This window comes from Nicotiana tabacum, chromosome 16 (genome assembly GCF_000715075.1).
Source record: "Nicotiana tabacum cultivar K326 chromosome 16, ASM71507v2, whole genome shotgun sequence".
Lineage (NCBI taxonomy): Eukaryota > Viridiplantae > Streptophyta > Magnoliopsida > Solanales > Solanaceae > Nicotiana > Nicotiana tabacum.
Genome location: NC_134095.1, coordinates 143,751,531 through 143,876,814, shown reverse-complemented (window position 1 = coordinate 143,876,814; position 125,284 = coordinate 143,751,531). Strand labels below are relative to the sequence as shown.

Genomic DNA, 125,284 nt, shown 5'->3' with positions numbered 1-125,284 from the left:
ACTTTCGTGCTTGACCAGTTTCACAAAATGTGTGTGCATCACACACCAATATGCTCGTGACATGTGTCATTAACTTTAAAAAAATAAAAACACACTTAAAATTACATATATACCCTCTTCTTCATCTTCCCTACCATGATTTCCACTATCATTGTTCGCGAGAAAGATTTCCAGCAAGACCCAAAAAAAAGAAATTTTAAAACCTTTGTAATTACTATTCCTTTTCTGGATCGAGTCCTAAATGGGAAGAAATTATTAAATAACATCTTAATTGGATTTTCAACACTCTTGACACAAATTGGAAGAGATTACCATGTAACCTGAACTAGTCAATCAAAATCGAGTTACTAGTTCAGTTCAATAATCCAAAATTAACAAGATCCAGTTGAATTTTCAAGTTTTTTCAATAGCTCAACAATGGTAATTTCTGAATTTTTCACCCAGCCTTCGCAAAACTTGTGATAAACTTTTAAATCTAGCACAAATAAATAATTTTCAAAAAACCCAGTTGAATATGGCTGCTGCGTTACTTCGACAATGGAAGACGAGAGGGGCGAGGGGTTTAGTTGCAGGACCGGCTCTGGTGAGTTGAGTGTATGTGGTTGAGGATGTTTTTGGGTAAGGGACCCATATCCTTTTTGTATATATTTCATGGCTAAATTGATGCAATTAGGTGGAAATTGGTGTAAAATGGAAACAGTAAAAAGAGAAAAAAATGAATTTTTTCCGTAAAGCTTTGATTTTATTTTTTTGCATTCAAGCGCCTATGTTATGTGAAGAACACGCGGGTGCCACGTAGTTAAAATAGTATGTAATACACACACTTCTAAAAGGTTTAGTGTATAAAATTATTTTCATGTTGAATATGTGTGTACGATAGATTTAACTACAAGATCAGGTGTCATTCTATGTATTTTGCCATAGTTTGAAATGAATTATATTATACTATGTATTGTCTGGGCCTCTTTGGGGTATAAGAATTGAAGGTTTCACAATTGAATAAAGAGTTAAATTGATAGTCGTCCACACCTTTTTTAATCATCAGCTGTGGGGCATCGACAGCAGAACTATTTTTCCCCTATACGTCCATTCAATCCAAAATAAGTGTCACTTTATATAAGAAATCAATAAGGGCTTAATTAATTCCCCCCCCCCCTAAAACTGGCCTTGCTCTAATAAATTATCTAGAAAGTCTAAGAACATATGAACGGTAGTTTAGTTAGATAATTTTGATGATTAATGCTATTAAATAGTGTTTTAATGGATATGTCAAAACCTTAAACTAAACCTATGGGATATTTTCTTGTGACAATATAATTTTCGTTGATTATTCTTAGGTTTCGAAGTTATAAGGTCTAGAAACTAATATGCTATAATTTGAAAATGAGCTCGTCTTGGAGGTAAGAGAAAGTAAAATATTCTTTCTCCACCATTAACAAATACTTCACGCATGACGTACACAAATTATTTCTTCAACCCACAGCCAAGAAACCTTTTTTTTTTTTTGGAAATAGGGATAGATTCATTCATAAAAGGTTCGGGGAGCATTACATCGCTGTTAATAATAGCAGGGATAATACTAAGGTTCCCAAGTACTGCTAATATGTTACATATAGAGCTTGATACTAGTCTAGTAGTTAAAACTTCATTTTTGTCATTTTGGATTGCCTTCTTTGCTCGTCCGGAGGTGAGTGCAAAATAGTATTTGTAGAGCTTAGGTGATGCTTGAAACCCCATTTACACAACAAGTGTACCACCTTGTTGCCTTCGCGGAAACTATGCATTTATTCTACTTTTATTCTGCTTACCTTGTTCCCAAGACATTGACTCATTTGTCTTCTTTGTTAAATGTTCACCGTAGGAATTGAAAACTTTTTGGTAGAGAGTGATTTCCCCTTTAATTGGCTTTATAGGAGTGGTTTCAGGCTAGTCAACAACAACAACAACAATAACAAGCCCAACTTAATCCCATACGTGGGTGAGGTATGGGAAGGATAATATGTATGCAGCCTTATTCCTATCCTATAAAAATAAAGAGACGTTTCCGATAAACCCTAAAAAATAGTACTAATACTGTTTCCAACCACACACCTTTTTTTGGAGTCCTATTACCCCCTCAACATTTTCAAAGTGGACTTGTTGCCACCTTAAATGAGGAGAAATTAAAAAATATCCAGATTTACAAGTGGTCATTCAAAACTAGCCACAGTTTCAAAAGTAATCGAAATTTAGCCATTTTTCATGTAAAGATAAATTTGAAAGAAAATACTGTTCAAAATCCAAAAAAATACTCCAGTATAATATATTGGAACTCATATACTGGAGTTCTAGTATAATATACTGGTCCAGCATAATATACTGGAGATTGGAGCACCGGTGCTCCAATATCAAGTATATTATACTGGAACTTTCCGCGTGTTGGAGTTCCAGCATAGTATGCTGGAATTCATATACAAGTGCACCGATCTCCAGTATCTTATGCTGGAACTTTCCGTGTTGCAGCAAATTAGTGGCTATTTTCAATGACTTTGCAAACACTGACTATTTTTGAATGATCAGTTGACGTGGTAATGTGTGCATTTCACTTGTTTTGAGAGAATGAGAAGCCAAAATTATTTACTAGTATTTTCTGTTCTTTTATTTTTCCAAATTTTTGTCTTTTATTTCTTTTTTTCTCCCCTCGGATAACAAAGCCACTATTGAAAGGCGTGTTGAGCTCCATTTACAGCATCATTCCTTTGAAAAATTATTTTTTAACTTTAGATAGGTACTTTTCCCTCAATTTTAATGAGTTTATTCTTATCTTTGTATTAGAAAAAAATAAATTTAAATTTAATTATGTACAAGTGTCATATTTTTATTGGATATTATACTTAATTAATTATGACAAAAACTTAATCTAAATTTTTTTATCGAAAATATAGTCTGTTTCTTAAAAATTCGGCAGCAACGACAACAAAAATATTTTCATAACCAAAATCAAAATCGGAAAATTAAAATTTTGGTCTTCATTGTTATCATAGTGTTGCTACTAGGGCTATGTATAATTTGGGAAATACCGAATTACCGTAAAACTGAAAGTTTTAGTATTTGGTATTCGATATTTGGTATTTGGTTTAAGTTTTTAAAAAAAAATTGGTATTAGGAAAGATATTTAGTATCTATAAAAATAATACCGAAATAACGATACCGTACCGAAATATATAATAAGTTACACAATACACATTATTGATTATAACATAATACTTTTCTTTGGTATGCATGTTTAGGGTGTTTCTTCTCGTGTGTTGAATTGCATTTGTTGGATTAGTCCTTGTTGTATTCTCTAACTTGAGCAATTAGCTTTAAGCAAGTAACAAGACATTTTTAATGAATATAAGTATTCCTTTATATACATTTTTTTCTCTCTATACGTTGATACTTGCTTGTTTTGGATAAAAAATTTGTCAATGGTCATATGAGCGTAGAACGTTTTTATTTTTATATTTGTGAGTACTTTAATTAAGAAAATTACAGTCTATAACTTTATGCACTAGCTAATATTGAAAACAAACAAACCGAAGTTACTATACTGAATAAACCAAATTGAAAGGAGAAAAGCAGAAACATACCGAATATAATTAGGTACGGTACTGGTAATAGCATATTAAGAAACCGAATACTAAAAATATCGGACCAAAATATCTAAATACCATACTGTACGAACCGACGAACACCCCTAATTTCTACTAATCATGAAAGAATAAATAATAAATCAAAATATGAAACATAATGAGAGGGGAAAAAAGGAATAACAAAATGTACACATGGCATGCGATTGTATTTCACCTCCCAACAAAACATGGTCATGACATTTTAAAGAAATATTTATTCCATTTTAAAATAGTTTAGATGGATAATAAAACTCCATAAAGAAAATGTGTGTTGTTGGAACTTCCATGATAGGCCAGCAATACTTATGCCTTTCCCTAATCCTCTAAGGAATACATTGAATATGGGAAAGTTCCACCCATCTAATTAATCTCCGCATGAAGTAGTATTGGTCAAACCTATACTACTTCACCAGTCAAATGCAAAAAGCAACACGGAACACCATGTATCTTTTTCCTACAAGTGCTTTATCTCTATAAACGAAGCAATGGTTTCAGATCTTCATTATAAGAGAGAGACAAAAAAGAGGAGACTAAATAGAATGGCAAAATTGTTTATTAAGCAGGCACAACAGTACTCAAAGGGCAGGCCAAGTTACCCGGAAGAATTGTTCAATTTCATAGCTTCAAAAACCCCTTGTCATGACCTTGTTTGGGATGTTGGCACTGGTAGTGGCCAGGCTGCTCAATCTGTAAGTCTCTCTAATTCCTTTCATGTCTTCATCCCCACACCCACCCTCGTGTAAATCTGCTAAAATTCCTTGCAGTCGGAATTTCGTTAAAGATATTTTAGATTTAATATATATGAACATAGAAAGTAATAGCATATGACCTATATAATATTATAATATAATAACAACAACAAACCCAGTATAATCCCACGGCTAAAATTTGGTGAGGATAGATAATATGCGGACCTTACCTCTACACTGTATTTAGGAAGGTTGTTTCTAATAGACAGTCACGAGAAGCCTATATAATAGTATAATCTGAATATAATTTTTGGGCGAAGGTTATTCAACTAGACACCCTTCCATGGTTGTCGCTCTGCCGCTGTAATATATAGTCGCATAGAAAAAGGTAGAGACCTCTTTTTCTTAGAGAATGACACAATGGTTTTTCTCTTTTTCTAAATAGGCTAAGGGTGCCACCCTTCCATGGTTGTAGCTCCGGTCCTGTCTATTTAGAGAATTGCCTAAACTGATAATTAGTTGCATAACAAAGAGTAGAGACCTCTGTTTCTTAGAGAATGGCACAATGTCTTTGTTTATCTTTTTCCAAATAGGCCTTGTGGGAAAACAAGAAATCTAGCATTTTTAACTTTTCACTGAAACAAGATTGTTAGAGTTCTTTATTATGAGTACCTAATCTTTAGCAGCCATTTTACATTTCTAGACAGTTACAGGCACATAATACTACAATAAGAAGCATATATTTCCCCTGTTAAATTATGATATCCTAAAGAAAGAGTTCAAAAATAAGCATCCTTTAGTGTTCCAGCATAACTACTTGTTGTCCTAAATGCTCTTAAATTGTTGTTTCTTTCAGTTAGCTAAGCTCTACAAGAATGTAATAGCCACAGACACAAGTCCAAAGCAGCTTGAATTTGCAGTAAAGGTCCCTAATGTTCAATATATATGTACCTCTCCTAAGATGTCAATGGCCAAAATCGAAACCAAAATAGGAACAGAGTCAAGTGTAGATTTAGTAACAATTGCTCAAGCAATGCATTGGTTTGATCTTCCAACTTTTTATCAACAAGTGAAATGGTTACTCAAGAAACCAAATGGAGTAATAGCAGCCTGGTGTTACACTGTGCCAGAAGTAAACAATTCAGTGGATCCAATTTTTGAGAAATTTTACACAGTTGATGCTGGACCATATTGGGAATCTCCGAGAAAATTAGTGGATGAAAAGTATAAAACTATTGACTTCCCATTTGAGCCTGTAAGTGGTTGTGATCACAATGGACCATTTGAGTTCAAGATTGAGAAAGTGATGGACTTGAATTCTTATTTCACATACTTGAAGTCATGGTCAGCTTATCAAACTGCAAAAGAAAAGGGTGTTGAGCTCTTGACTGATGATGTTGTTGAAAAATTCACAAGTGTTTGGAATGAAGATGCAGAGAGTCAGAAAACTGTGTCTTTCCCAATTTACTTGAGGATTGGCAAAGTTGGAAATTTGTAATGAAAGTGAAATCAGTATTATTAGTTTCCCAATTTGTTGATTAGGGAATTTAGAATCTGCAGTTGATCATCAATTTTGTACTTTCTGCTGGTTGTTTTCTAATAAAGTGTTTTAGTACAAATTAAAACATCTACATGTATTGCACAACTAATGTATAATAATTGATGTTACTGGATGGAGTTATCTTAGCTCAAGAGATGGATGATACTGTTTCATCAAGATTGCTACTCCTACAAACTGTTCTATACTATCTTAGCTCAAGAGATGGATGATAAAGTTACGGCCGGCGAGCGGTGGTCAGTTGGACATCCTTTACGAGAAAATTATACTTTGTCTTTAGGATCTATCACGACCCAAAACTCAACCTGTCGTAATGGCGCCTATCATGGTACTAGGCAAGCTGACCGCTCAGACATTACCAACACTTTCAAATTTAAAGTATACTAGAACACGTTTAAATAAGAAAAAATATCATAAAACTGGATAGAATGTCATAACTCAATACAAAAGTTTTTTCCAAAACCAGCATGTCACTGAGTACATGAGCATCTATACAATACTAACTCTGATACATTGTCTAAGAAAACAGAAACATAATAATAAACTGAGGGATGGGGGGAAGGAGAGTCAAGGTCTGCGAACGCCAGGATAGCTACCTCGGTAATCTCTGAATGATTGAACTCTGTGAATCAGCAACTACCGTGACCGGAAACACCTGGATCTGCATTAGCTGGCCAGTTCTGTTTTGCTTGGGAAGATGTATCAACTCTTGTCATGTTGCCAAATCTTGAAGAGCTCGAACTTAAAAGGAATGCAGTGAATGATCCCATATGGAGATTAAGTGATGAAGACAAGTTGGAAAACCTAAAGTTATTGTTACTTAGTGAGCTAGATTTTGGGCATTGGGAAGCTAGCAGCGAAAGCTTCATAAATCTAAAACGCCTTGTTCTGAGAAATTGCATCAACCTGAAAGAAATTCCATCAGATTTTGGGGAAATCTGTACTTTGGAGTCAATTGAGTTATATAATTGTAGCACTATTGCTGAGGGATGTGCAAGAAATATTGAGCAAGAACAAGAGGACATGGGAAATAATTTCATGAAAGGTCTACATCCATAACAATCGTCACTTGAAGTTTTACATCACTCTTAAAAATTTTTCAATTCTTCACATAATTAATTACCTCATCTTTGAAATTAAAATGATCACTTCTACTTTATATCTTGCATATATGCAGGGAATTGAAGCTTATTTTGAGGGATCATCTAACGCTATCTTCCAAATGCAGAACCTTTTCATTTGGATTTGGAAGAGTAAATTCTTTCTTTTATGTTCTTATCAGTTGTTAAATTTATATTTTTGGGAATAAACATGTTTAAATGTTTCACTCATTTGTGATTTAGTATTTTGTAAAGAATATAACTATTGGTTATTGCTTCCACGTCTTTAACAGCTATAGCGCATCGGTAGCAAAACTACTTTTTCCCTATGTCCTTGAATTTAAAAAGGTGTCGCTTTATATAGGAACTAGCTTTTAGCACGTCATAATCCTTCTCAAGTTGTTTACTCTTGTACCGGGCTCGTCGGTTTTGAAACCAAATAGCAACCTGCCTAGGCTGCAATCCAGTTTCTTTAGCCAATTGGATTTTTCTCTCTGGTTCAAGCTTGTTTTCTACCTCAAAACTTTTCTCAAGAAACTGAACTTGTTTTGGCAATAGTCGCCTTTTCTTTTCGGGCTGGTGAAAGGATACTTCATAATCCTCGTTGGTATTTTCTTCCTTGTCAAGTGAAGGGAAGAATGACCTCTCTTTAGTCTTTGTTCCTCGGGTATCGTCGAAATTAACCATGGATACAGAGCCTGAAACAGAGCAACCAAGAGAGAATAAGTTCACAAATGTTCAAATTCACACAAATATATGTTGAGAACGTTTTATTCTAATGAATTGAACCATAATGTTTCTACTGCTAAATAAGACCTTTTCCTACTTCAAAATACTGAACTATTAACAAACACCAAAAAAGGAGCAAAAATTGTGCAAAATTTGATCTCTTTCTGGATAAATAGAGAGGACCACAAGAACAAGGTCGCAAATTTGAACATAAACTAAATTAATCAAAAAATTATATCATCATTGTTCTCTGTGATCAAATGACCATAGGCTATAATCTAATAATCATCAAAGGGGTCAACTCACCATCCAACCAAAAACAAAAGTCACGAACTATAAACATACAAGAAAAAGTAAAATAAATACTAGTCTACATTTTTAGCAGGATGAAGAAGATTATTACCATGAAAAGTGGGAGAGGAATTGGAAATTGACCACGCCCAACTATGCCTTATAAAAAGGACAACGCGGTCGTTGCAAATATAATCCGGTTTACAAGTCCGGAGTCGAATCCCACAGAGAACTAAGGCTTAGCTACAGCTGTTCACTATCACCAAGAAGACAAGCTTGAATAGTTCCTAACTTATAGATATTTAGATTCTTGTGTTTAACTAATTGATTAACAAATTAAAATAATAAATTAACAACTAAAGATACTAAGAGTTAGAGACAAGATTAAGGAGGTCTAGAGTTATGATTTCCCCAATTGTCGGAATCCTTCCCGCTATGTCTTCTATAATTTCGCCTAAGTATTCTCTACCGATCATGAGCACTCTTATTACCGTAAATCTCTCCCGAGTAATCACGACAATTTACTAGACGCACTCTCCCGAGCTACGCTAGCTGGCTTTTGATACAGCTCACTTCAGATCGCACCCAAGGCTTCGTTATCCCTAATCCCGCCTTTAAACACTCGGTTATTGATCCCTCATATACTCTGGGAGTGGTGTTGTTCAACAATTACCTAAATATGCACTCTCTCCCGAGTTATGCATACTAAATAGGCACAGCTAATTGAGAGCTCTTCAATTAATTACAATAAGAACGTAGTTGAACAAATAGAGATTATACTACGGTTCAATTATATAAAAACATAACAAGAATTTATCCTACAAAAGGTTCTATCAAAACTCTAGATAACAAATTAGCTATTCATAATAGTAAGTAAAACTACAATACTAAAAGTCATAACCAACAATGAAAAATAGGAAGAGGAAAGAAAAAAACTTGTAGAAGAATTCCCAAGCCTTGCTCCTATTGTGTCTCTCCTCCTTAGGTCAAATCTATGTCAAAAATATGTCCAATTTTTTTCTTTGCCGGCTTCCTTGGTTTAATATAGGGTTTTGGGATAAAAATCTCGTGTTTTGCACTTTAGTCCCTGAAATTTCCGCCTCCTGCCACTGTTCTACCGCGGTCGCGGTCAAACCGCGGCCAAACATGGCCTCTGATTCTTCAATTGCCTGCGTCTGCACTCTGCCGCGGTTCTGCCGCGATCGCGGTAAAACCGCGGTTTTTCATCCTGTTCCGTTTGGAATTTGGACAAACGTAAAACATAAAAGTTGTAGATATTTGAGTTATCTTTCCAACCATATATTATGGAGCCCAAATGGAGTTCTGAGAAAACTTTTATGTCTATTTTACTAGATAGTGCGCAATATGCCTCTTCGAGTTTTCGTTTTGTTGTTTTATCATCCGTTGATCCCTGAACGCGATCCCGGCTTAATTCCTTGAGCTCTTACTCAGATTTCAAAGTTCCAAACCACTTAAATTCATTACATAACATCTATATAGCTCAGAATCACTCCTACAAGGCATAAAACATATCGTTAGTGCAAAACACTAGCGATTCAAACGCAAACTCAACTAAAGTGCAGTAAATTAGAGTATAATAATCGACTAAAATACGTAATTATAGCTTATCGTCAACACCCCACACTTAAACCATTGCTCGTCCTCGAGCAATCAAACTACACTTTTTTTTATAGACACGGCCTTTTTAAACAATTCTCCTAACTCATCACACCAAAAGTATTTAAAATAGACTAAGCACAAAAGCGTAACATCTTCACCTCAAGATTTGATTCACAAGTACCACGCATTATTAACAACTCACCTACTTACTCTAACATAGAGGTCACTGACATTACCTTTCCTTCATGAATCAAGTGTCCTCACACAACAAGTTCCACACAATAAAATTTAAGAACACTTAGGAACTCAAGATAGAAAGAATTCACTCACTCTCAGAAATAACATTCATATGCCACAAAAAATGCACCATAAGCTTGCCCGTAGTGTACTACTCCACTGATCGAGCTCATTCAATCTTGGATCAATTAGGACTTTATTTGGTTGTAATGTAGGCTACGGGATGGGTGTTGCGACCAAAAACTCACGCAAGTGTACGCGATCGACAAGTAATATAGTAGTAAGTAAAGTATCGTTCCCACGAAGAATTGTGATCAACTTATCGACTGATGTAGACTCAAACAATTATCAATTCAAGCTAAATTATCACAAAATATATAAAGAACCAATTTACAATTTACTTAGTAATTAAACAATAATTCAATACAAAATTACTACACCAATTACACAATATTTTGATAACAATTTGGATAAAGATATTCCCGGGTCATGGACTTGCTAGAAATTATGCTACTATTTTAGCTTAAAATGGATTTATTGAATTATCCGGGTTATTGATTATAGGGTTAATAATATTAATAAGAATCTTTCGAGTTCTTATGCATCTATTCAAGTTAAACTAATACTTATATGTCTATGGTATTAATATTAGCAAGAATGCATTTGCAACTCCTATTTTTCAACCAAGCAAGGCAATTAAGTATAGTTCTATCTTAATTGCGAATCTTTCACCCGATGCCCAGGATCCGGATCTTGCTCTATTTGATTCTATATGCAATCAAGAATTTCCTTTTTCAAGTTTAACTCAAGATTCGTAAATAGTATTTTACTGTTAGCTACGCAGTAAAATAATTAACAGCAAAGTCAAATAAACAACCCATAATGATAAATTCAATATCTTCAATCTAAGCTTCAAATAACATAATTATCTAACATCCATGACCCAAGAATACTAGAGTTTTTAGCTACTCATAATCATACAAAAATTAACAATAAAAGTTTTAAACATAATATTAACAAGCAAATAGAAGAAAGTTTAGAAGAACTCTTTGAATCCTTGCTCCAAAATGATGTTCTTCTTCTCCTTTCTTAGCTCCAAGATGAAGCTCCTCCTTCTTCTATGGCTTTTTCTCCCTCAAAATCTGATCTTCTTTCTCAATAATGGAGCTTCACTTTATGTAAATTGAGTGGGATTAAGATGGAATTCCAATTTTACCCCCAAATAATTTTATTTCTCGGACAGGACTAGCGCGGGAGCGCATTACCCGCGTTAGTGGGGTTTCTTTCTGTCCAAAACAATTGAACTAGTGCGGGAGCGCATGACCAGCGCATGACCCGCGCTAGTGGGGTTTTCTCTTGTTAAGATGTTGCTGCTCAACTTTTCGTCATTTGACTCCATTTTTCACTTGATTACCATCGTAAATCCTCATTTGTTTATTGAACTCCTGTGAGACATTAAAGTCATGATTAGAGCCAATTTTTGCATTATTTGAACATTTACAATAGTAAACCATCCTTAAGTTGAGCTAAAACATAGGCTATATTAAACAATTTAGCCTATTATCAACACCCTACACTTAGCTTATTGCTAGTCCTCGAGCAATCCACTATATTCTTTTTAGAGAATTCTTCACTCAACCATTTCCCCTCACGCATTACACCTAGAACATTGTACATATATTATGCCTAGCAGTGAACAATCCTAGCCTCAAAGTCAACTCTCAAGTGCCATGCAATATTTACACTTCCTCAAAGTACTCTACACAGAAATCAAGACTTGCTTCTCAATCACGATTCATATGCCCTCACAATTACATCAACAAAAACTGAGTTCAATCCACCACATTCAATTCATATATTCACATATATCAAGGAAATCACTCACTCTCACAAAAGAGGTCACATGCATGCAATTGGTACCATAAGCTTGCCCTTAATGTAAATCTTTACTAATGTAGGCTGGCTCAATCCAAAATCAATTAGGACTTTTTCATGGTTGTAATGTGGGCTAAGGGACGGGTAGGATGTATTTAGGAATAGTGACTCATCTCCTAAGCACTTTAACACATCACAAGAGCAATTTTCAGCATAAATTCTTCAATCCACTTCTCATTTATACACAATATCATCCCACAAATATGCCCTTCTTCTTTAAGCACTCTATTAATTCAATCCCACTAGCTAGAGCAAAACACAATGTAATTTTTCTTGTCACTCAATTTCTGCTAGTGGTGTATTCGTTTACAACATAAGTGCACCTTTCATCCTTTTATTTGTTCCACTCAAAAGCCACCCTACGCTTATTTCCTTCTTACTTGTTTTAGCGCTCTTCTCACAATTAAAGTGCTTTAAGAGGTAAAAGGATCAAAACAATGTCAATTAAGAACAAAAGGGTATAGGCTTGTAATGTGGGTGCCAAACAAAAGTCTGAAGGCTCAAAAGGGTTAACTAGGGACAAATTTTATTTTTAACAAGCAATTAAGCTCAAAAAGGTCAAAGAAAGCCTAACATCATTTTTCAAACCGAGCATCACCTCAAATTTCGCTTCAACTCACATACCGGGCAAGTTCTAGACACAAGTACAATACATGGACTACACAAATACTCACCACACATGGCATATGACTCATTCAAGATCAGCTCATCAAGATACCCATTACGAGCATTCAATTCAGTACAAACATACAAATTAAGGCACTTTCAGTAAGATTCAACAATTAGGACTAAGCGTTATACTCTAGGGTCTATTGTGTTCAGGTGTGTCAACGCTATGGGTTCACTTTTCTATAGCTTATAACTCCTTATTTTAGTCTACAAAATAAAAAATAAAAAATATAAAAACAAAAATTAAAAACTACCTATGCCCGGTTCAAGATAAATCCTTGGAAAAGAATCGCGGCTTAAAGAAAAACTAAGGGGGAATTGTTATACTACCTAAAAATACAAAAAAAAATAAAAACAAAAATCTTTTTGTTGTTTTCTATGGACTCAGTCCCTCAAGAACTCCTATCTAAAAGAATCCGTCATCGGGCCGCGCCAATATAACTACTAAAACAAAAAAAAATTACTGAAAATGTTTAAGAACAGATAACAATTACTCCAACAATACTAAATCACCAAAAACATTTAAAAACAAAAGTGAAATAGTCACGCAATCCCAAAACATTATATATTGTACCACACCACCAAAACATTCCAACAATCCAAAACAATAGAAACAACCTAAAAATCCATAATAATTACTACCATCCAAAACATTTAAGAATTGTTAAGCATATGTTTAAGGGAATCCTCCACCCCACACTTAAAGCGAGACATGTCCCCATGTCTTTCATTATACACAAGAGATGAAGCAAAGATACTTCCCCGAGGAGTCACTCCTAGTCGGAGACAGAACCTGAATCCACATTGCATGCCCGACCAATTGCACGAAGCCAACCCATGAGCCGGTTTTCCGTTTTCTTCTGCTGAACTTGTATTTCATCAACACGTCTCCCCAGAACTGTCACTGATGTTTTAATTTCAGTGATTTCCTGCTCCATGCGGTCTATCCTTTGTCCCCGACCAGCCCTAGACGGTCTTGCTGCATCAAAAGTTTGTGGTTGTGCAGGTTGTGCATGTTCTCCCATCTCCACATCGTCAGCTCCTTCTTGTTGCTCCTCTCCTTCCTCATCGTCACTGTCATCAGAATCAACAGCAACCAATTCAGCTGGATGTACAACTTCCTTACCTGTGGTGACCATTTTTGCCGTGAAAGGATTGACTTTAGCTAGTCGTCCATCTGCAGCAAGATCGTTTGGTACATTGGCTCGAAGGCACAGTAGGGTGACAATAGATGGGTAATACAACCCGTAGCATTGAATTCTAACCCTCTGGAACATTTCTTTATGTATCAACAATGGTACATCAAACCATGCCCTATTCATGAAACACCATATTAAGCAAGCTCGAGGGATGTTTACTTCAGTCAAATTCTTGGAAGGCAAGAGACGGTTGTTGATGAAGTACAACCAACATTTGGCCTCGAACTTCAGGGCATTAGCGTGGAACTTGTTCCCATATTTATACCATTGGATATCTGCATCTGGGCGACAAATTATGTCGGTGAACGTGGACCATGGTATTAGCTTGCTGTTATGGGAACATATCTATGTAATCTTCCTCCATTGGGGGTAGCCTGTACACATCCCGAATTGTTTCTATAGATGCATTGACTTGTCGCTTTCGGACTGTAACATTGTAGTTATCATGTTCCCGAAGGTTGGCATAATATTCCCTCACTAGAATTACATTCACTGTGATTGGCTCCTCGAAGAATATGTCAAGCCCACGCCTCCTCAACTCGTTTGCTAGGTTTGGACAATTAATAGCCAAAGCATTTGCATCCATTGCTTGTTCAGGCACTATTGTTTTCTCCTCCTTTTTGTTAAATCTGTCATGTGCCTTGGCTGACACAAACTTTTGACTGTTGAATGGCCTAGTATCAACTGATTTTCTGGGCCGTCCACCAACATTTGTTGTAGCTGGGCGTTCGGATGAGGAACTTGATGCTGGGCGTTTACGAGGGGCCATGATACCTGCAAATAGTTTAGAGTTAGCCCTATTCAATTGGGTGACCAAACCGGTTACTTAGACTTCACCACATATTTGGTCACTTCACTTCCTCCAAAGAGGCATTTTTTCAAACACATTGTGAGCATGTTGAGTTTCAAGCTTTTTCCAACCCTATGTCACAATGTATTCACCATCAACCAACCCAATTACTACTTTATACCACCATATTCCTAATTTTTTTCACTTCCTCAACCCAACCAAACATCAAACATATGTTTAAATCTTCTATAAATGCTACATTCTAATGTTAAATAAGAAAAATTTAAGAAACTATCCTAAAAATATACAATCTTGACAACCACATAATAATGTTACATAATAAAACTAAACAAGGAAAAAATTGAAGACATTATACTAAATATATGCAAAGAAATTAAAAATCAAACAAAAAGTAGAAAATTAAAACTATGTTCACAAAAAAAACGAAATTAATCTAAAAAAATAAAAAAAATTAACTAATAAGAAGAAGATGAAGAAGACATACCTTAGAGGAGATGGGGTATGGGGTGAATGAAGAGGTGGGGAGATTTTATGAAGAAGAAGAAGAAGTGGGGTGTTGATGAAGAAGAAGAAGAAGAGAAAGAGTAGGGGTTTTTTTCGGTTTTGGGGGGGGGGGGTATTATTAAGTTAAAGAAGTAAAAAAAACTTTTTAAAATGAAGTTACCTGTGACTAGCGCGGGTCGTGCGCTAGTCATGCGCTCCCGCGCTAGTCAGTTTTTTCCGAGGCAGACGGAAACCTGATTAGCGCGGGTCGTGCGCTAGCCATGCGCACCCGTGCTAATCACTGAACTTTTCTCTTTATGTTTCTCTTGTTTTTTTAACATATAGCCTCTCAATAAGGCCAAGTTATAAATTCTCATTTACAAACTATATTTACAATACATTTGTGGGTTGCCTCCCACACAGCGCCTAATTTAACATCACGGCACGACATGAACCACTCTTTGCCTCCACCTTGAACTTATAAATTGAGCGCCCAATTTGGCTTCAAGCTTTTTGCTATGCTCTAGGGGTGGTGAGACAAATTTAACATGGTCGAGCAACCAATATCGTGTTCTACACTTTTTGGCTTTCAAATGAGGTATGTAATTATATCTCTCTGGCATGATAAATTCCAGAATATAAGCACCCAGGTCCTCGTACATTGGTTCCCCCAAAGGCTCAGATGACTCGATTTTCATGTCATCATCCAAACACAATGTTGAAAAATGTATGGAATGAGGAGCAGTACGCCCCAACTCTAGAATTGTATCACTAGTTACATCCTCATATGTACACACACTAGAGTCTTCAAATATAACATTATCTACTTCTTCACATGGCTCTAGAGCACTCTTATTAACATGGACATCCTCAAGAAAAATATGATCTAATGATTGGTATTCTTGTTTTAGCTCCTCTATTTGGTCTAGAAGATTTTTTTCAGCTTCATACAACTCATCATTAAATTGTTGGGCGTTACACGCATCAACCTTTGCACTCAAATCTGAATCCAAGTTATGCATAACCAAGCCAAAATTATCACTTTTTTGTGCAAGCTCATCTCTCTCCTTAGACCAATCTTTCATCACCGTTGTTAGTAAACAACGTCGTTTCGCAGAATCCACTAATCGAGAATATCCGTCCCAATACCAACCCTTACTCCCATATTTAAATTCAGATGTCCAAGAGGTGAGGTCATGACTAGCAAAAAAATACGGGCCATAAAAATCTTTGATTAACCAAGCGTCTTCATCATTAACCTTACCTCTGTATATTTCATCCTCAGATGTCATCCTGAGAGAACTAGAAACATACTAAGAGAAAAATCAAATAGTTATAAAAATAACATATTTACAAAAAGAAAAGATAATAATAAAAGTCTAACCCAGAAGAATAGTTAATGTCTAATTCCCCGGCAACGGCGCCAAAAACTTGTTGCGACCAAAACACTCACGCAAGTGTACGCGATCGACAAGTAATATAGTAATAAGTAAAGTATCGTTCCCATGAGGAATTGTGATCAACTTATCGACTGATGTAGACTCAAACAATTATCAATTCAAGCTAAATTATCACAAAAATATATAAAGAACCAATTTACAATTTACTTAGTAATTAAACAATAATTCAATACAAAATTACTACACCAATTACACAATATTTTGATAACAATTTGGATAAAGATATTCCCGGGTCATGGACGTGCTAGAAATTATGCTACTATTTTAGCTTAAAATGGATTTATTGAATTATCCGGGTTATTGATTATAGGGTTAATAATATTCATAAGAATCTTTCGAGTTCTTATGCATCTATTCAAGTTAAACTAATACCTATATGTCTATGGTATTAATATTAGCAAGAATGCATTTACAACTCCTATTTTTCAACCAAGCAAGGCAATTAAGTATAGTGCTATCTTAATTGTGAATCTTTCACCCGATGCCCAGGATCCGGATCTTGCTCTATTTGATTCTATATGCAGTCAAGAATTTCCTTTTTCAAGTTTAACTCAAGATTCGTAAATAGTATTTTATTGTTAGCTACACAGTAAAATAATTAACAGCAGAATCAAATAAACAACCCATAATGATAAATTCAATATCTTCAATCTAAGCTTCAAATAACATAATTATCTAACATCCATGACCCAAGAATACTAGAGTTTTTAGCTACTCATAATCATACAAAAATCAACAATAAAAATTTTAAACATAATATTAACAAGCAAATAGAAGAAAGTTTAGAAGAACTCTTTGAATCCTTGCTCCAAAATGATGTTCTTCTTCTCCTTTCATAGCTCCAAGATGAAGCTCCTCCTTCTTCTATGACTTTTTCTCCCTCAAAATCTGATCTACTTTCTCAATAATGGAGCTTCACTTTATGTAAATTGAGTGAGATTAAGAAGGAATTCCAATTTTACCCCCAAATAATTGATTTCCCGAACAGGACTAGCGCGGGAGCGCATGACCAGCGCATGACCCGCGCTAGTGGGGTTTCTTTCTGTCCAAAACAATTGAACTAGCGCGGCAGCGCATGACCCGCGCTAGTGGGGTTTTCTCTTGTTAAGATGTTACTGCTCAACTTTTCGTCATTTGACTCCATTTTTCACTTGATTACCATCATAAATCCTCATTTATTTATTGAACTCCTGTGAGACATTAAAGTCATGATTAGAGCCAATTTTTGCATTATTTGAACATTTACAATAGTAAACCATCCTTAAGTTGAGCTAAAACATAGGCTATATTAAACAATTTAGCCTATTATCAACGAGTAGGATACATTTAGATATAAGAGTGACACACCTCCCTAAGCACTTTAATACATATACTTTAACATTCAAACCTCATACTTATGTCAAGCCAAACTCCACCTTCACATCAATATACATCAACTCCCAAATTATTTAAGCACAATTATATCAAGAGTCACCACTATCAAAGAATATATTTTTTTACAGCAATACAACTTTTTTTTCTTTTTCAATTCAAGAGGCTCTTGCTTTTCAAAGCAGTGCACCCTTTCTCCTTATTTCATTAGTTCCACTCAAAAGCCAAACCAACCACCCCACACTTTAACTTTTACAAAGTTCATAAACAATTGAAGTGCTCATGAGAGGTTACAATGGTTCAATAGATGGTTAATTCAAACAAATGGGTAAGGCTTGTAATGTGGTTGCCAAAGAAACAAGATTACAGGCTCAAATGGGTTAACTACGATACATAACAATTAGGTGGGTAAAATATACATATTTGGCTCAACAAAGAAATGCCTATATCACTTCTAGACTGAATAAAACTACTATTTCGCTTTGCAAACACAAGAGACAAGTTCTAGGAATCAAATGCAATGCACAAAATATAACAAATTCTTACACATACATGGCACATGACTCACTCAAGATTGGATCATCAATACACTCTAGTCAAAGAAGTTAAGCAAAGTTAATATCATACGATTTAAGGTACTTCTACAAGAGTCAAAAACTGAGCCTAAGCGTCACAACCAAAGTACTCATTATTCTCAAGGCATAACAAAGTCAAGAGATATTGCTTCACTTCAAAACACAACACAATGGCTCCTACTCCCAAAAAAACTAACTACACCCGGTTCAAATAAAACCCTTGGAAAAGAACCGTGGTTTAAAAAAAAACCAAGGGGGAATTATTACACTACCTAACAAAAGAAAATCTTTTTGTACTTTTTCTTTAGGCTTAAATCCCTATCTAATAGATCCATCGTCGGGAAAAGTCCAATCTTTTCTATTTAAAAAAAAATTATTCAATTAAACTAACACAACTAAAATAGCATAGAAAGTCACTCAGACAATCTCCTCACCCCACACTTAAAATTGTGCATTGTCCCCAATGCACACCATACTAATAAAAAGGTAAAAGAAACTCCCTGGTAGGCCAAAGGCCGAAGCATTAACAGCTCATGGGGTAATCAGACTTCTCCCAAGCTTGGTCCTTTGTGCGGGTACCTCACACTTAGTTCCAACCATTTGGTTTGCTGTTGCATCCTTCCAATACCTTTGCTTTCCATGCTCCTAGAAAATAAAAAATTGACACTACAAAAATAATACAATTAAAATAAATAAAAAATAAATAAAAGAAAGCAATAAAGTTAGGTTGCCTCCCAACAAGCGCTTGATTTAACGTCGTGGCACGACGCGGATCACTTTTTGCCTCCACCTCAAGCTTATGAATTGAACCCCAAGTTTTGATTCAAGCTTATGATTATGGTCATGGGGCGGTGGAACGAATCTGACTGGCCCAATAAAATAATGTAGTATTCTGCACTTCTTGGCCTTTAGATGAGGTGTGTAATCCCGACTTTCTGGAAAGAAGAATTCCAGAATGTAAGCACTTTGTTCCTCATTCCTTGACTCCTCAAGTGGCTCGGACGACTCTATTTTCATATCATCATCTAAACACAATGTGAAATAATGCTTGGAGTGAGGACCAATGCGCTCAACTACATGAACATTGGGATAGTCTACATTCTCAACACTAATGATAATAAAGTCAACTAAATATGTATCCTCAATATCCTTGGTTGACTCTAGTATCTCCTCTACGACATCGACATCCTCAAAATCTAGTTCGATTGCTTGTTGGTGTTGTACTCTAGCCTCCTCCTCTAGCTCATCCTCGTATTTTTAAATCCTCCAGTAATATGGCAATTTCTACAGCCCGTTCTTGCTTATATTGGCTACTATCCACAATGTCAACTTGTTGCGCTTTACCAGGTTCAATTAATTTATTCGCTTGAGCCTCCAAGTGGTGAATAGTTGCCCCTTGCCTTTGTACCCGCAGTTGTATCTCATCATATTGTTTCGTAAAGCACTTTAACATATCCTAGATCTCTTTCAGGTCCTTATACCTGGGTTCTTTGCTCCTATTATCCTCACAAGAAAACATAGAATCATCATAATAAGGGGTTGGGGGAAAATAAGAAATATAGGCACAACCATGAAAGTGACCATCTTGACCACCACACATATCACACACATTCCACACATAAGGTTGAGTTGGTGCACAAAACTAGCTCTCGAAAATATTTTGATAATTTTGCCAAGGGTGGTTTTCATCACAATATGCATAAGGAGGATTAAAAGTAGAATTACCAACATCAAAACTTTCATAATTCCATGATGCCATTTTTTTTATCAACGAGTAAAAGAAAAAAAAATCAAATACAAAAAAATAAAAATAGAAGTTCAAACTTGAAACCTAGTAATATGTACACCTACAGCTACACCGTTAGTTCCCCGGTAACGGCGCCAAAATTTGATCACGCCCAACTATGCCTTATAAAAAGGACAATGCGGTCGTTGCAAATATAATCCGGTTTACAAGTCCGGAGTCAAATCCCACAGAGAACTAAGGCTTAGCTACAGCTGTTCACTATCACCAAGAAGACAAGCTTGAACAGTTCCTAACTTATAGATATTTAGATTCTTGTGTTTAACTAATTGATTAACAAATTAAAATAATAAATTAACAACTAAAGATACTAAGAGTTAGAGACAAGATTAAGGAGGTCTAGAGTTATGATTTCCCTAATTGTCGGAATCCTTCCCGCTATGTCTTCTATAATTTCGCCTAAGTATTCTCTACCGATCATGAGCACTCTTATTACCGTAAATCTCTCCCGAGTAATCACGACAATTTACTAGACATACTCTCCCGAGCTACGCTAGCTGGCTTTTGATACAGCTCACTTCAGATCGCACCCAAGGCTTCGTTATCCCTAATCCCGCCTTTAAACCCTCGGTTATTGATCCCTCATATACTCTGGGAGTGGTGTTGTTCAACAATTACCTAAATGTGCACTCTCTCCCGAGTTATGCATACTAAATAGGCACAGCTAATTGAGAGCTCTTCAATTAATTACAATAAGAACGTAGTTTAACAAATAGAGATTATACTACGGTTCAATTATATAAAAACATAACAAGAATTTATCCTACAAAAGGTTCTATCAAAACTCTAGATAACAAATTAGCTATTCATAATAGTAAGTAAAACTACAATACTAAAAGTCATAACCAACAATGAAAAATAGGAAGAGGAAAGAAAAAAACTTGTAGAAGAATTCCCAAGCCTTGCTCCTATTGTGTCTCTCCTCCTTAGGTCAAATCTATGTCAAAAATATGTCCAATTTTTTTCTTTGCCGGCTTCCTTGGTTTAATATAGGGTTTTGGGATAAAAATCTCGTGTTTTGCACTTTAGTCCCTGAAATTTCCGCCTCCTGCCACGGTTCTACCGCGGTCGCGGTCAAACCGCGGCCAAACATGGCCTCTGATTCTTCAATTGTCTGCGTCTGCACTCTGCCGCGGTTCTGCCGCGGTCGCGGTGAAACCGCGGTTTTTCATCCTGTTCCGTTTGGAATTTGGACAAACGTAAAACATAAAAGTTGTAGCTATTTGAGTTATCTTTCCAACCATATATTATGGAACCCAAATGGAGTTCTGAGCAAAACGTTATGTCTATTTTACTAGACAGTGCGCAATATGCCTCTTCGAGTTTTCGTTTTGTTGTTTTATCATCCGTTGATCCCCGAACGCGATCCCGGCTTAATTCCTTGAGCTCTTATTCAGACTTCAAAGTTCCAAACCACTTAAATTCATTCCATAACATCTATATAGCTCGGAATCACTCCTACAAGGCATAAAACACACCGTTAGTGCAAAACACTAGCGATTCAAGCGCAAACTCAACTAAAGTGCAGTAAATTAGAGTGTAATAATCGACTAAAATACGTAATTATAGCCTATCATCAGAAATCCAGAGAGAATCAAGAACCTTAGAAGGTAGGGGAAAACTTTCATTTGGAAGTATAAAGCTATTCATATTAGAACCTTCATAAACTCTTGCAATCTCCACACTTCCTTCTTTTTTAGTAAGTGGAGAGGAGAATGAAATAAAGAAAATGGGGTTCTTGAATTAAGTTAAAAGTTTGTCAATTGTTAGTATAACAAGGTTGTGATCAGTGCTAAGAAAATGTCAGGGGTCATAGTAAATAAGAAGAAGCAGAGAAGAGAGATGAAGACTCAACATGGAGTGAAGAAAACAGTGTAAGAAGCAGAGAAAGAGGGAGAAAAAGAGAGGAAATAACGAAATAGGAATAACAAGCTCCCTATAAGTAGCAGGAGTCCGACTCTGGAAAATGGGGCTGCTGTTTTACTGTTGAACTAGCATATGATACCAATATAGTATATAGCTATACTAATAGGGTATATAGTTGGAATGAATTGTATAGAAAGTCAAAGTTGTTTAACATTTTTATTATCAAAGTTTTCCATATACTCTGTTAAGAGAAAGAAGATCCAATTTGTATATTTTATACCACCTTACCGTTTCTTTCTCTTTTCTTATATCAGGTTTCCTGTCTCTATTTTATGCTACGACGTGCTTCTTTTTCTGTTTCTTATTTCTTTTATTGGTCACTTCTTGCAATTTTCTCTCTTGTTAACTTTTCTTATTATTTTAAACTAAACAATTACATACTCTCTCTATAAATATAAACTCAAAGGAGGGAATAAAAATGACACAATTTGAAAGGTAACATACAGAGTATTATAATGTTGCAGTGTTAGGTTGTTCATCTTCATTCTTGGTTGGTTTAGTTTCCGTGCTTATAAGCCACTCTGATCTGATGCCATGGTAATTACGTTCCTATATACTCCACCCCTCGCGACTTCTTCAAGGCTTATTTTTTTTCCTTTCACTGGGTTTCTGCACATCGACAAAGTACTGCAGATCTTTCAAATGCTTTTCTTGAAGTATATGTGCATATTCACCAAAATAAATGCTCTGAAACTGAAATGTGAGACAATGGCCCCCCATGCAAGATCCAAACAACTGTATAATATCATAGTACCATGAAATAGCAAAGAGTAAGAATTGTTGATATTAAGATGTTTTAGTATGTTCCGACATCAATAGGTGCAGGAGGCAGTATCATTATCCGACTTCAGGCTAAATCTATTAGAAAACAAAGCAGATGTAGATAAAATATGAGGCAAAGAGAGCACTAAAAGTACTTTCAGCCGTTACAATTTTTAAGGAAGAAACCGAACAGGTGGGAGAAAGAAGAGGGAAAATAAGGAAATATAGGAAATTGATTTTGCCTGTTATATTATGGATGCAATTAAAGCCTTAATTTTTTTGAAACGGTGCCTCTGTGACTTCTACGGAGGTGTAACCGTGAAATTAAAACCTGAATTTTTTAAATTTAATTTAATGGGATGAAAATCCCAAAAAAAGGAGAAATTAGATAAATATTTGCTTGTTTATAAGAGGTGCCACATCACCTTGTCTTGCTCTAATAAATTATCTAGAAAGTCTAAGGAAAGATAAATTGTAGTTTAATCAAATAATTTTTATGATTAATACTATTAAATAGTTTTCTTAATAAATATTTCAAAACACTAACCCGTTTGGACATACAAAAGTTTTCCTTTTTTTCCTTTTTTTTAAAACAATTAAAATCTTCCCAATTTTTTCAATTTCACTTGAAAATGTATTTTTAAATTTGAAAAACTGGTTCTTACCGGTTTTTCAATTGAAAATGAGAATTTGATAGTTTTTAATTTTATATATTTACCTTATACTTTTAAATTTATAAAATGACCCCATCAATTATTAACCCATGTTTGATAATAGTGGTAATAGCAGTGGAAAGGGGACTATGTTAGAAAATGTGATATTGATTTTGCATCTTCTGTGTATTGCAGTAAAGCAGAATATGATAACAGTTAAACAATAGCATGTTTGATTGTTTATTTCAAGTAAGATAATCAAATTGGGGTGATTTTGATTTTTTTTTATAAGTTATGGAGTATAAATCATGTTTTATGATTTTGAAAAAAAAACATCCAAATATTTTGCAAAAATTATAACCAAAGACAACTTTATCTTCAATTCAAATTTTAGTGAAATTTCAAATTTGATTTTTTTTGGAATTCATGTCCAAACGCCTACGTATACTACACTTGTTACGAACCTATGGGATATTTTCTTGCGACAATATATCATTTTCGTTGATTATTCCTAGGTTTCAAAGTTATAAGGTCAAGAAACTAATATGCTAGAATTTGAAAATGAGCTAGTCTTGAAAGTAAGAGAAAGTAAAATTGTCCTTTCGTACTCACCATTAACACATACTTCATGCATGACGTAGACAAATTATTCCTTCAACCCACAGCCAAGGAAACTTTATTCTACTTCCTTTATTCTGCTTACCTCGTGACTCAAAGACACTGACTCATTTGTCTTCTTCCTTAAATATTCATCGTAGGAATCGAAAACTTCTTGATAGAGAGCAATTAGCCAAAGTTTCTAACTACGTACACTTTTCGTTTTTGGGGGGTCCTATTGCCCCAGGAACTTTTTGAAATGGAATTGTTGCCACCTTAAATGTTGACGTGGCAATATATACACATTTCACTCGTTTTGAGAGAGTGAGAAGCCAAAAAATTTATTTACTAGTCTTTTTTTTTTCTTTTCTTTTTCTAGCTTTTTTGTCTTTTACTTCTCTTTCTTCTCCCCCATATAACAAAGCCACTATTTTGATTGAGTTTTGTCTTGTCTTGGTGCTTGTGCAAGTTTTATTCCTTTTTGAGCTGGTTTTTGACACTTTGTCACCTTGTTGATCAAGCATGCAATCAAGCACAATTTGTGCGCCTTTGGGACTATTTTGTACATATTTCTAATCAAAAATTAAGCAAGAAGGAGTGTAAAATGCATCATATTTCCTAATTATCAGTTCGCACGGGCCAGTGCGGCACCGGGTGCCAGCCACACCTCCCAAGGTTGGGGCGTGACAAAAAGAATCAATTCCAAAAGAAAATACTAAGTTCTTAATCAAAAATCAAAAAGTTAACTTAAAAGTCGACCCCTGGGCCCACGTCTCGGAATCCAATAAAAGTAGCAAAATTCGGAAGCACATTCGACCATGAGTCCAACCATACCAAATTTACTAAATTTCGATACAAAAATATGACTCAAATCCACAAATTAAACTCTTCAAATCCCTATCCTCAAACTCCCAAATTCCACCACAAAAACCTACAAACTAGGTGTGAAATTCAATGGGGAAACAAGAGTATTGAATAAAAATGATCACAAGTGACTTACCTCAAGAAACCTGTTGCGACCAAATACACTTACGCAAGTATACGTGATCGTCAAGTAATAGAGTAGTGAATAGAGTATCGTTCCCACGAATACTTATGATTAACTTTTAACTGATTCAAACTCAAACAACTTATCGATTCAAGAGATTTCACACAAAATATATAAATGGCTAATTTACTACCTAAAACTATCAAGAAGTGAAATTCTGTAGAGCTTATGACTTGTACCGCCGATTTTGGGAAGATGTAAATTCTATAAAGATTACTATGTTGAGATTGTTAGGATTTCTTTATTATGGTTGATATTCAGTAAAAGTTAGGCTTACCTGGTCCCTAAGACTATGTGCCATCACGAAACCCAACGGAGGGGAAATCGGGTCGTGACACCTTAAACCTTGTTTTCTTTCTATGGATGGTTTCCTAGTGGATTATCAGATTGAGACTTGGAAACTGATCCAATAATGGATCGCAGAAGGTTTATTAAGGATGTCTATAAGTGGTAAAAGTTTGGAGGAATTGGCAAAACATTATTTGGTGGATCTTATTAGCAGGAACTTGATCATGGTTAGAAGAAGGAGATTCAATAGTAAGATAAAAGCATGTGGATTGCATGATCTTCTTCGTGAATTCTGTTTGATTGAACCTGAAATGACAAAGTTTATGCGTGTTGAGATAATTAACCCAGTCCCTACTCTCCCAACACAAAAGCATAATGGTCATCGCTTCAGTTTTCAAACTCGAAGTTATTCAGTTGGTGATTCTTGCAAGCTATTACCCCAGTTAACAAATCTATCTACTTAGTTTTTGAAAGAAGACTTTATTTAAAACTTGAATTTTTCTCCCGTTTTAGCCTTCTCAGGGTATTGGCCATCTTCGAGCAAAAGTTCCGTTTATTTCCGCTTGTGATTACCAAGTTATTTCAATTGAGATATCTCCAAGTTCAATCTTTCGACAATCTTCCTCCATCTTAGTGATCGACCTTTATGTATCAAGAGGTTTGTTTTTCCAACATCACTTTATAAGAGTCTGACTTTAGCTGGCCGGTTCTGTTTTGCTTGGGAAGATATATCAACTCTTGTCATGTTGCCAAATCTTGAAGAGCTCGAACTTAAAAGGAATACAGTGAATGATCCAATATGGAGATTAAGTGATGAAGACAAGTTCGAAAACCTAAAGTTATTGTTACTTAGTGAGCTAGATTTTGGGCATTGGGAAGCTAGCAGCGAAAGCTTCATAAATCTAAAACGCCTTGTTCTGAGAAATTGCATCAACCTGAAAGAAATTCCATCAGATTTTGGGGAAATCTGTACTTTGGAGTCAATTGAGTTATATAATTGTAGCACTATTGCTGAGGGATGTGCAAGAAATATTGAGTAAGAACAAGAGGACATGGGAAATAATTTCATGAAAGGTCTACATCCATAACAATCGTCACATGAAGTTTTACATCACTCTTAAAAATTCTTCAATTCTTCACATAATTAATTACCTCATCTTTGAAATTAAAATGATCACTTCTACTTTTTATCTTGCATATATGCAGGGAATTGAAGCTTATTTTGAGGGATCATCTAACGCTATCTTCCAAATGCAGAACCTTTTCATTTGGATTTGGAAGAGTAAATTCTTTCTTTTATGTTCTTATCAGTTGTTAAATTTATATTTTTGGGAATAAACATGTTTAAATGTTTCACTCATTTGTGATTTAGTATTTTGTAAAGAATATAACTATTGGTTATTGCTTCCACGTCTTTAACAGCTATAGCGCATCGGCAGCAAAACTACTTTTTCCCTATGTCCTTGAATTTAAAAAGGTGTCTCTTTATATAGGAATTCAAGAAGGGGTTAATTAATCTTTTTTCTAAAAGCTGGCCTTGCTCTAATAAATTATCTAGAAAGTCTAAGGAAAGATAAATTGTAGTTTAATCAAATAATTTTTATGATTAATACTACTAAATAGTTTTCTTAATAAATATTTCAAAACACTAACCCGTTTGGACATACAAAAGTTTTCCTTTTTTTCATTTTTTTTAAAATAATGTTTGGTTATTAAAATCTTCCCAAATTTTTCAATTTCACTTGAAAATTCATTTTCAAATTTGAAAAACTGGTTCTTACCGGTTTTTCAATTGAAAATGAGAATTTGATAGTTTTTAATTTTACATATTTACCTTATACTTTTAAATTTATAAAATAACCCCATCAATTGTTAACCTACATGTTTGATAACAATGGTAATAGCAGTGGAAAGCGGACTATACTAGAAAATGTGATATTGATTTTGCATCTTCTGTGTATTGCAGTAAAGCAGAATATGATAACAGTTAAACAATAGCATGTTTGATTGTTTATTTCAAGTAGGATAATCAAATTGGAGTGATTTTGATATATTTTTTTACAAGTTGTGGGGTATAAATCAAATGATTTTGAAAAACAGACATCCAAATATTTTGCAAAAATTATAACCAAAGACAACTTTATCTTTAATTCAAATTTTAGTGAAATTTTAAATTTAAATTTTTTTGAAATTCATGTCCAAACGCCTACGTATACTACACTTGTTATGAACCTATGGGATATTTTCTTGCGACAATATATCATTTTCGTTGATTATTCCTAGGTTTCAAAGTTACAAGGTCAAGAAACTAATATGCTAGAATTTGAAAATGAGCTAGTCTTGAAAGTAAGAGAAAGTAAAATTGTCCTTTCGTACTCACCATTAACACATACTTCATGCATGACGTAGACAAATTATTCCTTCAACCCACAGCCAAGGAAACTTTATTCTACTTCCTTTATTCTGCTTACCTCGTGACTCAAAGACACTGACTCATTTGTCTTCTTCCTTATATATTCATCGTAGGAATCTAAAACGAGTGCGGAACCAAAATATTGTTAATTTTTACTAAAAATACTCAAATAAGTGTAAAAAAAAAAAGTTACCAAAGTATATATAACGTCACTAATAGTGGCGCTATACAGTAACGTTAACTGTATCGTTACTGTATAGCGCCACTATTAGTGGCGTTATACTGACAAACTTACATAGCGCCATTAATAGTGGCGCTATATGTCTTATACCCTGACCTCACCAATAATGTCTGGATTCAATAATTTAAATGTGTATAAAGCCACTTTTTGTGACGCTATATAGAAATAAAAAAAAACAACCCGGCTAGCCATTTTCTATATAAACATCGTATAATCGCTCCAGCTTCATTCAAAATTTTTTTTTAACTCTTATTGCTTTCTATTGTTGTTAAATTCTCCAGCATTTTTTCATTATGTCTGAAGAACGTAGAATAAGAGTATCATTATATTGGGGGGGGGGTGAGGTTGTGATGAAGAATAACTCTGTGGGCTACAGTTTACCTGCTAAGTGTAATGTTAAATTGCCACTTTCAATTGAGTACGAAACATTGATATTGTTGTTATGCAAAAAAATGAGTGTGAGAAAACGTTCAGTGATACTCAAAGTAACCGGAAGATATCCGTATTTCGTTACGCCGCAAGGGGTTGCTTTTTACTCAGAGTTTAACATCGACGATGATGACACTTTGAGTGATTTCTTGAGGACTCCGGACGAATGCCGGGAATTTCTTGTAATCACAATGTTGGAGATGTACGTGAAGATCGAAGACGTTCCAAAAAATGAGGTTGTGCGTAGTAGAGATAACCCCCAGTCATCGGGTGGTTATTCTGGATCAGTTTTTGCCTGACATGTTCCAGATGAAAGAATTTTTCTTGATTTAAATTTATCACCGTCGACGAATGAGCAGCGAGAAAATAATTTATACCCTGCTTTCCATAATTCACAAGAAGAGTGGTAAACTTCAATTTTCATTTGTGTTAATATGTATATTTTTGCGTATTGAATAAATTTTAACGCTCATTTATTTAATAGGGGGTACCGGCCGGATATGAATTTTACAAGTGACCCATCCGGTAGTCATCACCTAACTGAAAACGTTCATCATGGAATGTCATCACATTACAACTTGTAAGTGAAAAGCTACAGCCATATATAAAGCATTTATTAATTTAGCAGCTTATATTTTTGTTGAAATGTGCAGTGAAAACGAGCAAGTTGAACTACCCGTACTCACTCAATTGCCCGAAAACGACGTATTACATCAAGATCTGGCAGATGAACAGAGTGAGGAAGAGAACAGCGATTACGATAACAATGCCGATGAATCGGGAGACGAGACACCATTTGCTCGTGAGGATGGTGATGAAGAGGGCGAGGAGGAAGAACCGGATTTGAAGAGAGTCCCCCATTGACGAAAAGTGAACGAGTCTGAAGTGTCGTTTCATTCAAGGGAGATTCCTTATATTGATAAATTGCCAGCCGTGCCGGATGTGGAAGCTCTCACACGGGATTTTGATGAAATCCGGACAGCAATGTGGGATGAGTCTAGACCAACGGTGCTTGCAAAGGGGATGTTTTTTCCTGATAAAGCACGCGTAAGCAGGGCTTGTAAAATGCACAATGTTAAAGAGTGTCGTGAGATGCAAGTATCAGAGTCAAGTCCGACGGTATACAAGGCTATTTGCCGTAGGTGGTTTTGGCCATGTAATTGGATGTTGCGTGCGTCGAAGAAGAAAATAGGTATGTGGAAAGTGGGTAAATACATTCCCACCCACACATGCGAAATGGACACTTTCAACGGGAATCATTTCAACTTGGATATTGACTTGATATCTCTTGTACTTATTCCGCACATCGAAGCGTCCATAAGGTATAAAATCAAAGAGTGCATTACAGCAGTCTACCAGGAATATGGCCACACAATTACTAAAAGAAAGGCATATCTTGGGCGCAAAAGAGCGTTTGAAATAGTCTATGGTAACTGGGATAAGTCCTTTGCAGATCTGCCTAGCTACATGGTTGTACTGCAACACTTTAACCCAGGAACAGTTATTGAATGGAAGCTTGAGCGGAGTCCGGGTAAACCAGAATATATATTCAATTACGTGTTTTGGGCGTTTAAGCCAGCAATTGATGGTTTTCCGTATTGCCGGCCCGTAATATCCATAGACGGAACTCATGTCTATGGAAAGTACGATATCAAGCTATTGATAGTCGTGGTTGTGGATGCAAATGGACAGATATTTCCTCTAGCCTTTGCTATTTGTGCAAATGAAAGCACAGAGACGTGGACAATGTTTTTGAACCACTTGAAAGAGCACGTTGTCAAACATCGTTCAGGTATTTGTCTAATATCTGATCGGCACGGGGGTATATTAAGTTTTGTGGAGAACCTTCCTGCCTGGCAAGAACCTTATGCTTACCACCGTTACTGTGTGAGGCACTTTAAGGCCAATTTCAAGAAGGCACATCCCAAAAAAGATCTACATGATTTGATATGGATGGCAGCAACAGACCACCAACAATATAAATTCCGGAGGCATATGGATTCTATCAGGCAAGAAGACGATGCAGCATATCGTTGGTTAATGCGACATGATCCTGAAAAGTGGACGTTGCATGCAGATGGTGGCAGACGCTGGGGAATTCTTACTACAAACGTGTCAGAATCCTTCAACGGGTTATTAAAGTCGGCAAGAGGATTGCCCGTCACAGCCATGGTGTGTATGTCGTTCAAGCAGATGGCGGAGAGGTTTGTACAACGGTCTGCAGCTGCAACGGAATTGATGGAAAGGGGTGTTGAATTTATGCCAGTGCCTATGAAGAGATTAGAGAAATACAGACGGCGAGCATATTGGCATTTCTTTTTGCAATATGATAACGAACGAGGTATTTTTGAAGTTCGCACCGCTATCCATAATAATCGGGGTAATAATGTACATACTGTAAATGAATCCACAAGGTTATGCTCATGTGGGAAATGGTCAATCTACCACATGCCTTGTTCACATGCCATCAAGTGTTTTCAACGTGTTGGTTATGCGGAGACCAACTATATTGATCAACAATATAGTGTTTCCAAATACCTAAACACATATAGTGGTCAGCTGCAACCAGTGGGTTCTGAGCATTACTGGCCCCCAGAACCATTTAAAATGGTGTGTAACAAGTCCTATTTACGTAAAAGACAGGTGCAGAAGAGAACGCGTATACGGAACCAAATGGATGTTAGTGATATCGTATATGCACGCAAATGTGGTATATGCTCGCAAACAGGCCACGACCGTAGAAAATGTCCTTTGGGTGGCAACAATAATCAAGCTCAGGGCGGGTGTTATTCTATTGTACCTAACTACCCATGAGTTCATGTTGTAATAATTAGTTGTTCTGTATAAGATTTAAGTATTTATGAAAAAATATTTTCTTGTTTGTTAATTATGATTTGTACTTTCCCTTTTTACCTATTTAAATAATAATTTAATATAATTATCAGTATATTTATTATGTGTGTTGTCTTGTCGCTATCACGATATTTAATACACAAATTATACATATGGCGCTATGTGTGTCTTGTTTTATAGTTTTTGGTATAGTAACACAACAACTTAAACTTAACTTCCACTTAAATTAAAATAAAATTAAGTACAACAAACAAGGAAAACATTACTACAACATAAACACAAACATAACATGCCAACATAATAAAAATACATGACATATGAAAATGACACTAAACACATACACGTAAATGCTCCATCCTCAGTTGTCATTTATTCTTCGCTCCAACCACTTAAATCGTTCTTCCATTTGTTCTTTTTCTTCTTCTAACTCTTTCACTCTCGCCTTCACCTCCGCAAGTTCCCGTTTATATTTTTCGTTGCGTTCCTTGTGTGCTTCACAATTCCATTCAGCTCTCCATTTTTTATCTTCCACCTCCTTTAGTTTCTTCCTCATATCTGTAATAATTCTATCTGCCTCCTTTTGTATTCTATGCTGGTATAACAACATATTATGAAATTCCTGTAATCTATCCCTGTAGCTTTCCTGATAACATGGTTCCTCAGTCCATTCATCAAATTCACAAGTAGGTTCGTCAGGTTGCTTGTACAACTTGTTCATACAGCACCAATAGCGGCGTCCAACGTTAGCACCTTCCCACCCACAATCCATCATGCATGGTTTTTCACATAAGCAAATTGGTGGACGACCAGGTTGAGTCATTTGTGAACTATTTGCTTATAATAAAAACCTTATTTACTTTTAATGAAATATTTCTTGGGGGAAATTTTTAGCACACAAAATAACTACAATGACCCCATTATTTATAGGCTAAACAATACACATATAGCGCCATATCTAATGGCGCTATATTAGATAGCGCCATATCTAATGGCGCCATATCATGATGTTGACGAGACGACTTTATGTCAGCCGGTCACACATAGCTAATGGCGCCATATCATGATGTTTTCAGCTTTTTCAGTTCGACAAGACAAGACACACATATCGCCATATGTATAATTTGTGTATTAAATATCGTGATAGCGACAAGACAACACACATAATAAATATACCGATAATTATATTAAATTATTATTTAAATAGGTAAAAAGGGAAAGTACAAATCATAATTAACAAACAAGAAAATATTATTTCATAAATACTTAAATCGTATACAGAACAACTAATTATTACAACATGAACTCATGGGTAGTTAGGTACAATAGAAGAACACCCGCCCTGAGCTTGATTATTGTTGCCACCCAAAGGACATTTTCTACGGTCGTGGCCTGTTTGCGAGCATATACCACATTTGCGTGCATATACGATATCACTAACATCCATTTGGTTCCGTATACGCGTTCTCTTCTGCACCTGTCTTTTACGTAAATAGGACTTGTTACACACCATTTTAAATGGTTCTGGGGGCCAGTAATGCTCAGAACCCACTGGTTGCAGCTGACCACTATATGTGTTTAGGTATTTGGAAACACTATATTGTTGATCAATATAGTTGGTCTCCGCATAACCAACACGTTGAAAACACTTGATGGCATGTGAACAAGGCATGTGGTAGATTGACCATTTCCCACATGAGCATAACCTTGTGGATTCATTTACAGTATGTACATTATTACCCCGATTATTATGGATAGCGGTGCGAACTTCAAAAATACCTCGTTCGTTATCATATTGCAAAAAGGAATGCCAATATGCTCGCCGTCTGTATTTCTCTAATCTCTTCATAGGCACTGGCATAAATTCAACACCCCTTTCCATCAATTCCGTTGCAACTGCAGACCGTTGTACAAACCTCTCCGCCATCTGCTTGAACGACATACGCACCATGGCTGTGACGGGCAATCCTCTTGCCGACTTTAATAACCCGTTGAAGGATTCTGACACGTTTGTAGTAAGAATTCCCCAGCGTCTGCCACCATCTGCATGCAACGTCCACTTTTCAGGATCATGTCGCATTAACCAACGATATGCTGCATCGTCTTCTTGCTTGATAGAATCCATATGCCTCCAGAATTTATGTTGTTGGTGGTCTGTTGCTGTCATCCACATCAAATCATGTAGATCTTTTTTGGGATATGCCTTCTTGAAATTGGCCTTAAAGTGCCTCACACAGTAACGGTGGTATGCATAATGTTCTTGCCAGGCAGGAAGGTTCTCCACAGAACTTAATATACCCCCGTGCCGATCAGATATTAGACAAATACCTGAATGATGTTTGACAACGTACTCTTTCAAGTGGTTCAAAAACATTGTCCACGTCTCTGTGCTTTCATTTGCACAAATAGCAAAGGCTAGAGGAAATATCTGTCCATTTGCATCCACAACCACGGCTATCAATATCTTGATATCGTACTTTCCATAGACATGAGTTCCGTCTATGGATATTACGGGCCGGCAATACGGAAAACCATCAATTGCTGGCTTAAATGCCCAAAACACGTAATTGAATATATATTCTGGTTTACCCGGACTCCGCTCAAGCTTCCATTCAATAACTGTTCCTGGGTTAAAGTGTTGCAGTGCAGCCATGTAGCTAGGCAGATCTGCAAAGGACTTATCCCAGTTACCATAGACTATTTCAAACGCTCTTTTGTGCCCAAGATATGCCTTTCTTTTAGTAATTGTGTGGCCATATTCCTGGTAGACTGCTGTAATGCACTCTTTGATTCTATACCTTATGGACGCTTCGATGTGCGGAATAAGTACAAGAGATATCAAGTCAATATCCAAGTTGAAGTGATTCCCGTTGAAAGTGTCCATTTCGCATGTGTGGGTGGGAATGTATTTACCCACTTTCTACATACCTGTTTTCTTCTTCGACGCACGCAACATCCAATTACATGGCCAAAACCATCTGCGGCAAATAGCCTTGTATACCGTTGGACTTGACTCCGATACTTGCATCTCACGACACTCTTTAACATTGTGCATTTTACAAGCCCTGCTTACGCGTGCTTTATCAGGAAAAAGCATCCCCTTTGCAAGCACCGTTGGTCTAGACTCATCCCACATTGCTGTCCGGATTTCATCAAAATCTCGTGTGAGAGCTTCCACATCCGGCACGGCTGGAAAGTTATCAATATAAAGAATCTCCCTTGAATGAAACGACACTTCAGACTTGTTCACTTTTCGTCTATGGGGGGCTCTCTTCAAATCCGGTTCTTCCTCCTCGTCCTCTTCATCACCATCCTCACGAGCAAATGGTGTCTCGTCTTCCGATTCATCGGCATTGTTATCGTAATCGTTGTTCTCTTCCTCACTCTGTTCATCTGCCAGATCCTGATGTAATACGTCGTTTTCGGGCAATTGAGTGAGTACGGGTAGTTCAACTTGCTCGTTTTTACTGCACATTTCAACAAAAATATAAGCTGCTAAATTAATAAATGCTTTATATATGGCTGTAGCTTTTCACTTACAAGTTGTAATGCGATGACATTCCATGATGGACGTTTTCAGTTAGGTGATGACTACCGGATGGGTCACTTGTAAAATTCATATCCGGCCGGTACCCCCTATTAAATAAATGAGCGTTAAAATTTATTCAATACGCAAACATATACATATTAACACAAATGAAAATTGAAGTTTACTACTCTTCTTGTGAATTATGGAAAGCAGGGTATAAATTATTTTCTCGCTTCTCATTCGTCGACGGTGATAAATTTAAATCAAGAAAAATTCTTTCATCTGGAACATGTCCGGCAAAAACTGATCCAGAATAACCACCCGATGACTAAGGGTTATCTCTACTACGCACAACCTCATTTTTTGGAACGTCTTCGACCTTCACGTACATCTCCAACATTGTGATTACAAGAACTTCCCGGCATTCGTCCGGAGTCCTCAAGAAATCACTCAAAGTGTCATCATCGTCGATGTTAAACTCTGAGTAAAAAGCAACCCCTTGCGGCGTAACGGAATACGGATATCTTCCGGTTACTTTGAGTATCACTGAACGTTTTCTCACACTCATTGTTTTGCATAACAACGATATCAATGTTTCGTACTCAATTGAAAGTGGCAATTTAATATTACACTTAGCAGGTAAACTGTAGCCCACATAGTTATTCTCCATCACAACCTCACCCCCCCAATATAATGATACTTTTATTCTACGTTCTTCAGACATAATGAAAAAATGCTGGAGAATTTAACAACAATAGAAAGCAACAAGAGTTAAAAAATTTTTTTGAATGAAGTTGGAGCGATTATACGATGTTTATATAGAAAATGGCTAGCCGGGTTTTTTTTTTATTTCTATATAGCGCCACAAAAAGTGGCTTTATACACATTTAAATTATTGAACCCAGACATTATTGGTGGGGTCAGGGTATAAGACATATAGCGCCACTATTAATGGCGCTATGTAAGTTTGTTAGTATAACGCCACTAATAGTGGCGCTATACAGTAACGGTACAGTTAACGTTACTGTATAGCGCCACTATTAGTGGCGTTATATATACTTTGGTAACTTTTTTTTTTATACTTATTTGAGTATTTTTAGTAAAAATTAACAATATTTTGGTTCCGCACTCATCTAAAACTTCTTGATAGAGAGCAATTAGCCAAAGTTTCTAACTACGTACACTTTTCGTTTTTTGGGGGTCCTACTGTCCCCGGAACTTTTTGAAATGGAATTGTTGCCACCTTAAATGTTGACGTGGTAATATATACATATTTCACTCTGTTTTGAGAGAGTGAGAAGCCAAAAAATTTATTTACTAGTCTTTTTTTTTTCTTTTCTTTTTCTAGCTTTTTTGTCTTTTACTTCTCTTTCTTCTCCCCCATATAACAAAGCCACTATTGAAAGGCAGGTTGAGCTTCACGTACAACACCATTCCTTTAGAGAATTATTTTTTAACTTTAGATGGGTACTTTTTCCTCAAACTTTTATGGGTTTATTCTTATTTTTGTATTAGCAAAAAAATAAATTTAAATCTGATTATATGTACTAGTGCCATCTTTTTATTGGATATTACACTTGATTAATCATGATATAAACTTAAACTAATATTTTTTCCTTTTTTTCAAAAAAATATACAATCTTTTTCTTAAAAATTCCATCTTTTGAACCGAAATCAAAATCGGAGAACTAAAATTTTGGTCTTCATAACGAGGAAAAAAAAGTAGTAACAAATTATACACCTGACAGGCGAGTGTGTTTCATCTCCCAAGAAAAATGTGATAATAGCATTTTAAGCAGATATTTATTCCACTTTAAAATAATTTAGGAGAATAATAGTATCCCCATAAAGAAAATATGTGTTGTTGCAACTTCGGTCGCAAGATATGGGATATTTATGCCTTTTCCTAATCTTGTAAAGGATACATTCAGGGGCGGATTTAGGGGGCGCAAGGGTGTTCACCCGAACACCCTTCGCCGAAAAATTACATTGTATATATAATGCAAAATATATTTTTTATCTCTATATATTAAGTTTTGAACACCCTTAACACAATCCAAAAGTGTAGTTTAGTGGTCAAGGTGTTCAAAATCTACATAAGGTCATGGGTTCAATTATTAATAGCTATAAAAAAAAAAAATTTGGACCCCACTAGCGATAAAAATTCCATCCAACAAACTTAATCTCCACATGTTCACGTCAAACCTATAGTACTTCACCAATCAAATGCAAAAAGTAACACGGAACACCAAGTGTTTTTTTTCCCTACAAGTGCTTTATATCTATAAAGGGAGCAACGGTTTCAGATCTTCATTATATCAGATAGTAAAAAAAGAGGAGCCTAAAAAAAGAATGGCAGAGTTGTTTATTAAGCAGGCACAACAATACTCAAAGGGCCGGCCAAGTTATCCTGATGAATTGTTCAATTTTATAGCTTCAAAAACCCCTTGTCATGACCTTGTTTGGGATGTTGGCACTGGCAGTGGCCAGGCTGCTCAATCTGTAAGTCTCTCTAATTCCTTTTATGTCTTCATCCCCACATCCACCCTCCTGTAAATCTGCTAAAATTCCTCGCAGTCGGAATTTCTTTAAGGGTATTTGAGATTTAATATATATGTATATAGAAAGTAATACCATATGACCTATATAATACTATAATATAATAACAACAACAAACCCAATATAGTCCCACAACAGAGATGTAAGAAGGATAGATAATATGCAGACTTTACCCCTACGGTGAATTTAGAGAGATTGTTTCAACTAGGCTCCGAGCACGAGTAGCCTATATAATAGTATAATCAGAATATACTTTTTGGGCGAAGGTTGTTCAACTAGCCACCCTTCCATGGTTGTAGCTCTGCCTGTAATTCATAGTCCCATTGAAAAAAGTAGAGACCTAAAATGGTTTTTCTCTTTTTCCAAATAGGCTAAAGGGTGTACAACTGACCACTTGCAGCACTGCTCCTGTCTATGTAGAGAATTGACTACAAAAAGTAGAATTGACTGAACTGATAATTAGTTGCATAACAAAGAGTAGAGACCTCTGTTTCTTAGAGAACGGCACAATGGCTTTGTTTATCTTTTTCCAAACAGGCCGTATGGGAAAACAAGAAATCTAGCATTTTTAACTTTTCACTGAAACAAGATTGTTAGAGTTCTTTATTATGAGTACCTAATCTTTAGCAGCCATTTTACATTTCTAGACAGTTACAGGCACATAATACTACAATAAGAAGCATATATTTCCCCTGTTAAATTATGATATCCTAAAGAAAGAGTTCAAAAATAAGCATCCTTTAGTGTTCCAGCATAACTACTTGTTGTCCTAAATGCTCTTAAATTATTGTTTCTTTCAGTTAGCTAAGCTCTACAAGAATGTAATAGCCACAGACACAAGTCCAAAGCAGCTTGAATTTGCAGTAAAGGTCCCTAATGTTCAATATATATGTACCTCTCCCAAGATGTCAATGGCCGAAATCGAAACCAAAATAGGAACAGAGTCAAGTGTAGATTTAGTAACAATTGCTCAAGCAATGCATTGGTTTGATCTTCCAACTTTTTATCAACAAGTGAAATGGTTACTCAAGAAACCAAATGGAGTAATAGCAGCCTGGTGTTACACTGTGCCAGAAGTAAACAATTCAGTGGATCCAATTTTTGAGAAATTTTACACAGTTGATGCTGGACCATATTGGGAATCTCCGAGAAAATTAGTGGATGAAAAGTATAAAACTATTGACTTCCCATTTGAGCCTGTAAGTGGTTGTGATCACAATGGACCATTTGAGTTCAAGATTGAGAAAGTGATGGACTTGAATTCTTATTTCACATACTTGAAGTCATGGTCAGCTTATCAAACTGCAAAAGAAAAGGGTGTTGAGCTCTTGACTGATGATGTTGTTGAAAAATTCACAAGTGTTTGGAATGAAGATGGAGAGAGTCAGAAAACTGTGTCTTTCCCAATTTACTTGAGGATTGGCAAAGTTGGAAATTTGTAATAAAAGTGAAATCAGTATTATTAGTTTCTCAATTTGTTGATTAGGGAATTTAGAATCTGCAGTTGATCATCATTTGTACTTTCTGCTGGTTGTTTTCTAATAAAGTGTTTTAGTGCAATTAAAAAATCTACATGTATTTCTCAGCTAACGTATAAGAATTGATGTTACAGGATGGAGTTATCTTAGCTCAGGAGATGGATGATATTGTTTCATCAAGATTGCTACTCCTACAAACTGTTCTATATTATCTTAGCTCAAGAGATGGATGATAAAGTTACGGCCGGTGAGCGGGGGTTAGTTGGACACCCTTCACCAGAAAATTATACTATGTCTTTAGGATCTGTCGCGACCCAAAACTTAACCTTTCGTAATGGCGCCTATCATGGTACTAGGCAAGCCGACTGCTCAAACATTACCAACACATCCAAATTTAAAGTATACTACAACAAGTTTAAATAAGTGAATATCATAAAACGGGATAGAATATCATAACTCAATACAAATGTTTTTCCCAAAACCAGCGTGTCACTGAGTACATGAGTATCTAAATGTCTCTATATACTGTAACGGAGACTGCGAAGTGAGAATATGCAATGATGAATGCGACTGAGTAGATGACAACAATTAACCAAACCACTCAACAACAAAGATCGACCACTGTGGGTCCCAATAGTACCAGCTTACAGCCTAAACATGTTTTCTAGAATAAATTACAACTCAAGTGCTCTATCATATTGAGTACATTAATAATGTCCGGATAAGATAGCTACATAGTTCCATAAAATCGACTAGATCACAATACTACGGTGCAATCCCACACACCCGTCACCTAGCATGTGCGTCACCTCAACACCAATCACATAACACATAAATCGAGATTTCATACCCTCACAACCAAGTTTAGAAGTGTTACCTCAAACTGTGCAAACCTCTACTCCAACAAGACCTTGCCTCGCAAAACAGCCTCCGAATGCCCCGAATCTTGCCACAAAAAATTCAATACAATCAACACGAGCTAAAAGAATCAATTCCAAAAGAAAATACTAAGTTCTTAATCAAAAATCAAAAAGTCAACTCAAAAGTCAACCCTTGGGCCCACGTCTCGGAATCCAATAAAAGTAGCAAAATTCGGAAGCCCATTCGACCACGAGTCCAACCATACCAAATTTACCAAATTTTGATACAAAAACACGACTCAAATCCACAAATTAAACTCTCCAAATCCCTAGCCTCAAACTCCCAAATTCCACCACAAAAACCCAAAACTAGGTGTGAAATTCAATGGGGAAACAAGATTATTGAATAAAAATGATCACGAGTGACTTACCTCAAGAAACCTGTTGCGACCAAATACACTCACGCAAGTATACGTGATCGTCAAGTAATAGAATAGTGCGTAGAGTATCGTTCCCTCGAATACTTATGATTAACTTTTAACTGATTCAAACTCAAACAACTTATCGAATCAAGAGATTTCACACAAAATATATAAGTGACTAATTTACTACCTAAAACTATCAAGTAGTGAAATAAATCAAAATCAACCACAACACTTAAGCAATTTCGGATAACAATTAGTAGGAGAGGATATTCCAGGGTCACAGATTAGCTAACAATCATGTTGCGTTCTTCGCTTAAAATTACTAATTGATTTATCTGGAATATTGATTGACAGAGTTGATATTACTCATCGGAATTTGTCGAGTTCTTACTCGCCTATTCAAGCTAACTTAATGCCTATATGTCTATGGAATTAAGATTAATAAGAATGCATTTACACTTCCTATATTTCAACCAAGCAAGACAATTAGGTATATTTCTATCCTAATTGCGAATCCGTTCCCTGATGCCCGGGTTCAAGGACCTGCTCTATTTAATTCTATATGCAATCTAGAATTCCTACTTTCGATTTCAACTCTAGATTCGTAGATAGTATTTCACTCTTAGCTACTCAACAAAATAATTAAAAATATAATTAAATAAATAATCCAATATGATAAAATCAAATTCGTCAATGTAAACTTCAAACATCAACATTCATGTGGTACCCATGACCTTAGAACAATAGGGTTCTTAGCCACTCATGTTCATACAATCATCAAAAATAATATTTTTAAAAAATAAAATTAATGAATACTAGAAGAAACATGGAAGAATTGATCAAATCAGTGCTCCCGAGTATTTCGTACTTTTGTTTCTCTCTCAAAGTCATGTCCTCCCCCTCAAAATAGGTTTAGGTTGGCTTTTATATGAGTTGGGGGTGTCTTAGCGAAATAACCGATTCTTAGTCGAATTAGGACGTGTTTGCACGTTGAGCATCTAGGGCAGCGTGGGGCGCTGTCCCTAGCGCTCAACTTCTCACGCGTTTTGTAAAGTGCACCATAGGCAGCGCCCCACGCTTTCTGTGGCTATCAAATTTACACTTTTGCCTTTTCTTCCCATTTTTCGCTTCAATTCGCGCACTTTCGTCCCAAATTGCATCCGAATGATTACTACATATAGAAATACCACAAATTAGCACAAAACATTATATTATGCATCTCAAATCTATGAGACATGAGCACAATGTGAGGCAATATACATCAAAATACGCATGCATTAAGCCAAATATCAAAACCCTTCGAAATCCTCTCAAAAATCGCCATGGACCGATTTTGCAAAGTCCAAAATGAGAAAAATCACGAAGCCCTCGAATTTAACATTCTGCGCAGTGCTTTCACTTCTGTGGATCATTTAACCGCACATGCGGTTCCTCTTCTGCGGTAATTCCTCCGCTTCTACAGACCTGCCTCACCAAGACCCCTTTTGCTTTTGCAATGCTTCCTCCGCATCTATGAACTCACAGGTGCGGAATTTCCCTTCGCACTAGCGCAACTCCCACAGTTGGCCAATCTCCGCTTCTGCTCCCAATGCGCCGCAGCAGGTGCGAAAAATAACCTCGCACATGCGACTACCACTACCCACTTCCTTCCTGGCTGCTTTTGCGATCCCCTGCTCGCTTCGATGAGCTCACACCTGCAATTAAAACTCCGCAGGTGCGATCGCACAGGACCTTGTGCACTTCAGCAGTTTTTAAATTCTGATATTTGATTCGTTAACCATCCGAACTCCACCCGAGGCCCCCGGAACCTCAACCAAACACACCAACAAGTCCTAAAATATGATACGAACTTAGTGGAGCCCTCAAATCACATCAAACAACATAAAAAATATGAATTGCATCCCAATTCAAGCCTAATGAAAACTAAGGAATTCCAACTTCTACAATGGATACCGAAACCTATCAAATCAAGTCTAATTGACCTCAAATTTTGCACACATGTCATAAATGACTCAACGGACCTACTCCAACTCCAAGAACCATAATCCGAGCCTGGTAACGACAAAGTCAACTCTCGGTCAAACTTCTAAATTTCCAACTTTCGCCATTTCAAGCCTAAATCAATTACGGACCTCCAAACCATCCGGACACACTCCTAAGTCCAAATCCACCCAACGGGGCAATCGAAACCATCAAAACTCTATTCCAAAGTCATTTACATACAAGTCAACATCTGGTCAACCTTTTCAACTTGATCTTCCAACCTTGAAACTAAGTGTCTCATCGTATTCCGAAACATCCTAGGAACCGAATCAACTACCCCCGATAAGTCAGATAACAAAAATTAAGCATAAAATGAGTAGTGAATGGGGGAACGGGGCTACAACACTCAAAACAACTAGTCGGATCGTTACATCCTCCCTCCATTAAACAAACATTCATCCTCAAACGGGTCTAGAAACGCACCTGGAGTCTCAAATAGGCATGGATATCTGCTCCGTATCTTTCGCTCGGTCTCCCAAATAGCCTCCTCAACTGGCTGACCTATCCACTAGACTTTCACTGAAGCTATGTCTTTTGACCTTAACTTTCGAACCTGTCGATCGAAAATGGCTATTGACTACACATCATAAGTCAAATCACCATCCAATTGAACCGTGCTAAAAACAAAAACATGAGACGGATCGCCGACATACTTTTAGAGCATAGAAACATGAAATCCCAGATGAACATTTGACAGACTAGGCGACAAGGCAAACTTGTAAGCCACCTCCCCAATCCTCTAAAACACCTCAAATGGCCCAATATACACCAGCACACTAGAGATGTAAACTTCGTTCCCCGATATAAAATGATGGGCACAACACATCGTGAAGGCGAACAATCTCGCTAATGTAGATCTCAGCGAACCGCTCTGAAGAATAAGTAGTCCCCACTGAAATGAAGTGCGAGGACTTGGTCAACCGATCCACAATCACCCAAATAGCATCAAACTTCCTCGAAGTCCGTGGGATCCTAACTATAAAATCCATGGTGATACGCTCCCATTTCCACTCCGGAATATCAATCCTCTGAAGCAATCCGCCCGGTCTTTGATGCTCATACTTCACTTGCTGATAATTTAGGCACCAAGCTACAAACCCCACTATATGATTCTTCATCCTCCTCCACCAATATTGCTGCCTCAACTCCTCGTACATCTTTGCGACACCCGAATGAATGAAATACCGCAAACTGTGGGCCTCCTCAAGAATCAACTCACGTAGCCCATCTATATTAGACACACAAATCCGATCCTACATCCTCAACACCGGATCATCCCAAATAGTAACATTCTGGGAATCACCATACTGAACCATGTCTTTAAGGACAAGCAAATGTGGATCATCATACTGGCGCTCTCTGATGCGATCATATAAGGAAGACTGAGAAACCACACAAGCTAGAACCCAACTTGGCTCCGAAATATCTAATCTCACGAGCTGGTTGGCCAAGGCTTGAACATCAATTGCAAGCGGTCTCTCACGAAAAGGAATAAATGCAAGGCTACCCATCCTCACCGCCTTACTACTCAAGGCACCGGCTACCACATTGACCTTCCCGGGATGATACAGAATGGTAAAATCATAGTCCCTTAGGAGCTCCAACAATCTCCACTGCCTCAAATTTAGATCCTTTTGTTCGAACAAGTGTTGGAGACTCCGATGATCTGTAAATAACTCACAATACATACCATAGAGATAATGCCTCCAAATCTTCAATGCATGAACGATGGCTGCCAACTCCAAATCATGAATAGGGTAGTACTTCTCTGTCACGACCCAACCGATGGGCCATGACGGGTGCCCGAGTCCTGCTTGTCAAACACCCCTAAGCATGCGTCTAAGATATAAACCTGAATAATATCTACTAAATTACGAGAATAACATACATGAAGGAAACCTACCCAAAAGGCATATGTACATATACATGTGGAATACATGGGGCGAGCCGACAAGGCTGCTATAGGCAACTACATATCCAAAACTGGAAGCCGGCAAGGCCACAAACTATCCAACTATACATACTATCTACAGACCTCTAATAGAAATACAACTGTACAAAGACGGGACTGAGCCACGTCATACCTATATATATATATATATACAACCATATCGTACCAAAATCAAAAGCAGCTCTAGATCAAGTGGAGCACACCAACTCTCGCTGATCAAGGATCCTAAGAAGGGGGGTCGTCGACTTGCCTACCTGCGGGCTTGAAACAAAGGTCCCCGGAAATAGGGCCTCAGTACGAATAATGTACTGAGTATGTAAGACATAAAAATTAGTACATAAGAGATATAGATGAAACATGGAATAAAGAAATCCATCTGTAAGTCTGAATAACTTAGTAAATTCTGAAACATGTACAACGTCATGCACGTGCATATAAATGTCGTGTCATGCATAGGTATAGGTGTACATAACATTGTCAAGCCTTTGAGGGTATCCTATCATATTGTCTTGGCCACTATGGGCAACATCATCAACATATACCAACTGATCAGGTAGTGATGCGTATATAATGCCGTAAACTTATCCCATATCCCATATACATACACATACATATAAATATGCGTTATAAGCCATCTGGTCATGAGTCAATGTACATGTATAAATGAATGAAATGTATGAAAATATGTTAATAATCTCAACATTCCCTTCGGATAAACTTTATCAATTGCGTATTATTCTAAGACCCACGAACAGAAGATATAATATATGTTATATGGGGAATCAAGAACATAGACACCCCTAGTATTTCTATGAATAGAGTCGTTTATGAAAACTACGCATTTTCTCGTTTCTTTTTGTATCATTTGGATCATGCCAAAAAGAAAGAAGGAGTAGCCTTAACATACCCGGAGTAGGGAAAAACCCGTATAATATTCTTAGAAAAGGTTGCACCGTACTCCTTTAGAACCGCAAAATTTTTACGTTGTTAAGATTCTAATAGTTCTCGTTGGATTTTGGTTGAAAGACGTTTGTTAAAAGCTTTGTGAAAATAGCTAACGTTCTGGTTGTGTCTTTGTAGGAACTTAAATTGTAAGAATTGCTAACAGAACGTTATAAAGTGTTGAATTCAATATATGAACGTTCTGATATGAAGTCTCTTTATTTAAAGTGTACTTAGCACATTACTTTACAAGTTTTGTATTCAAATTATGAAGTGTCTCTTAATTAGTATTTTAGGTTGCCACCTAATGAAAATTGGCTAAGAGTAATAGCTTTATAATGTAGCTAGTTGCCACGTTTTGCCCCGGGTAGTCTTATCTCTTAATTTATTAATTAATTAGGTAATGTCCCGTTACCCGATAATTAACCAATTACCCGTATAATTAAGAATTATTTTAAATTACTTAAAATACTATTTATTTTAATATACTTTATACATCATACTATCACAATCATATGGTACCTTGTATGGTATTAGTCCGTAAATATCGGATATTATAGCTCGAACTGTATTTTATTCCAAATCGACAACCTTCAATGAAACTCATTTTCTTTAATTCGTGTATCATTTACCCTTCATGGCACTTACTTATCGCTTGTTATAAATAGCATAAATACGTTAACCTCAAGATAATCTCATCCTCGAGTCTATGTCAATTAATTGAAGACGAAACTTTAACGTACGAAAACGCGAGATGTAACATTCTTCCTCCCTTAGAAATATTCGTCCTCGAATGTTTAACTCCCCAGGATCTATATAAATTTGGCAGTGTCGCCTTTGTAACAACACTACTACCAACTTTTCCTGTAGAAACTCAATAATTCAACTCCACGTAGGACCATAATCATTAATAACGAAAATGGCCTCACATAACCAATGATAATAACTAACACAAGAATCCATACACGTACCTTAAGGTTATGACGTCTCAGTCGGACCCTTCTCTGGAGGAGGAAATATGTAAGGATATCTAGACTTCATGTCTTCCTCGCCCTCCTAAGTCATTTCTTCCACATTGTTGTTTCTCCAAAGTACTTTCATTGAAGCTATATTTTTAGTTCTCAATCTCCGAACCTGTCTGTCTAGTATAGCAATGGGAGTTTCTTCATATGATAGCTTCTCTGTGACCTGAACGTCATCAACTGACACGATTCTAGAAGGATCTCCGATACATTTACGGAGCATAGACACATGAAAGACTGGATGTACGGATTCCATGTCCGAAGGCAAGTCCAACTCATATGCTACCTAACCTACCTTGCGTATGACCCTATATGGTCCAATGTACCGAGGGCTAAGTTTTCCCTTCCTACGAACCTCATGACACCTTTCATCGGTGATATCTTTAGGAATACCCAGTCGTCAACATGAAACTCCAAGTCTCGCCGTCAATTATCCGCATAAGACTTCTAATGGCTTTGAGCTACTAATAGCTTTTCCTGTATGAGCTTAATTTTTTCGATTGCCTGTTGTACAAATTCTGGTCTTACTAACGTAGTATCCCAATGGATTGTGTTAAGGGTGTTCAAAACTTAATATACAATCTTTTTCTTAAAAATTCCATCTTTTGAACCGAAATCAAAATCGGAGAACTAAAATTTTGGTCTTCATAACGAGGAAAAAAAAGTAGTAACAAATTATACACCTGACAGGCGAGTGTGTTTCATCTCCCAAGAAAAATGTGATAATAGCATTTTAAGCAGATATTTATTCCACTTTAAAATAATTTAGGAGAATAATAGTATCCCCATAAAGAAAATATGTGTTGTTGCAACTTCGGTCGCAAGATATGGGATATTTATGCCTTTTCCTAATCTTGTAAAGGATACATTCAGGGGCGGATTTAGGGGGCGCAAGGGTGTTCACCCGAACACCCTTCGCCGAAAAATTACATTGTATATATAATGCAAAATATATTTTTTATCTCTATATATTAAGTTTTGAACACCCTTAACACAATCCAAAAGTGTAGTTTAGTGGTCAAGGTGTTCAAAATCTACATAAGGTCATGGGTTCAATTATTAATAGCTATAAAAAAAAAAAATTTGGACCCCACTAGCGATAAAAATTCCATCCAACAAACTTAATCTCCACATGTTCACGTCAAACCTATAGTACTTCACCAATCAAATGCAAAAAGTAACACGGAACACCAAGTGTTTTTTTTCCCTACAAGTGCTTTATATCTATAAAGGGAGCAACGGTTTCAGATCTTCATTATATCAGATAGTAAAAAAAGAGGAGCCTAAAAAAAGAATGGCAGAGTTGTTTATTAAGCAGGCACAACAATACTCAAAGGGCCGGCCAAGTTATCCTGATGAATTGTTCAATTTTATAGCTTCAAAAACCCCTTGTCATGACCTTGTTTGGGATGTTGGCACTGGCAGTGGCCAGGCTGCTCAATCTGTAAGTCTCTCTAATTCCTTTTATGTCTTCATCCCCACATCCACCCTCCTGTAAATCTGCTAAAATTCCTCGCAGTCGGAATTTCTTTAAGGGTATTTGAGATTTAATATATATGTATATAGAAAGTAATACCATATGACCTATATAATACTATAATATAATAACAACAACAAACCCAATATAGTCCCACAACAGAGATGTAAGAAGGATAGATAATATGCAGACTTTACCCCTACGGTGAATTTAGAGAGATTGTTTCAACTAGGCTCCGAGCACGAGTAGCCTATATAATAGTATAATCAGAATATACTTTTTGGGCGAAGGTTGTTCAACTAGCCACCCTTCCATGGTTGTAGCTCTGCCTGTAATTCATAGTCCCATTGAAAAAAGTAGAGACCTAAAATGGTTTTTCTCTTTTTCCAAATAGGCTAAAGGGTGTACAACTGACCACTTGCAGCACTGCTCCTGTCTATGTAGAGAATTGACTACAAAAAGTAGAATTGACTGAACTGATAATTAGTTGCATAACAAAGAGTAGAGACCTCTGTTTCTTAGAGAACGGCACAATGGCTTTGTTTATCTTTTTCCAAACAGGCCGTATGGGAAAACAAGAAATCTAGCATTTTTAACTTTTCACTGAAACAAGATTGTTAGAGTTCTTTATTATGAGTACCTAATCTTTAGCAGCCATTTTACATTTCTAGACAGTTACAGGCACATAATACTACAATAAGAAGCATATATTTCCCCTGTTAAATTATGATATCCTAAAGAAAGAGTTCAAAAATAAGCATCCTTTAGTGTTCCAGCATAACTACTTGTTGTCCTAAATGCTCTTAAATTATTGTTTCTTTCAGTTAGCTAAGCTCTACAAGAATGTAATAGCCACAGACACAAGTCCAAAGCAGCTTGAATTTGCAGTAAAGGTCCCTAATGTTCAATATATATGTACCTCTCCCAAGATGTCAATGGCCGAAATCGAAACCAAAATAGGAACAGAGTCAAGTGTAGATTTAGTAACAATTGCTCAAGCAATGCATTGGTTTGATCTTCCAACTTTTTATCAACAAGTGAAATGGTTACTCAAGAAACCAAATGGAGTAATAGCAGCCTGGTGTTACACTGTGCCAGAAGTAAACAATTCAGTGGATCCAATTTTTGAGAAATTTTACACAGTTGATGCTGGACCATATTGGGAATCTCCGAGAAAATTAGTGGATGAAAAGTATAAAACTATTGACTTCCCATTTGAGCCTGTAAGTGGTTGTGATCACAATGGACCATTTGAGTTCAAGATTGAGAAAGTGATGGACTTGAATTCTTATTTCACATACTTGAAGTCATGGTCAGCTTATCAAACTGCAAAAGAAAAGGGTGTTGAGCTCTTGACTGATGATGTTGTTGAAAAATTCACAAGTGTTTGGAATGAAGATGGAGAGAGTCAGAAAACTGTGTCTTTCCCAATTTACTTGAGGATTGGCAAAGTTGGAAATTTGTAATAAAAGTGAAATCAGTATTATTAGTTTCTCAATTTGTTGATTAGGGAATTTAGAATCTGCAGTTGATCATCATTTGTACTTTCTGCTGGTTGTTTTCTAATAAAGTGTTTTAGTGCAATTAAAAAATCTACATGTATTTCTCAGCTAACGTATAAGAATTGATGTTACAGGATGGAGTTATCTTAGCTCAGGAGATGGATGATATTGTTTCATCAAGATTGCTACTCCTACAAACTGTTCTATATTATCTTAGCTCAAGAGATGGATGATAAAGTTACGGTCGGCGAGCGGTGGTCAGTTGGACATCCTTTACTAGAAAATTATACTTTGTCTTTAAGATCTATCACGACCCAAAACTCAACCTGTCGTAATGGCGCCTATCATGGTACTAGACAAGCTGACCGCTCAGACATTACCAACACTTTCAAATTTAAAGTATACTAGAACAGGTTTAAATAAGTAAAAATATCATAAAACTTTATAGAATGTCATAACTCAATACAAAAGTTTTTTCCAAAACCAGCATGTCACTGAGTACATGAGCATCTATACAATACTAAGTCTGATACATTGTCTAAGAAAACAGAAACAGAATAATAAACTGAGGGATGGGGGGAAGGAGAGTCAAGGTCTGCGAACGTCAGGATAGCTACCTCGATAATCTCTGAATGATTGAACTCTGTGAATCAGCAACTACCGTGACCGGAAACACCTGGATCTGCATTAGCTGGCCGGTTCTGTTTTGCTTGGGAAGATATATCAACTCTTGTCATGTTGCCAAATCTTGAAGAGCTCGAACTTAAAAGAAATGCAGTGAATGATCCAATATGGAGATTAAGTGATGAAGACAAGTTCAAAAACCTAAAGTTATTGTTACTTAGTGAGCTAGATTTTGGGCATTGGGAAGCTAGCAGCGAAAGCTTCATAAATCTAAAACGCCTTGTTCTGAGGAATTGCATCAACCTGAAAGAAATTCCAACAGATTTTGGGGAAATTTGTACTTTGGAGTCAATTGAGTTATATAATTGTAGCACTATTGCTGAGGGATGTGCAAGAAATATTGAGCAAGAACAAGAGGACATGGGAAATAATTTCCTTAAGGTCTATATCCATAACAATCGTCGCATGAAGTTTTACATCTCTCTTAAAAATTCTTCAATTCTTCACATAATTAATTACCTCATCTTTGAAATTAAAATGATCACTGTGAGCACGTGATTTTTGCTTCACGAAAACTACTCCCAAAGAAATCGAAAAATAAAACGAATTGCCTTTGGGTACAATTTTGAGAACTTTGCGTGACATTTTGGATAATTATTTTTGTTTGTGAATGTTTAGTTTGTTTTAATTAATTAAAAATACAAAAATATATGTTGCATGCACATTTAAGATTTAATTTTGCACTTAGGAATTAATTGAACCATGTTTTGTTTTAAAGAGAAAGAAAATCACAAAATAATGTATTTTTTGCATTTTTAGCATTTCATGTCCAAGTTATGTGATTTTATTTGATTGTGTGTGTTAATTGTTAGTAAAAGTTAGTTAGTACTTTTATAAATTAATCTAGTCCTATAAGTTAATTTAGGATTTTTGAAATTTTTAGTTTTATTAGTTTAAGAAAAGAAAGGCAAAATAAAAGAGTGTTAAGTCATATTTGGGCCAAATCAATTTAAAGTCCAAACAATTTTTCTTCCCCTTTGAAATTAAAACTCGGATACCCAGCCCATACCCCATCCCCGACCCGGTCTGCCCCATAGCCCAAACAACCACCCCCTCTCTTTATTTCATTTCCAAACCCCTAACAAAAAACCCTAAACCACTTGCCCCCTCTTCTTGTCCTTCTCCAACGACCCCTCCAGCTCCCACGTCCATGGCTGCCCTCCTTCTTCTTCTTCTCCGAACGACCCCTCCTTCTCCCTCGACATCCATGGCTGCCCTTCTTTTTCTTCGAACCAACGAACACCGGCGACTCCATCAACTCGTCGACAGCCCGCCTCACGTCCACCAGCTTCGTCCAAACGACCACCTCCTCTCACACCATCTCCATCTTCGCTGCTTGTGGCGCAACACACAGCCTCCCCTCACTCTCATTTCATCTTGCGAAAATGGTTCTTTCAAATGATTACGATTTGTTGAACCCGCCAGCAGATGTTGAAAAGAGGAAGCATAAGCTCAAAACGTCTTGTTCAGTCTCCTAACTCTTTCTTCATGGATGTTAAGTGCCAAGGCTGCTTTAACATAACAACTGTGTTCAGCCATTCTCAGACGGTGGCTGTTTGCGGAAACTGCCAGACAGTTTTGTGCCAGCCTACTGGTGGTCGTGCTAGACTTACCGAGGGATGTTCTTTCAGGAGAAAATGAGGTTAGAGAGATAACATTCGATTTATATTGAAATGAATCTTCATATGGGAACTTTGATGCAGTACTCTATTTTCATTTTCACTATCTAGTCTTGATTAAGAACAAGTGTTTTTGAGTCTACTATGACTTGATTATGGTATGGTTCTAATTTGAGTTATCCCTTTTAGAATTGGAATGTTACTGCAATATTATTTCTATGCGGTGGTTCCCTGAAAGTACTTTTCTATTCTTTTTGTTAAATTATGTTGTAGTGATTGATATTTCCTTGAACTTGCATTTTTTTTAGAACTTGAATGTATCTGTTAGCCTATGTGGTCATTGTATGTCTCCCTGTCGTGCGAGTTCTACTTGCTTTGGTATAGTTTGATTTGTTGTTTGTTACTGAACTGCTGTTTTGAGTTCAATTGATGATTGTGTTTAGTGATTTAGATATACTTGTTTGTTCTATTAAGTTTGTTCTGATATGAATCTGGCCTTGTTGAATTGTCCTAATATTGTTGATTGAGAGTTAGTCTCGTATGATTTGATTAGTCAATTGTTAGAATTTCTCATTCAAGATTGGTTATAGCTGCTACAGTTTGGTTAATTGATTAGCAAGATTGGATATAGCTGATGGGGTAGAATGGTAATTTCAATAGTTTCAGGGGTATTTTGGGATTTAAAGTTTTAAAAATGATTAATTTGAGTGCTCTGTCCACTAAGCACTAATAACATTAAAATAAGGCATTGTTTAATACATAGTGGGGGACAAAACATTTGCTAGTGGGGAACAAGAGATTTGCTAGTGGGGAACAAGGCATGCAAGTGTGAGGAACAAAACATAATGGTATGAAAAACTTAAAAAGGATTGATTAAAATATGTTGCCCATACCTGTTTTTGGGTTATAAATAGGGTCATTTCAAGACAGAAAAGGGGGCTGGGTTTTTGGAAGGAAAAGAGGAGTTCTCTTTCAGTCTTTTTTTCAGAGAGTTTAGGCTGGATTTTGAACATTTAAAAGTTCAGTAATTTGAGAGTAAAAAACAGGTTGGTTTTTAATCCTAAAAGGTTCAGTGTTTGGAGAGCTAAGAAACTGAAATGTGAGTCTTTTCTTTTACTGCTGATTATCAGAACTAGTATTGTTGCTGCTTCATTGGTGTTGTTGTTTGGTATTTCTGGGGTTTCAATTGGTTCTTCCTGAGTTTGCTATTGGTTATTGGCTACTGTTTTCATTGGGTGTTGCTGGAACTCTGTTGGTTCCTTCCTTTTTAATCTGTCAGTAGGTTGTTCTGTCACTGCGTTGCTGTGTTATTACTGTTGCTGACTGCTCCTTCATCTTCTTGTATTTTCATTATCCAGGTACACGTTCTAAAGCTCTCAAATTTAATGGAAAGGAAGTAAAGAGTTGTTGGAATGGATTTCTGAATTTCCCCTATTTCTTTGTGTTTAATTTGATGTATAAGCAGTAGTTCACTTGATATTTCATAGTATGTATTGGAACGACTTTGGAATGCATAAACTGGACTGATTAAATCTATTTCTACAAACATGGAATATCAATTGTAATTAATCTTAGTTGGTGATTACTAGTTAGGAAATATACTGTATTTAGTTCTTTTTTTCAGCAGTCGTGAAATAGTTTCAAATAGTTTATGTCACAAAACAGGTTCAAATAGTTTATGGAAATCGGCATGTTGGTTTAACAGGTCTAATTCTGAAATTGCGAGTTCACTTGAGTAAATAACATCATTTTAAATAGCAATGTAAATAATGTTAGTAACTAATGTTAGTTCTCAAATGTTAGTGATTAATGTTAGCTTGATGTCAGTTTTTAAGCATTGATGCATTTTTCAGCAAATCGTAAAAAGAGCTCAAAATGGCTTTGTATTCCACATAGTTAATTCCAATAGTCCAATTCATATAATAAAGCTAAAGTTGAACTGGATCGAAATGGTGGCTGGTTTGTTAATATTTACAACTGCAGGCGGTGGATCTTAAATTAGGTAGCGGGTTCAAACTAGAAGGTGTTTCCTTTCGTTCGGACCCGGACTTGAACTTGAAGCCCGAACTTTTAATGCTAATTGATTAGGATTTTTCTTTATTCTTAGAGACCAATAAATAGAAAATCATAGTCACTTTAGGATATCCTTGAATAAAAATGAGATGAGCCTCGCCGAATAAAAAATACAAAATTGCGGGGCCCTCAATAAATATTTGTTTTAAAATACTTAGACTTAGGGACGGGCCGTTTAGCGAAGTTCACGGCCTTCCCCAAAAGATAAAAAACGCGCAAGTCACTTTCGGCGCGCTTTAAATAATTTACTCTCTTAAACTCGGGTGCACATTTATGTAACCCAAATCCAAATCTCAACGAAGTCAAAATGTGTCGCTAATCACGGGTACATTGATTGTGACGTGGTTCGAGATGCATTTCCACGACGTTGCAAATTCCTTTTAAAAATAATGAATGAGACGAGCCTCGACAAACAAAAATACACAAGCTGCGGGGCCCTCTATACGTGTTGGTAAAATTACTTAGATTTCGGGATGGGCCGTTTAGCAAAATTTCACGGCCCTACCCAAAATAATGATACGCTAGTCGCTTTAGGCGTGTATTTAATAATGTTATCCTCTTAAACTCAGGTGTACATTTATGTGACCCAAATCCAAATCTCAACAGAGTTGAAATATGTCAATAATCGCGGGTGCATTGATGTGACGTGGTTCGAGATGTATTTTCACGATATTGCAATTTTCGGTAAAAAAAAAAATAATAAAAGCGGTACACAGTTAAAAATTTGCAAATAGGTTCAACATGTATTAAAATCAGATAAATAAGCCGAATATGACAGTTGAGCGACCGTGCTAGAACCACAGAACTCGAAAATGCCTAACACCTCCTCCCGGGTTAACAGAATTCCTAACTTGGATTTCTGGTTTGCGGACTGTAATACAGAGTCAATCTTTTCCTCGATTCGGAATTCAACCGGTGACTTGGGACACCATAAATCTCCGAAGTGACGACTCTGAATTAAATAATAAATCCCGTTTCGATTGTCTCTTAATTGAAAAAACTCCCTTTTACGCTCCTTTGCGGGGTGTAGGTGAAAAAGGAGGTGTGACAATCACTTCTACTTTTTATCTTGCATATATACAGGGAATTGAAGCTTATTTTGAGGGACCATCTAACGCTATCTTCCAAATGCAGAACCTTTTCATTTTGATTTGGAAGAGTAAATTCTTTCTTTTATGTTCTTATCAGTTGTTAAATTTATATTTTTGGGAATAAACATGTTTAAATGTTTCACTCATTTGTGGTTTAGTATTTTGTAAAGAATATAACTATTGGTGTACTATAATACTCCCTCTCTTCACTTTTGACTTTGCACTTGCTTTAACAAAAAATAAATGAAGTTGATTTTTTACTATTTTTGTCCATAATAGTGATAGTATTTCCAAAAGTCTTGAAAAATGACTTGGGGATTTAGTAGTTAATGATAAGGGTAAAACAAGAAGAAAAAAAAGATTCTCTTTCTCTTGATTTTAGTATAGGTGACAAATAACAGTGAAAATATACTTTTTGTATAATGAACAGTTAAAAGTGAATCGAGAGTATATAGTTTGAAGGCAAAATACATAAAATATCACCTGAACTTGTCCCCAAATTCCTGTAACACACCTGTTGAACACGCAAATATTTTTACACACAAAACCTTTCAAAAGTGTATCGATTACACACCACTTCCGTGCTTGACCAGTTTCACGAAATGTGTGTGCATCACGCACCAATATGCTCGTGACATGTGTCATTAACTTTAAAAAATAAAAACACACTTAAAATTACATATATACCCCCTTCTTCATCTTCCCTACCATGATTTCCACTATCATTGTTCGCGAGAAAGATTTCCAGCAAGACCCAAAAAAAAGAAATTTTAAAACCTTTGTAATTACTATTCCTTTGTGGATCGAGTCCTAAATGGGAAGAAATTATCAAATAGCATCTTAATTGGATTTTCAACACTCTTGACACAAATTGGAAGAGATTACCATGTAACATGAACTAATCAATCAAAATCGAGTTACTAGTTCAGTTCAACAATCCAAAATTAACAAGATCCAGTTGAATTTTCAAGCTTTTTCAATAGCTCAACAATGGTGATTTCTGAATTTTTCACCCAGCCTTCGCAAAACCTGTGATAAACTTTTAAATCTAGCACAAATAAATAATTTTCAAAAAACCCAGTTGAATATGGCTGCTGCGTTACTTCGACAATGGAAGACGAGAGGGGCGAGGGGTTTAGTTGCAGGACCGGCTCTGGTGAGTTGTGTGTATGTGGTTGAGGATGTTTTTGGGTAAGGGACCCATATCCTTTTTGTATATATTTCATGGCTAAATTGATGCAGTTAGGTGGAAATTGGTGTAAAATGGAAACAGTAAAAAGAGAAAAAGATGAATTTTTTCCGTAAAGCTTTGATTTTATTTTCTTGCATTCAAGCGCCTATGTTATGTGAAGAACACGCGGGGTGCCACGTAGTTAAAATAGTGTGTAATAGACACACTTCTAAAAGGTTTAGTGTATAAAATTATTTTCATGTTGAATATGTGTGTACGAGGGATTTAACTACAAGATCAGGTGACATTCTATGTATTTTGCCATAGTTTGAAATGAATTATGTTAAACTATGTATTGTTTGGGCCTCTTTGGGGTATAAGAATTGAAGGTTTCACACTTGAATAAAGAGTTAAATTGATAGTCGTCCACACCTTTTTTAATCATCAGCTGTGGGGCATCGGCAACAGAACTATTTTTCCCCTATACGTCCATTCAATCCAAAATAAGTGTCACTTTATATAAGAAATCAATAAGGGCTTAATTAATCCCCCCCCCCCCTAAAACTAGCCTTGCTCTAATAAATTATCTAGAAAGTCTAAGAACATATGAACGGTAGTTTAGTCAGATAATTTTGATGATTAATGCTATTAAATAGTTTTTTAATGGATATGTCAAAACCTTAAACTAAACCTATGGGATATTTTCTTGTGACAATATAATTTTCGTTGATTATTCTTAGGTTTCGAAGTTATAAGGTCTAGAAACTAATATGCTATAATTTGAAAATGAGCTCGTCTTGGAGGTAAGAGAAAGTAAAATATTCTTTCTCCACCATTAACAAATACTTCACGCATGACGTACACAAATTATTTCTTCAACCCACAGCCAAGAAACCTTTTTTTTTTTTTTTTTTTTTTGGAAATAGGGATAGATTCATTCATAAAAGGTTAAGGGAGCATTACATCGCTGTTAATAATAGCAGGGATAATACTAAGGTTCTCAAGTACTGCTAATATATTACATATAGAGCTTGATACTAGTCTAGTAGTTAAAACTTCATTTTTGTCATTTCGGATTGCCTTCTTTGCTCGTCCGGAGGTGAGTACAAAATAGTATTTGTAGAGCTTAGGTGATGCTTGAAACCCCATTTATACAACAAATGTACCACCTTGTTGCCTTCGCGGAAACTATGCATTTATTCTACTTTTATTCTGCTTACCTTGTTCCCAAGACATTGACTCATTTGTCTTCTTTGTTAAATGTTCACCGTAGGAATTGAAAACTTTTTGGCAGAGAGTGATTTCCCCTTTAATTGGCTTTATAGGAGTGGTTTCAGGCTAGTCAATAACAACAACAACAATAACAAGCCCAACTTAATCCCATACGTGGGTGAGGTATGGGAAGGATAATGTGTATGCAGCCTTATTCCTATCCTATAAAAATAAAGAAACGTTTCCGATAAACCCTAAAAAATAGTACTAATACTATTTCCAACCACACACCTTTTTTTGGAGTCCTATTACCCCTTCAACAGTTTCAAAGTGGACTTGTTTCCACCTTAAATAGGAGAAATTAAAAAATATCCAGATTTACAAGTGGTCATTCAAAACTAGCCACAGTTTCAAAAGTAATCGAAATTTAGCCATTTTACATGTAAAGATAAATTTGAAAGAAAACACTGTTCAAAATCCGAAAAATACTCCAGTATAATATATTGGAACTCATATACTGGAGTTCCAGTATAATATACTGGTCCAGCATAATATACTGGAGATTGGAGCACCGATGCTCCAATATCAAGTATATTATACTGGAACTTTCCGCGTGTTGGAGTTCCAGCATAGTATGCTGGAAATTCATATACAAGTGCACCGATCTCCAGTATCTTATGCTGGAACTTTCCGTGTTGCAGCAAATTAGTGGCTATTTTTCAATGACTTTGCAAACGCTGGCTATTTTTGAATGACCAGTCCGAAAATTGGCTAGTTCGTGCTATTTTTACCCTTAAATGTTGACGTGGTAATGTGTGCATTTCACTTGTTTTGAGAGAATGAGAAGCCAAAATTATTTATTAGTATTTTCTTTTCTTTTCTTTTTCCAAATTTTTGTCTTTTATTTCTTTTTTTCTCCCCTCGGATAACAAAGCCACTGTTGAAAGGCGTGTTGAGCTCCATTTACAGCATCATTCCTTTGAAAAAATATTTTTTAACTTTAGATAGGTACTTTTTCCTCAATTTTAATGAGTTTATTCTTATCTTTGTATTAGAAAAAAATAAATTTAAATTTAATTATGTACAAGTGTCATATTTTTATTGGATATTATACTTAATTATTTATGACAAAAACTTAAACTAAATTTTTTTATCGAAAATATACAGTCTTTTTCTTAAAAATTCGGCAGCAACGACAACAAAAATATTTTCATAACCAAAATCAAAATCGGAAAATTAAAATTTTGGTCTTCATTGTTATCATAGTGTTGCTACTAGGGCTATGTATAATTTGGGAAATACCGAATTACCGTACCAAAACCGAAAGTTTTAGTATTTGGTATTCGATATTTGGTATTTGGTTTAAGTTTTTTTTAAAAAAATGGTATTAGGAAAGATATTTAGTATCTATAAAAATAATACCGAAATAACAATACCGTACCGAAATATATAATAAGTTACACAATACACATTATTGATTATAACATAATACTTTTCTTTGGTATGCATGTTTAGGGTGTTTCTTCTCGTGTATTGAATTGCATCTGTTGGATTAGTCCTTGTTGTATTCTCTAACTTCAGCAATTAGTTTTAAGCAAGTAACAAGACATTTTTAATGAATATAAGTATTCCTTTATATACATTTTTTTTTCTCTATACGTTGATACTTGCTTGTTTTGGATAAAAAATTTGTCAATGGTCATATGAGCGTAGAACGTTTTTATTTTTATATTTGTGAGTACTTTAATTAAGAAAATTACAGTCTATGACTTTATGCACTAGCTAATATTGAAAACAAACAAACCGAAGTTACTATACTGAATAAACCAAAATTGAAAGGAGAAAAACAGAAACATACCGAATATAATTAGGTACGGTACTAGTAATAGCATATTAAGAAACCGAATACTAAAAATACCGGACCGAAATATCTAAATACCGTACTGTACGGACCGACGAACACCCCTAATTTCTACTAATCATGAAAGAATAAATAATAAATCAAAATATGAAACATAATGAGAGGGGAAAAAAGGAATAACAAAATGTACACATGGCATGCGATTGTAATTCACCTCCCAACAAAACATGGTTATTGTTATAATAAAAATCAAAATACGGTGGATGTCTACTCTTCCTCCATGATCTTTCTCTCAAATGTTTAATGACATATTCAATGACATATTTTCTATGTTCAATGACATATTCCATGACATATTTTCTTCACTTTTCATGCCTATATAAAGGCCTTGTAATAGATAGGAAAATACACCAAAGTGAAAGAAGAAAACACTTCTCCATTCTCTCTATCTCTTCTTGTTTACATTTTACTGCATTGCTTTTATTTTATAACACGTTATCAGCACGAAGCTCTAATTTTATTCTTAACTCCCGCTAAGTTGAGCCATATTTTATTAAGTTTTCACTATGTCAAATTTATCAAAACTTGAATTTGTGGCACTTGACATCACCGGGAGGAACTATTTATCATGGGTTCTTGATGCTGAAATTCACCTTGATGCTAAAGGTCTTGGAAATACTATTATACAAGGAAATTAAGTATCAAATCAGGATAAAGCGAAGGCCATGATTTTCCTTCGTCATCATCTACATGAAGGGTTAAAAACTGAATATTTAACCGTAAAAGATCCACTTGAATTATGGATTAATTTAAAGGATCAATATGACCACCTAAAACTTATGGTATTACCGAAAGCTCGGTATGAGTGGATACATTTAAGGTTGCAAGACTTTAAAACCGTAAGTAAGTATAATTTTGCTATCTTTAAAGTAAGTTCTCTATTAAAATTATGTGGAGACACTATCACAGATGAGGACTTATTGGAAAAAATATTTTCTACTTTTCACGCTTCAAATGTGGTGCTACAACAACAATACCGTGAAAAATGTTTTAAGAAATATTCTGAGTTAATCACATGCCTACTTGTGGCTGAGCAGAATAATACTCTATTAATAAAAAATCATGAAGCCCGTCCCACTGGGTCAGCTCCATTTCCGGAAGTGAATGTTGTAGCAACCTATGATAAGTTTGAAAGAAAACAAAATAATTACCGTGGTCGTGGACATGGTCGTAAACGTGGACGTGGCAGGGGGCGAAACAATTATCGTCATTATAGTGGAAATAAATTGGAGAACAATAAGGATTCTCAAATTAATCATTCAAAAGTTAAAGCTAGTATGTGTCACCGATGTGGTATGAGAGGTCATTGGGCACGCATTTGTCGTACGCTAGAATATTTTGTCGAACTTTATCAAGCCTCCCTCAAGAAAAAAGAAAATAATGTGGAGGCACACTTGACCTTTCAAAATAATAATGATGAAGCAGGTCCCTCAAATAAATATGATTCTAAGGCACATCTTGCATATAAAGATGATGATTTTGAAGGCCTAACAAATATTACTCATTTAGAAGTTAGGGACTTCTTTGAGGATATTGACTGAAGAACTAATCATCTTACTGGTGAATGAAGCTATAAAAGTTGTTATGTTTATGTTTGCAACTAGTTTATTTTTCTTGAGTGTATTTTCCTAATGCATCATGTGTTGCTAGTTTCTACATTTCTAATGTATTTCTTAATTTTTTTTTCTTGCTTGTCTTTCATATTTCTTATGATGTATTATTTTTTTTTTTTATGAAGAATATGAAAATTCCCCAGTCTTCAGTTGGACTCAAGATTAATAAAGATGATATATGTCTTCTGGATAGTGCTACAACACACACTATTTTAAAAGATAAGAGATATTTCTCTTATTTGGTAATGAAAGAAGCGAATATTAATACAATATCCGGTAGTACAAGATTAATTGAAGGTTCTGGAAGAGCCAGTTTATTACTACCAGGAGGAACAAATTTGGCTATTGATGAAACACTATATTGTAGTAAATCTCAAAGAAACTTATTAAGTTTCAAAGATATTCGCCAAAATGACTATCATATTGAGACTACAAATGATGAAAAGATTGAATATCTTTATATTACTACAATAATGTCCGGTAAGAAATATGTGCTTGAAATGTTACCTGCTCTTTCATCCGGCTTTTACTACACAAGTATTAGCAGGATTGAAACACATGCCGTAGTAAACGAGAAGTTTACTAATCAAGATAATTTTATTATCTGTCATGACCGGTTGGGCCATCCTGGCTCTAATATGATGCATAAAATAATTGAGAATTCACATGGACATGCAATGAAGAATCAGAAGATTCTTCAATTTAAGGAATTCTCTTGTGCTGCGTGTTCTCAAGGAAAATTAATTATTAGACCATCAACTATTAAAGTTAGGATGGAATCCCCTGCATTTCTGGAACGTATACAGGGTGATATATGTTGGCCCATTCACCCTCCATGTGGACCATTCAAATATTATATGGTTTTGGTAGATGCATCTACAAGATGGTCACATGTGTGCTTACTATCAACTCGCAATATGGCATTTGCGAGATTGTTAGCTCAAATAATAAAGCGAAGAGCACAATTTCCAGATTATGCAATTAAGACAATTCGTCTTGATAATGCCGGTGAGTTTACATCCCAAGCCTTTAATGATTATTGTATTTCAACTGGGATAACAATTGAGCATCCGGTTGCTCATATTCATACACAAAATGGTCTAGCAGAATCATTGATCAAATGCCTCCAATTAATTGCTAGACCAATGCTTATGAGAACAAAACTTCCCATTTCAGTATGGGGTCATGCTATTTTGCACGCAGCAGCACTTGTGCAGATAAGGCCCACAAGTTATCATAAAGTCTCCCCATTGCAATTGGCTTTTGGTCAGGAGCCAAATATTTCCCATCTTAGGATCTTTGGTTGTGCGATATATGTTCCAATTGCTCCACCACAATGCACAAAGATGGATCCCCAAAGAAGGTTGGGGATATATGTTGGATATGAATCTCCTTCTATTATAAAATATCTAGAGCCGATGACTGGAGATTTATTTACGGCAAGATTTTCTGATTGCCATTTTAATGAATCAATATATCCAACATTAGGGGGAGAAAATAAGCAGTTGAAAAAAAAGATAGATTGGAACGCATTATCGCTGTCTCATTTAGATCCTCGAACAAATCAATGTGAACAAGAGGTTCAAAAGATTATTCATTTACAAAATATTGCAAATCAATTGCCAGATGCATTCACTAACCTACCAAGGGTGACTAAGTCATATATTCCAGCTGCTAATGCTCCAATTCGAGTTGATATCCCGACAGAACAATTAATTAAAACAAATGAGTCTAAGCCATGCTTGAAACGTGGTAGACCAATCGGTTCTAAAGATAAAAATCCTCGAAAAAGAAAAGGAGCAAGTGATCAAACTGAACATAACACAGAGGTAGTGTCTCAAGAAGAGCCCCAAGACGTAACAAATGATAAGACCTTAGGGGAGGTCCAGGTACCTAAAAATAATGAAAATGAAGAGATATCAATAAGTTACGTCTCAACCGAAAAAAGATGGAACCAAAATAATATTGTTATCGATAACATTTTTGCTTATAATGTTGTTGTTGAAATAATGCAACAAGATGAGGATCTTGAACCAAAATCTATCAATGAATGTAGACAGAGAAATGATTGGCCAAAATGGAAAGATGTTATCCAGACAGAGTTAACTTCACTTGGAAAACGTGAAGTCTTCGGACCCATAGTTCGAACACCTGAAGGCATAAAGCCAGTAGGGTATAAATGGGTTTTTGTGCGAAAACGAAATGATAAAAATGAAGTCGTTAGATATAAAACACGACTTGTGGCACAAGGGTTTTTCCAAAGGCCTGGAATTGATTGTATGGAGACATATTCTCCTGTAGTGGATGCTATCACCTTCATGTATCTCATAAATATGGCAGTACAAGAAAAACTTGATATGCATCTAATGGATGTTGTTACAGCCTATTTGTATGGATCATTAGACAACAAATTTTTTATGAAAGTACCTGAGGGATTTAAAGTACCAGAAGCATATAAAATTTTTCGAGAAACTTGTTCAATAAAGCTTCAGAAATCTTTATACGGATTGAAACAATCAGGACGTATGTGGTACAATCGCCTGAGTGAATACCTATTGAAAGAAGGGTACAAGAATGATCCAATTTGTCCCTGTGTCTTTATAAAAAGGTCTGGATATGAATTTGTTATAATCGCCGTGTATGTTGATGATTTAAATATCATTGGAACTCCTGGGGAGCTTCCAAAAACAGTAGTCTGTTTGAAGAAAGAATTTGAAATGAAAGATCTTGGAAAGACAAAATTTTGTCTTGGTCTACAAATTGAGTATATGAAAGATGGAATATTTGTCCATCAATCGATATACACCGAAAAGATTTTAAAGCGATTCTATATGGATAAAGCACATCCATTGAGTACCCCGATGGTTGTGAGATCACTTGATATAAAGAAAGATCCATTCTAACCTCATGAAAATGATGAAGAGCTTCTTGGTGCCGAAATGTCATATCTTAGTGCAATTGGGGCATTAATGTATCTTGCCAATAATTTCCGACCAGATATAGCTTTCTCAGTAAGCTTATTGGCAAGATTTAGTACTTCGCCAACACAAAGACACTGGAATGATATTAAACATATATTCAGATACCTCCAAGGGACCATTGATATGGGTTTATTTTACTCAAATGAATCCAAACCATCATTGATTGGTTATGCAGATGCAGGATATTTGTCTGATCCACACAAAGGTCGATCTCAGACAGACTATTTATTTACAAGTGGAGGTACAGCCATATCATGGCGTTCGACAAAACAAACTATGGTTGCTACTTCTTCAAATCATGCAGAGATAATAGCCATTCACGAAGCAAGTCGAGAATGTGTTTGGTTAAGATCTATAACTCAACACATTCAGCAAACATGTGGTCTTTCTTCGAAAGAGAATATTCCAACAATATTGTATGAAGACAATACTGCATGCATAGCTCAATTGAAAGGAGGATATATCAAAGGAGATAGAACAAAACGCATTTCACCGAAATTCTTTTTCACTCATGATCTTCAGAAGAATGGTGAAATAGATGTACAACAAGTTCGTTCAAGTAATAATTTGGCTGATCTGTTCACTAAGGCATTACCAACCTCAATATTTGACAAGCTAATATATAAGATTGGAATGCGTCGTCTTCGAGACATTAAGTGATTTCTCATCAGGGGGAGTTAATACGCGTTGTACTCTTTTTCCTTTACAAGGTTTTGTCCCATTGGGTTTTCCCTGCAAGGTTTTTAACGAGGCAACCAAAAGGCGTATTTCTAAGTATGTGTACTTTTTTTCCTAATAAAGTTTTAACGAGACACATTATTTATGGACATCCAAGGGGGAGTGTTATGATAAAAATCAAAATATGGTGGATGTCTACTCTTCCTCCATGATCTTTCTCTCAAATGGTTAATGACATATTCAATTACATATTTTCTATGTTCAATGGCATATTCCATGACATATTTTCTTCACTTTTCATGCTTATATAAAGGCCTTGTAATAGATAGGAAAATAAACCAAAGTGAAAGAAGAAAACACTTCTCCATTCTCTCTAACTCTTCCTGTTTACATTTTACTGCATTGCTTTTATTTTATAATAGTTATGACATTTTAAAGAAATATTTATTCCACTTAAAAATAGTTTAGATGGGTAATAAAACTCCATAAAGAAAATGTGTGTTGTTGGAACTTCCATGATAGGCCAGCAATACTTATGCCTTTCCCTAATACTTATATCAGAGAGAGACAAAAAAGAAGAGACTAAAAAAGAATGGCAAAATTGTTTATTAAGCAGGCACAACAGTACTCAAAGGGCAGGCCAAGTTACCCGGAAGAATTGTTCAATTTCATAGCTTCAAAAACCCCTTGTCATGACCTTGTTTGGGATGTTGGCACTGGTAGTGGCCAGGCTGCTCAATCTGTAAGTCTCTCTAATTCCTTTCATGTCTTCATCCCCACACCCACCCTCGTGTAAATCTGCTAAAATTCCTTGCAGTCGGAATTTCGTTAAAGATATTTTAGATTTAATATATATGTACATAGAAAGTAATAGCATATGACCTATATAATACTATAATATAATAACAACAACAAACCCAATATAATCCCACAGCTAAAATCTGGTGAGGATAGATAATATGCGGACCTTACCTCTACACTGTATTTAAGAAGGTTGTTTCTAATAGACAGCCACGAGAAGCCTATATAATAGTATAATCTGAATATAATTTTTGGGCGAAGGTTATTCAACTAGACACCCTTCCATGGTTGTCGCCCTGCCGCTGTAATATATAGTCGCATAGAAAAAGGTAGAGACCTCTTTTTCTTAGAGAATGACACAATGGTTTTTCTCTTTTTCTAAATAGGCTAAGGGTGCCACCCTTCCATGGTTGTAGCTCCGCTCCTGTCTATTTAGAGAATTGACTAAACTGATAATTAGTTGCATAACAAAGAGTAGAGACCTCTGTTTCTTAGAGAATGGCACAATGTCTTTGTTTATCTTTTTCCAAATAGGCCTTGTGGGAAAACAAGAAATCTAGCATTTTTAACTTTTCACTGAAACAAGATTGTTAGAGTTCTTTATTATGAGTACCTAATCTTTAGCAGCCATTTTACATTTCTAGACAGTTACAGGCACATAATACTACAATAAGAAGCATATATTTCCCCTGTTAAATTATGATATCCTAAAGAAAGAGTTCAAAAATAAGCATCCTTTAGTGTTCCAGCATAACTACTTGTTGTCCTAAATGCTCTTAAATTATTGTTTCTTTCAGTTAGCTAAGCTCTACAAGAATGTAATAGCCACAGACACAAGTCCAAAGCAGCTTGAATTTGCAGTAAAGGTCCCTAGTGTTCAATATATATGTACCTCTCCCAAGATGTCAATGGCCGAAATCGAAACCAAAATAGGAACAGAGTCAAGTGTAGATTTAGTAACAATTGCTCAAGCAATGCATTGGTTTGATCTTCCAACTTTTTATCAACAAGTGAAATGGTTACTCAAGAAACCAAATGGAGTAATAGCAGCCTGGTGTTACACTGTGCCAGAAGTAAACAATTCAGTGGATCCAATTTTTGAGAAATTTTACACAGTTGATGCTGGACCATATTGGGAATCTCCGAGAAAATTAGTGGATGAAAAGTATAAAACTATTGACTTCCCATTTGAGCCTGTAAGTGGTTGTGATCACAATGGACCATTTGAGTTCAAGATTGAGAAAGTGATGGACTTGAATTCTTATTTCACATACTTGAAGTCATGGTCAGCTTATCAAACTGCAAAAGAAAAGGGTGTTGAGCTCTTGACTGATGATGTTGTTGAAAAATTCACAAGTGTTTGGAATGAAGATGGAGAGAGTCAGAAAACTGTGTCTTTCCCAATTTACTTGAGGATTGGCAAAGTTGGAAATTTGTAATAAAAGTGAAATCAGTATTATTAGTTTCTCAATTTGTTGATTAGGGAATTTAGAATCTGCAGTTGATCATCATTTGTACTTTCTGCTGGTTGTTTTCTAATAAAGTGTTTTAGTGCAATTAAAAAATCTACATGTATTTCTCAGCTAACGTATAAGAATTGATGTTACAGGATGGAGTTATCTTAGCTCAGGAGATGGATGATATTGTTTCATCAAGATTGCTACTCCTACAAACTGTTCTATATTATCTTAGCTCAAGAGACGGATGATAAAGTTACGGCCGGCGAGCGGTGGTCAGTTGGACATCCTTTACCAGAAAATTATACTTTGTCTTTAGGATCTATCACGACCCAAAACTCAACCTGTCGTAATGGCGCCTATCATGGTACTAGGCAAGCTGGCCGCTCACACATTACCAACACTTTCAAATTTAAAGTATACTAGAACAGGTTTAAATAAGTAAAAATATCATAAAACTGGATAGAATGTCATAACTCAATACAAAAGTTTTTTCCAAAACCAGCATGTCACTAAGTACATGAGCATCTATACAATACTAAGTCTGATACATTGTCTAAGAAAACAAAAACAAAATATTAAACTGTGGGATGGGGGGAAGGAGAGTCAAGGTCTGCGAACGCCAGGATAGCTACCTCGATAATCTCTGAATGATTGAACTCTGTGAATCAGCAACTACCGTGACCGGAAACACCTGGATCTGCATTAGCTGGCCGGTTCTGTTTTGCTTGAGAAGATATATCAACTCTTGTCATGTTGCCAAATCTTGAAGAGCTCGAACTTAAAAGAAATGCAGTGAATGATCCAATATAGAGATTAAGTGATGAAGACAAGTTCGAAAACCTAAAGTTATTATTACTTAGTGAGCTAGATTTTGGGCATTGGGAAGCTAGCAGCGAAAGCTTCATAAATCTAAAACGCCTTGTTCTGAGGAATTGCATCAACCTGAAAGAAATTCCATCAGATTTTGGGGAAATTTGTACTTTGGAGTCAATTGAGTTATATAATTGTAGCACTATTGCTGAGGGATGTGCAAGAAATATTGAGCAAGAACAAGAGGACATGGGAAATAATTTCCTTAAGGTCTACATCGATAACAATCGTCCCATGAAGTTTTACATCTCTCTTAAAAATTCTTCAGTTCTTCACATAATTAATTACCTCATCTTTGAAATTAAAATGATCACTTCTACTTTTTATCTTGCATATATGCAGGGAATTGAAGCTTATTTTGAGGGACCATCTAACGCTATCTTCCAAATGTAGAACCTTTTCATTTAGATTTGGAAGAGTAAATTCTTTCTTTTATGTTCTTATCAGTTGTTAAATTTATATTTTTGGGAATAAACATGTTTAAATGTTTCACTCATTTGTGGTTTAGTATTTTGTAAAGAATATAACTATTGGTGTACTATAATACTCCCTCTCTTCACTTTTGACTTTGCACTTGCTTTAACAAAAAATAAATGAAGTTGATATTTTACTATTTTTGTCCATAATAGTGATAGTATTTCCAAAAGTCTTGAAAAATGACTTGGGGATTTAGTAGTTAATGATAAGGGTAAAACAAGAAGAAAAAAAAGATTCTCTTTCTCTTGATTTTAGTATAGGTGACAAATAAAAGTGAAAATATACTTTTTGTATAATGGACAGTTAAAAGTGAATAGAGAGTATATAGTTTGAAGGCAAAATACATAAAATATCACCTGAACTTGTCCCCAAATTCCTGTAACACACCTGTTGAACACAAAAATATTTTTACACACCAAACCTTTCAAAAGTGTATCGATTACACACCACTTTCGTGCTTGACCAGTTTCACAAAATGTGTGTGCATCACACACCAATATGCTCGTGACATGTGTCATTAACTTTAAAAAAATAAAAACACACTTAAAATTACATATATACCCTCTTCTTCATCTTCCCTACCATGATTTCCACTATCATTGTTCGCGAGAAAGATTTCCAGCAAGACCCAAAAAAAAGAAATTTTAAAACCTTTGTAATTACTATTCCTTTTCTGGATCGAGTCCTAAATGGGAAGAAATTATTAAATAACATCTTAATTGGATTTTCAACACTCTTGACACAAATTGGAAGAGATTACCATGTAACCTGAACTAGTCAATCAAAATCGAGTTACTAGTTCAGTTCAATAATCCAAAATTAACAAGATCCAGTTGAATTTTCAAGTTTTTTCAATAGCTCAACAATGGTAATTTCTGAATTTTTCACCCAGCCTTCGCAAAACTTGTGATAAACTTTTAAATCTAGCACAAATAAATAATTTTCAAAAAACCCAGTTGAATATGGCTGCTGCGTTACTTCGACAATGGAAGACGAGAGGGGCGAGGGGTTTAGTTGCAGGACCGGCTCTGGTGAGTTGAGTGTATGTGGTTGAGGATGTTTTTGGGTAAGGGACCCATATCCTTTTTGTATATATTTCATGGCTAAATTGATGCAATTAGGTGGAAATTGGTGTAAAATGGAAACAGTAAAAAGAGAAAAAAATGAATTTTTTCCGTAAAGCTTTGATTTTATTTTTTTGCATTCAAGCGCCTATGTTATGTGAAGAACACGCGGGTGCCACGTAGTTAAAATAGTATGTAATACACACACTTCTAAAAGGTTTAGTGTATAAAATTATTTTCATGTTGAATATGTGTGTACGATAGATTTAACTACAAGATCAGGTGTCATTCTATGTATTTTGCCATAGTTTGAAATGAATTATATTATACTATGTATTGTCTGGGCCTCTTTGGGGTATAAGAATTGAAGGTTTCACAATTGAATAAAGAGTTAAATTGATAGTCGTCCACACCTTTTTTAATCATCAGCTGTGGGGCATCGACAGCAGAACTATTTTTCCCCTATACGTCCATTCAATCCAAAATAAGTGTCACTTTATATAAGAAATCAATAAGGGCTTAATTAATTCCCCCCCCCCCCTAAAACTGGCCTTGCTCTAATAAATTATCTAGAAAGTCTAAGAACATATGAACGGTAGTTTAGTTAGATAATTTTGATGATTAATGCTATTAAATAGTGTTTTAATGGATATGTCAAAACCTTAAACTAAACCTATGGGATATTTTCTTGTGACAATATAATTTTCGTTGATTATTCTTAGGTTTCGAAGTTATAAGGTCTAGAAACTAATATGCTATAATTTGAAAATGAGCTCGTCTTGGAGGTAAGAGAAAGTAAAATATTCTTTCTCCACCATTAACAAATACTTCACGCATGACGTACACAAATTATTTCTTCAACCCACAGCCAAGAAACCTTTTTTTTTTTTTGGAAATAGGGATAGATTCATTCATAAAAGGTTCGGGGAGCATTACATCGCTGTTAATAATAGCAGGGATAATACTAAGGTTCCCAAGTACTGCTAATATGTTACATATAGAGCTTGATACTAGTCTAGTAGTTAAAACTTCATTTTTGTCATTTTGGATTGCCTTCTTTGCTCGTCCGGAGGTGAGTGCAAAATAGTATTTGTAGAGCTTAGGTGATGCTTGAAACCCCATTTACACAACAAGTGTACCACCTTGTTGCCTTCGCGGAAACTATGCATTTATTCTACTTTTATTCTGCTTACCTTGTTCCCAAGACATTGACTCATTTGTCTTCTTTGTTAAATGTTCACCGTAGGAATTGAAAACTTTTTGGTAGAGAGTGATTTCCCCTTTAATTGGCTTTATAGGAGTGGTTTCAGGCTAGTCAACAACAACAACAACAATAACAAGCCCAACTTAATCCCATACGTGGGTGAGGTATGGGAAGGATAATATGTATGCAGCCTTATTCCTATCCTATAAAAATAAAGAGACGTTTCCGATAAACCCTAAAAAATAGTACTAATACTGTTTCCAACCACACACCTTTTTTTGGAGTCCTATTACCCCCTCAACATTTTCAAAGTGGACTTGTTGCCACCTTAAATGAGGAGAAATTAAAAAATATCCAGATTTACAAGTGGTCATTCAAAACTAGCCACAGTTTCAAAAGTAATCGAAATTTAGCCATTTTTCATGTAAAGATAAATTTGAAAGAAAATACTGTTCAAAATCCAAAAAAATACTCCAGTATAATATATTGGAACTCATATACTGGAGTTCTAGTATAATATACTGGTCCAGCATAATATACTGGAGATTGGAGCACCGGTGCTCCAATATCAAGTATATTATACTGGAACTTTCCGCGTGTTGGAGTTCCAGCATAGTATGCTGGAATTCATATACAAGTGCACCGATCTCCAGTATCTTATGCTGGAACTTTCCGTGTTGCAGCAAATTAGTGGCTATTTTCAATGACTTTGCAAACACTGACTATTTTTGAATGATCAGTTGACGTGGTAATGTGTGCATTTCACTTGTTTTGAGAGAATGAGAAGCCAAAATTATTTACTAGTATTTTCTGTTCTTTTATTTTTCCAAATTTTTGTCTTTTATTTCTTTTTTTCTCCCCTCGGATAACAAAGCCACTATTGAAAGGCGTGTTGAGCTCCATTTACAGCATCATTCCTTTGAAAAATTATTTTTTAACTTTAGATAGGTACTTTTCCCTCAATTTTAATGAGTTTATTCTTATCTTTGTATTAGAAAAAAATAAATTTAAATTTAATTATGTACAAGTGTCATATTTTTATTGGATATTATACTTAATTAATTATGACAAAAACTTAATCTAAATTTTTTTATCGAAAATATAGTCTGTTTCTTAAAAATTCGGCAGCAACGACAACAAAAATATTTTCATAACCAAAATCAAAATCGGAAAATTAAAATTTTGGTCTTCATTGTTATCATAGTGTTGCTACTAGGGCTATGTATAATTTGGGAAATACCGAATTACCGTAAAACTGAAAGTTTTAGTATTTGGTATTCGATATTTGGTATTTGGTTTAAGTTTTTAAAAAAAAATTGGTATTAGGAAAGATATTTAGTATCTATAAAAATAATACCGAAATAACGATACCGTACCGAAATATATAATAAGTTACACAATACACATTATTGATTATAACATAATACTTTTCTTTGGTATGCATGTTTAGGGTGTTTCTTCTCGTGTGTTGAATTGCATTTGTTGGATTAGTCCTTGTTGTATTCTCTAACTTGAGCAATTAGCTTTAAGCAAGTAACAAGACATTTTTAATGAATATAAGTATTCCTTTATATACATTTTTTTCTCTCTATACGTTGATACTTGCTTGTTTTGGATAAAAAATTTGTCAATGGTCATATGAGCGTAGAACGTTTTTATTTTTATATTTGTGAGTACTTTAATTAAGAAAATTACAGTCTATAACTTTATGCACTAGCTAATATTGAAAACAAACAAACCGAAGTTACTATACTGAATAAACCAAATTGAAAGGAGAAAAGCAGAAACATACCGAATATAATTAGGTACGGTACTGGTAATAGCATATTAAGAAACCGAATACTAAAAATATCGGACCAAAATATCTAAATACCATACTGTACGAACCGACGAACACCCCTAATTTCTACTAATCATGAAAGAATAAATAATAAATCAAAATATGAAACATAATGAGAGGGGAAAAAAGGAATAACAAAATGTACACATGGCATGCGATTGTATTTCACCTCCCAACAAAACATGGTCATGACATTTTAAAGAAATATTTATTCCATTTTAAAATAGTTTAGATGGATAATAAAACTCCATAAAGAAAATGTGTGTTGTTGGAACTTCCATGATAGGCCAGCAATACTTATGCCTTTCCCTAATCCTCTAAGGAATACATTGAATATGGGAAAGTTCCACCCATCTAATTAATCTCCGCATGAAGTAGTATTGGTCAAACCTATACTACTTCACCAGTCAAATGCAAAAAGCAACACGGAACACCATGTATCTTTTTCCTACAAGTGCTTTATCTCTATAAACGAAGCAATGGTTTCAGATCTTCATTATAAGAGAGAGACAAAAAAGAGGAGACTAAATAGAATGGCAAAATTGTTTATTAAGCAGGCACAACAGTACTCAAAGGGCAGGCCAAGTTACCCGGAAGAATTGTTCAATTTCATAGCTTCAAAAACCCCTTGTCATGACCTTGTTTGGGATGTTGGCACTGGTAGTGGCCAGGCTGCTCAATCTGTAAGTCTCTCTAATTCCTTTCATGTCTTCATCCCCACACCCACCCTCGTGTAAATCTGCTAAAATTCCTTGCAGTCGGAATTTCGTTAAAGATATTTTAGATTTAATATATATGAACATAGAAAGTAATAGCATATGACCTATATAATATTATAATATAATAACAACAACAAACCCAGTATAATCCCACGGCTAAAATTTGGTGAGGATAGATAATATGCGGACCTTACCTCTACACTGTATTTAGGAAGGTTGTTTCTAATAGACAGTCACGAGAAGCCTATATAATAGTATAATCTGAATATAATTTTTGGGCGAAGGTTATTCAACTAGACACCCTTCCATGGTTGTCGCTCTGCCGCTGTAATATATAGTCGCATAGAAAAAGGTAGAGACCTCTTTTTCTTAGAGAATGACACAATGGTTTTTCTCTTTTTCTAAATAGGCTAAGGGTGCCACCCTTCCATGGTTGTAGCTCCGGTCCTGTCTATTTAGAGAATTGCCTAAACTGATAATTAGTTGCATAACAAAGAGTAGAGACCTCTGTTTCTTAGAGAATGGCACAATGTCTTTGTTTATCTTTTTCCAAATAGGCCTTGTGGGAAAACAAGAAATCTAGCATTTTTAACTTTTCACTGAAACAAGATTGTTAGAGTTCTTTATTATGAGTACCTAATCTTTAGCAGCCATTTTACATTTCTAGACAGTTACAGGCACATAATACTACAATAAGAAGCATATATTTCCCCTGTTAAATTATGATATCCTAAAGAAAGAGTTCAAAAATAAGCATCCTTTAGTGTTCCAGCATAACTACTTGTTGTCCTAAATGCTCTTAAATTGTTGTTTCTTTCAGTTAGCTAAGCTCTACAAGAATGTAATAGCCACAGACACAAGTCCAAAGCAGCTTGAATTTGCAGTAAAGGTCCCTAATGTTCAATATATATGTACCTCTCCTAAGATGTCAATGGCCAAAATCGAAACCAAAATAGGAACAGAGTCAAGTGTAGATTTAGTAACAATTGCTCAAGCAATGCATTGGTTTGATCTTCCAACTTTTTATCAACAAGTGAAATGGTTACTCAAGAAACCAAATGGAGTAATAGCAGCCTGGTGTTACACTGTGCCAGAAGTAAACAATTCAGTGGATCCAATTTTTGAGAAATTTTACACAGTTGATGCTGGACCATATTGGGAATCTCCGAGAAAATTAGTGGATGAAAAGTATAAAACTATTGACTTCCCATTTGAGCCTGTAAGTGGTTGTGATCACAATGGACCATTTGAGTTCAAGATTGAGAAAGTGATGGACTTGAATTCTTATTTCACATACTTGAAGTCATGGTCAGCTTATCAAACTGCAAAAGAAAAGGGTGTTGAGCTCTTGACTGATGATGTTGTTGAAAAATTCACAAGTGTTTGGAATGAAGATGCAGAGAGTCAGAAAACTGTGTCTTTCCCAATTTACTTGAGGATTGGCAAAGTTGGAAATTTGTAATGAAAGTGAAATCAGTATTATTAGTTTCCCAATTTGTTGATTAGGGAATTTAGAATCTGCAGTTGATCATCAATTTTGTACTTTCTGCTGGTTGTTTTCTAATAAAGTGTTTTAGTACAAATTAAAACATCTACATGTATTGCACAACTAATGTATAATAATTGATGTTACTGGATGGAGTTATCTTAGCTCAAGAGATGGATGATACTGTTTCATCAAGATTGCTACTCCTACAAACTGTTCTATACTATCTTAGCTCAAGAGATGGATGATAAAGTTACGGCCGGCGAGCGGTGGTCAGTTGGACATCCTTTACGAGAAAATTATACTTTGTCTTTAGGATCTATATACTGTAACGGAGACTGCGAAGTGAGAATATGCAATGATGAATGCGACTGAGTAGATGACAACAATTAACCAAACCACTCAACAACAAAGATCGACCACTGTGGGTCCCAATAGTACCAGCTTACAGCCTAAACATGTTTTCTAGAATAAATTACAACTCAAGTGCTCTATCATATTGAGTACATTAATAATGTCCGGATAAGATAGCTACATAGTTCCATAAAATCGACTAGATCACAATACTACGGTGCAATCCCACACACCCGTCACCTAGCATGTGCGTCACCTCAACACCAATCACATAACACATAAATCGAGATTTCATACCCTCACAACCAAGTTTAGAAGTGTTACCTCAAACTGTGCAAACCTCTACTCCAACAAGACCTTGCCTCGCAAAACAGCCTCCGAATGCCCCGAATCTTGCCACAAAAAATTCAATACAATCAACACGAGCTAAAAGAATCAATTCCAAAAGAAAATACTAAGTTCTTAATCAAAAATCAAAAAGTCAACTCAAAAGTCAACCCTTGGGCCCACGTCTCGGAATCCAATAAAAGTAGCAAAATTCGGAAGCCCATTCGACCACGAGTCCAACCATACCAAATTTACCAAATTTTGATACAAAAACACGACTCAAATCCACAAATTAAACTCTCCAAATCCCTAGCCTCAAACTCCCAAATTCCACCACAAAAACCCAAAACTAGGTGTGAAATTCAATGGGGAAACAAGATTATTGAATAAAAATGATCACGAGTGACTTACCTCAAGAAACCTGTTGCGACCAAATACACTCACGCAAGTATACGTGATCGTCAAGTAATAGAATAGTGCGTAGAGTATCGTTCCCTCGAATACTTATGATTAACTTTTAACTGATTCAAACTCAAACAACTTATCGAATCAAGAGATTTCACACAAAATATATAAGTGACTAATTTACTACCTAAAACTATCAAGTAGTGAAATAAATCAAAATCAACCACAACACTTAAGCAATTTCGGATAACAATTAGTAGGAGAGGATATTCCAGGGTCACAGATTAGCTAACAATCATGTTGCGTTCTTCGCTTAAAATTACTAATTGATTTATCTGGAATATTGATTGACAGAGTTGATATTACTCATCGGAATTTGTCGAGTTCTTACTCGCCTATTCAAGCTAACTTAATGCCTATATGTCTATGGAATTAAGATTAATAAGAATGCATTTACACTTCCTATATTTCAACCAAGCAAGACAATTAGGTATATTTCTATCCTAATTGCGAATCCGTTCCCTGATGCCCGGGTTCAAGGACCTGCTCTATTTAATTCTATATGCAATCTAGAATTCCTACTTTCGATTTCAACTCTAGATTCGTAGATAGTATTTCACTCTTAGCTACTCAACAAAATAATTAAAAATATAATTAAATAAATAATCCAATATGATAAAATCAAATTCGTCAATGTAAACTTCAAACATCAACATTCATGTGGTACCCATGACCTTAGAACAATAGGGTTCTTAGCCACTCATGTTCATACAATCATCAAAAATAATATTTTTAAAAAATAAAATTAATGAATACTAGAAGAAACATGGAAGAATTGATCAAATCAGTGCTCCCGAGTATTTCGTACTTTTGTTTCTCTCTCAAAGTCATGTCCTCCCCCTCAAAATAGGTTTAGGTTGGCTTTTATATGAGTTGGGGGTGTCTTAGCGAAATAACCGATTCTTAGTCGAATTAGGACGTGTTTGCACGTTGAGCATCTAGGGCAGCGTGGGGCGCTGTCCCTAGCGCTCAACTTCTCACGCGTTTTGTAAAGTGCACCATAGGCAGCGCCCCACGCTTTCTGTGGCTATCAAATTTACACTTTTGCCTTTTCTTCCCATTTTTCGCTTCAATTCGCGCACTTTCGTCCCAAATTGCATCCGAATGATTACTACATATAGAAATACCACAAATTAGCACAAAACATTATATTATGCATCTCAAATCTATGAGACATGAGCACAATGTGAGGCAATATACATCAAAATACGCATGCATTAAGCCAAATATCAAAACCCTTCGAAATCCTCTCAAAAATCGCCATGGACCGATTTTGCAAAGTCCAAAATGAGAAAAATCACGAAGCCCTCGAATTTAACATTCTGCGCAGTGCTTTCACTTCTGTGGATCATTTAACCGCACATGCGGTTCCTCTTCTGCGGTAATTCCTCCGCTTCTACAGACCTGCCTCACCAAGACCCCTTTTGCTTTTGCAATGCTTCCTCCGCATCTATGAACTCACAGGTGCGGAATTTCCCTTCGCACTAGCGCAACTCCCACAGTTGGCCAATCTCCGCTTCTGCTCCCAATGCGCCGCAGCAGGTGCGAAAAATAACCTCGCACATGCGACTACCACTACCCACTTCCTTCCTGGCTGCTTTTGCGATCCCCTGCTCGCTTCGATGAGCTCACACCTGCAATTAAAACTCCGCAGGTGCGATCGCACAGGACCTTGTGCACTTCAGCAGTTTTTAAATTCTGATATTTGATTCGTTAACCATCCGAACTCCACCCGAGGCCCCCGGAACCTCAACCAAACACACCAACAAGTCCTAAAATATGATACGAACTTAGTGGAGCCCTCAAATCACATCAAACAACATAAAAAATATGAATTGCATCCCAATTCAAGCCTAATGAAAACTAAGGAATTCCAACTTCTACAATGGATACCGAAACCTATCAAATCAAGTCTAATTGACCTCAAATTTTGCACACATGTCATAAATGACTCAACGGACCTACTCCAACTCCAAGAACCATAATCCGAGCCTGGTAACGACAAAGTCAACTCTCGGTCAAACTTCTAAATTTCCAACTTTCGCCATTTCAAGCCTAAATCAATTACGGACCTCCAAACCATCCGGACACACTCCTAAGTCCAAATCCACCCAACGGGGCAATCGAAACCATCAAAACTCTATTCCAAAGTCATTTACATACAAGTCAACATCTGGTCAACCTTTTCAACTTGATCTTCCAACCTTGAAACTAAGTGTCTCATCGTATTCCGAAACATCCTAGGAACCGAATCAACTACCCCCGATAAGTCAGATAACAAAAATTAAGCATAAAATGAGTAGTGAATGGGGGAACGGGGCTACAACACTCAAAACAACTAGTCGGATCGTTACATCCTCCCTCCATTAAACAAACATTCATCCTCAAACGGGTCTAGAAACGCACCTGGAGTCTCAAATAGGCATGGATATCTGCTCCGTATCTTTCGCTCGGTCTCCCAAATAGCCTCCTCAACTGGCTGACCTATCCACTAGACTTTCACTGAAGCTATGTCTTTTGACCTTAACTTTCGAACCTGTCGATCGAAAATGGCTATTGACTACACATCATAAGTCAAATCACCATCCAATTGAACCGTGCTAAAAACAAAAACATGAGACGGATCGCCGACATACTTTTAGAGCATAGAAACATGAAATCCCAGATGAACATTTGACAGACTAGGCGACAAGGCAAACTTGTAAGCCACCTCCCCAATCCTCTAAAACACCTCAAATGGCCCAATATACACCAGCACACTAGAGATGTAAACTTCGTTCCCCGATATAAAATGATGGGCACAACACATCGTGAAGGCGAACAATCTCGCTAATGTAGATCTCAGCGAACCGCTCTGAAGAATAAGTAGTCCCCACTGAAATGAAGTGCGAGGACTTGGTCAACCGATCCACAATCACCCAAATAGCATCAAACTTCCTCGAAGTCCGTGGGATCCTAACTATAAAATCCATGGTGATACGCTCCCATTTCCACTCCGGAATATCAATCCTCTGAAGCAATCCGCCCGGTCTTTGATGCTCATACTTCACTTGCTGATAATTTAGGCACCAAGCTACAAACCCCACTATATGATTCTTCATCCTCCTCCACCAATATTGCTGCCTCAACTCCTCGTACATCTTTGCGACACCCGAATGAATGAAATACCGCAAACTGTGGGCCTCCTCAAGAATCAACTCACGTAGCCCATCTATATTAGACACACAAATCCGATCCTACATCCTCAACACCGGATCATCCCAAATAGTAACATTCTGGGAATCACCATACTGAACCATGTCTTTAAGGACAAGCAAATGTGGATCATCATACTGGCGCTCTCTGATGCGATCATATAAGGAAGACTGAGAAACCACACAAGCTAGAACCCAACTTGGCTCCGAAATATCTAATCTCACGAGCTGGTTGGCCAAGGCTTGAACATCAATTGCAAGCGGTCTCTCACGAAAAGGAATAAATGCAAGGCTACCCATCCTCACCGCCTTACTACTCAAGGCACCGGCTACCACATTGACCTTCCCGGGATGATACAGAATGGTAAAATCATAGTCCCTTAGGAGCTCCAACAATCTCCACTGCCTCAAATTTAGATCCTTTTGTTCGAACAAGTGTTGGAGACTCCGATGATCTGTAAATAACTCACAATACATACCATAGAGATAATGCCTCCAAATCTTCAATGCATGAACGATGGCTGCCAACTCCAAATCATGAATAGGGTAGTACTTCTCTGTCACGACCCAACCGATGGGCCATGACGGGTGCCCGAGTCCTGCTTGTCAAACACCCCTAAGCATGCGTCTAAGATATAAACCTGAATAATATCTACTAAATTACGAGAATAACATACATGAAGGAAACCTACCCAAAAGGCATATGTACATATACATGTGGAATACATGGGGCGAGCCGACAAGGCTGCTATAGGCAACTACATATCCAAAACTGGAAGCCGGCAAGGCCACAAACTATCCAACTATACATACTATCTACAGACCTCTAATAGAAATACAACTGTACAAAGACGGGACTGAGCCACGTCATACCTATATATATATATATATACAACCATATCGTACCAAAATCAAAAGCAGCTCTAGATCAAGTGGAGCACACCAACTCTCGCTGATCAAGGATCCTAAGAAGGGGGGTCGTCGACTTGCCTACCTGCGGGCTTGAAACAAAGGTCCCCGGAAATAGGGCCTCAGTACGAATAATGTACTGAGTATGTAAGACATAAAAATTAGTACATAAGAGATATAGATGAAACATGGAATAAAGAAATCCATCTGTAAGTCTGAATAACTTAGTAAATTCTGAAACATGTACAACGTCATGCACGTGCATATAAATGTCGTGTCATGCATAGGTATAGGTGTACATAACATTGTCAAGCCTTTGAGGGTATCCTATCATATTGTCTTGGCCACTATGGGCAACATCATCAACATATACCAACTGATCAGGTAGTGATGCGTATATAATGCCGTAAACTTATCCCATATCCCATATACATACACATACATATAAATATGCGTTATAAGCCATCTGGTCATGAGTCAATGTACATGTATAAATGAATGAAATGTATGAAAATATGTTAATAATCTCAACATTCCCTTCGGATAAACTTTATCAATTGCGTATTATTCTAAGACCCACGAACAGAAGATATAATATATGTTATATGGGGAATCAAGAACATAGACACCCCTAGTATTTCTATGAATAGAGTCGTTTATGAAAACTACGCATTTTCTCGTTTCTTTTTGTATCATTTGGATCATGCCAAAAAGAAAGAAGGAGTAGCCTTAACATACCCGGAGTAGGGAAAAACCCGTATAATATTCTTAGAAAAGGTTGCACCGTACTCCTTTAGAACCGCAAAATTTTTACGTTGTTAAGATTCTAATAGTTCTCGTTGGATTTTGGTTGAAAGACGTTTGTTAAAAGCTTTGTGAAAATAGCTAACGTTCTGGTTGTGTCTTTGTAGGAACTTAAATTGTAAGAATTGCTAACAGAACGTTATAAAGTGTTGAATTCAATATATGAACGTTCTGATATGAAGTCTCTTTATTTAAAGTGTACTTAGCACATTACTTTACAAGTTTTGTATTCAAATTATGAAGTGTCTCTTAATTAGTATTTTAGGTTGCCACCTAATGAAAATTGGCTAAGAGTAATAGCTTTATAATGTAGCTAGTTGCCACGTTTTGCCCCGGGTAGTCTTATCTCTTAATTTATTAATTAATTAGGTAATGTCCCGTTACCCGATAATTAACCAATTACCCGTATAATTAAGAATTATTTTAAATTACTTAAAATACTATTTATTTTAATATACTTTATACATCATACTATCACAATCATATGGTACCTTGTATGGTATTAGTCCGTAAATATCGGATATTATAGCTCGAACTGTATTTTATTCCAAATCGACAACCTTCAATGAAACTCATTTTCTTTAATTCGTGTATCATTTACCCTTCATGGCACTTACTTATCGCTTGTTATAAATAGCATAAATACGTTAACCTCAAGATAATCTCATCCTCGAGTCTATGTCAATTAATTGAAGACGAAACTTTAACGTACGAAAACGCGAGATGTAACATTCTTCCTCCCTTAGAAATATTCGTCCTCGAATGTTTAACTCCCCAGGATCTATATAAATTTGGCAGTGTCGCCTTTGTAACAACACTACTACCAACTTTTCCTGTAGAAACTCAATAATTCAACTCCACGTAGGACCATAATCATTAATAACGAAAATGGCCTCACATAACCAATGATAATAACTAACACAAGAATCCATACACGTACCTTAAGGTTATGACGTCTCAGTCGGACCCTTCTCTGGAGGAGGAAATATGTAAGGATATCTAGACTTCATGTCTTCCTCGCCCTCCTAAGTCATTTCTTCCACATTGTTGTTTCTCCAAAGTACTTTCATTGAAGCTATATTTTTAGTTCTCAATCTCCGAACCTGTCTGTCTAGTATAGCAATGGGAGTTTCTTCATATGATAGCTTCTCTGTGACCTGAACGTCATCAACTGACACGATTCTAGAAGGATCTCCGATACATTTACGGAGCATAGACACATGAAAGACTGGATGTACGGATTCCATGTCCGAAGGCAAGTCCAACTCATATGCTACCTAACCTACCTTGCGTATGACCCTATATGGTCCAATGTACCGAGGGCTAAGTTTTCCCTTCCTACGAACCTCATGACACCTTTCATCGGTGATATCTTTAGGAATACCCAGTCGTCAACATGAAACTCCAAGTCTCGCCGTCAATTATCCGCATAAGACTTCTAATGGCTTTGAGCTACTAATAGCTTTTCCTGTATGAGCTTAATTTTTTCGATTGCCTGTTGTACAAATTCTGGTCTTACTAACGTAGTATCCCAATGGATTGTGTCTATATGCGACCTACACTTTCGTCTGTAAAGAGCTTCGTATGGAGCCATTTGAATACTTGAATGGTAGCTATTATTATATGCGAACTCAATAAGCAACAGATGATCATCCCAGCTACCTTTGAAGTCTATCACACAAGATCGTAACATATCCTCAAGTGTTTGAATAGTACGCTCAGCCCGTCCGTCTGTCTAGGGATGAAATGCTGTACTAAGACTTACTTGAGTCCCCAATCCCCTTTGAAGGACCTCTAGAAGTTATCTATAAATTGAGCTCCTCTATCCGAGATAATAGATATAGAGACACCATGCAGTCGTACAATCTCTTTAATATAAAGCCTTGCATAATCCTCTGTGGAATATGTTATCCTAACGGGCAGAAAATGTGTTGACTTTGTAAGCCTATCAACAATCACACATATCAAATCGAACTTATGCTGGGTACGTGGTAAGCCTACGATGAAATCCATATTGATTACTTCCCATTTCCTAGTCAGAATCCCCATAGCCTGCAATAATCCACCGAGTTTTTGATGCTCAATCTTAACCTACTGATAGTTAGGACACTGAGCATCAAACTCCGCTATATCCTTTTTCATTCCGTCCCACCAATATACTTCTCTGATATCATGATACATCTTTGTCGCTCCTAGATGGATAGAATAACGAGAATAGTAAGTTTCTCCCATAACCTGCCGACGCAGCCCTGCAACATTAGGGACACATAATCATACTCGATATTTGAGGACCCTATTTTTTGTAATTTCAAATGGTGTCTTCTCCATCTGAGGGGTGGTATCCATATAACCAACTAACACGTGATCCTCGTATTGGCGTTCATTTACTTCAGTTACTAAAGAGGATGTTGCTGTATCCTGAATAGTAAGTCCAATATCATCTGAGTCCAGTAACCGAACTCCAAGACTAGATAACTGATGAATCTCATGGGCTATTCCCCTCTTTTCTAGCTGTAAATATGACAGGCTACCCATAGATCTATGGCTGAGGGCGTTGGCTACTACATTTACCTTCCCCGGATGGTATAAAATATCAACGTCATAGTCTTTCAGTAGCTCCAACCATCTCCTTTGGCGTAAATTCAATTCCTTTTGCTTGAAGATATACTGAAGGCTCTTATGATCCGTATAGATATCAATATGAACGCCATACAAGTAGTGCCTCCACATCTTTAGTGCATGAATCACCGCGGCTAACTCTAAATCGTGGTCGGATAGTTCTTCTCGTGCTTTCTTAGTTGTCTAGAAGCATAAGCTACAACCTAACCATACTGCATCAGCACACAACCCAATCCAACGCCTGAAGCCTCACAATAGATAACGTAACCATTGGCCCCTTCTGTGAGCATTAGAACCAGTGCTGAAGTTAATCTGTCTTTTAATGCCTGGAAACTTTATTTGCAAGCATCAGTGCATTGAAACTTTGCTCCCTCCTGAGTCAATTTTGTCAAAGGTGCTGAAAGGGAAGAAAATCCCTCTACAAATCTCCTATAATTGCTTGTCAAACCGAGAAAGCTATGAACCTCCGTCGGTGTTGTGGGTCTAGGCCAAGTCTTTACTGCCTCAATCTTTTTTATATCCACCCGGATGCCTTCACCTAAAATAATATGCCCAAGGAAAGCTACAGAGTTCATCCAGAACTCACATTTAGAGAATTTTGCATACAACTTCCCTTTTTGTAGAACTCTGAGCATAGTACATAAATGATCTGCATGGTCAGCCTCTGAACGAGAATACACCAATATATCGTCGATAAATTGTCACAACCCAAACCATGTGCTGCGATGGGTGCCCGAGTCCTACCTATCAAACACCCTAAGCATGCGTCTAAGATATAAATCTGAATAATATCTGCTGAATTACGAGAATAATGTACATGAAGGAAATCTGCCCAAAAAGGGATACATACATATACATGCAACATACGTAGGGCGAGCCAACAAGGCTGCCATAGACAAGTATACATCGCAAAACTTGAAGCCGGCAAGGCCATATACTATCCAACTAGACATACTATCTACACACTTCTAATAGAAACATAACTGTAGAAAGACGGGACTGAGCCACGTCATACCCATATATATACAAACGTATCGTACCAAAATCAAAAGCAGCTTAGGATCAAGTGGAGCATGCCAACTCTCACTAATCAGGGATCCTAAGAAGGGGGACCGTCAGCTTGCCTACCTGCACTTGCGGGTATGAAACGCAGGCCCCATGAAATAGGGCATCAGTACAAACAATGTAATGAGTATGTAAGGCATGAAAATTAGTACGTAAAAGACATAGATGAAACATGGAATAAAGAAACATATCTTTAAATCTGAATAACTTTGTAAATTCTGAAACATTTATAATACCAGGCACATGCGTATAAATTTTGTGCCATGCATAGGTATGAGTGTACATAATATCATCAAGCCACTGAGGGCATCCCATCATATTGTCTTGGCCACTGTGGGCAACATCATCAACATATACCAACTGATCAGGTGGTGGTGCGTATATAACACCATAACCTTTTACCATATCCCATATACATATATTTACATATATACGCGTGTATAACGCCATCTGGTCATGGGTCAATGCACATGTATAAATGAGTGAAATGCATGAAAAATACGTAATAATCTCAATATTCCTTCCGGATAACCTTTTTCAACTGCGTATTATTCTAAGACCCATGAACAAAAGATAATAATAATTCTCATACGGAATCAAGAATATAGACACCCCTAGTATTTCTATGAATAGAGTAATTTATGGAAACTATACATTTGCTCGTTTCTTCTGTATAATTTGGACCATGCCAAAAGAAAGAAGGGGTGACCTTAACATACCTGGAATAGGGAAAACTCCGTATAATATTCCGTTGGAAAGCCTTCATTGATTGAACTTAAAACTCAAAAAAATCGCATTAAGATTCTACTTTTTGAAATCCTTGGACGAAACTTTGCCTTTGATTCTTCAAAATTTTAGAACGAAATTGTTCTGACTTTATGAAGCTTTTTTGGAATGAAAATTAGCTTCTGCTTCTAACGTTTCCTTTGTACTATGAAAATTATCTTCTGATCTCTAATGTATTTGAATTAGGAAATGCTAAATGTCTCTTGCTTTTCTGGATTTAGGGACATTAGTCTCCTTGTCCAAATGAATGGAACAAAACATATGAATGGAACAAATAGATCTTTGCTTATTAAATTTCAATTAAGCTTAGGTAGCTACCTACTCCAACGTGACCATGAGTCATTGTTTGGAAAGTGGTTGGCTGCCACGTTTCTTTTGAGATAATTAATAATTTTTATCCATTTATAATTAGTTAATTGGGTAATGTTCCGTTATCCGGTAATTAACTAATTACCCGTATAATTTAAAAATTACCACAAATTACTTAAAATTCTACTTATTTTTGTATATACTTTATACATTATACTATCGTGGTCATATGGTACCTTGCATGGTACTAGTTCATAATTATCGGGTATTATCGTTCGACCTGTATTTTATCCCAAATTGGCCACTTTCAACGAAACTCGTTTTCTTTAATTCGTGTATCATTTATCCTTCATGACACTTATTTAACACTTATTATAAATAGTGTAAATACGTTAACCTCAAGATAATCTCATCCCCGAGTCTACGTCAGTTAACTGAAGATGAAACTTTAACGTACGAAAACGTGAGATGTAACATCCTTCCCTCCTTAGAAACATTCGTCCTCGAATGTTTAACTCTCCTGGATCTATGTAACCTTGGTAGAGTCACCTTTGTAACAATACTACTACCAACTCTTCCTGTAGAAACTTAATAATTCAATGCCACATAGGACCACAATCCTTAATAACGACAATGGCCTCACACGGCCAACGACAATAACTGACACCAGAGTTCATACACATACCTTAAGGTTATGACATCTCAGTCGGACCCTTCTCTGGAGGAGGAAAAATGTAGGGATATCTAGACTTTATGTCTTCCTCGGCCTCCCAAGTCATCTCTTCCACATTGTTGTTTCTCCAAAGTACTTTTATGGAGGCTACCTCTTTATTCCGTAGCTTGCAGATTTGTCGGTCTAGGATGACAATTGAAATTTCCTTGTATGACAATTCCTCTATAATCTGTACATCATACGTGGACACCACTCGGGTAGGATCGCCAATGCACTTCCATAACATAGATACGTGAAAAATCGGATGGACTGACTCCAATTCCGAGGGCAATTCTAACTCCCGAGCTACTTGGCCCACTCTTTGAATGATCTTATAAGGCCCAATATACCGTGGGCTAAGTTTGCATTTCTTGCAAAAACTTATCACACCATTCATAGGTGACACCTTTAAAAATACCCAGTCATCAACCCCGAACTCTAAATCTCATCGCCGCACGTCAGAGTCTGACTTTTGATGACTCTGAGTTGTCAACAGTCGATCCTGGATAAGCTTTACTTTTTCTATGGCTTGCTGAACAAGGTCTAGCCCATGTAACCCAGATTCTCCAACATCGAACCACCCTATAGGCGACCTACACTTCCGTCCGTAAAGAATTTCTTATGGAGCCATCTGAATCCTGGAATGGTAACTATTATTATATGTGAACTCAATAAGCAGCAGATGATCATCCCAGCTACCTTTGAAGTCTATTACACAAGCTCGTAACATATCCTCTAGTGTCTGAATAATACGCTCAGCGTGTCCGTCCGTCTGGGGATAAAATGCTATGCTAAGACTTACTTGAGTCCCCAATCATTTTTGGAAGGACCTCCAGAAGTTAGCTGTAAATTGAGCTCCTCTATTCGAGATAATAGATACAGGGACACATGAAGTCATTCTATCTCCTTAATATAAAGCCTTGCATAATCCTCTGAGGAATATGTAGTTCTAACGGGAAGAAAATGGGCTGACTTTGTAAGCCTATCAACAACCACCCATATCGAATCGAACTTGCTTTGGGTACGAGGTAAACCTATGATGAAGTCCATATTGATTACTTCCCATTTCCAAGTCGGAATCTCCATAGCTTGTAATAACCCACCGGGTTTTTGATGCTCAATCTTAACATGCTGACAGTTAGGACACTGAGCAACAAACTCCTCTATATCCTTTTTCATTTCGTCCCAACAATATACTTCCCTGATATCATGATACATCTTTGTTGCTCTTGGATGGATAAAATAACGAGAATAGTGAGTTTCTGCCATAACCTGCCGACGTAGCCCTGCAACATTAGGGACACATAATTGCCCTCGATATTAGAGGACCCCATCATTTGTAATTTCAAACAGTGTCTTCTCCTTCTGAAGGGTGGTTTTCCTATAATGAACTAACACAGGATCCTCGTACTGGCGTTCCTTTACTTTAGTTACTAAAGAGGATGTTACCGTATCCTGAATAGTAATTCCAATATCACCTGAGTCCAGTAACCAAACACCAAGACTAGCTAGCTGATGAACCTCATGGGCTATTCCCCTGTTTTCTAGCTATAAATACAACAAGCTACCCATAGATCTGCAGCTGAGGGAATCGGCTACTGCGTTCACCTTCCTCGGATGGTATAAAATATCAACGTCATAGTCTTTAAGTAGTTCCAACCATCTCCTTTGACGTAGATTCAATTCCTTTTACTTGAAGATGTACTGGAGGCACTTATGATTTGTATAGATATCAACATGAATGCCATACAAGTAGCTCTAAATCGTGGGTCGGGTAGTTCTTCTCGTGCTTTCTTAGTTGTCTAGAAGCATAAGCCACAACCTTACCATGCTGCATAAGCACACAACCCAACCCAACACCTGAAGCATCACAATAGATAACGTAACCATCGGTCCCTTCTGGAAATGTTAGAACCGGTGCTGAAGTTAATCTGTCCTTTATGACCTAGAAACTCCATTCGCAAGTATCAGTCCATTGAAACTTTGCTCCCTTCTGAGTCAACTTTGTCAAAGGTGCTGAAAGGGAAGAAAATCCCTCTACAAATCTCCTGTAATTACCTTCCAAACCGAGAAAGCTACGAACCTCCGCCAGTGTTGTGGGTCTAGGCCAAGTCTTTACTTCCTCAATCTTTTGTGTATCCACCTGGATGCCTTCACCCGAAATGATATGCCCAAGGAAACCTACAGAGTTTAACCAGAATTCACATTTAGAGAATTTTGCATACAACTTCCCTTTTTGTATAGTTCTGAGCACAATACGTGAATGATCTGCAAGTTCATCCTCTGAACAAGAATACACCAATATATCGTCGATAAATACAGTTATGAACAGATCTAAAAAGGGCCTAAACACATAGTTCATCAAATCCATGAATATTGTTGGGGCATTGGTCAAACCGAACGACATAACATGAAACTCAAAGTGCCCGTATCTGGTTATAAATGCTATCTTCGGAATATCTTCCTCCTTAACCCTTACCTGATGGTACCTGGACCTCAAGTCTATTTTTGAAAACACTTGGCACCTTGCAACTAATCAAATAAATCGTCAATCCTTGGGAGCGGGTATTATTCTTGATCGTCACCTTATTCAACTATTTATAATCAATACACATCCGTGAGGAACCATCTTTCTTCCTCACAAATAACACAGGTGCCACTCACGGTGATGTACTAGGTCTGATAAAGCCTTTTTCAAGCAAATCCTTTAGTTGTTCTTTGAACTCTTTTAGCTCTGTGGGGGCCATTCTATAGGGAAAATAGATATTGGGTGAGTATTTGGAAGTAGGTAAATAGCAAACTCAATTTCTCGCTTTGGCGGAGGACCCGAAAGTTGATCGGGAAAAACATCAGGAAACACATAAACTACTGGGATGGACTGAATGGTTGGTGACTCCACTTCCACATCCTGAACCCAAACTAAGTGATAAATACAACCCTTCCTGATTATCTTCCTTGCCTTGAGATAGGAAATGAATCTTCCTCTCGGGGATGCCGTATTACCTTTCCACTCCAAAATAGGCTCCCCTGAAAATTGAAATCGGACTATCTTTGATCTATAATCAACGTTGTCATGACAAGAAGACAACCAATCCATACCTATTATAACATCAAATTCTACCATATCTAACTCAATTAAGTCTGCTACGTTAGATCGACCATGAACTACTATTAAACAACCCCTTGCTTAGCTATCACTGAGTCCCCAATAGGTGTAGAAACCTCAAAAGGTTTAACTAATTTAGGTTTTATTTCAAACTTACTAGCAACCAACGGAGTAACGTATGATAAGGTGGAACCTGTGTTAATCACTGCATATATATCATATAAGGAGACTGATAATATACCTGTAACAACATTATGCGATGACTCCTGGGACTGTCGTCCTGCCAACGCATAAATACGGTTTTGAGGGTTGCTCAAGCTAGATGCTCCGCCCCTGCCTCTACGACGAATCATTGGTGCTTATGGACACTACCCAGGGGGTGTACTGATGATGACGAACCAGCTACAAATCCCGCTGGCTGAGCTATGCTTGCATCACTTTCTCATCGGAGAATCCCTCATAACGTGGACCGGATAACCAGAAGTATAACAAACACCTAATCCCATACGGCACTGCCCGATATGCTGCTTACCACATGGAGCACATCGTGGCAAGGGTGGCCTCATCTGATTTGACTCATCCCTATATTGAGAACCTGAGACCCTAAAATTCTGACCAGACCCTAAATATGAGGAACAATCAAATATTTTACCGCCAAGCTGAGGGGGCGTGCTAGATGATGACTAGGCTGGATACCTCGGGTACTGTTGCCTCTGACCACCTCGAAACTCACCAAATGGACCCGAAGACCTCGCCCTCTTATTCTGGGCTCTATCATGATCATGATCGGCCTTATGTTTCTATTTACGCTCCTCTACACCCTGAGCGTATGCCTGAATACGAGAAATATCCATGTCTAGCTGAAGTGAGACCGACATACAATCGTTAAGTAAGTGAGGCTCTAATCCCATCACGAACCGGTGAACCCGATCCTCCATCTTAGATACAATAGTGGGAGCAAACCTAGCCAACGAATCAAACTGAAGACTGTACTCTCGAACACTGATGTTACCCTGTCGAAGGGTCAAGAACCTATCAACTCTAGCCCGCCTAAGCTCTGGTGGAAGATAATGACGAAAAAATCTTCTATAAACTCCTGCCATACTGCTGGAGGGGCATCCTCGCCTCTGGACAAATCCTAAGATGCGTACCAATTAACTGCAACATCTTGGAGTCTATAGGAAGCTAACTCAACTGACTCAGTCGCAGTGGCCTTCATTACCCGTAACGTCTTCTGCACTCTATCAATAAATACCTGAGAGTCCTCGTTCGGATCTTCCCCAATGAATACTGGGGGAGTCTAAATTAATGAAGTCACGAACCCCCGCACTAACAGACCTATCTGCATGACCAATACCTATTTCCTGAAGCCGAGTCTACGCGGCTACTAATCAGGGTAATAGCTGAATAGCATCTCTCATCTACTGACCCGGTGTATCCAGCTGAGGTGCTTAATGTACAGGGGCGGGCGCTGGAGCTGGTGCCTTTCGAAGCTCTTCTAGAAAGGGCAGGGTATGTGACGTCTAAGATGGAATCTCACTATGAAACTCTCCCCAAGCCCTGGTAACTCGTGGCGCTCGACTAGTAGTCTCACCAGCCACGAACTTTCCCTTTTGGGCGGCCGTACTCTTTGGAGGCATCACTACAAATATAACATATCGTTAGGAATATGAATTCTTGTATCGCACGATCTGAGATAAAAAGAGAGAATAACATCCTATATGTCCTGTAGCCTCCTGTCTATAAGTGTGGTGCACAACACACCCATAAACAAGACTCTACTAGACACGGTCTGTAAACAACCCTAGGATAGAACTGCTCTGATACCACTTTTGTCACGACCAAAATCATGGGCTGCGACGGGTGCCCGAGTCCTACCTATCAAACAACCCTAAGCATGCGTCTAAGATATAAACTTGATAACATCTACTGAATTACGAGAATAATGCACATGAACGAAATCTGCCCAAAAAGGTATACATATATATACGTGCAACATACGCAGGGCGAGCCGACAAGGCTGCTATAGACAAGTATACATCTCAAAACTGGAAGCTGGCAAGGCCACATACTATCATACTAGACATATTATCTACAGACCTCTAATAGAAACATAACTGTATAAAGATGGGACTGAGCCACGTCATACCCATATATATATATATATACAAACGTATCGTACCAATATCAAAAGCAGCTCCAGATCAAATAGAGCACACCAACTCTCACTGATCAGGGATCCTAAGAAGGGGGACCGTCAGCTTGCCTACTTGCACCTGCGGGCATGAAATGCAGGCCCCATGAAATAGGGCTTCAGTACGAAAAATGTACTGAGTATGTTAGACATGAAAATTAGTATGTAAAAGACATAGATGAAACATGGAATAAAGAAACACATCTTTAAATCTGAATAACTTTGTAAATTCTGAAACATTTATAATGTCATGCACATGCGTATAAATGTCGTGGCATGTATAGGTATGGGTATACATAATATCATCAAGCCACTGAGGGCATCCCATCATATCATCTCGGCCACTGTGGGCAACATCATCAACATATACCAACTGATCAGGTGGTGGTGCGTATATAACGCCGTAACCTTTTCCCATATCCCATATACATATATTTACATATATACGCGTATATAACGTCATCTGGTCATGGGTCAATGCACATGTATAAATGGGTGAAATGCATGAAAAATACGTAATAATCTCAATATTCCTTTCAGATAACCTTTTTCAACTGTGTATTATTCTGAGACCCATGAACAAAATATAGTAATAGTTCTCATGGGGAATCAAGAATATAGACACCCCTAGTATTTTTATGAATAGAGTAATTTATGAAAATTATGCATTTGCTCGTTTCTTCTGTATAATTTGGACCATTCCAAAAGAAAGAAGGGATGACCTTAACATACATGGAGTAGGAAAAACTCTGTATAATATTCCGTTGGAAAGCCTTCATTAATTGAACTTAGAACTCAAAAAAATTGGATTAAGCTTCTCCCTTTTGAAATCCTTGAACGAAACTTTGCCTTTGATTCTTCGAAATTTTTGAACGAAATTGTTCTGACTTTATGAAGCTTTTTTGGAATGAAAATTAGCTTCTGCATCTAACGTTTCCTTTGTACTATGAAAATTAGCTTCTGATCTCTAATGTATTTGACTTAGGAAATGCTAAACGTCTCTTGCTTTTCTGGATTTAGGGACGTTAGTCTCCTTGTCCAATTGAATGGAACAAAACATATGAAAGGAACAAATAGATCTTTGCTTATTAAATTTTAATTAAGCTTAGGTAGCCACTTACTCCAACGTGACCATGAGTTATTGTTTGGAAAATGGTTGACTGCCACGTTTCTTTTGAGATAATTATTAATCTTTATCCATTTATTAGTTAATTGGGTAATATTTCGTTACCCGGTAATTAACCAATTACCCGTATAATTTAAATATTGCCATAAATTATTTAAAATTTTACTTATTTTTTTATAGTATACATTATATATACTTTATACATTATACTACCGTTGTCATATGGTACCTTGCATGATACTAGTTCATAATTATCGGGTATTATCGCTCGACCCGTATTTTATCCCAAATTGGCCACTTTCAGCGACACTCGTTTTCTTTAATTCGTGTACCCTTTATTCTTCATAACACTTATTTATCGCTTGTTATAAATAGCCTAAATACATTAACCTCAAGATAATCTCATCCCTGAGTCTACGTCGGTTAACTGAAGACGAAACTTTAACGTACGAAAACACAAGATGTAACATAAATACAATTACGAACAGATCTAAAAAGGGCCTGAACACACGGTTCATCAAATCCATGAATACTGCTGGGGCATTGGTCAAACCGAACGACATATCACAAAACTCAAAGTGCCCGTATCTGGTCCTGAATGCGGTCTTTGGAATATCTTCCTCCTTAACCGTTACTTGATGGTACCTGGACCTCAAGTCTATCTTTGAAAAAAATACTTGGCACCTTGAACTGATCAAATAAATCATCAATCCTCAGGAACCATCTTTCTTCCTCACAAATAACACCGGTGCTCCCCACAGTGATGTACTAGGTCTGATAAAGCGTTTTTCAAGCAAGTCCTTTAGTTGTTCCTACAACTCTTTCAACTCTACAGGGGCCATTATATAGGGAGGAATAGATATTGGATTAGTATCTGGTAGTAGGTCAATAGCAAAATCAATTTCTCGCTCTGGCGGACGACCTGGAAGCTCATCGGGAAACTCATTAACCACATAGATGAACTGAATGGTTGATGACTCTACTTCCACATCCTGAACCCGAACTAAGTGATAAATACAGCCCTTTCTGATCATCTTCCTTTCCTTGAGATAGGAAATAAATCTACCTCTCGGCGACGCCGTAATATCTTTCCACTCCAAAATAGGCTTCCCTGAAAATTGAAATCGGACTATTTTAGATCTACAATCAACTTTGGCATGACAAGAAGCCAACCAATCCATACCCATTATAGCATCAAATTCTACCATATCTAACTCGATTAGGTCCGATATAGTAGATAGACTATGAACTACTATTATACAACCCTTATATACTCGCTTAGCTATCACTGAGTCCCCAATAGGTGTAGACACCTCAAAAGGTTTAACCAATTCAGGTTTTATAACAAACATACTAGCAACCAATAGACTAACATAGGATAAGGTGGAACCTGGGTCAATCGGTGCATATACATCATATGGGGAGACTGATAATATACCTGTAACAACATCAGGTGATGACTCCTGATCCTATCATCCTGCGAACGCATAAATGCGATTCTGAGAACCGCTCGAGCTAGATGCTCTGCTCTACCTCTACCACAACTCATTGGTGCTTTTCAACCTTGCCCAGGGGGGCGTACTGATGATGACGAACCATCTACAGATTCCGTTGGCTGAGCTATGCTTGCCTCACCTCTAAGCATGCGTCTAAGATATAAACCTGAATAACATCTACTGAATTACAAGAATAACATACATGAAGGAAACCTGCCCAAAAGGCATATGTACATATACATGTGGAATACATGGGGCGAGCCGACAAGGCTGCTATAGGCAACTACATAAACATAACTGTACGAAGACGGGACTGATCCACGCTATCTCCATATATATATATAAACATATCGTACAAAAATCAAAAGCAGCTCCGGATCAAGTGGAGCACGCCAACTCTCGCTGATTAGGGATCCTACGAAGGGGGACCGTCAGCTTGCCTACTTGTACCTGCGGGCATGAAATGCAGGCCCCGGGAAATAGGGTGTCAGTACGAATAATGTACTGAGTATGTAAGACATGAAAATCAATACATAAGAGACATATATGAAACATGGAATAAAGAAATCAATCTGTAAGTCTGAATAACTTTGTAAATTCTGAAACATTTATAATGTCATGTACGTGCATATAAATGTCATGTCATGCATAGGTATAGGTGTACATAACATCATCAAGCATCTGAGTGCATCCCATCATATCGTCTCAGCCACTACGGGCAACATCATCAATTTATACCAAGCTGATCAGGTGGTGGTGCGTATATAACACCGTAACCTTTTCCAATATCCCCTATACATATGTATACATATAAATACGCGTATATAATGCCATCTGGTCATGGATCAATGTACATGTATAAATGAATGAAATGCATGAAAATATGTTAATAATCTCAATATTTCTTTCGGATAAACTTTATCAACTGCGTATTATACTGAGACTCATGAATAAAAGATATAATATATGTCACATGGAGAATCAAGAACATAGATACCCCTAGTATTTCTATGAATAGAGTCATTTATGAAAACTGTGCGTTTGCTCGTTTTTTTGTATCATTTGGACCATGCCAAAAAGAAATAAGGGGTAGCCTTAACATACATGGAGTAGGAAAAAATTCGTATGATATTAGTGGAAAAGGTTGCACCGTACTCCTTTAGAACCGCAAAATTTTTACTTTGTTAAGCTTCTAATAATTATAATAATCCGTATGATATTCAGGTTTGTTGAAAGCTTTGTGAAAATGGCTAACGTTTTGGTTGTGTCTTCGTAGGAACTTGAATTGTAAAAATTGCTAACAGAACGTTATGAAGTGTTGCATTCAATATATGAGCGTTCTGATATGAAGTCTCTTTATTCAAAGTGTACTTAGCAGATTACTTTACAAGTTTTGTATTCAAATTTTGAAGTGTCTCTTAATTAGTATTTTAGGTCGCCGCCTAATGAAAATTGGCTAAGAGTCATAGCTTTAGAATGTGGCTAGCTGCCACGTTTAGGGAGAGGGAGGGTTTGATCTTATTATATAATTAATTAATTAATTAGGTAATGTCCCATTACCCGATAATTAATCAATTACCCGCATAATTAAGAATTATCTCAAATTACTTAAAATACTACTCATTTTTAATATACTTTATACATCATACTATTACGGTCATATGGTACCTTGTATGGTACTAGTCCATAAATATCGGATATTATAGCTCGTACCGTATTTTATTCAAAATCGACAACCTTCAATGAAACTCATTTTCTTTAATTCGTATATCATTTACCCTTCATGGCACTTACTTATCGCTTGTTACAAATAGCATAAATACGTTAACCTCAAGATAATCTCATCCCCGAGTCTACGCCAATTAATTGAAGATGAAGCTTTAACGTACGAAAACGTGAGATGTAACATTCTCATGAGGCTTCAACTGACGCGAAGCATAAGAAATTAATCTACCCTCCATGATCAAGACACACCCAATACCAATCTGAGAAGCATCACAATACACTGTATAAGTGCCTGAAGCTGAAGGCAAAACTAGAATTAGAGTTGTGGTCAAGGTAGTCTTGAGCTTATGAAAGATCTCCTCACACTCATCCGACCACCTGAATGGAGCACCCTTCTGGGTAAATTTAATTGGTCAAAGGCGATGCAATAGAAGAGAAACCCTCCACGCAGAGATGATAATAACTGGCCAAGCCAAGAAAGCTCCGAATCTCAATAGCTGAGGACGGTCTGGGCAAACTCTCAAACGCCTCTATCTTCTTTGGATCCACTTTAATCTCCTCGCTGGACACAACGTAACCCAAGAACGCCATCGAACTAAGCTAAAACTCAAACTTGGAAAACTTGGCATAAAGTTTCTCCTCCCTCAGCCGCTGCAATACGATCCTCAAATTTTAGGCATGTTCTTTCTGGCTATGTGAGTACATAAGGATATCATCAATGAATAGTATGACAAACGAGTCGAGATATGGTTGAAATACACTGTTCATCAAATGCATGAATGCTATTGGGGTGTTGGTCAACCCAAAGGACATCGTAAGGAACGCATAATGGCCATAACATGTGATGCCGTCTTTAGAATATTCGAGTCCCGAATTTTCAACAGGTGATACCCAGACCTCAAATCAATCTTAGAGAACACCCTCGCTCCCTGAAGCTGGTCAAATAGATCATCAATATGAGGCAAATGATACTTGTTCTTGATTGTAACTTTTTTCAACTGCCTATAGTTGATGCACGTCCGCATAGCACCATCCTTCTTCTTCATAAATAGAACTAGTGCACCCCACGATAACATACTAGGCCTAATGAATCCCATATCAAGAAGTTTCTGAAGCTGCTCTTTCAATTGCTTCAACTCAGCTGGTGCTAGACGATGCAGAGTAATAGAAATGGACTGAGTGCCCAGTACCAAGTCAATACCAAAGTCAATATCCCTATCGAGCGGCACAAACATCCCTCACAAAAGCTAGATATGACAGAAACCCCTTACCAACCATCCGTTGGGCCTTCAAATAAGAAATCACCTTGTTGGGAACATAATCTAGGGAACCTCTCCACTCTATTCTTGGCAAACCGAGCATCGCCAACATCATGGTATTAGTGTGACAATCCAGAATAGCATGGCATGGAGACATCCAAACCATACCTAAGATCACATCGAAATCAACCATACTAAGTAATAAGAGATCAACTCTGGTCTCCGATCCCCGATAGTCACTACACACGATCGATATACACGGTCCACAATAATAGTATCACATACTGGCATAGATACATGAATAGATAAAGCTAAGGACTTATGGGGCATATCCAAATAACAAGCAAAATATGATGATACATACGAATAAGTGGAACCAGGGTCAAATAATACAGAAGCATCTATGTGGCATACTGAGACAATACATGTGATCACTTTGTCTGAAGCAGCGACATTTGGCATTGCAGGAATAACATAGAATCGAGCCTGACCGCTACCGGATCGGCCTTCCCCTCTAGGGTAACCCTTAGATGCCTGAGCCCCACCCCGACCTGGCTGGGTGGGTGGTGAAGTGACTGGTACTGAAGTCGTGGCGTGACTCCTCTACTGAACTGGACCTCCCGTAAGGTGGGGACAAAACTTCTTCACTTTACCCAACTCTCCACACTCGAAACATCCCCTCTCAGAAAATGGTGGCAAGTACTGAGGCAAACCTTGAGAACCAGAATAACTACCAAAAGAACCTGCTGCAGATGAATCCTGAGCTTAATGTGCACGAGATGAACTTTGAGCTAGGAGTGCACTGAGGGATGACTGACCCAGTCAAGCATTGTATGATCCATGGCTAGCTAATGCACTACGATGAACTGGACAAGCCATCTAAGCGGACCTATAAGGACGACCCCTATTATGGTAGAACTAACCCCCATAAGGAACACCACTAAAACCACCCTAACCATGAGGCCTCTTAGCTTCCCTCTCCTCACGCTCCTAACTACGAACCATCTCTAGCCGCCGAGCAATATCAACCACCTCGTTGAACGTAGCACCTAATACACTCTCCTGAGTCATAACAAAACACAACTGATAGGTGAGGCATCAATGAACCTCCTAGTACTCTCCCTCTCAGTGGGATCCAACCAAACTGCATGACGAGCCAACTTTGAAAATCTCATCTCATACTGGGTCACAGACATGCCATCCTGACATAGCTGCTCGAGCTACCTACAGAGCTCTTCCTTGTGGATCTATGGCACAAACTTCTCCAAGAAAAGAACGGAGAACTCATGCCATAAAAGTGGTGCTGCACTGACTAGCCACACGCCTCTCATAGGCCTCCCACCATCTGAATGCAGCCCCAATAAATTGAAAAGTAGTAAATGAGACCCCACTAGTCTCTAGAATACCCGCCGTACGAAGAATCCACTGGAACCTATCCAGGAAGTCTTGGGAATCCTCTAACTCAGCCCTACTGAATGATGGATACTGGAGTCTCCGAACTGTATCAGGTCTCTTCACCTCATCATCTCTCATTACGGGGCCCACCTGGACCTGAGCAAGTGCTACTGGCTGGGCTAGTAGTACCCCTGGTGTCTGAAGTCCCTGCATCACCTGCTATGGGGTATAGGCGGCGAGAGTCTGAGTACCTCCCCCGGCCTGAGAAGTGGCTGGTGTTATCTGAACAGAAACAACATGAGCAATGCTAGTACAAGCACTCAATATCTGTTTCCAGGGCCTCTTGAAGGCCTGTAATCATAATATGCACATCTGGTGCCTGAGCTGGCCCCGCTGGCTCAACCACTTCTGGAACCTACTCCTGAGCTGGAGCAACTAGTGGATTTGCAGGTGTTGCTCTAGATACCGTATGAGCTGCAACTCTGCTGTTACCCCAGCACCTACCATGACCACAGCCTCTCGTGGCCCTAGCTGGCGGTACTGGTGGCTGTCTGTCCGGTCTGGTAGCATGTGTCATCACCATCTGTGAGAGAATAGAATAACAGAAAATTTATTTCCCGGAATCAACAAATACCAATCCACAAGACTCTATTAAACCTATTCATAACTCGTGAGACCTATGTAACCTAGGATCTGATACTAACTTGTCCCGACCTAAAACTCAACCTGTCTTGATGGTGCCTATCATGGAAGTAGGAAAGAGGACCGGTCAGACATTACCAACACTTCCAAATATAAAGTATACTAGAACATGTTTAAATAAGTGAAAATGTCATAAAATGGGACAGAATGTTATAATTCAATACAAAAGTTTTTTTCAAAACTAGGGTGTCACTGAGTACATGAGCATCTATACAATCCGAGGTCTAATACACTGTCTAAGAAAAACAGAAACCAAATAAACAAATTGAGGGATATGGGGAAGGAGAATCAAGGCTAGTCTACGGACACCAGTGCAGATACCTCGATAGTCTCCGAATGACTGAAATATGTGAATCAGCAACCGTCATGACCGAAAACACCTGGATCTCACATGAAGTGCAGGTTGTAGCGTGAGTACAACCAACTCAATAAGTAAGAAATCTAACCTTTGGACTGAAAGTAGTGACAGGCTCGAATATTACAACCCATATACGAAATTGACATTACAAAAATTTATGGAAAATATGATAGTAATAGCTTTGATATTCATAATTTACCGGTTACGATACAATAATTTAGGCATGCTTCCAGGTTTAACAATTAAACTGAGAACATATCGAATATGTCAATTCTGAATGTTATGAGGAAGATGACATCTCTATATCTACATGCCAATATATATGTTGTTTGTGATGCAATACAACAAAAGCCTCACGTACTCACACTCTCGGAGTACTCAACCTGATTGTCTCAATTCTCACTTATCACACTCAATCACTCAACACTATACGGGGCATGTCAAGCCCAAATGCAAATAAGTCCAGGGCAGATCCAACCCAAATGCAAATAAATCCAAGGCAGATCCAGCCCAATGCAAATGAATCAATAGCAACTATGCTCACTATGGGTGTGCAGATTCCGGAGGGGCAGTTCCAGCCTAAACTTTATAATACGCCAAATCCAAGCATGAATCAATAATGTATGTTGTGGCGTGCAACCTGATCCTATAAATGTAACTCACAAACAAGCCATCATCCTCACTCAGTCATCAATCTCTCTCGTCTCTCGGGCTCACAACACTCATGGTAAGCAGCCCAAATTAATGATACAAGATGTGACTTTATACTGTAACAGAGACTGAGATATAATATGCAGTGATGAATGCGAATGAGTAGATGACATCAATTAACCAAACAACTCAACAACAAAGATCGACCATTATGGGTCCTAATAGTACCAGCTTATATCCTAAACATGTTTTCTAGCATAAATCACAGCTCAGTTGCTCTATCACATTGAGTACAATAATAATTTTCGGATAAGATAGCTATATAGTTCCATGAAATCAAATAGATCACAATTACTATGGTGCATGCCCACATACCCTTCACCTAGCATGCACGTCACCTCAACACCAATCACATAACACATAAATCGAGGTTTTATATCCTCAGAACCAAGTTTAGAAGTGTTACTTACCTTAAACCGTGTAAACCTCTACTCCTACAAGCCCTTGCTTCGCAAAATAGCCTCTGAATGCCTCGAATCTAGCCACAAATATTTTGATACAATCAATACGAGCTAAAGGAATCAATTTCAAAAGAAAATACTAAGTTCAATATCAAAAGTCAACTCAAAAGTTGACGCTCGAGCCCCCGTCTTGGAATCCAATAAAAGTCACAAAATTCCGAAGCCCATTCAAGCATGAGTCCAACCATACCAAATTTACCAAATTCTGATACCAAAACACCACTCAAATCCCCAAATTAAACTCTATAAATCCCTGCCTCAAACACCCAAATTCCACTACAAAAACACACAAACTAGGTGGAAAATTCAATTATTGAATAAAAATGATTACAAGTGACTTACCTTAAGAAAACCCTCAAATATCCTCTAAAAATCGCCTTAGACCGAGTTTGCAATGTCCACAAAGAAGAAAAATCACAAAACCCTCGAATTTAACATTCTGCGTAGTGCTTTCGCTTCTGCGGATAATTTAACCACACATGCGGTTCCGATTTTTCGGTAATTCTTTCCCTTCTACAGACCTACCTCACCAGCCCCTTTTCGTTTCTGCGTTGCTTCCTCCGCATCTGCGAACTCGTAGGTGCAGAATTTCCCTTCGCACCTGCACAACTCCCCCAACTGGACAATCTCCGCTTCTGCGCCCAATGCACTGCTTTGCGACCACGCAGGTGCAAAAAATAACATCGCACCGGCGAACACTGACCACTTCCTTCCAGGCCGCTTCTCCAATCCCCCGCTCGCTTCTTCAAGCTCGCACCTGTGATCAAAACTCTGTAGGTGCGATCGCACCAGACCTGGTGCACTTCAACAGTCTTTAAATTCCAATTTTGATAAGTTAACCATCTGAATTCCACCTGAGGCCCCCGGGACATCAACCAAACACACTAAAAAAAGTCCTAAAACACGATAGAAACTTAGTCGAGACTTCAAATCACATCAAATAACATAAAAAACACGAATTGCACCCCCCAATTCAAGCCTAATGAAAACTAAGGAATTCCAACTTCTACAATCGATGCCGAAACATATCAAATCAAGTTCGATTGACCTTAAATTTTGCACATAAGTAATAAATGATACAACAGACCTACTCCAACTCTCGGAACCCAAATCCGAGCCCGATAACCACAAAGTCAACTCTCGATCAAACTTCTAAATTTCCAAATCTTATAATTTTCCAACTTTCTCCATTTCAAGCATTAATCAACTACGGATCTCCAAATAACTATCCAGACACACTCCTAAATCTAAAATTACCCAACGAAGCTATCAGAACCATCAAAACTCCATTCTGGAGTCATTTACACATAAGTCAACATTCGGTCAACCTTTTCAACTTAAGCTTCCAACCTTGAAACTAAGTGTGTCATCACATTCCGAAACATTTCCGTAATCGAATCAACTACCTCAACAAGTCATGTAACAACCATTAAACATAAAATGAATAGTAAATGGGGGAACATCGCTACAATACTCAAAACGACCACCCAGGTCGTTGTAGGATCAAACATTACATTTTATACCCATATTAAATCTTAAACACATTTCTTGTAATTCCTGACTTTGCCATTGATGGATTCCTACTAAGCTCTTGGGCTCTCCCCAACATTGCCTTTGATCCTTGACTATTCCATTAGGTATCTACTGCCTCCCACCTCCATAAGTGCAATGTATCTCTATCCACCAAGGTTTAGGCACATGGAAAAAGCTTGCTTTAAGGTTATCATCAAACACAAGCAAGCTTAACCATTCCCCAAATTTCAGTCACTACTAAAAGAAAAGAATTTAGAGTTCCCCAAAAGAAGATAAACTTTCTCTGTATAAGGCAAAGCAATGAATTCTTTAGATAATATTTCATCAGCAAGAAGCTATAGCAGGTGATTTAGTGAGGCAAAAGAGAAACTTTCCTTCATGAGGCAAAAGATTGGAACTTTTTTTAGTAATAAAAATATGAATTGGGACGGGAGAGCAGGTGATTTCTTCTCATCTACCTATTTTTTAACAAAAAGTGTTACTTTCGGTGACACAACTGATGGGAAGTAGCAGGTACAAAGAAGGGCCAGCTCTAATGTTGTACTCCCTCCATTTCAAATTCGATGAGGCAGTTTAACTCGGCACAAGATTTAAGAAAAAAGAAAGACTTTTGAAACTCGTGGTCTTAAAAGCTTATGGGGTAAAAGCTTCATAGGGCCATGATATTTGTGTGGTTATAAAAACTTCTCATTAAGGGTAAATGAATCAAATGAAGAGTTTAAAGTTGAATTATTTCTAATTGTAGAAATATATCATTCTTTTTTGGAACAGACTAATAAAGAAAGTGTATCATCTAAATTGAAGCTGAGGGAATACTTATAAGAGTTGCGCCTTAGTCCCCCAAATTTGGGAGGCCCCATTTTTTTTAGAAGTAATAGGTTTATAGTATTTAAAAATATTTTTAGTACTTTTAGTACAAAAGTAGACTTTCTCAAATAAAAGGAAAAAAATTGTTTTAGCTATGTAAACAAAGTAACTGTTTGGTTTACTTAAAAATAGGTAGTATGGATAGCTAACCTGTAAATTGGAATTGATTTGATGAAAATAATACAATTAGAAGATACTACTCTAAATGATATACTCAATCAAATAAAAAGATTTTTCTGTTCCAAATGCTTATATTGCTTATAGAATAATATTAACAATTCCTATAACAGTTGCCTCAGCGAAAGAAGTTTTTCAAAATTAAAACTGATAAAATCTTAGCTAAGGTCAAATGTTTCAAGAAAGATTAAATGAGTTGACTATATTAGTTAAAAATGTATTATTCGAAAAAATTTATTATAAAAATAATATTAATAATTTCACATCTAAAAAAACTAGAAGAATGGACTTCAAATAAAAATATATATTATAACAAAAAATTCGGTCTCAGATTAAACTTTGGGGCCTAAGGGTCAAAGACTTAGATAGTCCCTTAACTATGCGTATAGGAGTAACTTTATCCCTTATTTATACTAGTGAATGTGAGCACATGATTTTTGTTTACACGACAATTACTCCAAAAAGAAATAAAAAAAATAAAATAAAACAAATGGTTTTGTTGTACAATTTTTGGAATTTACGTGGCACTTTTGGCAGTCATTTATAGTTTCGTTTGTGATTGTTTAGTTTTGTCGAATAAAAAATACAAAAAAATATATGTCGCATGTAAGTTTAGGATATTGTTCTACTATTAGGAATTAATCGAACCATAATTTGGTTTTAAAAGGAAAAATCACAAAAAATGTGCATCTTTTATTCTATTTGTTGTCATTGAGTGATTTTATTTTAATTAAATGTTAATGTGTGTGATAATTGTTGTTTAATATTTGTATAGTTTTATTTTTTACAATTTAGTTGGGATTTTTAGAAATTAAAAAGAAGGAAAAGAAAGGGGTTTAAATTAGAGAAATTCGGACTTGGGCTTGAAATTGAGACCAAGAAATCAGGCCCAATGCATTTTCATAACCTAGTCCAGTTGGCCTCATCAAACGACGTCGTTCAAGGCCTATCAGATCTGGACCGTTGATCAAACGTATCTAACGGTCCAATTCAACTCCCGTTTTAAACCAAACGACGACGTATAAGGATGTTCAATCGGAGCCATCCGTCTTGTTCAATCCTACGGTCTCCAACACACCTCATTAGCCCGACCCATTCCCGTCAAAACCAACCCAACCCCCTCTGAGAAAAAAACGACCTCGTTTCATATAGTTAAAGTGATCCAAACCGTTGATCTCATTTAAAGATTCGAGCTAAACCTCAACCTATGCCAAACCACCCCAAATCCACACCAGTTACTCCCCTGACTTCCCTCGTGACCAAACCAAGCTTGGTTTGGTTCGAATCTAACCAGAAAAGCTCGCACCCCAAATCTGAACCCCGAGAACCCTAGAAATCCAAAACCCGGGGTTTGGTCCAATTAAGTGAAGGTTTGAGGTTTAATAGACCTTAATCGAGGTATTCTCAGTTTGAGAACACTTCGATTAAGGTCCATTCGACCTCAAAAGAGGCCGAGTCCAGTTCAGGCTTGTTTCTTTTATTCTTGATCTTCCGAGATAAGTTTTTTTCCCTCTTGCTTTTGTTAGTTATTTGTGTTTGCTTGTATGATTAGTTAGTTTGTTTATTTTTTTTTCTTATGTTATCTTCTTTTGATTCTGTCCGTCTTCGTAAAGACCCTTTATGTAGTCGTTTTTCTTCTGAATAATTGTTACTTGAACTTACAGTGAATTATATGTCCAAGCTGTTTTGAATCATAGGATAGTTAAGGGCGTGTTTGAAATTCCATGTTGCATCTGAAGTCACTGAAAGCCATCTGATGACCTGTTTGATATATTTTATTGGTTGTTAGCTATTTGTTGTAGCTCATATGGTCAATTAAGCAAATGTCATCACCTAAACTCACTTGAAAAACTAGAAAAAAACATGAGGCTGCCCTTTCAGTAGGATTTCTAGCATGACTCCTGTTCTTTGTGTTAAGGACTAGTATCAATGAGTTTGGTTTCAGTATATTTGTAATCCTTGCTTACCTTCTCGGCTGCCTGTCTGATCCTTGGGCTTTGATTTGGTCAGGAGTAACTTCCCAATTATGACCTACTCATACCATTAGAGTAACTTCCCTGTTTGACTGAGTGTGAATCAATAAATGAAGGAATTGTTTGTAGCTATAGAATTGTAAGCTGACCTGAAACCAGTCTTAGGATTTAAGTCTATATAGACTATAACCTCAAACCTCTAAGCTTAAGGGTAATACAATAAATCATAGGAGTTTCAAGGGTATTCTGGGGTTTTAAAAGGTTTTGAATTGCTTAAAGGCAGTTGAGCTGACAGTAAGGTACTAAAACATTAATTAAACTAATGAGGTAAATTGACCAATAGTGGGATTGATGATATGCTAAGCACCTTTAGCAGCTGGAAATCAGTAACAACATGGACTTAATAATAAAAGGCTGAAGATGCACATGAGAATGGTAGTGGAACCAGTTGTACAGCAGGGTATCCACTGCTTTTCTGAATTTCAGCAGTTTAAAGTAGAAGAAACCCCATGCCTAGACAATCCTAAATGGAGATGACAGCCTTAAAGGCTTATTTTAAGCCCTGGGCAGCCTGTCTTTAAAGGCAGGTACTTCCTTCTATAAAAGGAAAAAAAAGAGGCAGACATGGAGGAGATCAGAAGAGGGAGGGGTTCAAAAAAAAGAAAAAAGAAAAGGGGATCAGAAAAGTAGAGGGAATTCTGGATAGAGAAGAGAGATATCATTTGAGACTTTGAAAGAGTTTCAAAAATAGTTGAAAACCAAAAACAACAGAGAGACTCTTCCATTGAATTTTTCTATTCAGTTGCGAGTTTAGTAGTTGAAGTTGACATCCCAATTTGGATTCAATTTGCTGGAACTTCTTCCGAAATCTATTGGTCCAGTTTTGGCATAATTCAAAGTTCAGTTGAGTCTTTTGGGTGTTGATTTTTGCTTTTGGGTTTACAAATTATTTCGGATCTTGTTGGAGTGTTGTTTCTGGTTTTGGAATTAGTATTGCTTTGGGTTCATTACTACTGCTGTTGCTGCTGCCATTCTCTTGTTGCTGCTGCTGATTTCTCTGCATTCTTCTTCTTCTTTTGCGTTTCAATATCCAGGTACACACTAGAATTTCGCATTGATGTAACAGTGAAAGCATGAAATGAAAGATGCGAAGGAGTTTAATCATTTGCTGCTGTAGTTACAGCTTTATAAATGTTGTTAGATTTGTATAATTTGTTAGTTTGTAACTCAATAGAGAATACATGAGGTAGCTTGTACTTAATTGAAACCTTAGTTTGTTTAACACTCTTGATTTAGTTGTTTTAGTTGACTGTATGACGTAGAGTGCACATGTGTTTAGTATATTGATAGTTAAAACTCATCTCTATTCTTATTTTAAACACGTAAGGCAGGCTGTTTCTAATTTGGCAAAAGACGCAACATAGTTCTAAGTCATCTAAACTAACTCTATCAAATTGAATTTCGTTAGGCAGTCTATAGAACCATGTTCGAATCCCAGTAGTAGCCGTTTCTAGTAGTTAATTCCATTAATCTAGTTTAAATAAGTTAGTTTAAATTCAAGCTCGAAGAATGTTTAGCGCGAGTTTAGCATTTTATCAATCTTATATACAATTTAATTTATTAAAATTAGAAAATTAAAAGCATGTTCACCCATGGAATAAGACACGAAACAATTCCCGCCTCGTAGATAATTAATCAGATAATTAACAAGAATCCGGAGTTGGCCAAGCATGTAATTTAATTAGCATGTATTTTCTTTCTTCCATTTTTAGAGACGAACATAATAGAAAATATGTAGTCATTGTAGGTTTATCCTTTCAAAAATAATGAGACGAGCCTCGCCAAATAAAAAAATGCAAATTGTGGGGCCCTCAATAATTGGTCATAATAAATACTTAGAATTTGGGATGGACTGTTTAGTGAATGTCACTGCCTTCCCCAAAGATAATAACGCGTTAGACTCTTTTGGCTCGACTTAACTAAATTACATTCTTAAATTCGGGTGCGCATTTATGTGACCCAAATTCAAATCTCGATGGAGTCGGAATGTATTGACAACCACGAGTGCATTGATTGTGACGTGGTTCGAGATGCATTTTCACGACGTTGCAATTCTATAAAAAATAATAATAATAAAAGCGGCTTAAACTTAATAAAAGCACATAAGTAATAACATGTATTAATTCAGATATTTAGCCATTATAACAATTTAAGCGACCGTGCTAGAACCACGGGATTCGAGGGTGCCTAACACCTTCCCTCGGGTCAACAAAATTCCTTACTTAGAATTTATGGTTCGCAGACTTCATTTGGAAAGTCGAATATTTTCCTCGATTTGGGATTCAAGATAAACCGGTGACTTGGGACACCAAAAGCCAAACCTTTCCCAAGTGGCGACTCTGAATTAAATAAATAATCTCATTTCGAATATTGTCACGTAAATTGGAAAAACTCCCTCGTGCATTTACCCTTCGGGGCGGGCGCACAAAAAGGAGGTGTGACAGCTCTGGCGACTCTGTTGGGGATTTGCCCAGAACCTCTGGTTCAAGTTTCAAGAATTCGAGCTTAGAATAATTGTTATATTTGGCTTTTTTTATCTGTTCTTTATTTCATGTTTGGCATAACGTGATAAATTTTGTCTTTTACCGCTTTGATATTATCTGAACTATATATAAACTGTGCCGAAACCCTTCTCTTCATACCTCCGGGGAGAAGCTCGCTGGTCGAGACTCCCTATTCTGTTAGTGTCAATACCTGAAATTAGAAAGAGGCCGGACATGTTACAAAGCCGGACGATCTCGCGGGTCCCCGGTACGTAGCCCCCTCCTTGACTCGAGTTGTCCGCTCGGGTACACAGTCTAGAACATATACCCAGGTTATAAACCTAGTATAACAAAACCTCATGCCGGATCCTTAGTAGGAACGCTTATTTGCATCATGTTGCATTTGACATAGGTGACTCAATACATGGGTTGAGTCCGTCTAGGACAGGTAACCTGAAATGAAAAAACCATCCTGCTGCATCCCGTTTGTTTTGCGCATTTATTTATTTCAGTTCTGCATGCCGACCGTTTTTTTTAAGAAAAGAAAATAGCAGCGTAGGGAGATAATTACTTATTTTTGGAAAATAAAACCAATGTCCAAGTAGTGTCAAAACCTCACCGGAATTTTTTTAAAAAAAGAAAGAAAAAGAAATAAAAACAAAATTTGTCTTTAGTTTGATTTATATATATATATAAAAAAAAATTCCTTTTAATCATTTTCAAAATCCAAAAAAGGGGGTATTTGTTTTTAAAAAAAAAGGGAAAATTCAAAAAAAATATTGTTCCATTTGTAGTATCTCTTTAAAAGATTTTCGAAATTTCAAAAAAAGTGAAAAGTGAAAAAAGAGTTTTAAATTCGAAGAAAATATTTCCTTAGTCTTCGTCTCTTTTCAAAAAAATAAAAATAAAAATCCAGAAAATATTTTTCTCCTTTTCTTTAAAAGATTTTATTCGAAAAAAGGGATTTAGTTTGTTTCCCTCTATTCACAATCTCCCGAACTACGCCGGTTTGATTCTCACAGGGTGCGAGATACGTAGGCAACCCTCATCGGGTCCAACCTCCCCTTTTCAAAATAGCCAAAATGTTAGAATTTTAATTTCGTCATGAATGAGTCGGGTAATGCCGTTTTGACAAGGATAGCCGAATGTTCCCGAAAAGGACGCCGGAAGGCTGACTTTACACAAACGGCCATTATTGGTCATTTTATTTTTTCTGACCAAATTGCCCAACGGCCTTAGGATCCTCGTCCCCGAGGCTCTGTGAGGCCGTGTTTTCCCATGTTGGTTCATTACTAAAAAAGGGGAGTCGTAAATAAATTAAGTGTTTGTTTTTGTCAAATAGCCAAATGTTCCCGAAAGGGACGGCGGAAGGCTGATTTTACATAAACGGCCACTTTCAGTCATCTTTTAGAGTTTTTTGATCGGTTGACCCTCACAACCTTAAAATCTTCATCCCTGAAGTGTTGAAAGGCCGTGTTCGAAAATCGGATCTTTTTTTTTTAAAAAAAAATGTCGACAAAATATTATTTTTTTTGAGTCAAATCATTTTTGCTTAAAGTCACCTTAATAAATGTGCAGGATGAGCACAATGCGAAATGAACACTTTTCAATAATGACTAAAATCCCTGTCAAGTTACGGCTATGGTGGAATGATCTAGGTATTGAAGGGCAAGATGAGGTCAAGAAATATCTGAAAGGTCTCACGGGTTTATTGGAAATCCAGCCTCGGGGAGATATCATAAGAGCTTTGGTCACCTACTGGGACCCAGCGCACAATGTTTTCCACTTCTCCGATTTTGAACTCACCCCAACTCTGGAGGAAATGGCTGGGTACATCGGAAATGCTAAACTTCCATTAAGGAAAAAATACCTGGTTGCCCCAAGAGCTGTCACGGTGCATCGATTTCTAGACTCGCTAAAAATACCCAGAACGGTCCATAACCCAGATTTGGTCGCAGGTTTTTGTAATCCATGCTTCATATACGACATGTATGGTCATGTGGGAGGATTCAATAATCCGATTAACAAGCTATGCAACAAAGGTAGTCGTCAGAAGTGGGATGAGCACAGACGGGTGGCTTTCATGATAACATTTTTGGGCCTTCTGGTATTTCCAAGGAAAGACGAAAATATTAATCTAAAAATATCCAGGGTCGTCAGTACTTTGCTCACACAGAATGACAGTACTCTCGCGCCTATGGTGGTATCTGATATCTTTCGAGCTCTCACAACCTGCAAAGCCGGGGGGAATTTCTTCGAAGGGTGTAACTTGCTGCTACAAATATGGATGACTGAATATCTCTGCCATCGTTCCGAGCTATTGAGCCATGGTTCCTCGAAGAAAACTTGCATAGAAGAGTTTTACACAAGAACCAAAAAGATCAGTCTGCCCAAAGGAGTTATGGCATGGACTTCATTTCTTCAGACTCTCACTACCAGCCAAATACAGTGGACACTGGGATGGTTGCCTGTTGATGAGGTCATGTATATGCCAGCAGCTAAAACTCACTTTCTACTGATGGGACTTAAAAGCATTCAACCTTACGCGCCCTGCCGAGTCTTGAGACAACTCGGGAGATGCCAAATAGTGCCACACGAGAAAGATCTTAGTGCTCAAACAATTGAGATTAGCCCTGACGGACAATTTCCTGAAGCAAAAATCCGCCAGATTTGGAATGAATGTCAACATTTGAAGGCGGATACTTGTGTGCAGGATCGGGCCAAAAGTGAAATGGCACCAGGTTACCTTGCGTGGTACAGAAGAGAACTTGAACACGAAAGGCCGGCTAAAAGACCCCACATCCAGAATTTCGCCGAGTCATCGCAAAAGCAGTGGGATTGGTTGGCAAAAGAAAGAGGCTATCGTGCCGAAATCGGCAAACTGAAGCAACAAGTTGAAGGTATGAAATATGAGCACAACGTGCAAGTTGTTACCGATCTGGGAGAAAAGAACAGGTTGACCCAGGAAAACTAGATGCTCAGGGCCCAGATCAAACAGATGAGGATAGATGCTGATAACTAGCAAAGGAGCCGGTCGGATGGACGATTGATAAAAGCTTTAAGGATGGAAATTGGGGAGTGCCGGAGTGAGTCAGAAAATACCATAGCAGGGGTCGAAGCACACTGGGCAAAAAGGACAGAAAAGCGTAACCGACACCTGCAGCAGTTGGAAAGGGATCACGAGCGAACCATTGCCAATCTGAAGGAAAAGGTGGACAGAGCGTCTGTGCAAACCCGAACCCTTGGAGCTGAAAATAGACATTGCCACAAGCTCTTAGCCCAGATGGAAGTAGAAATTCAGCAGTGACAAAATCAATGGCGCCAGGATTCTCGGGTTATGACAGCACGTAATGTTCAAATAGAGCACCTACTCAAAGAAAAGAGGCAAACCAGGGATAAGATTAGGACCATTGCCCATGCCATCATCAGAAGGTGTCTACGGTGTGAAAACATGACCAGCATTACCGTTCTCTCGGCAGTGATGATTTATGTCAAGCAGACCATGCATGAGCTGGAACAACTTGAAAGGGACCTCACACCTAAGATCGCGGCGAGGCCGAACGATGCCCCGCGGGCACCAATTCTCGAAACCTTAATGTATTCATAGGTCGAGTCTGTATCTTAGCATCTTCTGTCCGTCTTTTCGCATCAGGGTGTATTAGTCCGTTTGAGTCTGTACTTATTTCAAGGCTTGTTATTCTCCCTTTTTAAAAAAATATTAGTTGTAATAGATTGTTTCAGTAATAAAATGTGTGCTTCTTTTACACTCATCTGTTTTGAACTACGTAATGATCTGATTCACGCGGCATCGTGATACGTAGGCAATCCTCATCGGATCCGGTCACATTTTTAACTGCAAATAATGAAAACAATAACAATAGGAAATAATAAAATTAAAAAAAAAAACAAAAAATGATGATAAAGAAAAGGAAAGCCTAAAGAGAAGCCGGAATGACGCATGTCTTCGTTGCAAACATGTAGAAATTCACTTAACTGTATAGGTGCATCACGCCCCAATGTGCGATTACCTATCTGTTATTTGTTTCACACTAACTGGTTGCTTGCTGCTAAGTCCTCCAGGTTTTTAGTCTGGCCTCACATTCATACTTCACGAGGTCGAAAGGAAGTATTCAGTTACCCGTTGTTAAGTTGAGAGGGAGTAGTCAAACTTATTTCACAAGATCAAAGGGAAGCATAGAGATGTCTTCAGAAATTCCTTTGCCGACAATTCCTGTCTCCGAGGAAAGTTCGATCTCGGCCGTCCTGACGCCCGAGTCAACAACTACTGAGGAAAACAGAATCCTGCGGCTCCGCATGTTGGAAATGTTGGATGACTGGAATAACGGAAAAGAGCCACCGAGTGTAATCCCTGGGTTCCCTGAGTTGTTCCCCAGGACAAGTGGGACTTCCAACGTCCCCATAAGCTATCCAACTACCCCATTCGAGTACCCGGCCATTTCAGCCCACTCTGCTGGATCACCCTCTGATTCTTATCCCCGGATGTCAACAACAGATGTAGCTACGAACATATTCACTGCACCTCCCTGTCCAATCGTGGCACAACCTGCTACACACAGGCCGAATTTTGACTCATCCTCATTCACATTTCAAGCACCATCCTTCTCACTGGAACCAACTCGGTTCACCACCAGCACTGATCCTCAACAACCTCAATACGAGCTTGCACCTGGGTAGGATCAAAACCCCAAAGCTGTTGAACAAGATGAGATGGCAAAAAGAATGAGGATCCTCGAGTAGAGTTTGAAAAACATGCAGGGTTTAAGTGGGCAAAAGAGTGTTTCCTATACCGATCTATGCATGTTCCCTCACGTGCACCTACCCGTGGGTTTCAAAACACCAAAGTTTGAAAAGTATGACGGGCACGACGACCCCATTGCTCATCTTAAGAAGTATTGTAACCAATTGCGGGGAGCCGGCGGCAAAGAAAAATTATTGATGGCATACTTCAGAGAAAGTCTGATAGGAATAGCATCAGAGTGGTATATGGACCAAGACATATCTCGATGGAATATATGGGATGATCTCGCCAGAGATTTTGTGAGACAATTTCAGTATAATATTGACATTGCACCAGACAGAAATTCTCTGTCAAACTTGAAGAAAAAACCCTCGGAAAGTTTTAGAGAATATGCTATTAAATGGCGCGAGCAGGCATCAAGGGTAAAACCTCCCATGGACGAGATATAAATGGTCACTATTTTCCTCCAGGCTCAAGAATCAGACTATTTCCAGAATATGATGTCAGCCATGGGAAAGCCTTTCGCGGAAGCAATCAAGATCGGAGAGATGGTAGAGAATGGTTTGAAAACGGGTAGAATCTTAAGTTAGGCAGCCATAAGGGCAACCTCCCAAGCCGTCCAAAGTGGGTCCGGAGGAATGACAAGAGGAAAGAAAAAAGAAGAAACGTCCATGGCAGCATCAGAAGCGAGGGAATATCGTAATCCTAGGCCCCGTTTCCCAGAAAGAACCCCACAGCATTACTACCCCTACCAAAATGTGACTTATGCTCCTCAACCCTACATGGTCATGAATACCCAGCCCTATGTCCATCCACCACAGCAAGCCAATCGGCCAAGCTCCACCTCATAGAAATCAGCCTCCTTACCGGAAACCACTATAATCCACAGCCACCTCAAAATAACTTCCGCCCTCAAGAACCACCCAGAAGATGGACTTTCACACCCATTGGTGAGCCATATTCTACCTTGTTCCCAAAGCTAGTCCAGATGGGTTTTCTGCAGCCAGTCCCTCAAACAAGGCACAATCCGGCATCACCTGCCTACAAAGCCGGCGTTAGGTGCGCTTATCATTCGGGAGCAGAAGGGCACGATACAAATGATTGCTGGACTTTAAGAAGGGTGGTTGAGAATTTAATAGAGCAGGGGAAGATAGTACTGAGGGACGAGGAGGTCCCAAATGTGACCAACAATCCGTTGCCCGCTCACAATAACGGGCCGTTGATTGGAATGATTTGTGAGGACAAAGAATTTGATCCTGCCTTAAAAGCTATAATCGCCATGGTCGATGCAGGGAAAAAGTCTAAAACCACCCCGAAGCTAGAGAAAGGGGAAAAGAAGGCTAGTGCTGTCAAGGTTGAGCCCGAAGAGAAGGTCGAGACAAAGACAGTAACGATGGTGCCTGTGAGGAATGAAGTTCTTTACGTTCCACGAGGTCGAGCAGAGAAGCCGCAGAGATTCGAAGTCAAAAGGGCAAAACCAATGTACGTACCAAAAGGGGCCTATGTGGTCCAGGGGACGATTCAACCACCTCGGCTGAATGAGCCAGTGGGTATCGGACGCGTACCACAAAAGCCAATGACAGACCCGTCCACAGTACCGTGGAACTATCAAAGAACATTGGTTACGTACAAAGGCAGAGAAGTCACGGGAGAACTTTCGGAGAATACTTTCATTGGAAGGTATTCGAACACTCAAGAATTAAACAACACCACACGGAAACGCTTCCCACCGAATGAGCCTGTAAGCGTTGAGGAAGCGGAAGCTTTCTTCCAAAAGATGAAAATGCTAGACTATGAAGTGGTGGATCAGCTACGCAAGTGCCCCGAGCAAGTGTCCATGCTATCTCTGCTGATGAGGTCGGCCGAACACCAAAAGATCTTGCTCAAGACCCTGAACGAAGCGTACATACCAGTTGAAACTTCAGTCAAACAACTGGAACGAATGACGGAGAGGTTATTCGCAGTTAACCAGGTTTCTTTCAGCAAGAACGACTTACCCCCAGAGGGAGCAGCTCACAACAAAGCCTTACATCTGATAGTTAATGCGAAGACTACTACGTCAAGCGGGTAATGTTGGATGGAGGTTCAGGTGTTGACATTTGTCCGCTCTCCATGCTGCAGAGAATGGAAATTGGGACTGGAAGAATTCGCCCCAATAATGTCTGTGTAAGGGCTTTTGATGGCGTCAAGAGGGACACCCTCGAGGAAATAGACTTGGTGTTAACCATAGGACCAGTGGAATTTGAAATAACTTTCCAGGTGCTTGACATGGATACGTCTTACAATTTTCTCCTCGACAGACCTTGGATTCATGCGGTAGTGGCTGTGCCTTCCACTCTTTACCAAATGATGAAGTTTGAATACGAAGATCGGGAAATTGTGGTCCACGGAGAAGACAAACAGTCTATTTATTGGGACCCATCCATCCCATATCTTGAATCAAGGGAAGGGAGCGAGCACACGGTTTATCAGGCTTTCGAAGTTGTGCTAGCGGAGCAATATGAAGAAGGAAGACCTTGTCCTCAACCTTTCTTGTCCAACACCTCAATCATGGTGGCTAAAGAAATGATCCGACATGGATTCAGGCCAGGGAAAGGGCTTGGACGAACGATGCAAGGAATAACGGAACCCATCACTTTGCCTTCCACTAAGAAACTTTTTGGGATAGGTTTTCAACCCACTCCAAAAGATGAAGAGTGGGCAAGGAAGAGGAAAAATGAGGGTTGGAAACTGCCTCGGCCATTGCCAGATTTATACGAGACTTTCGTCGGACCGAAATACATCGAAGAAGAAGACGATGAGGTTTTCACGGCCGAAGAGATCGAGGAGATATGTGGGGCAATGAGAGGAATGCTCTACGAAGCTCACATGGTTCAACCAGGAGAAGGCACAAGCACCGCTGAGATGCTATATGTGGGGCCAAACGCCAAGCTTCGAAATTGGGAGGTCACACCGTTCCCAACTAGGCAGGAGTCCGGGTAGACCTGTCCTGCCACCTTTCCTGCATCACGAGTTATCCCCAGGATGTAACTCGGATGTTTTTCCTTCAGTTTTTTGTTTTGAATTCCTGAAATATAAACCTTGTTATCTTCCAAATTCCAAGGAATAAAAATCAGTATTTTCTCCTTTTTTTTCCTTTATTCTGATTTTGTTATTTTTCCTTTATCTTTTCTTTCAGTTATAATAATGCAGCTTTAAATAATATGACATGCTTGCGAACTTCACGCCCAGATCACAATGAGCTGTTTAATTGTGAAATAATGAACCAAGAATCGGAATATGACGAAGAAGAGGCTTTTAAGGAAATAAATAGAGAATTGGAACACTTTGAGAATAAACCTAAACCGAATCTGAATGACACTAAACCGGTTAATTTGGGAACTCCTGAAGAAATCCAAGAGACCAAAATAAGCATTCACACGGACAAGAAAACGCGAGACGCGATAATTCAACTCCTTTTTGAATTTAAAGATGTGTTTGCTTGGTCATACGATGACATGCCAGGATTAGGTGTTGATCTAGTGGTGCATGAATTGCCAATTCAACCGGACTGTCCTCCAGTTCAACAAAAGTAGAGAAAGTTCAAAACTGATATCAGTGACAAAATTAAAGAAGAGATCACCAAGCAGCTGAAAATAGGAGTAATTCGGGTAGTCCAGTACACCACGTGGTTGGCAAATGTAGTTCCAGTGCCGAAAAAAGATGGGAAGACTCGGGTATGTGTGGATTATCGAGATTTGAATAGGGCGAGTCCCAAAGACAATTTCCCATTGCCCAACATCCACATCCTTGTTGATAATTGCACCAAACATGAGATACAGTCTTTCGTAGATTGTTACGCTGGGTATCATCAGGTGTTGATGGATGAAGAAGACGCCGAGAAGACTGCTTTCACTACACCTTGGGGCACTTACTGTTATCGGGTTATGCCATTTGGTCTGAAGAATGCTGGGGCAACTTACATGAGGGCCATGAGGGCCATTTTTCATGACATGATGCATCAAGAGATAGAGGTATATGTGGACGACGTGATAGTCAAGTACAGGACTCGGGACAATCATATCCAAGACTTGCGGAAATTCTTCGAGAGACTGAGAAATTACGACTTGAAGCTGAACTCGGCCAAATGTGCCTTTGGAGTCCCATCAGGCAAGCTTTTGGGTTTCATAGTAAGCAGGAGAGGTATCGAGTTAGATCCAACAAAGATAAAATCTATCCGAGATCTACCTCCTCCGAGAACGAAGAAAGACGTGATGAGTCTATTGGGCAGGTTAAACTATATCAGTCGATTCATTGCCCAGCTGACTAGCACGTGTGAGCCTATATTTATGCTATTGAGGAAGGATGCAACGATCAAATGGACGGCTGAGTGTCAAGAAGCTTTTGACAAGATCAAAGAATATCTTTCAAATCCCCCAGTTTTGGTCCCGCCAGAGCCAGAGAGACCCCTGTTCTTGTATCTGACAGTCTTGGAAAATTCTTTCGGTTGCGTCCTCGGGCAACATGACATAACCGGAAAGAAGGAGCAGGCGATCTATTACTTGAGCAAGAAATTCACCGGCTACGAGGCCAAGTACACTTTGCTGGAAAGAACGTGTTGTGCTTTGACGTGGGTTGCTCAAAAATTGAGACATTATCTCCAAGCTCACACTACTTACCTTATAAGCAGGTTGGATCCTTTGAAGTATATATTTCAGAAGCCAATGCCTACTGGAAGATTGGCCAAGTGGCAAATCTTGCTTACCGAATTTGACATAGTCTATGTCACCCACAGGGCAATGAAAGCCTAGGTGTTAGCAGATCATTTGGCCGAAAACCCGGTTGACGAGGAATACCAACCGTTGAGTACTTATTTTCCGGATGAAGAAATAAACACCATAGAAGTAGTGGAAAACACTCATGTTTGGAAGATGTTCTTTGACAGGGCCGTAAACGCCAAAGGTGTAGGAATTGAGGCAATCTTGATCTCACCCTCTGGTCAGCACTATCCTGCTACAGCTAGACTGCGCTTCTTTTGCACGAACAATACAGCTGAATATGAAGCCTGCATCATGGGCATACATATGGCGATCGATCAGGATGTTGAAGATTTATTGATTTTGGGGGATTCTGACCTGATTATCCGGCAAGCCCAAGATGAATGGGAAACTCGGGATGTCAAGCTTATTCATTACCGACAGCACGTGGAGGACCTCGGCAAGCATTTCAAATCAATAGAGTTCAGGTATATCCTGCGGTGTCACAATGAACTAGCGGATGCACTTGCTACCTTAGCTTCAATGTTACCCTACCCAGGCAACGCCCACGTCGATCCCTTGGAAATCCAAATCAGGGAAAGACACGATTACTGTAATGTAATCGAGGCAGGATCGCATACACAACCATGGTACCATGATATCAAGAGGTTCTTGAAGACACAAGAATACCCCGAACATGCTACTGGAGATCAAAAGAGGACTATCAGGCGGCATGCGGGAGGTTTCTTTTTGAGCGGCGAGGTATTGTATAAAAAGACCCCGGACCTCAATTTGTTAAGATGTGTTGACGCCGAGGAGGCAGGAAAAATCATGCATGAAGTACACGCAGGAGTGTGCGGGCCCCATATGAACGGGTATGTTTTGGCAAAGAAAATCCTTCGAGCGGGTTATTACTGGATGACCATGGAAAAGGACTAGTTTAGCTTCGTTCGAAAGTGTCATCAGTGTCAGGTACACGGTAATTTGATTCACGCACCTCCCACAGAACTGCATCCCATGTCTGCACCTTGGCCATTTGTTGCTTGGGGCATGGACGTCATTGGTCCGATCTAGCCAAAGGCCTCAAATGGACACAGATTCATATTGGTCGCTATCGACTACTTCACGAAATGGGTAGAAGCTGTCACTCTCAAGTCGGTCACTAAAAAGGCTGTAGTGGATTTTGTGCATTCAAATCTTATCTGTCGTTTTGGTATTCCTGCAACTATCATCACAGATAACGCGGAAAACATGAATAGTCACTTGATGGGGGATGTGTGCGAACAGTTCAAAATAACGCATAGGAACTCCACTCCTTATCGGCCCAAGGCCAATGGCGCTATTGAAGCAGCAAACAAGAACATCAAGAAGATTTTGAGGAAGACGATCCAGAGTTCCCGACAATGGCATGAACAGTTACCCTTTGCATTGCTGGGATATCGCACCACAGTACGCACGTCAGTAGGGGCAACCCCTTATTTGTTGGATTATGGGACCGAGGCTGTGATACCAGCTGAGGTAGAAATTCCTTCGCTCCGAACCATTGTCGAAGCAAAAATTGAAGATAGCAAGTGGGTTAATACTCGATTGGAGCAGTTGACTTTGATTGACGAGAAACGAATGGCTGCGGTTTGTCACGGGTAGTTGTACCAACAAAGAATGGCCCGTGCTTACAACAAGAAAGTCCGACCCAGGAATTTTGAAGTGGGTCAACTGGTATTGAGGCGCATTCTGCCGCATCACCAGGAAGAGAAAGGAAAATTTGCTCCTAATTGGAAAGGCCCATACATCATCAGGAAGATATTGCCGAGAGGAGCATTGTATCTGGGTGATATTGAAGGAAATGATCCTGAAACAGCAGTGAATGCGGATGCAGTCAAAAGGTACTATGTCTGAGTTTTACTTCAGTGGTCCTGACACGTTTGAGATGATGAAGGTTTTATCCCCACTACCCCAAACACTATCAACTCTCTCTACAAGCCCTTTAAGCCGGTTACATTTACTTGGCTACCTATAAAAAAAAAAGACATTGATTGATCCTGAACTACGTCTGACTTGATTCCGAAAGGATACGTAGGCTGCCTCTCTTTGGGGTTCAGTCACACCAAAAATAAAATCCAATTTACCCCGAAATTGAAACCGGGGCACACCAAATGGCTTAGAAGTTATAGTTTCATCTACAATTCCTTTACCAAGCACAGGTCTTTCGGACCAATTGCCAAAGGCAGGGGAAGCCGAAAGATATCATGATTGGAGGCCGACACATTCAAATAAAACGAGAGAGTCTTGTCAGTGAAAACCTTCGGTCACCGTGAGGCGACGGGAGTAGAGAAATCAAAAATGAGAGAGCTTGTTTAGTAAAAACTCGCAAAGAGTGCTATCAAGCGACAACAAGAAGAGAAATGAGAGAGGTCGACTAGCGAAAACCCGCAAAGGGCGTTGTCGGCCAAAAAGATGATTCCACCTCAGAAAGTCTTGGCAAGGTTCCACCGGTTTGGAAACATAGATCCGTTTCTGGTTCATGAGGAAATAAGTTTGTGAAGGTCGGGCATCCAGTAAAAAAAGCATGTCATGTCAATTCAAAGTCAACATTATTTTCCTCAGATAAGTCTTTCTTGTCCCGAAAGGGACACTTCTCTTTTAAATTTGTTTCCTCCGTTCTTTGTCTTATTTTCTTTGAATCCCTTTCATTTTTTACCCCAAGTTCCAGATATACTGGAAAGAATAGGTGGCAGGACCGGTTTCACGGAGCTCCGTTTAGTAAGAAGTAAATACCCCGCTTCAGTGGTATATCTGTCCAGTCCCGATTGATCATGATGTTGGTTGCCTTCGAAGTAAAGCCACACACACCCGCACACACAAAAACAAAAAAAAACCGACAAATCCCCACAGGTTCTCCCTTTGTACAAATCCTAACAGGGTCTCCCTTTGTAAAAATCCCAGTCTCCCCTTTTAAAAATCCCCCAAAGAGTCTGCCCCAGCTAATCCCCAACGAGTCTGCCTTGTAAAAATCCCCACAGAGTCTCCCCAATAAAAATCCCCACTGAGTCTGCCTCGGTAAAAATCTCCAAGCAGAATGGGATGGAAGAACCAAAGCCTTACATGGCCAAATCATCACAAAATCCGGGAGTGCGAGTCTGAGCAGTTTAAAAGGGTTTCGCCTGTGAATCCAATCAATGACACAGTTTTCTCAACAGGAATAAGGACGCGACAAAGCAATTGGAACAATCAAGGTCACCGAACCAACCACCGTTTTCAAACTGACAATTGTTCTTTGTTTAGAAAATTGAAACAGGTGCGATCCAAAGCAACCGTGCAAGAAGTAGGAAACAACTTTGCAATAAGGAATCAACCCAAAAGGGAAGTTTCCCCAAAATTCTCTCCTGCATTTTACTAAACAAAAATGAAAAAAATAATAAAAAATAATAAATAAAAAAAAACGAAAAAGGAAGTAAGAAGAAAACTCAAAAAAAGAGGGTTAGTTAGAATCCCCAACATTTTCCTTCAGCCAGCGTTAGGGCTCCAATCCCTGAGTTGAGCGTTTTTTCCTTTAGCCAGCATTAAGGCTCCAATCCCTGAGTTGAGCATTTTTCTTTTTGCCAACATTAGGGCTCCAATCCCTGAGTTGAGCATTTTTCCTTTAGCCAGCATTAGGGCTCCAACCCCTGAGTTGAGCAACTTTCTTTTAGCCGACATTAGGGCTCCAATCCCTGAGTTGAGCTTTTTTCCTTTAGCCGACATTAGGGCTCCAATCCCTGAGTTGAGCGTTTTTCCTTTAGCCGACATTAGGGCTCCAATCCCTGAGTTGAGCGTTTTTCCTTTAGCCAGCATTAGGGCTCCAATCCCTGAGTTGAGCAATTTGCTTTTAGCCGACATTAGGGCTCTAATCCCTGAGTTGAGCAATTTTCCATTTAGCCGACATTAGGGCTCCAATCCCTGAGTTGAGCATTTTTCTTTTAGCCGACATTAGGGCTCCAATCCCTGAGTTGAGCGTTTTTATTTAGCCAGCATTAAGACTCCTATCCCTGAGTTGAGCGTTTCTCCTTTAGCCAACATCAGGGCTCCAATCCCTGAGTTGAGCAGTTTTCTTTAGCCGACATTAGGGCTCCAATCCCTGAGTTGAGCGCTCTTCCTGTTAGCCAGCATTAGGGCTCCAATCCCTGAGTTGAGCATTTTTCTTTTAGCCACCATTAGGGCTCCAATCCCTGAGTTGATCATTTTTTCTTTAGCCAGCATTAGGGATCCAACCCCTGAGTTGAGCGACTTTCTTTTAGCCAACATCCGGGCTCCAGTCCCTGAGTTCAGCGATTTTCCTTTAGCCAACATTAGGGCTCCAATCCCCGAGTTGAGCGTTCTTCCTTTAGCTGACATTAGGGCTCCAATCTCTGAGTTGTGCATTTTTACCTTTTGCGACATTAGGGCTCCAATCCCTGAGTTGCACTTTGTAGACTAGAGTTTTTCCAATCCCCTCATCAGTGCTGTGAATTTTCATGACAATTAACTCACGAAATTTTCCTAGTGAAACTGGGGCAGAAAATTTCGTTTGTTTGTTTTGTTGTCTCAGCAGGTCTGACCTCGAGGTGCATGGATCGAGACGACCTACGGGATGAGTCTCAATCCAGAATAAAGAAAAGAAGAAAAAGAACAAAAAAAATATAGAAGATGTTCCCACATATTGGAACAAACAAAGGGTAGGTCGCTCAAAAATTTGATCAAATTCCCGAGCTCCGCCAATCCCTTTTCACTCAATACTGCAAAAATAAACAAGCGCCTACAACTTGCGAGCATCAAGATTCGGATCGAAGTCTACAAGCAGAATCAGCTAAGACCCAAGATCAAGTTGCAAAAGAATTATAGATAGGAATCTTGTAACTAGCGGTTGACAGGCATAAGTAGTTAGTTCAGTTTCAATTTCCTTTGGTTGTAATAAGGAGGTCAGTAAAGCAGTAGTGGCAACAACGACAACAATGACAGCAAGCATTGCAATCCCATGGTGGTCCCAACTACCAAAGTTTCCCGAACTACATTGACCTGATTCCTATTTAGCCCAGGATATGTAGGAAATCTTTGAAGCAAAGATTCGGTCAATTTTTTTCAAAATGTGCTTCACACGGAGTAATCCAACGGGCAAAAATCGCTCATATCCGCTCACTTTATCTTTGCACGAAAACCTCGCATGTTTTCGAACAAAGAGGGGCAGCTGTGAGCACGTGATTTTTGTTTACACGACAATTACTCCAAAAAGAAATAAAAAAAATAAAACAAAACAAATGATTTTGTTGTACAATTTTTGGAATTTACGTGGCACTTTTGGCAGTCATTTGTAGTTTCGTTTGTGATTGTTTAGTTTTGTCGAATAAAAAATACAAAAAAATATATGTCGCATGTAAGTTTAGGATATTGTTCTACTATTAGGAATTAATCAAACCATAATTTGGTTTTAAAAGGAAAAATCACAAAAAATGTGCATCTTTTATTCTATTTGTTTGTCATTGAGTGATTTTATTTTAATTAAATATTAATGTGTGTGATAATTGTTGTTTAATATTTGTATAGTTTTATTTTTTACAATTTAGTTGGGATTTTTAGAAATTAAAAAGAAGGAAAAGAAAGGGGTTTAAATTAGAGAAATTCGGACTTGGGCTTGAAATTGAGACCAAGAAATCAGGCCCAATGCATTTTCATAACCTAGTCCAGTTGGCCTCGTCAAACGACGTCGTTCAAGGCCTATCAGATCTGGACCATTGATCAAACGTATCTAACAGTCCAATTCAACTCCCGTTTTAAACTAAACGACGCCGTATAAGGATGTTCAATCGGAGCCATCCGTCTTGTTCAATCCTACGGTCTCCAACACACCTCATTAGCCCGACCCATTCCCGTCAAAACCAACCCAACCCCCTCTGAGAAAAAAACGACCTCGTTTCATATAGTTAAAGTGATCCAAACCGTTGATCTCATTTAAAGATTCGAGCTAAACCTCAACCTATGCCCATATATAAACCTGCCCCTCTCACCCCATGCCCTAAGCCAGAACCCACCCCCTCCCTTAAGTCGTCTCCCTCACCAAACCCCAAATCCCTTAGAACCCTAGCGCCGCCCCCCTTTCCCCTCACCGTAAACCCGGCGGCGACAACGCCGGAGACCCCCAAAGTAACACCCCTTATGCACCTCACCACCCTGAACAGGAATCTGCAAACCGTTGTTCTCAAACCTTCCCCTATTGTCTCAAATCTTCATTTGAAGATTCGAGCTAAACCTCAACCTATGCCAAACCACCCCAAATCCACACTAGTTACTCCCCTGACTTCCCTCGTGACAAACCAAGCTTGGTTTGGTTCGAATCTAACCAGAAAAGCTCGCACCCCAAATCTGAACCCCGAGAACCCTAGAAATCCAAAACCCGGGGTTTGGTCCAATTAAGTGAAGGTTTGAGGTTTAATAGACCTTAATCGAGGTATTCTCAGTTTGAGAACACTTCGATTAAGGTCCATTCGACCTCAAAAGAGGTCGAGTCCAGTTCAGGCTAGTTTCTTTTATTCTTGATCTTCCGAGATAAGTTTCTTTCCCTCTTGATTTTGTTTGTTATTTGTGTTTGCTTGTATGATTAGTTAGTTTGTTTGGTTTTTTTTCTTATGTTATCTTCTTTTGATTCTGTCCGTCTTCGTAAAGACCCTTTATGTAGTCGTTTTTCTTCTGAATACTTGTTAATTGAACTTACAGTGAATTATATGTCCAAGCTCTTTTGAATCATAGGATAGTTAAGGGCGTGTTTGAAATCCCATGTTGCATCTGAAGTCACTAAAAGCCATCCGATGACCTGTTTGATATATTTTATTAGTTGTTAGCTATTTGTTGTAGCTCATATGGTCAATTAAGCAAATGTTATCACCTAAACTCACTTGAAAAACTAGAAAAAACATGAGGCTGCCCTTTTAGTAGGATTTCTAGCATGACTCCTGTTCTTTGTGTTAAGGACTAGTATCAATGAGTTTGGTTTCAGTATATTCGTAATCCTTGCTTACCTTCTCGGCTGCTTGTCTGATCCTTGGGCTTTGATTTGGTCAGGAGTAACTTCCTAATTATGACCTACTCATACCATTAGAGCAACTTCCCTATTTGACTGAGTGTGAATCAATAAATGAAGGAATTGTTTGTAGCTGTAGAATTGTAAGTTGACCTGAAACCAGTCTTAGGATTTAAGTCTATATAGACTATAACCTCAAACATCTAAGCTTAAGGGTAATACAATAAATCACAGGAGTTTCAAGGGTATTCTGGGGTTTTAAAAGGTTTTGAATTGCTTAAAGGCAGTTGAGCTGACAGTAAGGTACTAAAATATTAATTAAACTAATGAGGTTAATTGACCAATAGTGGGATTGATGATATGTTAAGCACCTTTAGCAGCTGGAAATCAGTAACAACATAGACTTAATAATAAAAGGCTGAAGATGCACATGAGAATGGTAGTGGAACCTGCTGTACAGCAGGGTATCCACTGCTTTTCTGAATTTCAGCAGTTTAAAGTAGAAGAAACCTCATGCCTAGACAATCCTAAATGGAGATGACAACCTTTAAGGCTTATTTTAAGCCCTGGGCAGCCTGTCTTTAAAGGCAGGTTCTTCCTTCTATAAAAGGAAAAAAAAAGAGGCAGACATGGAGGAGTTCAGAAGAGGGAGGGGTTCAAAAAAAAGAAAAAAAAGAAAAGGGGATTAGAAAAGTAGAGGGAATTCTGGATAGAGAAGAGAGATATCATTTGAGACTTTGAAAGAGTTTCAAAAATAGTTGACAACCAAAAACAACAGAGAGACTCTTCCATTGAATTTTTCTATTCAGTTGCGAGTTTAGTAGTTGAAGTTGACATCCCAATTTGGTTTCAATTTACTGGAACTTCTTCCGAAATTTATTGGTCCAGTTTTGGCATAATTCAAAGTTCAGTTGAGTCTTTTGGGTGTTGATTTTTGCTTTTGGGTTTACAAATCATTTCGGGTCTTGTTGGAGTGTTGTTTCTGTTTTTGGAATTGGTATTGCTTTGGGTTCATTACTACTGCTGTTGCTGCTGCCATTCTCTTGTTGCTGCTGCTAATTTCTCTGCATTCTTCTTCTTCTTTTGCGTTTCAATATCCAGGTACACACTAGAATTTCGCATTGATGTAACAGTGAAAGCATGAAATGAAAGATGCGAAGGAGTTTAATCATTTGCTGCTGTAATTACAGCTTTATAAATGTTGTTAGATTTGTGTAATTTGTTAGTTTGTAACTCAATAGAGAATACATGAGGTAGCTTGTACTTAATTGAAACCTTAGTTTGTTTAACACTGTTGATTTAGGTGTTTTAGTTGACTGTATGACGTAGAGTGCACATGTGTTTAGTATATTGATAGTTAAAACTCATTTCTATTCTTATTTTAAACACGTAAGGCAGGCTGTTTCTAATTTTACAAAAGACGCAACATAGTTCTAAGTCATCTAAACT

At 37.6% G+C, this 125,284-nt stretch overlaps 6 protein-coding genes across 6 annotated transcripts; all 6 read left to right on the top strand.

The window, feature by feature from the left end:
* Positions 1–3,930: 3,930 nt before the first annotated feature.
* LOC107827093 (uncharacterized) lies at positions 3,931–5,969 on the top strand. The gene is made up of 2 exons (XM_016654154.2): positions 3,931–4,342; positions 5,199–5,969. The coding sequence occupies exons 1-2, from the start codon at positions 4,139–4,141 to the stop codon at positions 5,838–5,840; spliced, it is 846 nt and encodes a 281-aa protein (XP_016509640.2). The 5' UTR covers positions 3,931–4,138; the 3' UTR covers positions 5,841–5,969.
* Positions 5,970–25,607: 19,638 nt separating this feature from the next.
* LOC142170447 (putative late blight resistance protein homolog R1B-11) lies at positions 25,608–26,498 on the top strand. The gene is made up of 3 exons (XM_075232360.1): positions 25,608–25,871; positions 25,972–26,116; positions 26,158–26,498. The coding sequence occupies exons 1-3, from the start codon at positions 25,608–25,610 to the stop codon at positions 26,496–26,498; spliced, it is 750 nt and encodes a 249-aa protein (XP_075088461.1).
* Positions 26,499–37,167: 10,669 nt separating this feature from the next.
* Positions 37,168–39,047, top strand: LOC107810220 (uncharacterized). Its single transcript, XM_075233425.1, has 2 exons — positions 37,168–37,422; positions 38,280–39,047. The coding sequence occupies exons 1-2, from the start codon at positions 37,273–37,275 to the stop codon at positions 38,919–38,921; spliced, it is 792 nt and encodes a 263-aa protein (XP_075089526.1). The 5' UTR covers positions 37,168–37,272; the 3' UTR covers positions 38,922–39,047.
* An 8,342-nt stretch (positions 39,048–47,389) lies between these two features.
* LOC142170783 (uncharacterized) lies at positions 47,390–49,269 on the top strand. Its single transcript, XM_075233424.1, has 2 exons — positions 47,390–47,644; positions 48,502–49,269. The coding sequence occupies exons 1-2, from the start codon at positions 47,495–47,497 to the stop codon at positions 49,141–49,143; spliced, it is 792 nt and encodes a 263-aa protein (XP_075089525.1). The 5' UTR covers positions 47,390–47,494; the 3' UTR covers positions 49,144–49,269.
* A 15,529-nt stretch (positions 49,270–64,798) lies between these two features.
* Positions 64,799–66,588, top strand: LOC142170782 (uncharacterized). The gene is made up of 2 exons (XM_075233423.1): positions 64,799–64,964; positions 65,821–66,588. The coding sequence occupies exons 1-2, from the start codon at positions 64,815–64,817 to the stop codon at positions 66,460–66,462; spliced, it is 792 nt and encodes a 263-aa protein (XP_075089524.1). The 5' UTR covers positions 64,799–64,814; the 3' UTR covers positions 66,463–66,588.
* A 5,616-nt stretch (positions 66,589–72,204) lies between these two features.
* LOC142170781 (uncharacterized) lies at positions 72,205–74,248 on the top strand. Its single transcript, XM_075233422.1, has 2 exons — positions 72,205–72,621; positions 73,478–74,248. Exons 1-2 carry the CDS (start codon positions 72,418–72,420, stop codon positions 74,117–74,119), a joined length of 846 nt encoding a protein of 281 aa, XP_075089523.1. The 5' UTR covers positions 72,205–72,417; the 3' UTR covers positions 74,120–74,248.
* The last annotated feature ends 51,036 nt before the right edge of the window (positions 74,249–125,284 follow it).

Excerpts from the sequence above, each read along its gene's own strand:
- LOC107827093 (XM_016654154.2), top strand. The coding sequence starts at position 4,139 with ATGGTTTCAGATCTTCATTATAAGAGAGAGACAAAAAAGAGGAGACTA. Across the intron at positions 4,343-5,198 it reads GTGGCCAGGCTGCTCAATCT|TTAGCTAAGCTCTACAAGAA; the intron begins GTAAGTCTCTCT and ends TGTTTCTTTCAG.
- LOC142170782 (XM_075233423.1), top strand. The coding sequence starts at position 64,815 with ATGGCAAAATTGTTTATTAAGCAGGCACAACAGTACTCAAAGGGCAGG. Across the intron at positions 64,965-65,820 it reads GTGGCCAGGCTGCTCAATCT|TTAGCTAAGCTCTACAAGAA; the intron begins GTAAGTCTCTCT and ends TGTTTCTTTCAG.
- LOC107810220 (XM_075233425.1), top strand. The coding sequence starts at position 37,273 with ATGGCAGAGTTGTTTATTAAGCAGGCACAACAATACTCAAAGGGCCGG. Across the intron at positions 37,423-38,279 it reads GTGGCCAGGCTGCTCAATCT|TTAGCTAAGCTCTACAAGAA; the intron begins GTAAGTCTCTCT and ends TGTTTCTTTCAG.
- LOC142170781 (XM_075233422.1), top strand. The coding sequence starts at position 72,418 with ATGGTTTCAGATCTTCATTATAAGAGAGAGACAAAAAAGAGGAGACTA. Across the intron at positions 72,622-73,477 it reads GTGGCCAGGCTGCTCAATCT|TTAGCTAAGCTCTACAAGAA; the intron begins GTAAGTCTCTCT and ends TGTTTCTTTCAG.
- LOC142170783 (XM_075233424.1), top strand. The coding sequence starts at position 47,495 with ATGGCAGAGTTGTTTATTAAGCAGGCACAACAATACTCAAAGGGCCGG. Across the intron at positions 47,645-48,501 it reads GTGGCCAGGCTGCTCAATCT|TTAGCTAAGCTCTACAAGAA; the intron begins GTAAGTCTCTCT and ends TGTTTCTTTCAG.
- LOC142170447 (XM_075232360.1), top strand. The coding sequence starts at position 25,608 with ATGTCTATAAGTGGTAAAAGTTTGGAGGAATTGGCAAAACATTATTTG. Across the intron at positions 25,872-25,971 it reads TTCAAACTCGAAGTTATTCA|CCTTCTCAGGGTATTGGCCA; the intron begins GTTGGTGATTCT and ends CTCCCGTTTTAG. Across the intron at positions 26,117-26,157 it reads CGACCTTTATGTATCAAGAG|CTGGCCGGTTCTGTTTTGCT; the intron begins GTTTGTTTTTCC and ends GTCTGACTTTAG.